Source organism: Electrona antarctica (assembly GCF_951216825.1).
Source record: "Electrona antarctica genome assembly, chromosome: 5".
Classification (NCBI taxonomy): Eukaryota; Metazoa; Chordata; class Actinopteri; order Myctophiformes; family Myctophidae; genus Electrona; species Electrona antarctica.
The window spans coordinates 11,562,731-11,706,909 of NC_136810.1; the positions used below are offsets into that span (position 1 = coordinate 11,562,731).

The window sequence follows — 144,179 nt, forward strand, 5'->3', positions numbered from 1 at the left end:
GAATCCATTATTCAGGAGGAGTAACACAGAATCATTGTCTCTCTTTAGCCTATTGTTGTTGCCAAGCTGTCGCGCCGCAGCATGTCTACACAGGTGGTACGCTTCTTTCCCCTCCTGGCTTTGCCCTGGGTTGGCTCCCAACCTCCCATAGAGTCAATTTACTTGCCTCAAGTTCTGGATGCCTGACACAGTGCCCTGCCAGCCTCATCCTTCTCTCTCTGACTTTGTCCGTGACCCGTGGTAGGTCCCCATAGAGGTCCACATTTCTGATGCGGTCCGTCCATGTGACACCTAGTGGCACTAGTGCCATTCGTATTCAAACTAGTGAGACTATAATAATGCACTCTCTTTGACAGACAGATATGATGTTTGTCCTACCTGACAGGCCTCGTGCTACATGTTTCAGCTTCACCCCTGTTGTTACACTAGATGTTGCTGTGTGCCTGCATGGTAGATTAGAACAGCAGTCTGGTGGTGGCCAGGGTCAGCTACAGCACAGCAGTGCTTCTCAACCTTTTTAGCTCAATACCAAAAAGAGAAATTTGATGTCTCCCTGGGACCCAATTCCCAATTCACCAAAAGTGAAAATTGCAGATCAACACGTCTCTTGCTATTTTATAGATCTGTTATTTTCACTATTTTCACTATAAAGTGTAATTCATGACATTTCTTTGATTGCTGCATTTATGTATGACATTCTTTTGTTTCATTTCATTTTTTTATTTGTTTTTAATTCATGAAATTGTGATTTGTATTTTATCTTTTGAAATAATAATAATTCAAAACAAAATGTAGGAAACAAATGAATGGTTATGCCATCACGACCCATACAAATTGGTCTGCGACCCACATATGGGTCCCGACCCAGTGTTTGGGAATAATCAGTGAGCTACAGCACCGTGAGACAAAGCCTTTTGACCAGCAGGGGGCGCCTGCTCACTGAACGTTCGGGGCATCAATGGGAGTGATCTATCTTTTTTATTCAAGATTTGTTGGTTGAATCTAGCCTGGTTAGGTTGAATCCCCTCAGCGGCTTGAGATCAAATGGTGAACTTTGTGGCGCTCGGGTGGCACATGGGTAAAGTATCTCCCCTTCCAGTGCATCCGGCTTGGCTGAGCATCTATATTTCCCTTGCTCGGTGGAGGGAAGCGGACGATGCACTAGTGACTCCTATATGAGCTGGGGTGGCACCTGCGGGGTGCTATATGTCCTCCCGGTGCGGTGTGCCACACTGGCAGGTGAGCCAGTAGGTTACATTAGCAGCATGCATGTGGCAAATGGCAATGCAGAAATGTGTGTGGAGGGTAAGTGGCTATATGTCCACTAAGGGGTTTTTAGCTTTTGTTTGTTCGAGCACGGGGTATGTTTTGAATTGTTTTCAATGGGAACTGTGTTTATTCTGCACTGTGCATTCAAGTATTATAAGTGCTATCTAGAATTTAAAAAAATCACACCTGTGTGAACTGAGTGGTGCAAGGTCTTATATAGCCTGATCAGCTGTGGTCTGACGTAATGTAATGACCATAGTAACCATGCTCATTTTTTTGGGTCCCACGTACAGGTACACACACGTACAGGTACACACATACATAGACACAAAGATACAGACAAAGCTGGTTGTTGGAGTGGTTTGCACCACTCAAAAAGAGTAAATTGATGAGTTGTCTCTCAACTACTGTTTCTGCACTTAAAGGATAAGTGCTCTGTTTTTCAATCCAGACCTAAGTTATTAAAATGTTGTTTCACATTATTTATTTATAGTCATGCCTGGCACAACCTCGCGATAGCATTAGTGCTGAGATATTTACCACATAGCTGCAAATTCTCACAGTCTGACTGTGTTTAGGCCTTCTATGATACGTATCCTTAAAAAACAAACAAAAAAGCAGGAAACTCCCAATACATGTGTGGGTTTGTCCGTTTATTCAGACCATGTCATATAATCATTTCATTTGGAAATATTTTAGAAATTGAATTAAACTTCTGCACTAGATTTCTAGGGAGAAGGAATGTCAAACCATGCAACACTGATCAAACCAATAATTTTAATAAATAAATAAACCTTGTTGCTATAGCAACATCTAAAAGGACACAGATCCTTTCCCGGTTTTAAAGGTTTAACAACGTATAGGCTTTCCCGGTCTTAATGGGTTAACCGTTACTATTGCACAAAATAATTTCACAATAACATACTGTAGGTACATTAGTATACCTCCCTTTCATTTGTATTACAAAAACTGTTGTGTGTTTGATTGTCATAATGATGTGCGCGTATTTCTGTCTGTTTGTTTGCTCTGTGAGATGTTTTCACGAGCTGATGAATGTGGCCAAATTCTCCCGAGACACATTGAGTACAATAGTGTCACTCTGCCCATTAATTCTGCTTCCAGTTCATTGTTCTATGGAACAGCTGCCAGGCTGCCTCTCCTGGTGACATCACAGGGTGGACTAGTTGCCCTATTGTTCGTGTTGACAAACCAGACAGCCAGAAAGAACTGTACCACTGTCAACGCTCACAGGAGCAGAACTGAGTAAATACTGCTTCAGGCTGAGATCTCCCTTTAAGTCAACATGGACAGACAGACAGACAGACAGACAGACAGACAGACAGACAGACAGACAGACAGACAGACAGACAGACAGACAGACAGACAGACAGACAGACAGACAGACAGACAAAAGAGAGATGAGAGTAAGAGATGAGAGTAAGAGATGAGACAGGAAAAGAGAAGGAGGAGACAGTGAGAGAGGGAGCAAGAGAAATGAGCTTAAAACACAAACAGAGAGAGTGCCACGATGAAACCAGTATGTATGAAAGCTGGTTCATGTCAAAGATTTGAAAGGGGTGCATAACTGGTTAGTATGTCCACTGTGTGTAATCACACAATGTGCATGCATGGTTCGATTGTGTTCGGAGTGGGAGTGGCAGATGGACGGAGGATGTGGCGAGTGCTAACGTGGTGACTGGGAGGCAGCTCTGCGTTTATGTGTCATCACTGCGAAAGAGAGAGAGAGGGAGAGGACAGAGACAGAGGAGGGAGTGGGTGGAGGATGCGTGTGTGTGTGTGTGTGTGTGTGTGTGTGTTTGTAATATGTATGTGTGCGTGTGTGTGTGTGTGTGGGAGGGGGGGGGGGGGGGTGCTAACGTGGCGACTGGGAGGCAACTATGCATTTGTGTCATCATCATCATCATGACTGTAGCAGAGATTAGAACACATACCAGCTCCACAGAGACGGAGAGAGACAGGAGTATCAGAAGGAATAGCACCGCCTCAGAGGAGAATGCATGGCAGAAGAGAGGAGACAAACAGAGATTCCATGCCCCTCCTCTCTCTCCTTCTCAACCCCGTCTCTCTCCCCTCCTCCGCTCACACTGAGCTCACCGTCGCCTCACTGGTTCCATTTCATCTGATACATTTCACACAGCTGGCCGGTGCCGTTGTCCAGGGCGACTCGGAGCGAGAGCGACCATAAAACAAGCTGCAGTTCCTGGAGCAGTTCCTGCAGCCACAGTCCTTACGCGGCTCCACTGCGGTCTGCTGACTGACTGACGAACCCTGCTGTCAACAGGCTCGTAGCCACTCAGGCATCCTGGGAAACGTCACCGTATAGAAGACAACATCAGTGTTGAGAAATTCACACACTGGATGTGATTCAGCTGAAGGCAGAAGAACGCTCATAGCAGGAGACAGGATTGGATGTGCGACAAAGTGTGTCCGTGACGGAGCTGTAGGATTTCACGCATGAGACGTCTACACATTTCTTGGATCACTGGAACAGCTGAGAGATAAGACTCAACAAGCTTCACTGAACTGCTGTCCACTCCTTCCCTGGATTCTACAGGTTGCTATGTTTTAGATGGGGTCCAGATTAATATCTTGTTCCTTCCTCTCTAAAAGAGAGTAGGTAATCCTTTTGCATTATTGTTTAATTCAGAAAGAGGCAGACAGAGAACGGCGGGCCCAGGAGGAAGGCTGTGACGATATCCGATAGGGTCAGCTAAGGTGGCCTTACGTGTCGTGCACGCTTGGAGGATCAGCAGGAACCCTCCAAACCCAGTTTAGAATGATTCTGGAGGTGTGACTGTGTACACTGCTTGCTCAAGGCGACTTCTCCAATGAGCTTCACACATGCCTTCTCTTTTTCCTGTATACCTACACAAGTCTTGACTACATGACCATCGGCGGATAAAACTTGTTTTCTGAATCGAGGACCAGCTTTTTGACACATTTCAAACGATTGCTGAACTTCAGTTCATTTGGCGGTAGAAAGTTTCAAAGATGACTCCCATGCAGAGGCTGATGCAGCTGCCGGCCAGCGCGGCCAACATGGTGAAGACGGTGCAGAGCCATGTCCAGGGAACGGACGAGGACAAGAGCCCTGTTCTGTCCCCAGACAACGCTCAGCAGAACTGGTACAACGCCATGCACGAGCCCGACGAGCTACGGCAGCTCCGGCCTGTAGGAGGAGGTGGAGGAGGTGGAGGTTTCGGCGGAGGGTTTGGAGGAGGAAGCAGCGGGAAAGATCAGGAGACGAAGGCAGAAGATGGAGGAGAAGACATTAACAGTACTCAGCCACTGCGGTAGGATATGGAGACAGAACAGGACTCCAGGCCTGCTTAAATCCCTAAACCCTACAGTACACATTCAATATTAATTCAGCTGATTCCACCTTGACGTTTACAAGAGAGTAAGATTCAGCTCCTAGATGGTTTCAACCCAGCTGGGTTTACCTAAGGGTTTAGGCTTCATACACCTTAAAATGCAACTGGTAAATACAACCTCAAATTAAATACTTAGTCAATAAGTCATACTTGAGTGACCAGTGAGAAATGTGGCCTAATTCAATTATGGGAGGAGGGTAATCATAGTAAGGGCACATTAGTCCTTCTTCTCATATTGAATTTGAAACCCATTCATTCTGAAAAGGATTTTATATAATGTATTGCTCTCACAGAAGCAGACTGAATCATTTTCACTCGGCCTTGACAGCTGTGCAACAGCAACGGTTTACTCTCCTAGGAGTGTCATCAGCATTACATATCTGTTTCCAACAAAGTAGTACTGCATATGTACTACAAAGTAGCAAAAGGGAACGCGTGAAATGATATCACTCCACTGATATCCTTTCACCAACAAATGTAAATCAAATATATTTCTATACGCAATAAGCAAATGGACATCTAGTTTATTTGAACATCTAGTTTATATGAACAGCATGAATCAAATAATTATATTTCATTCATTAAAACCCACAATACAATATAGATTCAAAGTCAAATCTAAAACAGAAGAAGAAATGTACACAGCATTGATTACAATAATACCAAGGAGCTGGAAACGATAACCTACTACTGTATGTACAGTTGAAGTGTTACAATTACAATTACAATTTAGGCATTTAGCAGACGCTCTTAATCCAGAGCGACTTACATTAAGCAAGAACAACAAAAAAAAGCATGGGAATACATCACATAAAAAGCATTTATCATGAAACATGCGTACCGTAAGCTAAGAACGTAACAGTGGAATATCTATATAATGAAACTATACATATAGTGTTCAACTGTAGTGTTCAACTGTAATGGCCTACGTGAACAGAGACTGTGTGGTGCTGACTTCTTGACGTGGACTCCCAGTAACGTGAGCAGCAGTGGTATTATTTGGTAGTATACTTGCTGGTTAAATAATTCAGGGTTAGATTGAGACAGAGACACAGGACACCTGCTGCTGCAGGTGTACAGTTACAGCATGTCTCATTGTGACAGTGACACAGTAGGACTGTCATTTTTCCTTAAGGTAGAGGGAACGTACTTCACAACAATGTTACATACGGACCACAAAGTACCTTGTGATAGAGTCTGCAGGGACTGATTTACAGTTATGTGTACGCTTACAGCGATTTTACATTTGAATTGATTCACATGTGCATGCATCGCTGTGACTGTAAACATGTTTCTACAGAAGTACTGAACCTTTTTGACTGCAGTGTAGAAGTTTCATCTTTCATTTGCCGATTCACATCACTGGCAGTTTCTTTATCCTTTTATTTTCTCCGCCAGTCCTGGGGAGATTATGTTTCCTCCCCCTGTCTGTTTGTCTGGGACTAATCTTGCAAACCACTGGACCGATCAGAGCCAAATGTTATGCGCACGCTTCCAGTAGGCCAAGGAAGTACTATACATTCCTACACATTTTAACCCATTTTGACCTGAGATCAGATTCTAAAAATGTCTTCTGCATCCTGACAGTTTTCTGAAAAATCACACCTGTGTGAACTGAGTGGTGCAAGGTCTTATATAGCCTGATCAGCTGTGGTCTGACGTAATGTCAGTACCTGTGCACGGACACGTACACAGGTACACAAACATACAGACAAAGCTGGTTGTTGGAGTGGTTTGCACCACTCAAAAAGCTATGTTTCTATGTCAGTCGTTCTTCGATTTTTCAAAAATAGCAGACCTACAAGCTCGTAGCGCGCCACTCGGTGGCGCGCTATGAGCTTGTAGATCTGCTATTTTTCAATAGCTAAAGCATAACATAATGCTAACACCAAAAGGGGTTCCCGCCCAAAATGGGTTAATATATTGGAGTGATATATGTCATAAAAATAGTAAGTGTTTCATGTCATCAGTGACTGAGCCAATATAAAGCAATTCTGAATGGTACTTGACCCACCAGCCTATTTGGGGACCACAGAACGGAACGATGCAAGTTGTGAATGCATCCACCACCCAGTTATACTGTACAATACCTGTGGTACCGTACTGTACTGTACTGTACTGTACTGTACTGTACTGTACTGTACTGTACTGTACTGTACTGTACTATACTGTACTGTACTGTACCTATTACCACCGTTACTCTATAAGCGGGCAGCGGCCTACTCGGAGGGACAATATACAGTATGTAATGTAAAATACAGTACACGATGAGATTAATACTATATATGATGAGTTTGCCGGTGGTTACCACTGGCAACCACTTTCATTTAGATGAGAGGTCGTTTTTTTTATTCATCGAATAGAGAGAGGTAGAAGAGCATAGTATACAATGCAAGTTGGGAACAATGTATGCCCCACCTGTTTATAGAAAAATAGCAGACCTACAAGCCTGTAGCGCGCCACTCGATGAGCTTGTAGATCTGCTATTTTTCAATAGCTAAAGCATAACATAATGCTAACACCAAAAGGGGTTCCCACCCAAAATGGGTTAAGACCATATGGAGAATTCTTTCTTTGACGTGTTTTCGTGACACACACCTCTCTAGTTTACAGTATGTGGACATGTTACTGTATGTTACGCTTGACGCGTGTCACGGCCCACCATCCAAGCAACGTGTGACACATTTGTGATGCCCACCTCTCCATTTTGGGCATGGTACATTTGACGCTTGTTTATGACGTCCACAGTAGACCAGGACATAGGATAAGATTTCATATAGGATGGCATTTTGAAACACCATAACCATATTTAACTATATTAATTCAGCCTGTTGCCTTGCTAGTTGCTGCGTCAGGCTGAACTGAAGTACCGTGGTCAACAAATAGCTTTCCCCCTCCTCCTCTCTCTATTAGATGCTCTTCTACCTCTCTCTATTCGATGAATTAAAAAACCTCGACCTCTCATCTAAATGAAAGTGGTTGCCAGTGGTAACCACCGGCAAACTCATCATGTACATTATTAATCTCATGGTGTACTGTATTTTACATTACATACTGTATTCAACCACCTACCTCATCGTGACCAGTGAGTTGTTTCAACACAATTCCTACAACAAGGAGAGATAAAGCACTGGTATGTATGTCAGTCTGGAAGAGGCATGAGCCATTGGTACATTAGTCTAGAGATGAGCCACAGTGGTATACTATGTCAATCTAGAAGAGAGATGAACCACTAGTACTGTCTGTCAATCTAGAAGAGAGATGAACCACTAGTACTGTCTGTCAATCTAGAAGAGAGATGAACCACTGGAATGTCAATCAAAAGAGAGATGAACCACTGGATTGTCAATCTAGGTGTAGGAGATGGGCCACCATTATTATGCCACTCTAAAAGAGAGATAAGCTACGGCAATCTCTGAACTACTGGCACGTCAAATCTATAGCAGAGAGATGAGCTATATCTCTCTATAGCAGAGAGATGAGCCACTGGTTTTTGAATCCACAATATAGAACCATCACGTGAATCTAGAAGAGAGTTGAAACGCCGGTGCAGTATGTCTGGATGCTGAAAAAGTATAGGTAATAAACACTGTCTTTTTCTGATTGAAGCCATTTGAAGGAGAATCATGAGACGGTTGAGACCCTGAACGGGAGGCACAGGAAGGAAAGGAATGGTGGGAGTTAAAGGGATATTTCACTTTCAAATCAAATAAACATAAAAAAGAATTATGAAAAATTCATGAAAAAAGTAATCATCAGTAATGTATTAATGGAGAAATCACAGCCCCCCCGCGCATTGGAAGGACCTTCTAAGTTCTAATGCGTTAGGGCCGGCCTGTGATTTTCCATTACTCTTTTCAGTCATTTTTCATACATTTCTTTAATGTTTAATTCACTCTTCATGTGACCACCGCACTCTTGACTTTAGGTGCGCTACCCGTTCAAAACACATCAAATAAATAACGGCAGTGGGTCGCACACACCAAGACTGCAGTTCAAAACATTGATTTCATTGATGAAGGCTATCCAGCCTTCATCAGTGTGCACTGATTTATTTAACACTTTGTGTGCCCACGCAAAGCTTTCAAAAAATCACTTTCACCTAGAAACTCCATTCATTTTTGTTTTAATTCAGCTGACTGTGGAGACACATGCTGGAACTTTTTACTTTGAAATGTTTTATAGTTTCTGAGTTATTTAACTTAAACGCCCAATGCATTCTCAATGGCAATAACACAAACTTTGGCACCATGTATTTAAAAAAAAAATTTTATGTTTTTTTTGACATATGTTTTTTTTTTTTAAACAAAAAAAAAGACACAGACGTCTTGGGCACTGCACGTGCGGTAATACCAAAGACGTCCACAGACGTCTTGGGCACAAAATGTGCTGTTAAAATACAGCCATGTCTCAGCCTTGCACTGTTGCAGTCTTGCTCTACGTCTACACATTGAGATACACATGAACACATCATCTTTTCAGACATAGATTAGTAACGGAGATAACATCTTTGACTTGCTGCTTGAATCCCAAAATAATCCATTACTATCTGGCTTTTCATACCAGCTGTCATGTGATCACTAACCTTGATTTATGGTGTGAATTGATTCTTTGTCTGATAGAGTGAAGTCAATTATTTCCACACACACACACACACACACACACACACACACACACACACACACACACACACACACACACACACACACACACACACACACACACACACACACACACACACACACACACACGTATCAATATTTATAGAATGAAAAACATGGTTAGAAATGGAAAGACTGCAATCTGCATCTATGCTGTTGACAGAGTGGACAGCTGTCACAACAGATACAATCACAGTGGGACCTTCCTGCCTCAATGAGACAGCTAATCAACCATCAATGTTCAAATTGTCAACGCGTTGAGGAACTGTGTTACAAATTTGATGTTGCGAAGGGCGTGGACAACAAAAAATGCACATACTGTACTCTTTTCGTGCCAGTGAGACTTTTGTCTAGATCAAAAATGTCATCAAACATTCATGTCTTCTTAATCATTTATTTGCTGGTTTATTGGGTTTTTATTTGCTGGTTTATTGAGTTGTCTAGGAAGGACAAGAATAGCCTAAATGAAATTGTGGAAGTCTCCTCCAAGATAATTGGAGCAGACTTGGTGCTCCCTCGTGGGAGAAACAGGTGGCCCAGAAAGCAGAAGGAATTATCGGCCAATCTGACCATGTTGTGTCCGGTGAATTCACTATAATGCCCACAGGCCGGCATTGCAATGAATGGGCCCCTTAGGAGAGCAGACCGCTACACTAAAGGCCATTCCTTCTGCTGCCAGGCTATTAAATGCCAACATTATTGATATGAACCATAACAACATTTCGGAAGTGAGACACATGGCATCAGTACATTCATGCAATCATGCTCTCTTCTCTCCAGACATGATGACCTGAAAGAGATGCTGGACAGCAACAAGGACTCTCTGAAACTGGAGGCTATGAAGAGGATTGTAGCTGTGAGTATATGAGGCAGTGGTGGAAACAGTACTCACATCTTTTACTTAAGTAAAATTCATTAATGCAATTCATTAATGCAACTGCAATGTAGAAATACTCTGTTACATCAAGTTAGGCCTCACTCAGACCTTTACTGCATTGCTGTATGCTTGTTGGATGAATGGGGTTGTGTAGTGTCATGGCCGCCCAATGCATTTCCAATGGAAGTCACATGGTTTGAGGACTACATTTTGGACTACAAGCTGTTGTATGGCTTTCGGCTGTGTTTCGACTTTCCCCCTCATACAACACAAGTGTTGTGTCAGACCATGTGACTCCCATTGGAAATGCATTGGGGCAAGCTGTGTCACACCCTTTGCATACAACAAGCATACAGCAATCTGTTGTAAAGGTCTGAGTGAGGCCACACAACAGTGTTGTATGAGGGGGAGGGGCGCATTCGACTGCGCCCCTTCCCCTCACACAACACAATGTTGTGTCAAACCATGTGACCTCCATTGGCAATGCATTGGGCGGCCATGACACAACACAACATTCATCCAACGAGCACAGAGAATTGCATTAACCGTGTGAGTGCACCCTAAGAATTCAAAATGTACTTGAGTAAACGTACAAAATATTGGTATCAAAATATACTTACCAAAGTAAAAGTACAGTACCCTGTACCCATTATGCAGAATGTCCCATTTCACAAGTTACTGTAAATGCATCGCATTGCGAGTCACAACGCAAGAACGCATTGTGAGCTTGTAGATATGCTATTTTCAAATGGCCGAAATATACACCTGAAGTGGCTAGTGTGTTTTGTAGGCTAATCATCAAAATATCTACAAAGTAACTAGTAGCTAAGGTTTACAAATACTTGTAGTGGAGTAAAAGTACAATATTTGCCTCTGAGATGTAGTGGAGTAGAAGTAAAAGTACTGAAAACTGGAAATACTCCAGTATAGTTTTTTTTTAAAAACTAACAAAAAACAAACAATATCTCAAAATTGTACTTATTCCTGTATAAGTACAGTACTTGGCAGTAAATGTACTGAGTTACTTTACACCACTGGTATGAGGCTAATATCCAGCACTATGAAATATATAATAGTAATTATTCATGATACACTATACTATATATAGTATAACGTCCTAGAAGTAGAGCTTTAGACAGACTTAGATGTAGTAGCTCCAGCTTTCAGATGGAAACTGCAGTTAGCTGTTAAATATTAATCCTGCGTGTCTCTTTACTACTTCTAAAGCTCTTGTCTTGTACCTTCATTATTCCTTCACAAAGGAGGAGAGAAGAGGAGGCTATACGCGGAGTAAAAGAGCAGTGTTTATGTTTAATTACACGTAACTTCATTTAAAATCATCATCGATAACGGCAGCAGCCCCGGCTGCAGTTCCAGCACACAAGTTCAGCTCTGAACTGCACTAGTGTTGTGTCGGTCATGTCAGCGAACGAACGGCTCAAATGAACCAGTTCTTTTTGGTGAATGGAATGAACTAGGTCACTTCAGTAAAAGATCCGTCCAGTTGCAAATGTGACGTGCCTCTTTCCTCATTGCACGAGATGGAGGGCGGGTCCAGTCCGGGCTCTCCCGCAGAAACAGGCAGAGGAGGAGAAGGAGGTGACTGACTGACTGACTGACTGACTGACTGACTGACTGAGAACGAAAAGGGAAAGCGATTATCGTTCACTCTCTGAACAAAGTGTCATACCAAAGACTCTAAAAATGGGACCCAGTGCCTCCCTGCTTGACACTCAGCATCAAGGGTTGGATTGGGGGTAAGTCCCTGCGACATACTAGCGTCATGTCCAGGGGGTGTACTTGTACATCAAGCTGCCTCACGCTACAGAAACAGGAGATAGGCTCCTGCCCTGTGGGCCTCATGGCTCGGCAAGGCTACTTACTACTACTCTGAACAAAGTACTGTGACCGGTCCCCCCCCCCCCCCCCCCCCATCCATATCCCCATTCCATAGCCCAGGGCCTCCCGAACCCTCTCTGGAGCAGGGTTATGTCCCAAAACCACTGAGTTGAAGATCACAAGGTTAGAACAAAAGCAATGGAGTGTCTACACAAAGATGCCGTTGTGAGCGTTCTAAAGACACTAACCCAAGTATGAATTAACCCCAAGGCTTAAGTCATAGATTAATATGAAGTGAGGTTAAACTCACTGCTGGCGATTTGGTTGCCCTACTCGCATATATTTGTGCTGCCCCTCCCCCTCCCGACGAGAGTGATGCGTTACCATAATTAGCTTCAGTGCAATTCTGTCGACTACCAACTTGAAATCCAGAGGGTCATATCTATTTTTATCCACTCTTAAAAAATAAATAAAAAACAAGACTGAGGAAAAACTGTACTGTGTGTGTGTGTGTGTGTGTGTGTGTGTGTGTGTGTGTGTGTGTGTGTGTGTGTGTGTGTGTGTGTGTGTGTTGTGTGTGTTGTGTGTGTGTGTTGCACGCAGATGATAGCCAGAGGGAAGAATGCGTCAGATCTGTTCCCTGCAGTGGTGAAGAACGTTGCCTGCAAGAACATTGAGGTCAGTGAGAACATTGATTACAATCTGGTTCATTTCTTTTCAGATGGTTCTCATTCAGCATGGTGTCTTTCCATGTAGTTTTGTTTTGTTTTGCTGTTTACTGGCAGAACACCTGCACTATATCACCCCCTCATACACAGATATGCAGTTATGCACGAATGTGTAGGATGAGCTAAGCCAACCCATATCTTTGGTTTATTTCATTATAATTCATTCCTCTCGTCTCAAGTTCATATTAGAGTTCCTGGGATTACAAGTTAAATAGTTAAAAAGATAAAAGTTCATGCAGAAGTGTATTTAATTTTGTATGTAATGTCAGTCTTTTCTACTAAAATAGCCACTGTGTTCCTTGCCTGCCAAAGACAACACATACAGAGCTATAGCTCCACTGCACCACAAGGGGGTATTACACTCAAGTGAGCGCTACAGGATTCTGTCAGTCAATGAGGAAGCCAGTATAGTGAACGATGCAGGCTGGGCAGAAACGTGTCTTAATCATAGGTCTTAACTCCTTGAATACTGAGAAAGAGAGAATGAGATAAACTTACCTTTGCACAGGTAGCCTTGCCCGAGAGAACGAGATTTGATTTAGTGTGGTTTATCCAGAAAAAAACAAAACATTTTTAGCTATAACGGCAGATCGCGTCCACGTAACAACGGCCAAAATCCCGCGTGCACGCACGTACACCGTCTTTATTTGCATTATGGCTCAAAACTAGATCAAATAGGCATGATCAGCGCATAATAAATCATTAATCCAGCGTCGTGCTGATGAAAACAGTGATGGAAGCGTCACCAGGCAACACTAGGCCTCGGCCAGTCCCTCCATCGAAGCGTCACCAGGCAACACTAGGCCTCGGCCAGTCCCTCCATCGAAGCGTCACCAGGCAACACTAGGCCTCGGCCAGTCCCTCCATCGAAGCGTCACCAGGCAACACTAGGCCTCGGCCAGTCCCTCCATCTATCCTTTACGGGCCGTCGCAGGAAAGCAAAGTCAGTCCAGAGACGGCTAGTGTTCCAAAATGGTCTGGCACTTTCTAGGACGAAGTTCACCGTCCTTTCTATTAGTAACACCCAGCGCCCAGGACGATGTTTTATCCAAAAGAGAAGTTTATTGATATGAAAACCGATCGCATCAGTGGGACGTCATCGAAAATGTTCCCGCCCTGTTTAGCCGACGACAACGAAAATCTTAAAACGTTAATAACTCGCGATCTAAATCATCCCGTCCAATTCTAACAAAAGATCCTGTGATCCGCTGTCCAGTCGCTAGTCGCGTTAGATTTAATCATGCCTCCCGTTGTTGTCGATCGCCTTTAGAGTGTTTAGGCTACATTTAGCTGCTCCAGCCACATCCGGTATAACTTCCGGTCCATCGGTAAAAGTGCTCCGTTGCTATAAATCGTTTGGGCGCTATGATTTAATGGATTAAATAACCCTGGGCAATCAGAGTAATGTGTACAGATCTGCGTGATGTTTGATCTGCCTTCTGGTGGAGCTACAGTATAATCAATGTGAAGATTTACTCTTTACTGCAATCCGATCATGCTGCGTTCATGATTTGAGGCATTTTGTTCAAAACGAGACTCTCCTGCAAACTGACAGATCCGTCTTGATCACATGACTTTCTAAATAATGTGATTAATGATGTTTGGACAAAATCTGTAGCGAGTAATGTAAAACCATACGGACCTGTAAAAGGCAGGTGTGAAAATTTGGGTGGGAGAGGTCTTTACTTGGCTTCTTTCTAGGGAGTGTATGTGCACAGTTTCACGTCGACCAGGACAACGGTGCTGGAGATTAGCTGTACACAGATGGATGGACACACACACACACACACACACACACACACACACACACACACACACACACACACACACACACACACACACACACACACACACACACACACACACACACACACACACACACACACACACACACACACACACACACACACACACACACACACACACACACACACACACACACACACACACACACACACACACACACACACACGCCATAACAGAAGGAGGAAGACACGGCTGTTTAAAAGTGCACAAAACAATATTTATTTACAATATAAACAACTTAATATGCATCAAACAATACTAAAGTACCAATAGTAGAGTGTGTTAATCAGTAGATCAGTAGTGTAGGTGAGTGGCTGTGTGGTGAGTGTAGTGTGGGGTGTTTAATGGTGCGTGCAAACACATGCTGCTGCTGCTCTCATGGAAGGAGAGAGAGGGTGAGTGTAGCCAAATCCCAGCCCTTTATAGAGCACACTGGGAATACTGGCCAGGTGCTCCCAATGCACTGATAGGCAAGTCAGCAGAACCTGTGGGAAGCACAAGACGAGGCCTACCTAACAAACCACACAGGCCCTAGTAGGCCACGCACGCACGCACACACACACACACACACACACACACACACACACACACACACACACACACACACACACACACACACAGACGGATGGACACGCACAGATGGGGACACACACAGACGGACGGACACACACAGGCGGATGGACACACAAACGGACGGGGACACACACGGACAGACGGACGGACCGACAGACAGGAGAAAAAAATGACATGGCTATATGTCTCTCTCTGTATCTCTCTGTAGGTGAAGAAGTTGGTGTATGTATATTTGGTGCGTTATGCAGAGGAACAACAGGACTTGGCTCTTCTCTCCATTTCTACGTTCCAGAGAGGACTGAAGGTAATGGAGACTCACAGCTGCAGTACTTACATTACATTCAGAACAAGATTGCTCATTAGTTTTAATGAGCAATGCGTTTCACTTCTTAACAGATTCTTCAGTTACATTCTGAACTTGAGGTGATCTCTGTGTAAATTGAAGACTTCGTTAAAAATCAATTTATTTTGTTCAATCATTTTGGAGGAGCTAATGGTTGTCAGTTTTGAAAGAAGCACTTATGTTTCAAAATTGATACTGTAGGTTCTCCTAAATTCTAAACGGAACAATGAATGTGTTTAATTTCTGGTTCACTACCTGTAGGATCCAAACCAGTTGATCAGGGCCAGTGCTCTGAGGGTTCTATCCAGTATCAGAGTGACCATCATCGTCCCCATCATGATGTTGGCCATCAAAGAAGCTGCTTCAGACATGTCTCCTTATGTCCGGAAGACTGCTGCCCACGCCATCCCTAAACTATACACGTAATTATACATATACTATACTTACAGCTATTCTGGAGATCATATCATATTATACATAAACTATACAGGTAATCTGTAGATCAGATCAGATTATACGTGACCCATACAGGTAAACTGGAGATAGATAGGGTAGGGTGAGGGTAGCCTGGCTTGGCCAGCCTCATAGCGGGGATTCACTGAAAATTCCTCCCCGCATATGAGTCTGGGGTCGGGCCCATTGGCAGAGAGTATGCGGAAGCTGGAGACATTGCCAAAGCATTTCCGGGTGTCCCCGGCCAAAAACGTTGAGAACCCCTGGTCTACATCCTCCACAGGTGCAGGTTGTTCAGCACAATAGTGGATAATTACCAGTTGGAGAATTGGAGAGAAAATTTAAATAATAAACAGAGTTTGTTGTTAAATACAAATTATATTTATAAGTTCTTCTGTTGTTCAGTAAACTTTATTTGTGAGCAGGGCTCAGAACATGAGCTTGTACATGCAGTAATCCTGGTCTCTAAACTACCTCCCCCTGGCCAGCCGGGGCCCCTGATGGAGGGGAAAGGAACTGGTCGGACTAACGTGTTCCTTCCACACGCTACGTCCGGCCGGGGAAACTCCCCCTGTCAGGTGAAAAGAAGCAGCTTGGTCTCCTCATGCATAGAAGGAAGCATGAGGTCAGTCCGCTGCCCCCCAGGTTGGCAGAGGAAGTGTAGTGCCCAGGATTACATTAGATACCTGTAATTGACACTGGGTGAAAATATGGGTTGCAAAATCGTGGGATATATATATAAAAAAAAAAAAAAGAAAGCATGAAACATATGATATATGCAGTGCAGAATGCCTCCATGTGTCCCTGTGTTCTCCTCAGTCTGGACCCAGAACAGAAGGACCAGCTCATAGAGGTCATCGAGAAACTCCTGGCTGACAAAACCACGGTGGGTTCATAACTATGTTGATTTTGACAGCAAATTTTTATTTCGTTTTAGTCTGAGGCTGCGTCCGAATGCAGTGACTCATCCCCTACTCCCCATATGAGGAACCAGATTTAGTGGACTTACTACAATAGTGAAGATTTCGGATAATGCTCCTTATATATGCAGTGCACTAGTTTTAGTCATCTAAATATCATATGATTTTAGTCGACTACATAATGCAGTTGATTTTGGCAACAAAAATGTATTTCGGCGGGCCTTGATGGCGTTGTAATGACTATTTTTCTGCTATTTTCAGAGAGCAACCCCCAAGCGCAACCAAACATAAAATTACTTTTATTTCTCCACTAGTCCCTCACTAACATTTTAGTCTCGTTTCTATTTGTTGACATTTTTTGTCTTAGTTTTAGTCATCATAGCTTAGTTTTTATTTAGTTTTTATTTAGTTTTCGACAGTGAAAACAGGTAGTCGACAAACATTTTTCGTCATAGTTTTAGTCTTGACGAAATTATCACTGGTGTGTGTGTGTGTGTGTGTGTGTGTGTGTGTGTGTGTGTGTGTGTGTGTGTGTGTGTGTGTGTGTGTGTGTGCGTGTGCGTGTGCGTGCGTGCTGTAGCTGGTGGCTGGGAGTGTGGTCATGGCGTTTGAGGAGGTGTGTCCTGAGCGTAACGAGCTGATCCATAAGAACTACCGCAAGCTGTGCAACCTGCTGATTGACGTGGAGGAGTGGGGCCAGGTGGTCATCATCAACATGCTAACGCGCTACGCTAGGACCCAGTTCCTCAACCCCAACATGAATGTGAGTGTGTTCTCCTACCTACATATACGTCACGTCCAGTGGTGGAAAGTAACTAAGTACATTTACTTAAGTACTGTACTTAAATACGATGTTGATGTATTTGTACTTTACTAGAGTATTTCCAATTTCCAATGCTTTTACTTCTACTCCCCTACATCTCAGAGGCAAGTATTGTACTTTTACTCCACTACATTTATTTGAAAACTTTAGTTACTAGTTACTTTGATTATTATTACAAAATACACATGAAACACTTCAGCCCTATATACTGTACATTGAGCTTGTAGATCAGCTTTTTTCAAAAATATTTATATATGTGTACATTTGAAAACTTGAAATGGCACATTCTGCACAGTGAGTGCTTTCTATTTTTGATACTTTAAGTATATTTTGATGACAATATTTTTGTACTTTTACTCGAGTACAATGTCACGTGGTTCCTTGTTTGACCCGGCAAAAACTCGGACGTGTGTCTCAAAGAATATGATTATTAAAGTTTTTAATATTTGGCGGCTCCGTTTAAAATGTTCACAAGAATGGAGGTTGCAAATACCTTTCATCAGGAACAGTGGTGAAAAAGGTACTCTTTTTTTTGTGATCAGAGTGTCAATATAGAAATACTGTTACAAGTAAAAGTCCGGAATTCAAAATTAACTTGAGTAAAAGTACAAAGATATTGGTATCAATTAAAACTGTACTTAAAGTAACAAAAGTAGAAATTACTCATTATGCAGAATGTTCAATTTCATAAGTAAAATGTATAAAATGTAAAAAATCTTTTGAAAATAGCAGAACTTACCGCACCTCCTTTTCCTCTTTCAAACTCTTCCTCTTTTTCTCATTTTTTAAGTCACTTGACGCAAATATATTATCTTTTATTTGGGCAGATAAAAGACACAGAATTTCAAAGACCAAAACAAGATGGCGGTTTCGCTCTACCTAATATCTTACTTTATTTTTGGGCTGCAAATCTCCAAATGATAAAGAAATGGTATCATTCCCCTGATATCATCTGGTGTATTATGGAGGCGAACTCCTGCGTTAAATCCTCTACCGACACAGTACTCACAGTACTCACACCAATAACCCTGTAGTCCTCTCCTCTTTAAAAATATGGAATCAAATCCAACAACACTTCGACCTGAAATCTCCCTCGGCTCTTATCCCCATTTGTAACAACCATTTTGTTCTTACCCTCTGCCTTATATACAACCTACAACAAGTGGAAGGAGAAGGGCTTGGTCTCTTTTAGAGATCTATACAGTGAAGGAATTTTTAGCTTGTTGGGAGGTATTGCTACTACCTATCATATAACACATTTTAGTCTGTTTAGGTTTTTTCAACTACGTAACTTTGCCAGCACCCACTTTACATCCTTTCCTACTTTACCCAGTAAAAACATCTTAGAGACTATAATGGCCCCTTCAAACTCTTTGAACAACATTTCTTCAATGATAATGAATTGCATTTTTATAGCGCTTTTCCGAGTGCTCAAAGCGCTTTACAATGGTTCATTCATTCATACATTGGGAGGTGAAGCGGCGAACAGTCGACGCCAGCGTCCTCACTTCCCACATTCACACACCAATGGTGGCGAGCTCACACCGACCCTTCAAGCCGCCCTTCAATCTATAGCTCTCTTGTTTCTTCCCAAACATCCTCACTTTTTGGACTGAAGTATACATGGGAAAGAGAACTTGGGATTGAGCTGGGGGAGGATTTGTGGAGCGAGGCACTAGACAGAATAAACTCCTCGTGTGCATGTGCCCATATGTGTTTAACCCATTTTGGGCGGGAACCCCTTTTGGTGTTAGCATTATGTTATGCTTTAGCTATTGAAAAATAGCAGATCTACAAGCTCGAGCTTGTAGGTCTGCTATTTTTGAAAAATCGAAGAACGACTGACATGGAAACATAGCTTTTTCAGAAAACTGTCAGGATGTAGAAGACATTCTTAGAATCTGATCTCAGGTCAAAATGGGTTCATTCAATTTAAAGTAGTCCACAGGATTCACTACACCAGGGCCACGCTGAGCAGAATGTTCTCTGATACAACAGACTCCTGTACTAGATGTCATCATTCACCTGCAGATCACACACACACTTTTTTTTTTCTCTGCCCAAAGCTTTTTTCTTTTTGGACATCTTTTTTTGATACCCTGTCTACGGTTCTTGGTTCTTCAGTCCCTCCCTGCCCATTGATTGCTATTTTTGGTGTGTCTCCTGCGGTAGGCAGACTCAATAAGTACCAGAAAGATTTAATCACATTCGCTTCTCTTACAGCTAGACGGCGAATATTGCTACAAGGGAAGAGCCCTAGCCCCCCTCCCACGACATCCATTAAAAAAAAAAGAAAAGAAAAAAAAAAAGAAAATAGCAGAACTACAAACTCTGGCTCAATTCGACGCATAGTGACCTTGGAGAAATAGCTGAAATATAGTGCTAAAGTGGTAAATGTATGTTTTGTAATGATAATAAAAATCTACAAAGTAACTAGTAACTAAAGTTTTAAAATAATAAGAGTATGAAATATATAACAGTATTATTCATCATACACTATACTATATACACTTTATTACACGGCTTGGTTGAATGCTTGATTCTGATTGGTCAATCGCTGAATTCAGCGGGGTGTTATTTCTGGGTAATGACCGCTCCGCTCTATAACAGACCGATGGCTAATCAACGCCAGCTTTGATCAAAGCCTGCCTCAGGGCACTCGGTTCATATCAATCCGCACTTCCGCACCGTCGCCGTAAAAGAGGTGCTGTCCTGGTACAACTTTTAAAAGGAACTACTTTCTTGAGCGAAATACACGCAGACATATTTTGTATGCGAAATAGCCTAAATAAAACCTACTGTATGTTACATATAGCCCTTTTGTGTCAACTGTCTCTTTATTATTTTATGTAAGTAGCCCTGTAATAAGTGGGATAATGTCTGGCTAGCTGGTCATTGTTGGGAGATAATTCACCCAATGTTGGTTAATCACCCTGAAGGTGAATTATCTCCCAACAATGATAAGACATTATCCCTTATTATACTATATAAAATACAACATAACTATTACTACAGTTTTCAAATAATTGTAGTTCAATAAAAATATATTTGCCTCTGAAATGTAGTGGAGTAGAAGTAAAAGTACAGGAAATTGGAAATATTTCAGTAAAGTAAAAACAATCCTCAAAATTGCACATAAGTAAACGGTAATTGAGTACTTGGTTACTCTACACCCCAACAGGAGACGCTCTTAGAGGAGGGTGACAAGGCCTTCTACGGCTCCGACGACGAAGACGAGGACGAGGAGAACGATGAAGAGAAGGAGAAGAAGGTGGAGGCAGCGACGCTGGTCAAGAGGAAGCCGTACGTGATGGACCCAGACCACCGTCTGCTGCTCAGAAACACCAAGCCACTGCTGCAGAGCCGCAACGCTGCGGTGAGGACAACGCTCACTTTATACACTATTTAACAGAAATATTAGGCTAATATAGAGCGTCACAGTCCCGCCCCCTACCATGGCCCAGGAAATTAATCCCAATGCATTTTTCCCATAGACATTTCAAAAAGTATTTATTTAAATACCTTTTAAGCGTCGTACGAAGCCAACTCGAGTCGTGACAAAACACACACAATATTTTGGACCAAACAAATAATTACATAGAAGAAAAACAACAAAAAAAGTGTTGTAACCTGCCGTTTTTTTCTACTTTCTAATTCTTTGTTTGGCCCGAAAAATTGTGTTTGTTGTCATGATTTGTCACGACAAGAGTTGGCTTTGTCCGCGGCGTAAACGTCTTTAAATAAATACTTTCTGAAATGTCTATGAGGAAAATGAACGGAGAATCATTTCCTGGGCCATGGTAAGGGGCGGGACTGCGACGCTCTATAGGTTTCAACATGTATGACAGTTGGATTTACCCAAGGAATAAGTATGACACGTGAATTTACCCACGGAATAAATGTTATAGGCTATCCATCTATCGATACAGACAGACAGACTTTCTGTCTTCACAGACACAGCTGTCCTGTGCTCTCATTGGCTGTAATACGGACCTTCTGGTCGCAACCCCGTTTAAACTGTATGATGTCCAGTCGGCGAGAGAGCCAAATATCAAACCTGCTACTTATTCAGAAACGCTCATGAAGGCATCGCCGCATCGGCGGTCGCTTTTATCGCCGCCGGATCTTCTCACAGAGCCTTTCACACACAGCGAGCAAAACCTCTGTGATCAAAGACCAATCTTGCGTCAGATTGTGGGTTTTGTCGGCGAGCGCCAAAAAAGCTCCCTGACAGCATAATCGGAGCAAATATCGTGCAATGTGCAGGGGCCATAACCGTCGTTCAGAACTTTCCAAATTTGTGTATCACTGGACCCCTTTAGTCGTACAGAAACAAAAAAATCACACTCGTGTGAAGTGAGGAGCGTCTTATCATCATACATCATCACATTTCATGCTCAGCCAATCAAATCATCACATTCCGTGGTGTACACACACACACACACACACACACACACACACACACACACACACACACACACACACACACACACACACACACACACACACACACACAAAGCTGTGCATAGGAGGGGCTAGGACCCCTCAAAATCTGCTGTGCACATTTGTGCTCCCAAGAGAAAGATGCCAATCAATATTGATTGATGACTCCCATTGATTGATTGATTGAAAATTGTATTAACAGTTTGCAGAATTACAGTACATTTCAAGCACAAACTCAATACAAAGGCTGTTAACTGTGAGTGGACGACCCAATTAAGCATTACACTTGTTTACAACAGGGTCCACCATGTTCAATTCATCAAAACATTTAGAGACGTACAAATAGACACTTCTATATAGACAATGAACAGAACAGGAATTCATCATAATGGAGGTAAAAAGGGAAAAGAAACATATACAGTGAGGGGAAAAGGGGGGGGGGGGGGGGGGCGGTGGGGGGGGATTCAGATTTTACGGGGGCCAGTTTCGAATTGCAGCCATCCGTAGGTGCCCTTTGAGAGCGGTTTTGAAGGAGTCAAGGGATTCGCATGTCTTAATGACTGTTGGTAGGGCGTTCCACATTTTGGTGGCATAGGAGCGAAAATAATTTAGTCCCTTGTTTGTGCCGAATCTGGGTTGTACATGGTTCGTTGCACTCCCTCTGGTGTTGTGGGTGTGTGACTATAGGGTTGGGATCCTTTAGGATTTTAACGCACTGACATTCAACCTCTTGCACATGCACATACTGTAACAACACCAAATGTTCCAGGTGGTGATGGCGGTGGCTCAGCTGTATTTCCACCTGGCTCCTAAGGCAGAGGTGGGGGTGATTGCCAAGGCTCTGGTCCGTCTGCTGAGGAGTCACAGGTCAGTTCAATGCTCTTGTCTCTGCTCTACTGTCTCTCAAAACCAGTCATATTTTCATTACATTTACTGTAGTTTACAGACTTATCCACGGCAACATAATAGAAGAGCAACTGTAAACACAGGTTTTATGGCAATTGGAGAGACGCTTATTCGTTTACGCCCAAATCTGTGGTGGGCCATCCCAGCAAGCCAAATTACGTCATGATGACGTTATGATGACGTCCTCCAGTGACTCCGGTGACGTTCAGGACTAGGCCAGATCACAGCCCATATGGGGATGATCTTTACGTCATTTCCAGGAAGACTTCACCTGTTGAAATAATATAGCTTATTCTGGGCCAGATCTGACTAGTTATGATGTTACCTAAGTTGGACTTGGTCATGCAAACATTTTCAGTCGTGAGATTTTATTTTGCTTTAATCCATGCACAGTTGCGCGCACACACACACACACACACACACACACACACACACACACACACACACACACACACACACACACACACACACACACACACACACACACACACACACACATATTTGTGTCAAAAGGGTCAGTCTGCTAGCTGAATTCCTATTTATTTATTTAGTAGGTGTTGTCATGGCTCCAGGCACACAATAACGAAGTCATCAGTCAGTGCAGAGGAAATGGCAGTATTACTCTGCCAACATTATGTTGTTTATTCGTCTCTGGGAGTAATTTATTCCCTTTTATATAACCTTTATTCAAAGTAGAGAAAAACACATTTGGATGAGAAATCTGTTCACGGAGAGACAGTCATCATAGTAGCAGCATAACAAATGAACAGCTTCTGAACAGAAACACATAATAGTTGAAATAGTGAGCTGTCAGTTTATCATTTTCTGCGTTGGCTAATATTGAATAGTGTGAGAACTACTGATTTGGAAGGCATTTTGTAGAATTGGCCTCAGATTGTAGTGATTTCAATTACACGCTCCATAAAGCCTTGAATTGTAATTCATGGAGACTGTGTTGTTGTTGTTGTTGTCGTATTCCTAAGCCAATAATTTGATAACCTGCGGAGTGACTCAATTGGCCTGCATTTCGGTCATCAAATTATTGGCTCAGGAATGCGACAACAATCTCTGTGAATTCAAGGCTTCATTGGCTATGTAGAAAATAAGTATTTTTTTGGGGAGGTGAACTACTAATGGGTTTAAACCCAAGTAGTCATTGCTTTCTGATGTAACATTTAAGGTCCCTGCACACAGAGCTTGTTTTTCGGATTTTTAGCGGCGTTTCTCTCATCGGTTTTCCGAAAAACGCGTCCAGTGTGCAACCACCTTTACTGTATGTTTTTTTCTGTTATCCTCAATACATCTCTTTCTCTCTCCCCCTGTCCTCTGTTTCTCTCTCCCCCTGTCCTCTGTTTCTCTCTCCCCCTGTCCTCTGTTTCTCTCTCCCCTGTCCTCTGTTTCTCTCTCCCCCTGTCCTCTGTTTCTCCATATTTCTTTATTTTTTACCCTACTACACTTGATAGTTTTACTCAAAAGGATGGTGCAGTGCAATGTGCAATGAGTGAAATGTTTGTGTCTGCAAGAGTCAATACTTTTCAAGCGGTTCTTCGGGAACTTAATGCATAGATTCATGTGTTGCCTGGATGAGTCTGAACAGCATCATTGTCAGTTAGGGGTGTAACGATACAGCGATACCATATGCATCACGATGCATGGTTGATGATATTGGTTCAATCATGGCAATACGAAAATGACTTGAGATCGATACAGTAACTATTTAGCATTAAATCTGTGTGAAACGGATATTGCCGGTTATAAATAACACAGTGATTCTCTGGCAAATACATGGACATTGTATTTATTTTTAACACATGGACAAACCCACATTGCTTAATACAACGCACAAGTACTTAGTATCGATACAATCTCTGGGTTACTTCAGTAACCTCAGTTTATCAAGCGAATCGAGCGAGAGAATCGCCTAAGGATGGCGCCACCCTTAGGCGATTCTTGAGCGAGATGAGCTTAGATAAACTCTGGGTTACTTCAGTAACCTCAGTTTATCAAGCGAATTGAGCGAGAGAATCGCCTAAGGGTGGCACCATCCTTAGGCGATTCTTGAGCGAGATGAGCTTAGATAAACTATTATTTGCATTGCAAAATGTTGAATGAATTCTCTCTTTCTCTCACTCTCTCTCCACAGTGAGGTTCAGTTTGTGGTTCTGCAGAACGTAGCTACAATGACCATCAAGAGGAGGGTGAGCTTTGCTTTTAATAGCTTTTTTTTTTTTACGATCATTACATTTTACCTGATGATTATGATTAATTGTCACACAAATGTCTGATTAGCGATTTCATTGTTTTTGGCGTTGAACATAGAGCGTCGCAGTCCCGCCCCCTTTCAGAACGACGACGGCACCTGGGAATACTTCCCCATTCATTGATCCCATAGACGTTTCAAAAAGTATTTATTTAACCCATTTTGGGGCGGGAACCCCTTTTGGTGTTTTAAACATTATGTTATAATTTAGCTATTGAAAAATAGCAGATCTACAAGCTGTGTGAGAGTGGCGCGCTACGAGCTTGTAGGTCTGCTATTTTTGAAAAATCGTGAAAATATTTATTTCCGAAAACTGGAGGATTTAGAAGATTTTTTTTTAATTTCGAGGTCAGGCCTAAATGGGTTAAATACCTTTAAAGCCTCGGACAAAGCCAACAGCCGAGTTGACAAATCATGACAATAAACATTTTCTTTGGGGACAAACAGATAATCAGAAAGACGAAAAAAGGGCACACTTTTTTTGTTTGTTAAAAATAAATACTTTTTGAAACGTCTATGGGGAAAATGAATGGGGAATTATTTCCTGGTGCCCTCATCGTTCTGAAAGGGGGCGGAACTGCAACGCCGTTTTGGAACTATGGTATGAATGTTTGTTTTTAGGCTTCGTAAAGAAAATGTGCACTTGGAACACATGACAAATAACTTAAATAAATATAAAGAAATGACTGACATATTTAATACTTTATATAAATTATATTTATAAATTAATGCAAGTAGCCGATCTGCTATTTCCGCTGCTTTTGAAAACTGTTTGAAAATGTTTTGAACATTTTCCAACACGGAAACGATTATAACGATTATGCAATCTGAAATTGTGATCATCTCAATTAGTGACTGGCCTATTGCTACTTTCATTAGCATACTGTATTATGTGGTATACTCAGATCTGCCTCCTCTATATCTTTTCAGGGAATGTTTGAACCCTACCTTAAGAGCTTCTACATCCGCTCCACAGATCCAACCCAGATCAAAGTGCTCAAGGTAGGACCGAAACATTGCCTTTATTAAAGAATTAACTCATGTACCGAGCAGATAATCAGTGTGCGGGCGTATCTTTTTCCTTATCAATTATTGAAAGGCAAAATGTGACTATACTTTTATTAGAATGACTGTCTGAATGTACTCTCTCTCTCTCATTCAGAGAGAGTACTACAAACATGCCATCATGCATAGCGGGGGTTGTATTTCCCTTTTTTGTCATCATAGGTGTCTTTCACGCCTCTGAGTGTGATTGTTTGATGATCTCTGACTGGGACCAGAAGGAAAACAACTAGCATAAACACAACCGTTTTTTTTAAAAAATCTCATTGCTTATACATCTTTCTTTGAGATTTACATTAGACAATTAAAAATCCGATCTTTTCTCCCCGATTCCGATCTTTTGAAAATCATGTGATCGGGTAACATGTTGCTAGTAATGCGTTACTATCCAATACTGCGCTTTATATTACGGTTACGTCATCATTAGGTTACGTCATCACGTGCCATTGGACCTGTGGTATTGTGTAACTTGTAATGTGTTCTGTGTTTGACAGCTGGAGGTGCTAACGAACCTGGCCAATGACACAAACATATCCACTATCCTCCGAGAGTTTCAGGTACGCACACGCACACACGCACGCACGCACGCACACACGCACGCACAGACACACGCACGCACGCACGCACGCACGCACGCACGCACGCACGCACGCACGCACGCACGCACGCACGCACGCACGCACGCACGCACGCACGCACACGCACACGCACACGCACAGTAAATAGTGTACATTTCAATATACACCTCTGCTTATTAACGCACATACAAGTCAGTCATAATTAGCCTTAATAAGCTAGAATAATTAGTAATGACACTGATACAAGTGCATTCTCACACCGTGATGAATGGATGACGAGTTGGGATCGGTTTGACCATCCGTCAGATTTTTGATGTGATGACACAGGATGCCCAGTGGACACCTTGACTAACCCTCCCCCACCCCTATAACCATCTGTCCCCTTCCCTATGCCTAACCTTAACCTCCTCCCACCCCTATAACCATCTGTCCCCTTCCCCATGCCTAACCTTAACCTCCTCCCACCCCTATAACCATCTGTCCCCTTCCCTATACCTAACCTTAACCTCCTCCCACCGCTATTGTAACCTTAGCCACTCGTCTCCTGCATTATGCCTAACGTTAACCTGTTCCGTGATCCATCCCACTTCTTTTAAATGTTTAAATGTTGTAAGGGATGAATTGAATGTCATTCGCAGCCTGTCTTCACCAATCATCATGTGACTTTTTCTGTAAGACTGTGTGTGATGTTGTAGTTGTGAGTGTAGTGAGGGTCTTTTGGAGGGAAAATGTCATTTCTGCATTCCAGTGTGGGCAGGACTAGTGTCTGGGACTGACTGTAAAACAACGTGTCTGGGGATCCTGTATTGTCAAACCTCTGACAGATGGTCAGATATATGTGCCCCAGCACATCACTATAATGTAGTACTACTTGAAAGTGAGAATGTGTAGTAGAATCATAATGATGTGTTTTCTTATATTTGTCTTCAATTCTTCCCATTTTTCTTCTTCTTCTTCCTCATCATCATCTTCTTCTTCTTTCCTCAAATTATTTTGTATTTTTGTCCTTATTCCTATATTCTAATCTTCTTGGACTTTCTCTTCCTCCATTCTTCGTATCCGTCTGCTGTCAGACCTACATTAAGAGCAACGATAAGGACTTTGTGGCCGCCACCATCCAGGCCATCGGCCGCTGTGCCACAAACATCGGCGAGGTGAGGGACACTTGTCTCAATGGACTCGTCCAGCTGCTGTCCAACAGAGATGGTGAGTTCCACCTATACGTTCTCAACAGCACTTTATTTGTGTTGTGGCAACATAGAGCAGTGGTTCCCAAAGTGGGGTCCGGGGACCCCTAGGGGTCATTGAGGGAGTTCCAGGGGGTCCCCAGCTAAATGATAGTTAGGAAGCCAATGGACCCTTATGGGTCTGTAAATTAACATTGATTTTACAATATATATATATAGAGAGAGAGATAGAAATGCCATTAAATGGGGGTCCGGAGTCTAAATGCATGAAACTGGGGGTACTTGAAATTAAACGGGTTGAGAATCACAGCTAGAGCCGTAATAATCTTCTGTTATGGGGGTCACTGGCATATCTTTTCAAATGGGGGTCCGCGGGCTCATTGGTGTCAATTTGGGGGTCCTTTACATGAAAAGGTTTGGGAACCACTGACATGGAGTCCTATGTCACTTGCTCATCCCCTGGGTTGCAGACGTTTTTCTCTATGGAAAATAACATTAAAGGTATATTCAGTGATTTCACTTAATTCAAATATCACTTATTTTTTCTTATTTTTTGGATAATCCTCCCTACTATAAAGTGTGCTGACCATATAAGGAGTTCCTCCCTGTCCCCAGTGAGCCCCTGGGGTCAAAAAACCCTAGTTTCGGTTTGGGCTTTGGGTGGCAAAGCCTTCATCCAATCAGGATGAGAGGGGCCTTCCTCCAATCATGATCGAGTGGGGCGGGCATTGGTGCACGTGCTGTTGGTCTGTTGTACTTCCCCCACTGTAGACCGTGTGCATGTGCACATCTTGTTACCGGGTGGACCGGGTTTTTTTCCAAATCACCCAAATCACTGAATGCTCCTTTAAAGGTATATTCAGTGATTTTACTTAATTCAAATATCACTTATTTTTTCTTTTTTTCTGGATAATCCTCCCTACTATAGAGTGTGCTGACCATATAAGGAGTTCCTCCCTGTCCCCAGTGAGCCCCTGGGGTCAAAAAACCCTAGTTTCAGTTTTGGTGGCGGGTGGCAAAGCCTTCATCCAATCAGGATGAGAGGGGCCTTCCTCCAATCATGATCGACTGGGGGCGGGCCTTGGTGCACATGCTGTTGGCCTGTTGCACTTCCCCCCACTGTAGAGCGTGCATGTGCACATTTTGTTACCGGGGCGGACTGGGTGGTTTTCCAAATCACCCAAATCACTGAATGCTCCTTTAATCTTAAAATCATCTCATTATAAGCATTGTGGTTCAGAAATAAACAAACTGTCTCTGCGTCTGCGATATTGTCGGGGAGGTGTCTAACTGTCTATGTATAATTTACAATTGTCAGTCACTATTTGATACAGACTTCGGTGCTCTATAAAAAATAAATAAAAAAAAGCAATCATGACATACTGTTTAACTGTGTGTGTGTGTGTGTGTGTGTGTGTGTGTGTGTGTGTGTGTGTGTGTGTGTGTGCGTGTGCGTGTGCGTGTGCGTGTGCGTGTGCGTGCGCGTGATGCAGAGCTGGTGGTAGCAGAGTCTGTGGTGGTGATAAAGAAGTTGTTACAGATGCAGCCAGAGAAGCACAGTGACATCATTAAACACATGGCTAAACTTACAGACAACATACAGGTGAGACCTGCCACGCCCACAATCCTTCATTACAGTTCATTGTTGTTGTTGTTGTTGTTGTTGTTGTTGTTGTCTTCTAGGACCACAAGTACACTGTCTTATCATTACCTCTCTGGCTGAAGGTTTTAAAAAAAAACTTCTTCTTTTTCGTAGTAGTAGTATTACTATTAGTACTAGTAGTAGCACTAATAGTTTACTTTCAATTTAATTAATTTAGGCATGTAACGATTTATCGTAAACGGATTACAATCGATTCAAACTGGTGACAATTTAAATCGTGTGTCTTTTCCAGGTTCCCATGGCGAGGGCCAGCATCTTGTGGCTGATTGGTGAATACTGTGAACACGTGCCTAGGATCGCTCCTGACGTTCTGAGGATGATGGCCAAGTCCTTCACCAATGAAGAAGATATCGTCAAGCTGCAGATAATAAACCTGGCTGCTAAGCTCTATCTCACCAACTCCAAACAGGTCACTATGCTGAGTCTGATGTATTTACTTAAATATTAGTAATAGACTGGTTTCTGCTCTATTGGACACTACAGTGTCTGGGTGTATGTGGTTAACACCAGCTGGCTGAACCTGTTTAAACGTTTTGGTTGATACTGGTCTTATTATTATTGTCTCCACCAGGCCGAAGGCATGGGAGAGAGTATGTTTTGCACTCCGTCCGTGTGTCCGTCCGTCCTTCCGTCCGTCCTTCCGTCCGTCCGTTACCAGCTAATCTCCGGCACCGTTAACCCGGTCGATGCCAAACTTTGCACACACACTCCCTGGATGCCAACGATGAACCTCTGCCCCACATTTTCCAGAACGGCCTGTTATAGCGCCACCATGAGGCAGATTTTCAAATGTTTTACCTAAAACTGCACCGATCTGCGTGAAACGTTGCATGCACACTCCCTAGAGGCCAAGGACAAACCTTTGACCTGCATTTTCCGCATCTGCCTTTTATAGCGCCACCAGGAGGCCGACTTTTGTAAAACACATTTTTTGATATTACTCCTCCAGATTCTGTCCAAAAATCTCACAAATCGTTACACAGTATCTCTATGGTCATGTGCTCAAGTTGGATCTGTCCGATATTTCATATTCCATCCTAATTGGCTATAATTGGCTTTCACAGTTTGCAAGATTGCCCCGTTTTGAACAAAAGCCTCAAATCATGAACGCAGCATGCAATTTACGTGAAATCTTTCACACATTTTCTTACTAGGCTGAGGAATATATCCCACCCTTTTCACATTGGCCTGTTATAGCGCCACCAACAGGTTGATTTTTGCAAAGCTCAAATCATCCAATTGCCATCAAAGGCGTATGAAGAAATAGCAATCGGTACGGTACACATGATCTCTGTAGTCATGTGATCAAGACGAGTCTGTTGGATTTCTCAGATTGTACACTGATTGGCTAAGATTGCCTTCCAAAGTTTTCAGGAGTGGCCCGTTTTGTACAAAATGCTGCACATGTCCTGCTCATCCAGAATTCTATCCTCAGAGATGCTATGAGTGATCTGGCTCTGCATTTCCTCAACAAAATGAAGAAAATTGTTGCAAAAACAAATAAAAATAAACATCCTCCTAAACATCCTCCTGGTGGAGACATGTGCCCGGAAGGGCACTTTTTCTAGTTTTGTATTGTTTTGCTCAAATGAACTGGAAAGTTGCATGGAAATAGATGTTAATCTACTCTATGAATTGAATGTCATTCGCAGCCTGTCTCCACCAATCATCAGGTGACTGTTTGTTTCTGTAAGACTGTGTGTGTTGTTGTAGTTGTGAGTGTAGTGAGAGGAGATCCTGCTGAATTGGTTGAATCATATTCAGTACCCTGTAGTGTAGTGTTGTAGTCGAGACCACCTAAAGCGAGACCAAGACAAGACCAAGACCTAGCAGGTCGAGACCGATACCGAGACCAAGACCGCTGCGAGCCTAGGGGGCCGAGACCAAGACCAAGACCTAGCAGGTCGAGACCGATACCGAGACCAAGACCGCTGCGAGCCTAGGGGGCCGAGACCAAGACCAAGACCAAGACCTAGCAGGTCGAGACCGAGACCGAGACCAAGACCGCTGCGAGCCTAGGGGGCCGAGACCAAGACCAAGACCAAGACCTAGCAGGTCGAGACCGAGACCGAGACCGAGACCAAGACCATTTTTCCCTCTTATTTGATAGGCACAGAAAACAATCTTGATCTGAAACACTGCAGTGCAAATAGATTTTACAAAATTAGGTATAGGCCTACTACAGCATGATTCATTCAAATATTTATTTTAAATATCAATTAATGAATAACAATGAGGCATGCACATCAGAGCCGCCTGGGAGAAACATTTTTGTGTTAATTAATGAATCAATATCCAAAACTATACAAAATCTATAAGGCCAAACCTTATTAGAAAAAAATATTAATATATGAATGTCCTATTGGAATTGCAGGTGCTGCCAAATAAGTAATTACCCTCATGCCAGTCAGTTGCGCAAATATATAGGTCAGATCAATTAGCAGAGCGGACCAGCTTCTCACTGACTGCAGCACAATGACCAGCGCTTCTTAAAGTTTACTTACTTTAATAATATGACATAGCGTTGGATCTCCAGACAAACAAACCTTGGATTATATAATTATTGGATTATAAAATTCTTCAAATGACTAGCATGAGCCACAAGGTAAGAAACTAGAATGATTCACTGTTCACAGTCAAACCCTGCAGCGGTTGTTCTTCAACCCGTCGCATTCCCATCAAAGTAGCCTGCTGATACCCACACTAACTTTGTGATCAACCTTAATTTGCTTATTTTATTTGTAAAAAGCAACACTGTATTAAGACATGGTAGTATAATATTGGTGCAAAATGGAAATATGTAATTAAATAGTTAAGAGAGAGAGAGAGAGAGAGAGAGAGAGAGAGAGGCAGACGGAGAGAGAGGCAGACGGAGAGAGAGAGAGAGAGAGAGACACAGACAGACAGACACACAGACGGAGAGAGAGAGAGAGAGAGACACAGACAGAGAGAGAGAGAGAGAGAGAGACACAGACAGGCAGACAGAGAGAGAGAGAGAGAGACACACAGACAGACAGACACACAGACGGGGGGAGAGAGAGAGAGAGAGAGAGAGAGAGAGAGAGAGCTAGCCCCGTTCCCATTTCAAAGAATAAAAAAAAGCTGTCTAGCGCGAGGCCTCGCAAGCCGCACCGACGCCGTTCGCACTATACCAAAAAAGTCAGGCTGTGGCGCTGTGTAACTCTCCGCCACCCGGCCGACACTTTATTTATGCCAGCCTGATATCATTTCATACAATCAGAACATGTTCTAACCCAATTTCAATAGATTTAAGATTACGTGTGCTCTAATTCAGCGCTGCGCTGCGCTCCTACAGCTGTCTTTAATGTTAATATGAATGGGATCAGTCCTTGCGATCGGGTTGATAGAACGTTTTGCATTGTCTCGTCTCGAGTGGTCTCGGTGGGGGAAGAGACCCGAGACAATTGGTCCGAGACCGAGACGAGACCAAGACAAATGAAGGGCGAGACCAAGACGAGACCGCAAGACAAAAAAGGTGTGAAGCGCGAGACCGAGACAAGACCAAGACAAATGAGGGGCGAGACCAAGACGAGACCGCAAGACAAAAAAGGCGAGAGGCGCGAGACCGAGACAAGACCGAGACAACGAAAATGTGGTCTCGAGACCGGTCTCGAGACGAGACCATGTCTCGAGAACTACAACACTACTGTAGTGAGAGAACCCTGTACTAGGGCTTTCACTTCTAGTGATTTTTACTAGTTGACTAGTTGCCTAGTTTACTAGTCGACTAGTTGTTTAACTAGGCCTACCTACTATGTAAAAAAATAATAATAATAAGTTGTACATTTCAAAACTGTGTACATTGGTGACTGACTATAATCTAGCTGATCTTGTGGCCTACATAAACGGGGAACTAGTACCAACAAGGTCGACTAGTGGATTTACTAGTCGACTAGTTGAATAATCGACTAGTTGCTTAAAGCCCTACCCTGTACTGTACATACAGAGCTAGTCGTGAAGTTTGAGAGTTTGATTGAAACCTGTCACTCACATGTCATCTCGCTACTTGCTCCTCTTCATGACCTATTAAATCCTTCTCTTCTCTTCTCTTCTCTTCTCTTCTCTTCTCTTCTCTTCTCTTCTCTTCTCTTCTCTTCTCTTCTCTTCTCTTCTCTTCTCTTCTCTTCTCTTCTCTTCTCTTCTCTTCTCTTCTCTTCTCTTCTCTTCTCTTCTCTTCTCTTCTCTTCTCTCCTCAGACCAAGCTTTTGACCCAGTACGTTCTGAACCTGGCCAAGTACGATCAGAACTACGACATTCGAGATCGGGCTCGCTTCATTCGTCAGCTCATTGTGCCCACAGACAAGAGTGGCGCACTCAGCAAGTACGCTAAGAAGCTGTTCCTCGCCCTCAAACCTGCCCCCGTCCTCGAGTCTCCTTTTAAAGGTACTACATGCAGATCTTACCTTGATTATGGTAATACTGCCGTCTATGTATAATTGTATATGTGTATCTACAAAACCTTTGTATGCGTGTCTGTGTTAAAGGGATAGTTCAGATTTTTTTAACTTAAGTTGTATGAAATACTTGCCATTAATATAGTGGTTGCAACTGTATTAATTGATTGCCCGAGTCCCGTGGTGGGAGTTCTGCTCTGGTTTTGGTCAATATTAAGTAGTTCCGGTCATTTTGTGGGGGGCACTGGGGCCACGCAGTAAAAGTAGATGAATCCACAAAACGAACGTAATTTGTATTGTTGACCTATTTCTAAAATATTAGCGCGACTTTCGTTCAACTTTGACCCCTCTATCACATGGAACTATTTTTTGGGCGTAGTGATATGGACACAAAAAACATAGTTCTGTGTGATAGAGGGGTAAAAAAAGAACCCCCCCAGTGCCCCCCACAAAATGACCGGAACTACTTGATATTTCACCAAAACCAGAGCAGAACTCCCACCACGGGACTCGGGCAATCAATTAATACAGTTGCAACCACTATATTAATGGGAAGTATTTCATACAACTTAAGTTCAAAAGATCTGAACTATCCCTTTAAGCTGGACGCATACTCCACTTTTAGGCGATCACCCTCTCACCGCGGCGGTTGGAAAACGACAACATGACGCCACTGAGCCGCGGTGATATAGTCACCGGCACTCACCTCAACACATCTCTCCCTCCTATATACAGCTTTTCGTCCCGTCTCGTCTCACATTTGCCATTGACAATGAAAGGAGAATTTACGTCATATGTCCCTGAAATATGATGTAAATTTGTGGCAACACAAACATTAAATGCCATCGACAATGAAAGGAAAATGTACGTCATATGTAGACGAACAAATCGGCTAACCATCACATACATTTTTTTAAGGTTTTTTTTAAACATTGTATCATGGTTAAAAGATAATAACATAAGTTGACAAATGAATTCATGAGGAAGTATATACATTTTTTATTGGATGATGTACTACGACAAGAGCGCCCCTCACTACACACGGGAGTGCTTTTCTTTTTTAATTACTAATCAAAATCACCCTGCTGCTGTGTTTGGTCCAGAAGTCTAGGCGACCACCCCGCCTGGGTGGTCGCCTTGGTTTCACAGGCACATTATGCAACAGAGAGGGGAGAGCGGAACAGAAAGCAGCAGAAAGCAAACAGACAGTGCCTGGTATCACTAAAGTAAAGAGTGATAACAGTCAATTTCTTGATTTGGCCCTATTTTCATCAGTGCTAAACCTCTGTCCTTTTTTTTAATTTTTTTTTACTATTTTGAAAAACATATTAAAATTGTTCAACTAGCCGATCTGTAGTGTGTACTGTATTTTGTAGAGAGATGTTTAACATGATGGAGTAGCACCAGTGAAATAGATTTGACAAACCCAGTATCGAAATATTCAGCTCAGTGAGTCAGTGCTAATTAGTGTGCCCTCTCTGCTGGACTCGCCTGCTGCGTTTGGGCAGCAACAACCCCCCCACCCCCCACCGCACCCCAGCCAGGTGACCTAGCTGTCACCTTTGTTTTGAGCCAGTAGCACATGTTTTATAGACAAGGGAACAGAAAAGGTGAATAGGCTAAATACGGTATAATCAATTTCTTGATTTGGCCCTATTTTCATCAGTGCTAAACCCCTTATCCCTAAACCTCTGTCCTTTTTTTTTTTTTTTTTTTACTATTTTGAAAAACATATTAAAATTGTTCAACTAGCCGATCTACATCAACACGTTGTGAGCTTATAGATCACCTATTGGAACTATTACAAAAAAAGTAAAAAAGGCAAGGAAGTTTAGCGATAAGGGGTTTAGCACTGATGAAAATAGGGCCCTTGTTGTCCTGTGTACTATTGACAGAATATGAATCAGTGCTCTTGTTAAGATCTCTGCCTCTCTGAACCCACACCTTTTATATTTGACTATCTGTTTTTATTTTGTATTTCCATGTCTTGTTGAATGTTAACAGATTGAGTGAGACCACTCACAGTCACAGTCACAGTCACTCACGCCTGTATATCTAACCTCTCTATTCCGTCTCTCTGTCTTTCTGTGTCTCTTCTTTCTCTCTTCCTTCCACTGTTTTGTTCCCTGTGTGTTTTGTATCTGTTGCTTTGTCAGATCGAGACCACTTCCAGCTGGGGTCTCTGTCCCACCTGCTGAATGCCAAGGCGGGGGGCTATCAGGAGCTACCCGAGTGGCCCGAAGCCGCGCCCGACCCCTCCGTGCGCAACGTGGAGGTGAAGGAGTCTGTGCGTGCAGTGGGAACAGTAACCTTCAGAGACACACAGAGGGGGAGGTGGTGGCGGGGGGGGGGGGGTTGCCTTTAGGGGCCAATAGGGCAGTGGATCCCAAACTTTTCAGGTCGAGACCCAAAAGAGGGATTAGACGTTTGCCCCGGACAGAAACTAGGTGAAAATGAAAGATCTACATGCGTACGGTGCAACGTGTCTCTTCACGCCACCTTGCAAGCTTCTAGATTGACTATTTTCACTTTTTTTATTGAATTTCTTAGATTTGTTTGTTTTAACATTCATACAATTATTATTATTATTTTCAAAAACTTTTCAAAATGTAGGGGGGGAATATATTTCTACTCGAGTCGTGACCTGTGAAATTGGTCCGTGGCCCACAAATGGGTCCCGAACCAGTGTTTGGGAGCCAGTGCTCTAGAGGCCTCCGTACGAGGCCCCCCACTACACAGGAGGAATGGGAGTGAGGGTTGCTTCCCAGACCAGGGGGCTGGGTCTCAGAGAGAGTGGAGCCCTTCCCAGACCAGGGGCTGTGTCTCAGAGAGAGAGTGGAGCCCAGGCAAAGTTTATCAAAGCTGGTTTTGGGGGTCACTCACTCACAGAACATCATTCACATCCCATTATATTAACAGGCCTGACCTCAATCATCCAGTCAACATTCATTCGTTTATATACTGTTCATCAGCATAATGTGTTCATCAATGTTAACACACATCCTCTCTGCTTTCCTCTACCGAGGAAGAGTAATGCACGTTCCTCTGAGACATACGCATACATATGTATGTGTATGTGGTGAGTCAAGTACAGTGTGTTACTGTATTTTGTAGAGAGATGTTTAACATGATGGAGTAGCACCAGTGAAATAGATTTGACAAACCCAGTATCGAAATATTCAGCTCAGTGAGTGAGTCAGTGCTAATTAGTGTGCCCTCTCTGCTGGACTCGCCTGCTGCGTTTGGGCAGCAACAACCCCCCCCACCCCCCACCCCCCACCGCACCCCCCCAGCCAGGTGACCTAGCTGTCACCTGTTGTTTTGAGCCAGTAGCACATGTTTTATAGACAAGGGAACAGAAAAGGTGAATAGGCTAAATACGGTATAGTTCAAGATAAAACACTGATATACGTACTATTCACAACAGTCCTACAGGAAACAAAATGTCCCACCAGTGACATTTTGGCGCTTTCCAAATTACATTCTCCACTTATTGTAATCTCTGAACGTGTCTAAACTATTAATACTCCTTTATGTAGGAGCCATGAATCACCCTCTGCTCTGCTGCACATTCCCTTCATTCCATGTGCCATCGGTTCATACATCAGTGAAATTCAGACAGGAAATCAAACCTTGAGTTCCCCACTTCCTTTAGTCAAATCAAGCGACGGACACATCCGTTTGATTTGTGTTACAGGAGTGACCTCAAGATTTGATTGAGTTGTCACAATGTTGGTTAACCCATTTTGACCTGAGATCAGATTCTAAAAATGTCTTCTACATCCTGACAGTTTTCTGAAAAAGCTATGTGTCTATGTCAGTCGTTCTTCGATTTTTCAAAAATAGCAGACCTACAAGCTCGTAGCGTGCCACTCGGTGGCGCGCTACGAGCTTGTATTCGCTGCTTGACGGTGTCTGTCCACGTCTCTCTGTCTCTGAATGCTCCTCCATCTCCACAGCAAGAGGAGTACGACACGGGAGAGGTTAGGATTGGGCTACTGGGAGAATTGAAAGAAAGAAAAGAGGTGCCTCCTCCTCACTCACACACACACAGGAGTGTGGTGGTTTGCTGTGATGAGTGCTCTCTGTCTTTCTGACTGCCTCTGAAGCTTTTTGAACAGCTGTGTGTGACCTCTATCTTTAACCACTTAAACCATATTATATAGTGTTGATTTTATGTAGTTTTAGTCTTTAGAATAAAATTCCATTTAGTTTCAGTCACATTTTATTTCAACTAAAGTGTATTTTGGTCGGGCCGTGATGACGTCGTAATGTCTGATTTATACTTAGTTGCGTGTCCGTATATTTAGTCATCATTTTAGTCATCATAGCTTCATTTTTATTTTGTTTTTATCGAGTTTTCATCAGTGAAAAAAGGTAGTCGACGAACAATTTTCGTCACACTTTTAGTCGACTTGATTAACACTGTTATACAGTAGGCTATACTTTGTCATACGCTGGTATTTATTGTGCAACGAAAATAGCATAGAAATATATAATGACATTCCCAAATTAGGGACGCCAGGTTGAATGTGGTTAATGTAGTATTCAGACAGTGGCACGGAGGACACTGGACAGATGAGTCTGGTCTCGGGTAACCAGAGCTTCTGTCTTTTGGGGACCATCCATCCAATGACACTAATTGCTTCGTTAGACATGTGGAAACTGTTTGTTAGCAGGTGAGGACAGTGAGCCACTGCTTCCTCGTGTGGACCAAGGACTGTCTAAAGAGGACGAGACGCGAAGACCGTACGGGCGACACCATGTTGCTTATGGTGCTCCATGGAAGGAAAGAAACATGTGCAATGGACTATATGCAGCCAACACTTCCGCGTTCAGCTTCCTTGGTCTCAACTGCGCATGTTTCTTTCCTTCCATGGAGCACCATAAGCAACAAGGCGTCGCCCGTACGGTCTTCGCGTCTCGTCCTCTTTAGACAGTCCTTGGTGTGGACCAAATGAGACATTACAAAGTCTGTGTTTGTGTGTGTGCACAAAACTGCACATACGCATGCCTGCATGCGTGTGCGTGTGGTGTGTGCATGTTCTCATCTGATTACTACTGTCAGACACTTTTCCTGCAACACCTAAATACAAACTGTCCTCTTCCATCAGTCAACTCAAAACCCATTCATCTCATTCACTTTAATCCCATGGTTCTCAAATGTTTTAATTTCAAGGACCCCCAGTTTGGTATTGTATGCATTAATTAGGCCACAGACCCTCTAACTCAGTGTAGAAATGGACCTTTTGCGAGGATGTAGTTCCAAAGCAGTGGAATAAACTCGCAACCTTTTTCATATCAAGGTCTATTATTTATTTGGCATTTGAGCCACGGACCACCAAGGACCCAAGACTTTATGAATATTTTGTTGTCATTGGATAAGAATTTGTCCACAATACCATCCATGCTGTTTTGATGTGATACCATAGGAGAGAGATAACAGTCAAACGTTGATCAAAATAACAATTATTCTACATTCTCTATTGTGTAGACTTCTTGTAGCCTAAATTAAGTAATGCAGATGTTTAACAATAATTGAACTCTTGAGAGCATAAATTGAAACCAAATTGGCCCATACCTCAAGAGTTAAAGGTCTTATTAGGCTCCATTAATTTGGTTTGCACCTCTCCATCATTTAGCTGGGGCCCAGATCACCCATTGAAAACCACTGGACTAAACCACTGCTTGCTTTAATCCACATCTTTCCAAAACCAGCACAATGTCACACCTTATTAGGTAGGCAGAGAAGTGACTACCATGGTAGAATGTTAACCCTTTTGTTTCATTCACATAGTAGCCAAGTTAGATTCAAATATTGTTAGTAAATAAATAAAATAGTGAACATTTTATTTTAGTAGAATATTGTGTTCCTTTCATCTTTGCTCAAACTTAATTGTTGCTAAACTTGAGGAGAATAGGCTCTATGCACACAGAATAACTCTTCCTCCTTCCGGGCATAGATGCCAACAATGAACCTCTGGCCCAAATTTTCCGGAACGGCCTGTTATAGCGCCACCAGGAGGCCGACTTTTGAAAAACGCTTTTTTTTATATTACTCCTCCTCCGCAAATCGTTACACACTATCTCCATAGTCATGTGCTCAAGACGGATCTGTCCAATATTTCAGATCATTCCATCCTAACATTGGCTTTCAAAGTTTGCAGGATTGTCCCGTTTTGAACAAAAAGCCTCAAATCATGAACGGAGCGTGCAATTCACGTGAAATCTTTCACAGACTTTTGTACTAGGCTGAGGAATATATCCCACCCTTTTCACATTGGCCTGTTATAGCGCCACCAATAGGTGGATGTTTGCACAACACATTTTTGGAACAAAATACCTCAAATCATCCAAATGCCATCCAAGGCGTAAGAAGAAATGTCACCCTTTTCACATTGGCCTATTATAGTGCCACCAGGAGGCCACAACCTGACCTGCCCTGGTGGAGACCTGTGCCCCGAGGGGAACTTTTTCTAGTTGAGGCTCTGTTCAATTCTGGTCAAACAGAGTCAAGGTGCTGCTATTGTGCATGCTGGCTCCCTGGAAACACTGCCCCGGAAGTAGGAAGAGTTATTCTGAGTCCATAGAGCCTATTTGGTAAATTTGCGGCGTTCATACCTTTGGGTTTAATAGGCCTATATCTTTTTCCATCAACTGGAACGAATGACCGAAAAGCCTTCCTGTCTTCGATGTCTTTGCTTTCCTGACGTCTTTTCCTAATTTACTTCCTTTTCTTAATTCTCTCATCTCACCTCCATTCCAATCTTTTTTCTGTTTCTTTTCCTGCATTCCTGCTAGGTATTAACGCTGCTTGAAAGAGTCACAACATTGACCAATGTGAGTTAGTTAGCGGTAAAAAACAGAAGCTGTTCCAGCCTCGAACCCCATAGAGTGCCACACAACCTAAGTGCTATTTGAACACTTCCTGCCTACTGTACCGTACTGTACCGTAGTCACTGTTCTGTGCTTAGCCGAGCTGAAGCTGTCCCGACTCCCGACACACAGCACCCCCTCTACCTCTGTCTCTGCCATTAAACAAGAGATCTCTCTGGACTACGAGACACTCCTCCCAACAATACCAGACTGATCCAAAAGGGGTCCTGTAAAATGTCAGTGCAGTAGAATGATATGGTACAGTTACTTACTGTACGTTTAATCTCATATAGGATCGTATATTATGTTATAGTGTAGCATAGTATAATACAGTGCAGAATATTATCACCTGCCCATCCTTTATTTGCCCTGCCTGAGGGTGTTGCAAAAGGACAGAGAAGGTCATAAGCTTGCGTTGTTTGGTTAGCTGCCGTATCCTTATGGATATGGCAACTGACCAATTTAGCCTCACTCTAGACTAGATGGTTTGGTAAAATTGTATTTAATTGACTTACCAACCCAAAACAGCAATGGCCTTGTCCACTGGTAAATGCCACTCAGTCAATCAGACAGACAGTAATCAGACAGAGATACAGTTTGTCCTGGGAGGAGAGTCTGTGCTCCTCAGACATCACTTCTCCTAATGGAACTGCTCCCTTTATCAACAACTTTTAAAACTCTCCTGTAGCTGGCCATGAATGCCTCAGCTGGCGCTAACATCTACTGTAGCTGTGTAATAAGACATTTACAATATCAGTGTTTCATAACATGGCTGTTTTTGGCTGTTTCCTGGCTGTGTGACAGCCAGACTGAGGTGTTCATGGTCATACTTGCATTCCTTTGCCCTTGTCTGCTTCAGTACCAGCAGGTGTGTGTGTGTACTGTGTACTAAGGCAGTGAAACCGAACACGTGACTGGTTGGTTTTAAATGATGCATCCTGTGTCCAGGTTCCTGAGTGGACGAAATGCAGCAGCAGAGAGAAGAAAAAGGAGAGGAAGTCGGACAAACCGTTCTACTCAGACTCAGAGGGCGAGTCTGGACCCACCGAGTCGGCTGACAGTGGTAACAAGAGAGACGGGGAGCGGAGGGGGGTGTGAGGGTAACCAGCAGGGTGGCAAGGAGGCTAACAGTAACTAGAGCAGGGGTGGGCAACTTTGACGATGGAGAGGGCCACTATATTTCCACACTCACTCCCTAGGGCCATATATTACTGTCGTAGCAAAAATAGCCGATCTACAAGCTCTACGAGCTTGTAGATCGGCTATTTTTGCTATATTCGAAATAAAATCTTACGTTTTTGCTATTTTTGAATTGGAATCCTGAAAATTAACATTTTTATGTAATTTCAAATGCCTTTATTATACTTGTGTTGAGCATGGAGCTACTAATTTAGACTGAAGTGATTAAAGCGGGTCATGTTTGCATGTTGTGGAATAGTAACAGCTGAAACCAATATTATATCAGTATTCTGATATTAACCTGAGGGCCACATTAAGTGAAGGTGGGGGCCGCATGTGGCCCCCGGGCCGCCAGTTGCCCACCCCTGAACTAGAGAAACCAGCTAGGGCCTACCGAGCCCTAGCTGGTTACTGTTAATTCAGGGAGTAATTGTGGTGAGGTAACTAGAGGTTAACTAGAGGGTAACTAGATGTCAAGTACAGGTATGGGGTAGTAGAAGTAAAGTAGGCATGAGGTTAATTAAGGGTGACATGAAGTAAAATAGGGATAAACTTGTGGGTAATAGGGTGACTTGGGTCTGCTGTCAGTCTAGTATTATTCTTGACCATGACAAAGTACACTGGAGAACACTGCTTCACATCTGGTGCGTGCGTGTGTGTCCGGGTGCAGTTGGAGTGTTTTGTATGCAGTTCTTAAAGTCCCAATTCAACCGTCCACTTTCCATATGAAATAGTGACCTCCTGATGTTTTATGAACTGTGACCTCTCCTCCTCCCAGAGTCGGACTCGGCCAGCAGGTCCGAGAGCAGGAGTGGTGTCAGCGAGGAGAGCGAGGAGGGCTCCGAGAGCTCCGGGAGCGACGAGGACTCAGAGTCTGAGGACGAAGACGAGGACGAGGAGGTTGAGATGAAGAAGAAAAAGAAAGAAACCAAGATAACAGTGAAAGACAAAGAAAGGTAGGAGGTTTTATTGACAGGTGGAGTTCTGGGCATGAGTGCTTTACTGTCTTGTTTTATTGCTCTCTCTGTTTTGTCTTTATTGAACCAATAGAAACAGACAGAGAGACATACAGGGTACACCGTTTTATTTGCCCAGAGAGACAACTGTGATTTCCATCATTTTAACTTCTTCATCCTGTGCTTTGCCAGGCATTAGGGACAAACCAGACACACTGTAAAACCCTGTGTTGATTTAACTCAACCCCCTTTCCACCGGGTTGAACCAGTTCTGTTCTTTTTAAGTGGTGCAACCACTTGTGTGTGTGTGGGTGGGTGCCTGCCTGACTGACTGACTGGGTGGCTGGGTGCGTCTGAGCACGAAAACAGCATGGTTGTTTTTCACCACCTGTGCGCAACCTAACACACACACAAACACACACGCACATATTAACTGTATATATGGTGATTTTGGGTGTGCCAGTACAGTGACAGTACAGTACAGTACAGTAGAGGGTACAGTAGAGGGACCCCCACACGGTAACTCTGTCATTTCTCAACCGTTTCGGACGTGGGGCGGCTCGCCGGAATCGGGCCGGCACCCTGGGTGCGTTCCTGTGGGTCTGGAACTCCCCCCCCCCCCGGGACCCCCACACGGAGTTGCACCACTTACTTCACACGGGTGTGATTTGTTTCCTGTCTAAGAGTGTTTCCATTGAAAATGAATTGGTTCAGGACCCTGTACGTTGGTACGGAACTACAACCAAAAAATACTTGGTTTTTCTTGCTCTGTACTGGTAACCTGCTCTGTACTGGTAACCTGCTCTGTACTGGTAACCAAAATGTGTCACTTTTTACTGGTTGGAAGATGCAAATGCGATATAAACAATGGCAAAAGCGAGCGGAAAAATGATGATTAAAAACAATGAAAGAAAAGTGTAACTGCTACTCACAATGAATGGACACTTTGACCTGTCATTCAACACATTGCTGTCCAGGAATGGAATCAAACTGGGGGGCAACTGTGGACTCCTGTCCCTAATAACAATGAATGGTGCTTTAAACTGGTGGAAACACAAGCTGGTCCGTCGATGGTTCCGTGAAAGAATCCAAGGATCTAGAACGGAACCAGTTCTAGAACCAACCAAGTTCTTTTTAGGGATGTCCCGATACACTTTTTTCGCTTCCAATCCGATCCCGATACCTCAATTTCTGTGTTAGCCGATACCGATACCGAATACAGATACCAGTGTCGTGATCTCATGTTGTGTTTATAGCTATATCTCGTGTTGTGTTTATAGCAGACTCATCACTCAAATGTGCAGTGCAGTTTGGGCAACTCCAAAGCAAACTCCACATAAACATTTTATTTACCTGCCATAGTGTCAACCCCTTACCCCTGTGTCGGATCTGTGGTTAGACTGGCATATTCACCGATACCGATATGACCCGATATGACAAATAAGGGCCGATCCGATACTTTTCCCGATACCGATACAGTATCGGGACATCTCTAGTTCTTTTGGTGGAAAAGGGGCCTTTAGAGTATACAAATAGATAACGTAACGAGTTGATTATTCTTATATTTGCTTCGGCCTTGATATTTCTACCCAAATACATTTGGGTAGAAATACACCCAATACAATTAATTTGCCTAAAAGTAATTTGAAAATATCCTCATTTGCACCATTATTTAGAATCGGTGTGATTTTCGGGGGCAAACAATCTCTTACATAAGTACCTCGTGACTAGCCTGGAACTCACCTATGCTTTTTATGGCATAGGCAGCTCCCGGCAGGATCCACCGGGAGAAACTATGCGCAGCTGCGTGACATGAGACTAATTACTTAGAGCGACAGAGAGAGAGAGAGGAGTGTGTGTGTGTACATGTGTGCGTGTGTGTGTCAATTTAACAAAGGTGCAGACGATCAGAAATCAGCAGAGAGTGAGCGATGTTTGCGCTACTCTATGCCGAATTGAAGTGGACTCGGACCCAGACTTTTTTTTATCTCCCTGGAAATAAAAACGTCTGGGTTTCCGAGGCTACCTCGTGACCTTTGACCTTTTCTTCTGTCCCCGTACAGCGAGCAGAGCAGTGATGAAGAGGAGAGGAGGAAGATGGAGAGGAAGAGCAAACCACCGCCGCCACCACAGAAGAAGAAGAAGGTTGCCTCTGCGTCGGAGTCAGAGGAGGAGGAGTCCGAGTCAGAGAGCAGCCAATCAGAAACAGATGATTCAGAGTCCGACACTGAAGTCAAAAAGAAGAAGAAGGTACAGATCGGGGTGCCCTGGGGGGGTTCACGACATTTTACTTGACATTTAATTGTCACTCAAATTAATTAAGATTAATTAACGATTTCATTGTGTTTCTGTTGTTGGACCATTATGAATAAAATTGTCATTTCTGTTTGGCTTTGAGCCTTTCGTAAAACTAAAGTGTCAGGGCAGATATGACAAATAACACATAAAAGCACTTAAAGGGGCATTCCACTCATTTTGTACCTGGAGATCTGAAAAAAATCATTAACATGGTGAAACACATCTTGATGATGTCATCAAGATGCGTTTCACCATGTTAATGATCTTTTTCATACTTACAGTTCTAGGAAACACAGAATGGGGGGACTTTTTTATTATTTCCACACAACAGCTCTAAGGTATATTAATGACATAGTAAAATGTTGAAAATGAGTGGAATGCCCCTTTAAATACTTAAAAATAAACATGAATGGCCCGTGTGTCCCATTCCTTTCTCAGACTGCCGTATCCAAACCTCCCTCTAAACCAACCAAGAAAGAGACCAAGAAAGAGCCAGAGAAAAAGGAGATGTCTCTACTGGACTTTGATGACTGTAAGTTATGTCACTCATAATGTGCTCATAGCTATACTGAGTCCGACCCAGTGCGTATGTAATAAAACACGTTGCTAGACTGGGTCCAGGGTGTTTTACAAAATATGAAAGGATTCACTTTTTCTAAAGAATTCAGGTACAGTATAATGACATTCTGTTTTTTCTCTTTAGTATGGGGTTGATTTTTACGCAATTGCATACCAATAGTAATTAATTCATATATGACCAAGTAATAAAATAATAAAAAATAAAACAAAGAAAGGAAATATTAATGGAAGATGATGATGATGAATACATTTACTCAAATCAGCTCATTATCTTCACCATATAGGCTGACAGGCCTGGAGGTGGAGATTATGTTTTGGCTCCTGTCCGTGTGTCCATCCGTCTGTCCATCCGTCTGTGCACAGCTAATCTCAGTCCGTGTGTCCATCCGTCTGTGCACAGCTAGTCTTGTAGTTCAATATTGATTCAGATTTTCTGAATACATACATCTCAGCAGAGTTTGTTTCCTCTCCTCTCAGAATCATAATAATCTGTATTATTGACATCATGTGACAGGTTTACAGGTGTAAATAAGTGAGTAAAATGATTCCCCCCCCCCTCTCCTCTGCAGTTGAACCCACTCCGTCTCCCCAGTCCACTCCAGTGAATGCGTACCTCTCCAACAGTCTGGTAACAGATCTGGAAGGATTGTCTTTGACAGACACCGTCATGTCTCCAGCGGTGAGTCTGACAGTGACACATGTCACAACTCACAACAAGAATCATTGTGTCAGCCTGTCTGTTCCATCCACCCACATAATGGTATAATCACTTAACCCATTTAGGCCTGATGTCGAAATAAAAAAAACGTTCGCTCTGAAAGAATATATATTCAAAGATTTGTGCCGCATTTTTAAGATTTAAAAAAAAAATAGCAGACCTACAAGCTCGTAGCGCGCCACTCGGTGGCGCGCTATGAGCTTGTAGATCTGCTATTTTTCAATAGCTAAAGTATAACATAATGCTTAGTTAAAACACCAAAAGGGGTTCCCGCCCAGAATGGGTTAATATATCTTTTGTTACCACTAAATCAAATCAAATCACCTTTATTTATAAAGCACATTTAAAAACAATTTCCATTGTACCAAAGTGCTGTACAGACATTTCATCAACATGAACGACAGATAGTGAGAACCCAGCAAAAAGACAATTACAGACAATAAAAGCACAATTGTAAGCGAACTAAGGTTATCATAAAATCAAACGATATACTGGTTTAAAAACAAGGTCACGGGCAATCAAATGCTTGGGAGTAAAACAGGGTTTTAAGTCTGGATTTAAAAATGTCAATGGAGGGGGAGGTTCTGATGGAGTAGGGAATGGTGTTCCACAGCCTAGGGGGGCTGTAACCGAGAAGGCACGCCTCTAAGCCTCAACTTGGTTGTCGGGACATCTACTGTGGCTCAAGAGGTAGAGCAGGTCGTCCATTGATCCATGGGTTGGCGGTTCGAATCCCGGCTCCTCCTGGCTACATGTCGAAGTGTCCTTGGGCAAGACACTGAACCCCAAATTGCTCCCGATGTGCTGGTTGGTACCTTGCATGGCTTCCGCCGCAATCGGTGTATGAATGTGTGTGTGAATGGGTGAATGTAATGCACAATCTATGTAAAAGCGCCTTGGATAAATGCACCATTTACCATTTTAGGAGCTCAAGGTCTGTGCTGTGGATCTGAGGTGCCTGGTGGTGGGGGGGTATTTTGGGGTGGGGGGGTATTTTACCAGGTCTGTGATGTAGGCAGGGGCTAGGTCATTCAGAGCTTTATAAACAAATAAAAGAGACTTAAACTGAATTCTGAACTGTAGATTTAGTCGACTAAAATTAGACTAAAACTAAAACATTTCAGATGACTAAAATATGACAAAAGCTAAATAAAATCATAACATTTTATATCAAAGACTTATCAAAAGACTATCACAATGAACAACACTGCCTTCCCTCCATCCTTCCACACTGCCTCCCTCCTGTAGACCATCGCTACATCCAGGTCCATGAAGAGCTATGAGCTGCTGCATCGTATCACAGGCGAGGGTCTGTCGGTGGAATACTGTTTCAGCAGACAGCCCTTCAACCCAGACCCTCACATGGTGGCCGTTCAGATCACCTTCACCAACAGCTCGTCCTCGGAGGTCAAGAGCCTCCACATGGAGGACGCACGCCTGCAGTCAGGGATGAGGGTGAAGGAGTTCCCTGAGCATGGTAGGTAGATCTTTAGCATGGAACTCACCTATGCTTTTTATGGCAGGAGAAACTATGCGCAGCTGCTAGACATGAGACTAATTGATTAGAGCGACAGAGAGAGAGGAGTGTTCGTGTGTGTCAATTTAACAAAGGTGCAGACGATCAGAAATCAGCAGAGAGTGAGTGATGTTTGCGCTACTCTATGCCGAATTGAAGTGGACTCGGACCCAGACTTTTTTTTTTCTCCCTGGAAATAAAACTGTCTGGGTTTCCGAGGCTAGGTGGTTTTCAACCCTTTTCATATCGAGGTCCATTATTTCATTCAGAATTTGAGCCACGGACCACCATTTGATGAGATAATTATATTAGCGCTCTCAGACACGAAACTTTGAATATTTTGTTGTCGTTGAATAGGATTTTGTCCACAATTCCATGATGGATGTGGTACCAATAGGCATAGGAGAGATAACAGGCACATACGTTGATCAAAATAACAATTCTTCAACATTCTCTAATTTTGTGGATGAATTTTGTCTTGCAAATTAAGTAATGCAGATGTTTAACAATAATTTAACTCTCGAGAGAGTAAAGTGAAACCGGTTTCATTTTACGCTCTCAAGAGTTAAAGATCTATAAGGGTCCATTTGGTTACCAACTCCATCATTTATCTGGGGACCACCTGGAACCCCCTCAAGGGCCACCACTGCTGGTCCCCAGACCACTGGTTGAGAACCACTATTTTAACCCATTTTGACCTGAGATCAGATTTTAAAAATGTCTTCAACATCCTGACAGTTTTCTGAAAAAGCTATGTTTCTTCGATTTTTCAAAAATAGCAGACCTACAAGCTCGTAGCGCGCCACTCGGTGGCGCGCTATGAGCTTGTAGATCTGCTATTTTTCAATAGCTAAAGCATAACATAATGCTAACACCAAAAGGGGTTCCCGCCCAAAATGGGTTAAAACAGAGCATGTTACAGAATAACTGCAAACATTTTTTTATTATCATGTGATTATTGGTCTAATCCTAATGTTTCTGGTATGATCAGAGGCCTTACCAGCGGGGGAGACGGCTACGGTTGTGATGGGCATTGACTTCTGTGACTCGGTCCAGGCTGCTAACTTCCAACTCTGGTGAGACAACACACACACAACATGGACACTACGTCCTCATTTCTTAGTAGGGCAGAACCATTATGGATTTTAGGACACTTCCACAGATTGATCATCAATCAGACAGCACAGACAATGTGCACAGTGGGGTGTAGAGTAGAGAGGATGGAAGCCTGGAGAGAATTAAAAAACTATTATGATCAAAAACTATTCGGGAGAACATGCTTCCATATTTACAGTATTACAAATCGCTTTGCGACACGTAATCAGCTTGCCCGCCGTTGCCGGGGTTATTGCATTGACAACAAAATCTATATTGGCCGGGTTATTGCGTGGGTTAAATTGTCTCTCTTCCTCCCTCTCTCGTCTGGCATCTCCATATATGGGCACGTGACATCATTCACAGCAGAAATCGATGTCACACGTTCGAAATCAACGATTTCCTGTCGGCCATGGCTGACATTGAGAAATATATAATTAAGATTTTTAGGATGTATAATTGTATATCGTCCTAATTATGATGACTGATCAGTGTATTCCACGCAGCATAATAGGATTACATACATTCATTATACAATATAAAATAACAATCCTCCATTCTGTTTGTTTCCAGCACCAACACCAAGAAGTTCTTTGTGTCGATTCAGCCGCCAGTTGGAGAGCTGATGACTCCCATCTTCATGACCGAGAATGAGTTTAAGAAGGAGCAAGGTCAGTTGAATATTGAATCCATTCTGTACGGGAACCCCTTTTGGTGTTTTAACTAAGCATTATGTTATACTTTAGCTATTGAAAAATAGCAGATCTACAAGCTCATAGCGCGCCACCGAGTGGCACGCTACGAGCTTGTAGGTCTGCTATTTTTGAAAAATCGTAAAAATGCGGCACAAATCTTTGAATATATATTCTTTCAGAGCGAACGTTTTTCTTGGGTTAACCCAATAAGCCCTGAGGCTAAAACATGTTGCTATATCAGTGGTGCTCAAATGTTTTCATGTCAAGGACCCCCACAATGATGTGTTTGGTCGCCAACCCCCCATCTCAAAATATGTTGTTCTATGGACCCTCAAAAGCAAAGATTGGAGTTAGAAATGTTCGCTTTAAGAAAATTATATTGAAGATTTGCACAAATTGTCACGATTAAAACATAATAATAGCAGATCTACAAGCTTGTAGTGTGGTACAAAGTGACGTGCTATGAGCTTGTATATTGGCTATTTTTGAATACCCAATAATGATTTTTAGCTCAGTCTAAAATAACACGTTTTAATGGGTTAATACTCGGCGTAATAGTTACATGATGTCAAAATAAAGTCTAGACCGACTGAACAATATGAAAGGAAACATACTCTTTAATCAATAAATAAATGAAAGCACTGACAGCGTAATTATCATTACAAACAAAGCTATAAAGGAGTGCAGGGGTTTTAAAGAGGATATTGATTTTACACCGGTCTAAAATCCTTAGGCAGTTTGTTCCACATCAGTGAAAGGATTATCCGTAGTTTATCTTGAGTAGTTTCTTATGTTCTTTTTACAAGAGGGTTGCACAGTAGCAGCAGCAGCAGCAGCAGCAGTCAGTAGCAGCAGCAGCAGTCTACCTCCAGAAGAAAGAATTTGATTACAAAAACACTATTCAATAATAATTCTTCATTCAATCCCTTTGGAAACTCTGTATTTAGGAAATGGATCTAGTAAGCCTCCCTTTGTAATAGTAAGCTACCCGGTCTCTGTCTTCTTAGTGGGTTGACTACAGTACTTTTTATTTTATTTTATGATCAGTACTTTATTTGGATTTTTTACAAATACAGAAAATAGAAAAAACAAACACAAGCAACAACAACAGAATACGTATGCATGGACATTATGTATGAACACAGAAACATAATATAAAACAAGGATAGACAAGATAAACAAATACAAATAAATCAAATTAAAAGTTTAAATTAGTTTACACGACCAAACACGCAGCATCATCAACCGTATCATATGTATACTAATACAGTAAACAATCAAAAGGGCATTGACTACAGTACTTCTAATGAAAGTATGAAAGCAGTCACACAGACTTAGGAGAGTTTCTTCCAATAATAACAACAATGGACGTCAGGGGATGTGTGGTCCATTAGTTTGGCTCTGACAGACACGACACAAAAGCAAGGTCTGGTCTCATCTTGAAATAGATGTTGGCATTGCTAGTAGAATTGCTGTAGTTCATACCCATAATACTGCTTCTTGCTTTTAGAAAAACGTAGTGTTTATCATATGATGAGCGTTCGGAAATAGCGCAATGAGCGCACAGTGCAATGCAAACTATTAGGCGAGTGCACTCCAGTGCGGTATTTCCGAACGCGCCCATTGTTTCACTTGTACTGTTTTTGAGGGGCGCTAGCCCCTCCTATATTCAGCTATAGTGTAGATTTTTGTCCTAACACAAACATTAAATGCCAATGAATGGAGAATTTACGTCATATGTGTCTGAGCAAATCGGTATTTAAGATAAATTCCCATTGACAATGAATGGGGAATTTATGTCATATGTGTCTGATTCACCACCGTGGACACCGTGGAGTGCGCAAAACGGCCCTGAATTAGTCATGGGTGTGTTTAGGGCGTCACCTCCATCAACCCAATCAGCGTGGCGGGTGCCATTCCCATAGCCACTTTAGACTAGGGGGTCGAGGCCAGGGGTGCACAGCCAAATCCCTAGGTCTCTCTTTTTTCATTTTTTTCCCCACACACAATGGTGTACAAATAATGACAATATACTCATGTTGCGCCATTTCATTTCTGCATGCAGGCACCATAGACATGACATGACTTTGTCACATTTGGGTTAACCATAACATAATTCCTATTGTGCCAATTGTCCCATGTGCCAACATGCACAATATCAGCACCCTGACTCTGTTTGACCAGAATGGAGCAGGGCCTTCATTAGTATCATTGGCAGGTACAATATGGCAGCTGTGCATATAGCCTTTTCAACTGTGACCTTCATTCAAACTGTTAGGATAAATGCCATAGCCATAAAGACGAGCTTACCTTTACTCTGTCCAGCATGCCAGAGCTGTAAAGGCAAGTTTTGTTTAATCCACGTTAATCGGCGCTTGATTCGCATCAAATTTAGCATGTTGTAGCATTTTCAGCTAGCGCTAGGCCGCGATCACGTAAAAACGGCCAAAAAGTCTTTATATGCATTATGGCTCATAATCTGCAAAAAATACAATATTCGGCGCTTGATTCGAGCTTATCTTAGCCTGGGGTCCACCTATGGTTTCTATGGCATAGGCAGCTCCCGGCAGGATTCGCCGGGAGAATCTAGACGCAGCTGCGCGACATGAGAATAATTAATTAGAGCAACAGAGAGAGAGAGGAGTGTGTGTGTGTGTGTGTGTGTGTGTGTGTGTGCGTCAATTTAACAAAGGTGCAGATGATCAGAAATCAGCAGAGAGTGATCGACGTTTGCGCTACTCTATGCTGAATTGAAGTGGACTCGTTCCCAGACTTTTTTTTTCTCCCTGGAAATAAAAACGTATGGGTTTCCGGGGCTAAGCTTAGATTGACGTAGTTATGATTTTATTTAAATCGATCGCAGGGCCAAGCTGGTCCTAGGTCAGTATTATGATATGTCCGACTTTCACTTCCGGTTCAAACTGATGTAAACATCCGGTAGATTTTGGGAGACTTTTTTAAAGAATGTCTGGCACTGGCCCCGACCCCATCTGGTGGCCACTCGGCGTAATAGCACTTAAGGAGTTCGTAAATTCTGGTAAACATTGACAGACCGACTTTCTGTCGGTCAAACCTTCGACTGCTTCACCAGTCAACTAGGAATGTTCAAACAGACTAGCAGCTATATCTTGCGCCACCAAGTTATAGTAGGATTTTAAATGTTTGAATAAGCAAATAAGCTTAGGGATAAGGCTTAGCTTATTTGCTTATTAAAACATTTAAAATCCTACTATAAATGCGCCACGTCTGCGTGTGTGTGTGTGTGTACGGTTGTAATGCACATAACTCGAGAACCGTTTGCCCCACCGACTTCACATTCGACACACACGTTCCACACCCCCGCAGGGAATGCAGTGCCCGGTATCGAGTCGGTCGGACCCAGGCACGGTGTGCCACGTCTCTGTCTGTGTGTGTGTCTGGCTGTGTGTGTGTGTGTGTGGGTGTGTGTACGGTTGTAATGCACGTAACTCAAGAACAGTTCGCCCCACAGACTTCAAATTTGACACACGCGTTCCACACCCCCACAGGGAGTGCAGTGCCCGGCCTCGAGTCTGTGGCATACAAAGTTGTCCAGAAACACCACAAAAGGCTCTGGTCAGGCTCTGCCAGTGGGCCTAATGAGGCCAAGTCCTCTCACCTGTGAAATTTCCAGCTTCTGCCTCCACACACAGGCAGACAGACAAATACAGAGATCTCCATGCATGTGGGACACAGGCAGACAGTTAAAATGGGTGCAATGACAACGGGTATTATTAGGTTCCCAAGTTGCATCGTTCCCAAGTACTGTAGGCCGACGGACCGTACAGGTCTAGTAGTTCAAATAGCTGATCTACAAGCTCACAACGTGTCGATGTAGATTGACTAGTTGGACTATTTTATTTATTTATTTATTTGACAGGGACAATGCTCATTAATCAACAGGTCAGTTTTCACATCCATGTAAATGGGCCAGAGTTTAATAGCCAGAAGCTAATTTACAATTCTGTAGTCCATGAGCAGGCTCTTAAAAATTAAGATAGAACTATCCATACAAAAACACATTTTTAAAGCGCAGCTCAAGATCTTGCTTTTAATTGATCTTTTAAATTCATTGTTATTCATGTCCTCACTGTATTGCATTACTGCTATTACTTTAATGTTTTATGCCCTGCTTTTCTTTTCTTTTGTTTTTCTTCTCCATTGCTCTGTAAAGCACTTTGAGCTGCATTTCATGTCATGAAAGGTGCTATACAAATATACAATACAGTACAATACAGGATAAATATAAACATTGTACAGGGGACAGAACAACCGCAGAGTGAGAAATGACACCAGTGATAAAATAAAGCTGTTAATTACTCGTGATTACAGATTTAATTTGTTTTAGCCACCTCTTCAGGTTGAAGGTAAAAAAGTTGGAGGTCCAGTGATGGGAGGCTCTAACAGAGAAGACTGTTATACCAAACACACTACGTCTGGTTGGTACTTCACAGTCCCCTCTGGTAGTTGCCCTTGTTGCTCTATCACCACTGTCCCTTCGACCTATGAACTGTTTCAGTGGTGGAGGTGCAAGTCCATTTAAGATCTTAAAAATGAGACAAGCATCTGCAAAATGAGCTGTCAAAATAAGTTGTACTTTTATGTGGCAAATTGGCAATGGTGGTAACGGTTGGGCTTTTAGTCAAGTGTGATTCTATGGGTTTTAAAGTTGTCTGATTTGTCTGTGACCAGGTTGTGAAACTGTTATGTGTGAAAAAACCATAGCATGCATGAAGAGTTTAGCTGCATCTGTTCTTATATAGATATGGTCTTATGTGTCTGAAATTAGATCAATTGAATTTGATTTTATTGGCTACATTTTTAACTTTTAACTTTAAGTTTTTTAAATGTCAAGTTTGAGTTTAGTGTAATTCCAAGATATTTAAATTCTGATACTACCTGAATACTACTATCCTCGACAAGAATGTCAATGTCAGGGTCTGTGGAGTTATGTGAAAAACACATACCGACAGTTTTTTTTGTGTTCAGATGCAAACATGAGTTCCTCAACCAATCAGATACAGTACATGGGCCATGGTTGCAGTTAATCTATCTGCTGCTAGTTGTTTGTTTTTAGCGTGTATATAAAGAACTGTGTCATCGGCATACATTTGTATGGAGACAGTTGGACAGATGGAAGGCAGATCATTTATAGTTGAACTATTTTAAAATGTTTTAAAATTGTAAAAAATGGCAAATATGTTTAGGGATAAGGGGTAAGGGGTGGTACAAGATAGGCCCTAGGGGCTCCATTTTCGTCACCGCTAAACCCCTTACCCCTAAACTTCTTTGCCTTTTTTTACTATTTTGCAAAACATTTTTGAATAGTTAAAATGGCCAGTCTACAAGCTCACAACGTGTCAATGTAGATTGGCAAGTTGAACTATTCAAAATGTTTTTCAAAATAGTAAAAAAAGGCAAAGACGTTTAGGGATAAGGGGTTTAGCGGTAACGAAAATGGAGCCCCCTAGATCTTTAGATCAGTGGATATCAACTCCACTAGTAGCTTCCTATTTTAGCAAGTTCTAAATTACACGTGTCCAAACGTCTAAACGAGACCTGATTAGACCGATAAAATTAAAACCAGTCAGTAGTATTCTCTTGACAGCCACTGCTCTACCTTCAAATGTGATGGTCCTATCATAGTATCCAAGGTGGTGGCCAATAGCGTTAGACAATGGCACGTAAAGCAGTCACGCACAGGAAATATCATTCATCGTCTCCAATCAAACCATAGTCTGTGTTACCATCATCATTACCAACCATTTTCATGGTTCTTCCCTCTTGGTTCCAATAGAGGCACTGTTAAAGAATATTGGTAAGTTGACTTTGATAGATCTGTTGTTCCCAGCTGTTTGTGCGGCACTTGCCTTCAGCTAAAGCCTCACACACCAGCATCCACCTACACCCATCCCCTTCCTTCTGCCTCCCTCCCTATTGAGCGTCGCAGTCCCGCCCCCTCCCCGTTCATTTCCCTCATAGACTTTTCAAAAAGTATTTATGTAAAGACATTTACGCCACGGACAAAGCCAACTCTTGTCGTGACAAATCATGACAATAAACACAATGTTTTAGGCCGAACAAATAATTACAACACTTTTTTTGTTGTTTTTCTTCTTTTTGGTCCAAAATATTGTGTTTGTTGCATGTCATGATTTGTCACGACTCGAGTTGGCTTCGTACGACGCTTAAAAGGTCTTTAAATAAATACTTTTTGAAATGTCTATGGGGAAAATGCATTGGGAATTATTTCCTGGGCCTGGCGTCGTCATGAAAGGGGGCGGGACTGCGACGCTCTATCGCTTCAGGCTGAGTCCAACACGCCCCACCCCCCCTTGCCCCCTGAGGCTTTTATTTCAACCAGGGGATATAATATCAGCTCTGGTTGAAGCAGGTGTGATAAAGGGTCAATCCATGCTGAATAAGAAGGCAGCTGCTGCTCTAGCTGCTCTCTATGGGTTGACACTTTCATGCAGTGGTGGAAGAAGAACTTGGATAAGTAAAAGCAACAATTCAAAAGTTATTGATTAATACATTAAGCGATAGTTGATTGACCTTATCGATTCATTGATAAGCAGTGATTTTCCTGAGAACCTGAATTTACTATTACTATACCAACTGATTAGTAGCACCTGAGAAAGACAATGCTTGTCCTGAAAATACTATACAAAATAAAATATTTAAAATGAATTATTATTATTATTATTGTTTTATGCATGTCAGAAAGACTGACTGTATTGAGAAGTGTATGATTCAACATTTCATGTTTTTTATCGTTTATAATAGTTTTAAAATGTTCTACTATAAAAAAGCAAAGTATATTGTTTAGAATTGTTGACTGGTATAATATCTATAAAACATAATTAACTTGCTCCCACTGAGTCAGTTTATTTACATTTCATTACACTTAGGGTCTCAATTAAATTAAATTCAACTCAATTCAACTCAATTCAATTCAATTTAAAAAGTCAAAGCAGATCTTTCTGATGAAGATGTCAGCTGCTCTTTGTTATATTAAAGTAGGTATAAAGTAATAATAATTCAAAAATATTTTTTTTTTCAAAAAAAAATAATTATTCAGACAGCCGGCAATGGATTAAAGGCTCTCTCTGACACCTCCAGGGGCCACAGTCGGCTTTCAAAGATGAGGAATAATGCATTTAATTTGACTGTCCACTTCCTGATTGGTTAGTCATTTGCCAGCAGAAAACGTTGGACCAATGATGACAAAGCTTCTAGGACAATGTTTGAATGCCCCTAGAGGTGTCACACAGACTAGTTTTGAGAGCGTTTAAGCCAGTTTATAGCTACATTAAGTGACTCAGAGTGACAAGCCCTACCTCAAACCCTAACCTGACCATAACTGGAAGCACGGGAGCAGGCAGATGACATGGGCAGCATTGCTCTAGCTAGCAGGTTACTAGTGGCTGGATGATGGTATAATAGTGACTTCATCTCCGCAAAACCAACGTGGCTGTATAATTGTCTAAATTACAGTGAGAAGAAGCCCAGATGATTGTATACACTCTGACAGAGCTTCTGTCGAACATCGAACATTCATGGTTCTTATACTGGGAAAACGCACGTTGTGTCACTTGTCAACATTATATGAAGAGTTTGACTCCAAAATGAAATAAAAAACATTAGAATGACTTGACACCTGAGAGCATTATGAGTTAATATTAAACATAGTCATCTCTTTAAATGTTTCTTTATGGGTGCAATCATCTGTTTTCTAAATTGACAGAATTAGCCCTCCCCAACCTGTCCTTGTCCAATAGGCACATTAGCAGCGAGGAGACAGCTAGGGCACGCTGTCCTTCTCACCCATTGAGATGCATGTTAAATAACGGGATTTCTCCATATAAATAATCGATAATTTCAGTAGCAAGAGCATCAAAATGTCTTCTAAATCTAGTCAACCAGGCCTGCAGTAGGCTATGCACTGGACAAATGTGCATGACATAATTTAAATAAACTAGAAATGCGAGGAAATGACAGATGGAACACTATCAACTTTAACGACCGCCCAACAGGAGTTTTCATGTTGCACGGTAAGACTACGGTCATTAGTATTATTGCCATCACCTGGGCGGGTCAGTTGTGTAACTTTCCTGACATTATATTAAGCTGCCTACGTGTTCAACAACACAACCATGCAAAATAACACTGACAGCTATGAGGTGACGAAAGCGTGTTCTGCATAGCAACAGTTGCTTAACTACATGGATTGGCATTGGACAATCGTTTTTTGGGGTGGGTTTTAGCGAACGGCTAATTGTTTTTTTTATTGGTTTTTTTGTATCTGAAATGGACAAATATTTTTTTGTAATTTATAATTTTTATTGATTTTTTACATTTTGACAGCATACAGTATGTGGTACATGAATGTAGTCTTCTATCCCAAAATTGGGTCGTAGTATGCCAAAACATTTAAATCAACGTCCAAAGGATAACTAAAAACATTAAAAATGAAATAATAAACAAACAGAAAAGAAAAGAAAATTAAAGAAGAAAAGTAAAAAGAAAAGAAAAGGGGTCCTTGGGTTGTGTTAACAGAAATACATTTTTGTTTTGTTTATGTTTTTGTACCGTTCAAAATAAAGATAACAGTAGCGTAGTAGGACATTCTCATTCGTTCACTTCTATGGCATCCAAATTTCCTATCCATAGGGGTGACCACATGCTCCAAAATTTGTCTGTCTTTTGGTGAATAAAATATAATTTTTGAATGAAACCTTTAGTAACAATTGTATGTATGTAGTACGTACAGTATGCACTGTATGTTGTGTTGAAACATTCCTAACCATCCTCAATGGTGGACAGTACTGAAAATAACCTCTATAAAGCTGCGTTCAGACTTGGATGGTTAGAGCGGCATGATTTCATACAAAGTCAATGCAAAGACGAGAAGTTGCGCGAACGGGCGTGGTGCGACCTGGCGTGGTACAAACGGGACGAACTGAGGCGAATATATATATATTCAGGTCTGAACGTGTTGAGATAAATAGAGCTGAGCTAACCTAGCCTGGCTCCAGACCATGGAAGACCCTGGCAACTCCACTGACTGCTTCTCTGCTTCAAGCTTCACAGAGCTTCAGTCTGATAATCAGGCTAGAGCTAACCTGCATCTAAAGGCCAAACCACACCAATGCAACAACTAGTTGCAACTCCTTGCAACAAAACAGTTCTAAGGTCAACCACACCAATGCAACTCCTTGCAACTGCCATTGGGGATAATGGTTGCAAGTAGTTGAATGTTGCAAGGAGTTGTATGGCGAATCACTGGTTTGGAGTGGGCTTTAGAACCTTCTTAAGACACTGCACTTCTTCACTGAGAGCACACACACCCTCCCTCACTCACTGTAATGTTCACAAAACCATTGATCATACTCACAGCCATTTTACCTTTACTGTCTGTATGTCACACTTGGGGACCCCAATCCACCCCAAGTGTAATGCTTGTTGACATGATGTGTGCTGTACCGTATGTGATGTGTGCTTCAACCACATGTATGTTATTATTACACAGCCAGGAACCACTAAAGCACCGACTGTGTTGTAATGTCCACTAACTAAATTAAAAGTAATGTGTTTATCCATCATTCATTCATGTTAATCAATGTATTTCATGTTGTGGGACCCTCTCTAGGTCAGCTGATGGGTATGAATGAGGTGACGGAGAAGCTGACCCTGTCCGAGAAATGTCACAATGAACACGCCGTCGTCCAAAGAGTCACCGCCGCAGCCAACCTCAGTAGGGTGCCTTGTGGCTCTGATAAGGAGTGTAGGTAAGTCAGGGATGGGGGAGGTTTGTTTTGATTAACTTAATTTATGGTGCTGTAGCTTTATTTATCAGTGGTCCAGTCTACAGGCACTGCAGGCAACAGCTATGCAAAAGTCAGTCACAGTAGCATCCTTTAGGTTTAGCCTTGCTACTCTAAAAGCTAACGGTCTCAGGCCAGACTGGTGGTGGCCCTGCTTATTAATGAGCATTTACAGCTAAGGTTTTACAGCTAAGCGAAGGCTTGTTAATTAAATCATATCTGTATGAGTGCATAAAACACCAACTTCCCAGCATACTATAACAACTCATTGTTTTGGTTCATCCCACATCTCCCTGATGCCTGACGCAGCCGTGTGTTCCTCTGTTCCCTCGACTTTACTTCACCTTTGTTTCCAATCTTTGCCGCTGCTGCTACTGCTGCTTTGACCTCTGAACTTTCTGAACTATAGCCCCGGTATTCCTCCTCCTCCTCCTCCTAAATTTCCTGTCCACAGGTTTGCTGGGAAGACAGTGACCAGTGGCAGCATGGTGCTCGTCACCGTGGCGACCAGAGAGGAGCGTGGCGCCCAGCTGATGATAAACTGTGAGAAGATGTTGGTGGGGGCCATGTTGGTGAAGGACATCATGTTGGCACTAACACAGTGACACCTCATCTCCAGCCGTACCCTGTTCCCCTGACCTACACAAGCTGCATTCATTTGACTCTGAGAATGTATAAATGTAACCAAATGGACCAGTTAAGGGTCCAATTGGTTAAATGTATACACTCTCAGAGTTACAAATGGCAAAATGAACATTGAGGATTTTAAAGTGTACACGCCCAAACGCAACTACACACAACAGAGTGCAATGGTCTTTTTCCACTATGTGGGCTGTGCCGTGCTGTGCCGTGAGATTCATGGTTAAGAGTTCTTTTCCATAATATCAGCCTGCTTGGGCATACATTCTAATGGTGAGAGCTGTCGGTCCTTCTCCGACCCGCTTGTCACCTGGTGCTGACCCGTTTAGAATAGGGCTGTGGAGGCGAGGTTTACATTTTACGTGCCCGTGATTGGACTGTCAGCTGTCACTCAATGAAGATAAAGCCATAAGACATAAACGTTAAGACTAAAGGTAGTTAGTAGTACACACACACCAGGAGCGACATGAATAAACAAAACGAAAATGCATCGCAATTATTTAAAACTTAAAACCTTTATTTTGGTGATGCCTTATTCATACAGGTTGATGATTTTTCCGTGCTGAAAAATCGATCTTTTAACTGTTTTTTTTTTTTTCTTCTTTTTTATCCATATTTTGAAAATTGCTCTAATCTGCATGTCAGGTGATGACATGCAGATTACATGCACAATAGAATTTCATCTCTTTCTTTTATTTATAATGGGCTTCGGTGGCAACGAGGGCCAAAACTGGTGTTCACCCGGTGGCACTGGATTAATAATTATGTTGCTTCATTGCCTCGTTTAGGTGCGCTCTAAGCGCAAAACACAAACAGTTTTTAAATTAATGCAAATTAATCGCACAAAATAAACGCTCCCGGTGTGTACTGACCTTAATTCATACAACAAGGTTTCAACATTGGTAAGTCAATGTTACTAATGGATTTTTACAGTTGAAAATGACATCATTCCACACCACACAGTATAAATTAACCTTCAGCCGGCTAACATAAAAGTTAACAACTGAATGACTGAGTTACTATAGCAACACCATAGCAACGGACATAGTCCTGGTCGCTCTGATTGACAGAACGAAAGACAAACAGGCTGTAAAAGGCTCAGCCGCATGCTTCACCCATTACAGCCCCCCCGAACGGCACGGCACAGCCTGGCACTTATGGAAAAGAGGCATTACAGACTTGAATTAGCATTTTCACTTTGTGAGTCATGGGTTTCCTCAACAGATAATAGAATTATGCAGAAAATAAGATCCGTGGACCGTGATTGGCATAAGCATAAGGCAGTGGTTCTCAACATGTGGGTCAGGACCCGCAGGGGGGGTCCCCAGGTGACAACTATACTATAAAACTGGTCTACAAATTGTCAATTAATATAAGAAAGAGGCCAACATTGTTAAAATAGAAGATCTACAAGCTCATAATGACTCGCAACAGTGTGAGCTTTGTGATCTTGTAATTCCTCAACTCCTACAATTCCAAGTGCTCGTCAGTGTGGGGGGTCCCCAGTTCAAATGATTATTTGAAAAGGATGAGAACCACTGCTGTAAAGAACCCAACCGTGGAAGTAACTTCTGCGTTAGCCTACAAAGAGACGTCGTCACTAGAAGTGCACTGTATCTCCATCCTTTGACGTTCCATTTATACAGTAAGCATACTCTGTCCTCTCCCTTCCTATCGCTATCACATTTACCCACACGACAACACAGTTACATCCATTTTCAAAACACTCCATTCTGCTATCCTAGTGTCTGTGTTCGAGGAGATATGAAAGTTGAAATTCCCATTGCTGGTTTTACAAACCAGCTTTTAGAAGCTGTTCATCAAAACGTAACAAAATGCAGTATGTTGTAGGAGTATTTGTTTATGACAATCAGACATGGTTTGAGTTCGACCTTGTAGGACCAGGGGGTAGATAGAGCATCCACAATAAGTTACTGATTTCAACTGTAGGCTTTATTACACAGAAACGTCTGGAGAGAGAACATATAGATTACGTAACGGATGATAATCAAACAATTTCAGTTAAATACTAATGTAGCATGAAGTTAATTCACATTTGGTTTGATTGAGAACTTGATAACTGAATGAATCAGTTCATATCTCTGGCACAAAAACAGATACTGTCATAGGGTTGACTCCACGGAAATGTGCTCCGTTCATAATCCAGCACAACAATAATGTTTTAATGCCAGTTTAATTCCCACATCTGAAACTTTGCTGCACCTGTTTTCTGCTGATTTCACCAAACTGACATGGCAATGTCATTGGAAGGGACTTTCACATTATAAAAACTGGAAAAGTACATTGTCATTGGAAGTACTGTACTATGTAATACAGTAAAACTATAAGGCGTGTGTGTGCTTGTGTGTGTGTGTGTGTGTGTGTGTGTACGCACGTGCAGACAGATTTTGGTTAACACTTTACTTGAAGTGTGCACTGGGGCATCCTGAACATGTCCTCAGCTATCATCAGTTTGATTCATGACAATAACGTGTTCAGGATGCAGGTGGCTGGTCATGTTGATTTCTAACGAGGTCTCAGCTGAAGTCATTTTATGGCCTTTTAACAGCTTAATTTATTTCATGTTTTCAGGGTTAAAGGGTTAGTTCACCCAATACATGACTTATTTTCAATTACACACTCCATGAAGCCTTGAATTCATGGAGATCTTTTAGTTTTTGTCGGCGGAGTCTCCAGACCGGATCATCGAATCATTGGCTTCATCATGGGGTTTGTTATTGATAGAAGAGAAGTCATTTTTGGGGTGAACTTACTCCTTAAAAGGTCAGGCTGTACAGTAGGCATACAGAATAGCAGCTTCTATGTTCTTATGCGTCCACATGTGACCTTACTTAATCTAAACCTCACTATTTATTTACTTTACTGTTGGGAAATGTTTGCATTTTGTTTGTTTGACCAAAGGATTGCATACAGGTTTGGTACTGTACGTCCACAATGGACAGCTGGGGAATGGTAGAACCAGTGGATCTGAACTTCAGTCTTCTCACTGCAAACTGCTTGTCTTGCAGTAAACATAGTTCACTGGTAGAATACAAAACGAGCAGCACCAGTTAAGAACCTGAAGAATCTGATAAATACTGTTTAGTTTTTTACTCTGTGCATTTGTTGGTTTTACTGTCTTCCCATTGAATCCTGCACATTTCCAGCTCCTTTTAAAAAAAGAATGTAATTTATTTATCTTTCACCAAATGTATTGTTACAAAATGAAACATGTCTCTACGCTCTCTCTACTCTCACGTGTTTGACTGAAGCTCCTTTCTATCTGGCCATTTTCCCCAGACAAGCTTCTGGTTTCAGAACTGGTTCATTATATCCTCTGTGTGGTTGTGAAATGTGGTCTTGAAGTATTACAGCTTTATTTATTATACAAATAAAAATATGGATAAGATGAAAAATAATCATCTGTGTCATGGTTTTTGAGTGGTGCTATCCACTCCTACACGCAGCAATGTGTGTATGTCTCTGTCGGCCAAGCTACAACAGGTTTTTCAAGGACAAAACGCACGCGTTTACCCCCGCGTGTGCGTTTCATTTAGGTCCAGTCCTATTTTAAAAAACGCGCGGGCCGCGCGTTTAGGGTGAACGCGCGAGAAAAGCCTGGTGTAACTTGGCCGTGTGTCTGAATGTCTAAGCACGGAAGTACCTTTCTTTTATCAACAAGTGTCACTGTTGCACAGCCTAACACACACACACACACACACACCAGTACAAGTATTCTCAGGTCTACAAGCTCCCCGTACAGTACTATGAAGTACAGTACAGTACAGTAGAGCACCACTCACTTCAGACAGGTCTGATTTTTACATCAGTCTCGACCAGTGGTGAATCAGTGTTTGTTTTTCTTTAGACTTGTACAGAGGCAAATCTTTGACTCATGGTCATTTCCTGCTTCAGGCAAATTGTTGTTGGCTTAATAATATATAAAACCATTTACTCTCTGTAAACCTGAGTTACCGTGGAGTAATAAGATAAGAACTTAATTTTTGGCTTGCTTGGCATTTCACCTTCAGAGACAGGGAGAGTTGCAATAACTTGCAGCCTTTCTTTTTCGACTAAAAAAGTTTTGTGTTTATTTAGTTGAAGGAAATATGGCCACAGAACATGTTTGCATATTGACCCAGTGAATCTACGCTCTACGGCACCATAAAGGCTACTTGATGACAGAGCTATGATGTCGTCTGAATAATTATGGTAAGATACTTTGTTTTTTTATTTTGTATCCTTGGCTAAATGGGAGAATGTTAAGGTTTAACAGAAGAGATCCCTAGGGTTAGGTACAGTAACTCCACACGATACGTTGCAGCTTTGTTAAGTATGTCGAGTCTGAAATGTGACCAACATATCGTGTTTACCCTGGTGGTCTTGTTAACTGACGTTTACTGTTAAAATAGGTGGAATGTCGATCTACCCATTTAGGAATTGTCCAGGTGTTTCACTTGGCGAGCATCAAGTGTCACTATACACTGGCTTAAAAAATACACTAACTGGAAGATGGAATATTCACTTTTCCTTAGGAAATATATATACTCTGCGGCGCCTCTGGTCAGCCAGGTAACCCCACAGGTAACCTCCCACCATCATCCCGATAGGCACCTACAATATTATATACGTATATATAAGTATAAACAGCTCATTCAAAATATATTTATCTAGACTAGATAAATTTGGTCTTTTCATGAGACAGAACTAGTGAACATTAGGAAATATATAAAACAAGGCACAGAATTGAAATCTCAAAGCTAAAAGGTAGCTGATGAGTTTCCAACATCAATTCTGAACACTTTGTTCAGGATCCAAACATCATCCATCACTATGGATACACAGTGTTTCCATGACAACAAGGCTCCCCCAGGCTTACTGAACAACATGTGCCACCAAACTGATATGAAAATCGATGAATCAGCTGAGTTCTGTGTGTTTGCTCTGTGGCAGCAGTCGAGCGGCCAGACCTCCAACCAGAAGCAGAGCAGACACCAACAGGATTGGGACAGCACAGCTCGTGTCCACCAGCTTCCCAAAGACCATGTTTGCCATGATAGCGGCTATGCGGCCAACTCCTGTGAAGAAGCCAAGAGCAGAGGACCTGAAAAAGACATGATGACATGTGTGAGTAGTTTATTAGACGTAATTAAAAAGAGCATATTAATGCACATGCAGAGACTAAAATGTTGAGGTTCTCTCTGGGAGTAACAAGGATGGATAGGATCAGGAATGAGTACATCAGAGGGACAGCGCAACGTTAGATGTTTTGGAGATAAAGTCAGAGAGGCTATAGACTGAGATACAGAGGCGGGACAATGATTATGTGGGTAGACGAATGCTGAGGTTGGAAACTTGGAACTGCCAGGCAGGAGGAAAACAGGAAAAGAGGAGATTTGGCTTGGAGGTACGTATTGAAAGAGGACATGGAGAGAACATGCAAGCGCATGCAATGCATGTTCTCCCCGTGTCCCCTAGGGTAGGTACCCTCACAAAAAACATGCAGTAATCCTGGTCTCTAAACAAACTGCCTCCCCCTGGCCAGCCGGGGCGCCTGATAGAGGGGAAAGGAACTGGTTGGAATAACGTATTCCTTCCACGCGCTACATCCAACCAGGGAAACTCCCTCCTGTCACGTGTAAAGGAGCAACTTGGACACTCAGGCAGGAAGGAAGCATGAGTTCAAGTCCGTTGCTCTCCCCATGTCCCCCATATATGGGGACTAGGTTGGCGGATCGTAGAGAGCCCAGGATCACATTAGATAATTGGCACAGGGGTGAAAAAATGGGTTACAAAACCGAGGGATAAAAATGTAAGTAAAAAAAAAAAAGAAAGAGGACATGGAAGTTAGTTGAAGAGGAGACAGGGGACAGGGTGAGATGGAGGCAGATGATTGGCTTTGGCGACCCCCTGAAGGGAACAGGCGAAAGGAAAAGAAGAAGAAGACACCTTGCGTGTCCACGCCTCTCTATTTATGCCTTGTTTCTCTCTACAGCAGAATAAAAAATAAAATCAATACAGCTATTGTTTACCTTAGCTGTGTGGGGTACAGCTCTGTTCCTATGACATCCAGTGCGTTCCAGGCGATGACAGAGACTCCACTGAACACACAGGACAGGATCAGACTCTGGCCTTTAGTCTGGACCATGTAAATGAGAAACACACTCACACTGGACATCAGCAGACTGCAGACTGTCGCACGCACGCACACGCACGCGCACACACGCACACAGTCAGATTATTAACTCCATGTACAGTAAATGTAGCCACTATCCAGTGATTGACTGGGGGGGTGGGGGGGGGGTATAGGTGAAGATGATGCGCAGACTTACAGAGCAGTGTCTTGCCTCCTATGCTGTCCATCATTATAATGGTGAAGATGTTTCCTGGGAGGTTGGAGGCTGCCGTTACAAATCCCTCCATATAGACTGACAACAGAACACACATCAAACATTTAGAGGATTTAGATTATAAATCCATAGTTCCTAAGCTGCTGTACACATCCATGCTATTATGATCATCATTATTGTACTAAGTACCATCATGTCAATATCAATACAGGATATTAGAATAATTATCAAGCCTTTGTTTGCCTTTAGGTGGGGGGGGGGGGTGTTAGCTACGCATCTAGTAACCTCACAGTTGAAGGAACGCATCATGTATGTCAAACATGAATGAAACTCAGCCATCCAAACATGGTTGCTGTGGATGGCTTGAATTAGAATTCATGTCTTAGAAGAAAGTGCCAAAAACAGTGACCTTTTTACAGTTCACAGAATGGCTGTGTAATGGTGAGAGTGGCCGTCAGCAACACCTGCTGTATTACTATTTTCTGCTGCCAACTCCCTCCCTGCGGGCCTACACTGTCGAGGGAAATACTGTGTACCAGTGTGAATACTGATTTGTTTGCAGAGGCACTTCCTTCTTGACAGTTCTAATTTCTTTATTTAATTAAAGGGAGGTTATCCAACTGAGATCCGGCGTAATTGATGCAGTCATGCCCGAGGTGATAATCCTGGGTGACAACCTGTATTTCATGGCTGTTCCTTGTACTGTTGAGGGAATGATATTGCGCCCTCTGGTGTACCCAGAGCCAGAGGTGTACCCAGAGCCCTCTGGTGTACCCAGAGCCCTCTGGTGTACCCAGAGCCAGAGGTGTACCCAGAGCCCTCTGGTGTACCAAGAGCCAGAGGTGTACCCAGAGCCAGAGGTGTACCCAGAGCCCTCTGGTGTACCCAGAGCCAGAGGTGTACCCAGAGCCCTCTGGTGTACCAAGAGCCAGAGGTGTACCCAGAGCCCTCTGGTGTACCCAGAGCCCTCTGGTGTACCCAGAGCCCTCTGGTGTACCCAGAGCCAGAGGTGTACCCAGAGCCCTCTGGTGTACCAAGAGCCAGAGGTGTACCCAGAGCCCTCTGGTGTACCCAGAGCCAGAGGTGTACCCAGAGCCCTCTGGTGTACCAAGAGCCAGAGGTGTACCCAGAGCCCTCTGGTGTACCCAGAGCCAGAGGTGTACCCAGAGCCCTCTGGTGTACCAAGAGCCAGAGGTGTACCCAGAGCCCTCTGGTGTACCCAGAGCCAGAGGTGTACCCAGAGCCCTCTGGTGTACCAAGAGCCAGAGGTGTACCCAGAGCCCTCTGGTGTACCCAGAGCGTCCCAACATATTCTCAAACTCCAGCAAATTGAACCCTAGCAACTTTATTCTGGAGGGAACATATGACCCGTTGTAGATGAGCTTGTAAATCGGTTATTGTTGGCAAAGAGATTTGGTGTAGAGGGGGAAACAGTACAAAGCCAAACCCCAGTCAAGTAGAGAGTTATCCTCAATAATAGGTGCAATAGATTCAGTTTATCGAGTCCTACAGTATAAGGTGAGTGGGGCAGAAGGCTACCTGCTGTTTTAACAGGGTAGCAGCCGGTGTGGTTGTTGAGGGAGGAGGACCGAGACATGTTGGAGCAAGGAGAACCTCCATCCTCTGCTCTCTTAAACAGCTCTGGAAACCACATCCACAGACCATAGTACCTACGCGCGCGCACGCGCACACACACACACACACACACACACACACACACACACACACACACACACACACACACACACACACACACACACACACACACACACACACACACACACACACACACACACACACACACACACACACACACACACACACACACACACACACACACACACACACACACACACACACACACGCAAAAGAAATTCAGAAAAGCGTGCACACCCCATACAGACATACATGGGAGATCATTGATTTATGTTAAAGATAAAGTTAAAGATACAAAGAACCACCTGATCCAAACTTCCCCTTATCACCATCACAGTGCAGCAGGAGGAAGTCAGTCTCAGAAAGAAAACAAGCCAGGACTAAATGCCCCAATCGCAGGAGACATAACCAGAAGTAGAAATCATACATTTCTAAGGAGAGAGAATCCAGTAGCCATATGGTAAACAAGACATGCATTTCTCCTCCTGCTAAACCCTTTCCTTCCCAGTGGTGTGCTTGCTGTCTTCTTGACTTACCCAAAGGATATGCAGTAGAAGATGATCAGCAGGGAGATGCTTCTGGTCCTCAGCTGCCCTCTAAACAGCTCTCTGATTGGTCCCAGTATCTAAAGCAGTAAACACAAACACCCACATTATAAAACATATCATCTTCAAGGACCACGTCACAAAATGCAACGCAACGTAACGTAACTTAGCGTAACATGAACTCAACTTTACAGCAACTGCTACTGACTAAAGACCATACTGTAACTATTTGTGCAAAGTAGCACACCACTTACAATTTACAATTTAGGCATTTAGCAGACGCTCTTAATCCAGAGCGATTTACATTAAGCAATAACAAAACAAATAACAAAAGCATGGCATACATCACATATATAAAAAGTAGTTATCATGACTCAAGCGTAAACTAAGAACGTAACAGTGGAGTATCTATGTAAACTATACATACTATACTATATTATATATTATACATGTGTACTATAAAGTGCTATAACTACATAAAAAAAACAATTCTAGTGCTGTCTACGTAACAAGCTATAAGTCTGTTTAAAATACTACCTAAGTCTACATAATGTGCTATCTAAGGGGCTAGGCTAGGGCAAGTGCTACGGGCCATGGTGGAGTCTGAAGAGGTGGGTTTTCACTTAATTTACACATCAGTTCCTTGTTTCTGTTTTCGTCTCTTTGCATTAACATGCCTCTTGAAATCGTATGGATGCACAGTAAAGGTACTTTATGCACTATATATGTGCTATTACCTTTTTACAAAGGCTTATGGGTCCGTGCCTCTGTCCTGTATCTCTAGCAGCAGGGGAACTGGTACGCAGACCAAAGATCTGTGAAACACCAAGAGATGAGAACTGAAGAACCAGCATGGACCTCCTGAAATGATAGTTTATGCCCAGCAGCCTTTATTTTAACCATGGTCGCCACTGTTGATCAAATGCTATTTTCAGAGGCGTGAGCCATGCCCAATCGACTTGTTTATGTGAATGAACTGGTAAAACATATATATCAGGGTTCCCCAATAGGCGGCCCGCGGGCCATTTGCGGCCCGCGGAGCGCCCCCTTGTGGCCCCTGGAAGAATAATAAAAGATTTTAAAAATAGTTTTTTTGTTTTGTTTTGGAGGGTGTCCCAGATATAAATGGCATTATGGGGGTCAGTAGCCTATGCATGTCAAACTGGGCACCCCCTCAAGGACCACTGGTGGTCCCCGGACCACTGGTTGAGAACAATTTTTAATTAATTAATTTTATTTAATTAATGAATTAATTATTTTTTTGCGCGTGCGGACTCGGCCCCCAGCCTGGTTCCCTATAGTCAAAATATGGCCCTTGAGGAAAATTAATTGGGGAACCCTGATATATATGATATGCACTGTTAATACTTCAAATGTTCGCAGGACATAATGGATTAGGTCTTTACAGCTCCAACATGTTTTTCATTTTAACATTTGTGAACATTTATTTGTACAGTGGATTAAGGTTAAATCGTATGGTTAAACAGAATGAGATTCTTACTGGGAATGTCTTGTGTTGGCCCCAGTGGTTCACTTCAAACATTAAGCTGAACACATGGACCGCTTCTTTCTCCCGACCAGCCTGACAGACACAGAAACATTATGCTGAACACATGGACCGCTTCTTTCTCCCGACCAGCCTGACAGACACAGAAATATTATGCTGAACACATGGACCGCTTCTTTCTCCCGACCAGCCTGACAGACACAGAAACATTATGCTGAACACATGGACCGCTTCTTTCTCCCGACCAGCCTGACAGACACAGAAACATTATGCTGAACACATGGACCGCTTCTTTCTCCCGACCAGCCTGACAGACACAAACATTATGCTGAACACATGGACCGCTTCTTTCTCCCGACCAGCCTGACAGACACAGAAACATTATGCTGAACACATGGACCGCTTCTTTCTCCAGACCAGCCTGACAGACACAGAAACATTATGCTGAACACATGGACCGCTTCTTTCTCCCGACCAGCCTGACAGACAAACATTATGCTGAACACATGGACCGCTTCTTTCTCCCGACCAGCCTGACAGACACAGAAACATTATGCTGAACACATGGACCGCTTCTTTCTCCTGACCAGCCTGACAGACACAAACATTATGCTGAACACATGGACCGCTTCTTTCTCCCGACCAGCCTGACAGACACAGCAACGTAAACATTATGCTGAACACATGGACCGCTTCTTTCTCCCGACCAGCCTGACAGACACAGAAACATTATGCTGAACACATGGACCGCTTCTTTCTCCCGACCAGCCTGACGGACACAGAAACATTATGCTGAACACATGGACCGCTTCTTTCTCCCGACCAGCCTGACAGACACAAACATTATGCTGAACACATGGACCGCTTCTTTCTCCCGACCAGCCTGACAGACACAACATTATGCTGAACACATGGACCGCTTCCTTCTCCCGACCAGCCTGACAGACACAGAAACATTATGCTGAACACATGGACCGCTTCCTTCTCCCGACCAGCCTGACAGCAACGTAAACATTATGCTGAACACATGGACCGCTTCTTTCTCCCGACCAGCCTGACAGACACACAAACATGATGCTGAACACATGGACCGCTTCTTTCTCCTGACCAGCCTGACAGACACAGCAACTTATCATGAAGATGCTTCTATGTCTGTCACAAAAACAACTGTATTTCTACTACTACTAATTTCCTACTAATCTTTCTTGATTGATTACCAATTATTCTTATGTTATAACCCATTCCCCATTAAGACCTGAGGCCGATCCTACAAATGCCTTCTAAATCTGTGCCTTCTAAAAACGTTATCGAGCCAATTACCCCCAAATTAATATATATTGTTTTATATATATATAGCTAATGTAAATAATATAACACAATATAACACAATGTAATGTAATGTAATATAAAGCACTTTCATGTTTCCTACCTCCATGAGGAACTTTGGGCTCTCGGGTAGCAGGAGTCTGAAGACGAGAGCTGAGGAGAGGCTGGGAATGGAGCAGAGAACCACAAACAACCTCCAGCTCTGGAAGTCCAGGCCCCACAGGGGAAACTGGACCCACGTCCTGGGAATGACCAACCACGCCAGGCCTGGAGAGACCGGGCGAAGACCCACAGAAAGCTTACTTTGTCGTATCCACTTGAAAATACCAAAAACCTCTCATGTGTTTGGACGACGGAGGTCTTTCTGCTACAAAGCCCCATCTGATTGGAATAATCTTCCTCTATCTCTTAGATCTATTTCATCTGTCATCAGTCGCTGCTTCTAAACTGACAAGTACCAGCAATGACATATACACTGATGTATTTACACTGTGCCCTTCTTTCCTCTGTTGTTTAACAGATGATGATGTGGTGGTTGGTAGGGTGGATAGAAGAGGGTGAGCAAGCTATCTGTGTATAATATATATGTATCTGTGTACTGTATGTTTCGATGTATCTTGTTCATGTTTTATGGGTCCCCATTGATAATGAGATGCTGTATCTCAAGGGGCCTTGATCTGAAAGAGTGAAAGAGTGCTGTTAGCGGCGTGCATGGGCATGAATGAAGGTTATCTTTCAACATTTCTTTTGCGGTCTTAACGACACCCATACATGTGCCCAGAGGTGTGTCCTGGTGCAGAGAGACAGATCTTAACGACACCCATACATGTGCCCAGAGGTGTTTCCTGGTGCAGAGAGACAGATCTTAACGACACCCATACATGTGCCCAGAGGTGTTTCCTGGTGCAGAGAGACAGATCTTAACGACACCCATACATGTGCCCAGAGGTGTTTCCTGGTGCAGAGAGACAGACAAACCTGCAGCCAGGATGTTTCCTGCCATCCAGAAGGTGGCCAGTGCACTGATCATGGATCCTCTCCTCAGCCGTGGCAGGAACTCCGAGAAGTAAGAGAATATGACGGGAATTGAACCGCCAACTCTACAGGTAAGGTATACAAAAAATAAAAGTACTTGTTAAAGCTTGGATTTCTTTTGTTACACCATCCATGTTGAGCTGTTTAATTGTGTATATATCAGGGACGTCTCAACCCAACACTTGTTGGAGGCAGGACTTAACCCATTTTGACCTGGGAACGATTCTATAAATGTCTTCTAAATCAGTTTTCTGAAAAAGCTATGTTTCTATGTCAGTCGTTCTTCGATTTTTCAAAAATAGCAGACCTACAAGCTCGTAGCGTGCCACTCGGTGGCGCGCTATGAGCTTGTAGATCTGCTATTTATCAATAGCTAAAGCACAACATAATGCTAACACCAAAAGGGGTTCCCGCCCAAAATGGGTTAACTTGACCATTCAGTGTTACAGGTCAGTCTTTCAATCCAAAGTACAGTTGTAGAGTGTGGTGTTTCTCACCCCAAACCGCTGATGAATCTCAGAAGCAGGAAGAGCCAGAAGTGCGGAGCCAGACTGGCCAGTCCTCCAAACACCCCGTTGATAGTCAGAGACACCAGCAGGACTCTGCGGCGCCCCCTCTGGTCAGCCAGGTAACCCCACAGGTAACCTCCCACCATCATCCCTATAGAAGGTATGCGTCAGACATCATCATACCCGAGAGGTTATGCGGGAAGCCTACTGAGTGGGAAAGAATACTTTCTGGCCTTGACAGCACATACATCCAAACAGAAAAGTCCTATCTGATTGTATCTTTGGTAATAATATCAAAGAACACTGTCACACTGTCTGGAACTTGCAAAAAATGTAGCTCTTTATTTGGTCGACGTTTTGGTCATAAGACCTTCATCAGGACAGACTGAGACAATGTCCTGTCTGTCTGGTCTAACGCAGTTGTTCCCAAACTTTTTCCACGTCAAGGACCACCAAATTGACACTATTTAGCCTGCGGACCCCCATTTGAAGAAATATGCCAGAGACCCCCATAAGAGAAGATTTTCATCTTCTGCTCTAGCAGTGATTCTCAACCCGTTTAATTTCAAGGACCCCCAGTTTGACATGTATTAGTCTAGGGACCCCCATTTAATGGACTTTCTATCTCTGAGACCCCCAATTTATATTGTAAAATCAATGTTAATTTAACTCCGAGTGTACAAATGGAACCAAATGTACCCTAGGGAGGGTCCATTTGGTTCCAAACTATCATTTAGCTGGGGACCCCCTGGACCTCCCTCAAGGACCCCTGGAGTCCCCGGACCCCACTTTGGGAACCACTGGTCTAACGACCGAAACGTCGACCTAATAAAGAGCTATTTGTATGAGTTCATACTAACCGAGGAAGATGCTGGCGGTCAGCAGGCCCATGTCAGAGGAGCTGAGGAGGAGGTCACATCATACTAACCGAGGAAGATGCTGGCGGTCAGCAGGCCCATGTCAGAAGAGCTGAGGAGGAGGTCACATCATACTAACCGAGGAAGATGCTGGCGGTCAGCAGGCCCATGTCAGAGGAGCTGAGGAGGAGGTCACATCATACTAACCGAGGAAGATGCTGGCGGTCAGCAGGCCCATGTCAGAGGAGCTGAGGAGGAGGTCACATCATACTAACCGAGGAAGATGCTGGCGGTCAGCAGGCCCATGTCAGAGGAGCTGAGGAGGAGGTCACATCATACTAACCGAGGAAGATGCTGGCGGTCAGCAGGCCCATGTCAGAGGAGCTGAGGAGGAGGTCACATCATACTAACCGAGGAAGATGCTGGCGGTCAGCAGGCCCATGTCAGAGGAGCTGAGGAGGAGGTCACATCATACTAACCGAGGAAGATGCTGGCGGTCAGCAGGCCCATGTCAGAGGAGCTGAGGAGGAGGTCACATCATACTAACCGAGGAAGATGCTGGCGGTCAGCAGGCCCATGTCAGAGGAGCTGAGGAGGAGGTCACATCATACTAACCGAGGAAGATGCTGGCGGTCAGCAGGCCCATGTCAGAGGAGCTGAGGAGGAGGTCACATCATACTAACCGAGGAAGATGCTGGCGGTCAGCAGGCCCATGTCAGAGGAGCTGAGGAGGAGGTCACATCATACTAACCGAGGAAGATGCTGGCGGTCAGCAGGCCCATGTCAGAGGAGCTGAGGAGGAGGTCACATCATACTAACCGAGGAAGATGCTGGCGGTCAGCAGGCCCATGTCAGAGGAGCTGAGGAGGAGGTCACATCATACTAACCGAGGAAGATGCTGGCGGTCAGCAGGCCCATGTCAGAGGAGCTGAGGAGGAGGTCACATCATACTAACCGAGGAAGATGCTGGCGGTCAGCAGGCCCATGTCAGAGGAGCTGAGGAGGAGGTCACTACATACTAACCGAGGAAGATGCTGGCGGTCAGCAGGCCCATGTCAGAGGAGCTGAGGAGGAGGTCACATCTGGCAGTAGGAAGTAGGAAGGAGACACACAGTATCTCCACTGCATCGCTGGCGTTGGCCCAACCACAGGCCAGCAGCAGCAACACATGGAACAACCCAAAACCTGAGGACACATGGGTAGACATTTAGCTGATGACCTTGTTTTAGTTCTGGATAAGCTGAGATTGATGATAAGGTTTTTGAGTGGTGTAAACCACTCCAACAACTGGCTTTGTTAGTTTACGTGTCCACGTGTTTGTTCGTACCAAAAAAATGAGCATGGTTGCTATGGTCACTCAGTTCACACGGGTGTGATTTCATTACGTCAGACATTACGTTAGACCACAGCTGATCAGGCTATATAATACCTTACACCACTCAGTTCACACAGGTGTGATTTTTTTTATACAGACTTATACGCAATTTCACTTCAGTTAAATGACAGATATGTGAAACTGAAATAAAAACAGTAAAAACTACTGACATCATCTAAAAAAATTCAAACACATCTAACACATCTAAACCGAGAAAGCACCCGTGTCATTTTAGATTTTTGCGTTGGCTATTCAAAAATGGCTGATATGCGAGCTTGCACATCTGTTATTTTTTAACATTTAAAAAGAAACGTTTAAAGTGTGAGAACTACTGTTTTAGAAGGCATTTGTAGAATCGTCTTAATCAAGTCTTAATGGGTTAACTCACCTGCTTCTTCAACGGCTTCCTCATATGTTAACTTCCTCTGTGCACCCCGTTCAGCATCACAGGTGTGGCTTACTGTGCTTCTATCAAAAATGGTTTCACCTAGTATGAAGTGCACACGCACGCGCACACACACACACACACACACACACACACACACACACACACACACACACACACACACACACACACACACACACACACACACACACACACACACACACACACACACACACACACTGTTAGGCCTATTACATATTTAAAGGAAAGGTAGGAGCTATACTGCATCAATACTCCAGCTATACTGCATCAATAATGCAAGGTCAAGCCTATAGGGCTGGGTAATCTCCCCCAGATTCTGAGTGCTAGGTGATAATATTGCAAAAATAACAATAATACCCTCATATTGATATTGTGACAATATTGTGGGGATGACTATTGTTTCTTTCACAAAATGTTTACAGTTTTACACAATTATTTTTTGATAAATAAAGGCAATAAAGGAAGGGTAAAGGCAAATAGTTCAGAAAATGATATCACTCAGCCTTTAAAACCAAGAAAAGTTAACACTTTAATATATGCCATATCACAATATGATATCTAAAATGTCTGATATCTAGTCTCATCACAATATAGACACAGTACTCCTATTCTGCTTTTCTTGTAACACAGCCAGGCTCGTGGTTACCAGTCTCGTGCATGCTGAAGAAGTGGCAGTTAAATTATCAGTAAATGACATTTGGGGCTTTTGGCGCTTCTCTGCTCTGAGGGTGGAGGGAAGATTAGATAACCGACCTCTCTCCTTGAAATAACCATAAAATACCTCAGGTCAAATAACTTAATTATCACAATTTGGAATTATACCTCCCCTCTCCTAAGTATACAGATATATTAATATTAGCCATAATATTGTGTATTTTCGTTATAACCAAAATACTGAACCTAAGCCCCACTGTCATGTCTGTGGGACTTCTCTGACAGCAATTTGAGAAACATCAATGATCACAACAACATTAGAGATCACTACCTTCATCTGAGTCTAGGTCTGATGGATTCGGTTCATCATCGCCGACGAGAAGCGGCTCGCGTGCCTCAGCATCACCGGACTGCGACCGACGAGACATCGAATGTGCACGATCTGGAGTCACAGGATTTGATTGGTCACAAGTATCTGTGCAACAGCCGATACCGCCATCCCATCACACGTACCGGTCGGTATGAAACCAAAATGAATGAAACAGCTGGGCTGACTTGGCTAAAAACAAAACGGTCCGGTCCCCAAAACCACTGTTACGAAAACTAGAAACAGTCAGGAAGTACGTTTAGCCCGCATACAATCAATCAAAGATTTGTCGATACAATTCTACTTGGCGATGGACTCACTCGAGTCCAAAATCTGAGTTAAATTCTACATAGTATCACTGATGGTAGTTGTATTCTGTTACACCTGAGCTCAGTCTTCGCGGCGCGGCCCATGGAGCGAAACAAGTACTACACGGAAACTGGTAACCTGTCGAATTCGGTGACTCTCTAAAATCAAGGCAAGCGCATCATCTGCACAAATCGCCATCGAGCCAGCCTAGTAGTAGCCTCGGAAACCCCTAAAAACAAAACAAAAAAACAATCATATTTTGAAACACTAATCTGGAGATTGCACAGTCCTAATGTTTTTCATACCAGATTTCATTGTCATTTGATTATTGTATTTTTAGTATAGCTATTTATTTGATGCGTCCTGTTTTAATTATTTGTAATAATACTTAAAATATAAATGTATTGGACTTGTCTTCAAAGCAGTTGTCTTCAAAGCACTGTTTATTGGATTTTCCACAGAATAGAATAGAAGCATTCAATACAAACTTTTTTGTGCATTTTTCCCCCCACTTGACTCTGTCTGAAGTCACATAATTCGATAGGTTACCCACTGTGCTGTCACACTGGTAAGCACAGGGAAGCGGACCCGTGTGTGTGAACAAACTGAACTGAACTGGTGGGTGTTTTTGTTTTAAAAGATTTTGAAGATGGCGACCAGTTCGGAGCGCAGTCCACCTCCTTTCCCCGACTCCGAGGACCAAGAAGTGGAGTCCGAAGGAGTCGGCCTCAGCGACGACGATGCAGACGAAGACGACCTTTTCACAAGTGCAGTGCGTGTCACTTTGAACCTTATCGATTATAGCATGTTTATTGATTTACTGCCAACTTCCTGGGCAACCTGGCTGGGCTAGACCAAGAATAAAGATGCCAAGGATGGAGCCGTGACGTCACAGCCAACCGTCATCTAGCGGAAGTGCTGTAGAGCGACTGTTGTAGAAAAATGGTCACGCGACACTATCGGCTACAGCGGTTGTTTGTGATTTCACTAACCCATCCGTGGCATTTATTGTAGGCTAAACGTACTACCAAGCGAGCTAACTTTAGTAGCTACTATAGCAGTAAGCTAACTAGACACTTTTATAGTGGGGAAATGTTCGCTAAGTTGTAAACGTTATTTGCACGAGACACTGCTAACATGGCCCAGGTAATACGATCCTTTTGAATTCTAACACGTAGCGAACAATTGCCAATTCATTGTACAACTTCTAACGTTCATTGAACAAATCTGTGCAAGTGATTGTGGTTTATATGTAGCTAACTTTTTCGCTCTCTGACTTTGTTTTATTTTCTCGTTTTTGCATTATGATTACGCTAATGAAAGTGAGTCTTCACTGACTGATCAAAATCCAGTCTTCATGTTGTGCTGTTGGAGAAGTCAGGCGTGTTGTTGTTGTCATTCGGTTTGGTCTTTTACCTAGCCAGGTAACCGAGAGTCGACTAACGTTACTTCCTACTCGGTGTAACGGTGTGGTGTGGTGATTGATTTGATTTTGTCTTTTACTGTTCCATGCCAGCCTTGGCATTTTCCTAAAATCTGACCACCACCTTCACCAAATGCATTTTCACCAAATCTAGCATTAGTATCAACGTTTGAGCTTTACGGATCAAGTCTAGGAAGGATGAAAGCAGTAAATCAGTTTGTGTGTAGTTTGTTGCTGTCAGTGACATATTTTGGCTGAGTGTGTTAAGTGCCTTTATAATTTACCTTAACCTTGGGGTCTGATTTTGTTAGAATGGGCTGACACAAGCTAAGCTCCGACAAGCTCAGACAATGATCACCAAGTTGTTGATGATTGTGAGGCTGGATTTTACTCTCAGAATGTTCCCCATAATATTAAAGTAAGAGTGACAGTGTTATAGCTCATATATATTTACAGTCATAGTTATAAAAGTATCTGAGTTGTAGCTGAATATGTTTATTAAAGCATATAAGCATTAAGCACACATTATTTTGAAGCACCTTAACTTGTGCATCATACATTGCAGGGACATTCGAGTTCAAGTTTTGTTATTTTTATCACAACATATGTATTGCCAAAGTTTAAAAGGTGCACACAACAATCACACATTATACCAAATATTCATCTTAAATACAGCCAAAGGCAAAAATACTTTTGCAGAGCTGAACCTCTCGTCATGTGAGTCTCAGATGTGGTCACATGGTCAGAACCCGGATGTTTGACTTCTGGCTGACAATGAAAAGTTCAGAGGCTAGATTGGAAAGTTGCTGTCTTTGGTTTCTGTACTCTGTGGAACTGATTAGTCAGCAGTAACGGATTCATGGTATCTTATGGGGATGTTTTGAAACGGAGCGACTATCTATTGGTGGATTCTCTCTGCGTCTGCCTCCTTCACATTACACAACATGCCATTAAAAATATATATAAATATATTATTAATAAATATATATAATATATATATATAATCATGCAGGGGACTGCATACTGGGAGCAAGCTCTCTTGTCCAGATGCAGAAAATTTTAAATATGAACAGTCAGAATAACCAACACACAAGGAATGAACAGTGAATGTTGTTTACTTTTCGGAGCACCATGCATGCTCTTTTATTATTTTTTTATTTTTTTGGGGGAGCTTTTTATAGGTTTAAACTAATATGGTACAATAGGTAGACAGGAAATGGCGAGATAGAGAGTGACATGCAGCAAAGGCCGTCAGGATTGGGACTTGAACCTGTCAGGCAACATTGAACCTAGGTGCTGGACAGCTAGGCCAGCAGTCTGGGCCTTGAGAGTTACCTATATTTAATTTTGTATACATATTTGAAAGATACATTTTAAATGTAAAGCATCCCAGCATTGCATGTGATTCCAGAGACATGGTCTTAATCTCTGGGCTACATTTAGAGAGTTTATATTAATTAATTAGAGAGTTTATAAATGTCAGAGGGAAACAATAAAGGGGGTTAGAGGAAGGCACTAGTAATTTGGGTCTTATATTCTGGAAGCAGAAGGCTTAAACACTCCACTATCAGGACTCAGGAGGCGAATGAATATTCCTTCATTTTATGTGGCTTTTGAAGATTACGTCATATGGCAGGCAGCCAATTCTGGGATTTTTAATGTTTGTTTAGAGGACTCAAGTCCATGCACTTTAATGTTTGCTTAGGGCAATTGTGTCATTTGTTTGCAGGCCAAGTCTATGGACTTTAATGTTTGTTTAGGACACTACGTTTTAACGTAAGCCGTCATGTGGCCGTCTGGCCGATATAAATACAGTGGGTGCCCCTCACTTCACACAATTATGATTTTTCCTTACTCCGTAGATTGAATCTCCACTGATCACAATGGACACTGCGCTGCCAACGGACCACTTCATAACCAGTCCACCTGACCTCACCATTTCCCCTGAGTCGCCTAACGATCCACTGAGCGACCTTGGCAGCAGCCTGTCGGCTAACGAACCAGCAGCCAGCGAGGCCACCAGCGACCCCTCGGATGATTTCTTCGACCTGATGAGCAGTGAGGCGGATTCTCCAAGTGATGCGAATCCCATAATGGAAAGTTCCACAGCAGAAGAGAAAGTTGCAGCTGTGACCGAAGTGGCTTTAGATGAGCCGTCAGATGACTTTGTTGATCTGTTGGGAAATGAAATTGACGCTTCAGGAGAGGAGACACTAGTAGACACTGAGGATGTTACTGTTGACCCAACAGCACATGCAGCTGATGTTCCATTTGCAGGCACCGTCACTGATCCCCCGGGTGATGACACACCAGGAAGTGTCGTTGACCAGGAAGTAGAAGAACCTTCCGATGCTCCGATATTGGATGAGGAAGTAAAAGCACCTTCCAGTGCTCCGCTATTGGACCAGGAGGTGAAAGAACCTTCCAGCGCTCCTCTATTGGACAGTGCTCCGCTATTGGACGAGGAGGTGAAAGAACCTTCCAGCGCTCCTCTATTGGACAGTGCTCCGATATTGGACGAAGAGGTGAAAGAACCTATCAGTGCGCAGCTATTGGACGAGGAGGTGAAAGAACCTTCCAGCGCTCCTCTATTGGACAGTGTTCCGCTATTGGACGAGGAGGTGAAAGAACCTCCCAGCGTTCCTCTATTGGACAGTTTCCCGCTATTGGACGAGGAGGTGAAAGAACCTATCAGTGCTCTTCTATTGGACCAGGAAGTGAAAGAACCTTCCAGCGCTCCTCTATTGGACCTGGAGGTGAAAGAACCTATCAGTGCTCCGCTATTGGAGGAGGAGGTGACAGCACCTTCCAATGCTCCGCTATTGGACGAAGAGGTGAAAGAACCTATCAGTGCTCCGCTATTGGACGAAGAGGTGACAGCACCTTCCAATGCTCCGCTACTGGACGAAGAGGTGACAGCACCTTCCAATGCTCTGCTATTTGACGAAGAGGTGAAAGAACCAGTCAGTGCTTCGCTATTGGACGAGGAGGTGAAAGAACCTTCCAGCGCTCCGCTATTGGACATCATCAGCGATTCACCCACCAATGACACAACACTGCCTCCGCTGGTTCCTGTTAGTGAGATCATCCAGCCCACAGTCACAGAAGTGAAAAAAACTACCATTCAGACACCAATGGATCTGTTCGAAGACGAGCCCAGCGACCTGTTCACGGCACCACTGCTGGCCAAGTCCGCCAAATACCCACAGAAGAGCCTCTTTGGTGAACCAGATGAGGACCTTTTCAGTGAACCGCTCAGGGCCACTACTACGGCTCCCATGAAGAAGACTGTTGGTTTTGCCAACAGTGTCGAGCACGAGCACAGGGACAAACTAGTCTCAACCAAACTCGGCGGCAGTGGTCATTTAGGGGCTGGACCCCTGAGTGACGAGCCAACTGACATCTTCACCGAAGAAGCCGTTGCCACAGTGACCAGCGTCGTCAACACCAGCACCTCCAAAACGAATGGGGTTCATTCTGAAGAAGACGCAGACATATTTTCTGGTAGGTCCCTAGCAGCATGCATGCAGAGATGGTGTAGGAGAGACTGACAGTATGGACAGCTGAGAGGGACACGTGCAGGAGAGATGGACAGTAGGAAACCATTGAGGGAGGCAATGTAGGACAGCTGAGAGGAAGTATAGGACTGTATAGGAGACAAAGACAGGAAGCTTGAAAGGGAGATGGTCTAGGTGAGACTGACAGTGGGAAATCTATGAAGAAGACAGACGGTGTAGGCGAGACAGACAGTAGGACAGCTGAGAGGGAAGGAGAGGCAGAAGCCAAATTCCAATACCCAGAATCTTGGCCACTTGCTCACTTACACTCGGTCACTCCAGCATGTTGGTGTTATGGTGAAATTGTTGACCTGATGAAGGTCACCAATTTCACTGTAACACCGCCATGCTGTAGTGACCGAGGGTGAGTGAGCGAGTGGCTGAGATTTGGGGTATTGGAATTTGGCTTGAGACTGGAGACAGGTGGTAGGAAAGCCAAGAGGCAGTCAATGTTGGAGAGACAGACAGTAGAACAGCAGATAAGGATGCGAGTAGGAGAGACAAACAGGAAAGCTGAGAAATACCGTTTAGGAGGGAAACAGGAATGCTGAGAGAAAGACAGTTGTAGTGGGATCAGACCAGCAGGGGTACAATACATGAGTCACAAGATGTTTTATCATCTGATTAAGGGCTAACGGCCAAGCTACACCAGGCTTTTCTCGCGCGTTTACCCTAAATGCACGGCTCGTGTTTTTTTTAATTAGGACTGGACCTAAATTAAACGCACGCACGCGCGGGAGAAAACGTGCGAGAAACGCCTGGTGTAGCGTGGCCGTAAATGTGTTGTTGCATCATGAGGGGTTTGCACAATCTGAGCCGCTCACAACTCACAAGGTCACGAGTTTAAAACCTCCCCTGTCATTGTGGGGGGAATGCCATTGTTGCATGCCAATGCTGGGAAATATAACGTTCTATAGGTGTTTTTAATGAACAATATACACAAAGATATTGAAACGTATTTTGGTGTTGTCGTGGTGTTTGTTCAACAGAAGCTACAGTGGAGTTGTCTCTGGACAGTCCCAGGAATGACAGAAAGAAGGAGACAACCAAACCCTCTGTGTCTGTCCCCTCCCTGTCTGCTGCTACAAGCCTGTCTACACCTCTGCCTGCCACTCTGGAGGAGGTATTCCATTCAGTTTTAATGTACTATATTGTACTCTATTCTACTGTATTAGTTTACTCTGTTGTATTACATTATATAGAGAACAAAGTCTGACATCACTGCAGTGCCGCCCGAGGCTGCCCTCCCCTGGGTCACGCTTCTTTTTTATGTTACCATAGGGTCAGCATAGATTGTGTTATATAAGAACCTTGTTCCAAAAATAAACAAATGATTTTACTCCTGTGGATATGAAGCAGCAAAATCAACTGAAAGAAAATAAATAAATGTTCTCCAATCTCCAAAAACATTATCAAATGTAACTCAATATCATAAACAACACAGAGTCACATACCTATTACTAACAGAATCAGACTATTAATTATTTGCTGACCACCCCCATAGTCAAATACTTGACTAGTCATCAGGCTCTTATTGGCTGTAGGTCTTTTAGTCAGGTATAAGTTGAGAAACATTATCAAGTCAGTTTAATCAACAGCATTACTGTTAAATCCAACAGTAATCCACAAATAATCACAAATAATAAAATATAGTGATTGTGCCGATGTAGATTATTATAATAGAGACAACAGTATAGTGAAGAGGACGTGAAAATCGGACATGACTCTTCCCAATTAATTCAGTCTGTCGAGAGCTTGCTGCCAACCTGCATAAAATTGGGAATTAAAATAAATGTCTTTGCTAATTTTTCAGCTGGAAGAGGATGAACCGGAAGATAAATTTGAGACTAACATCTCTATCACCAACCCTGAAAAAATAGGTAAGAACCGTCTGTATTATTAGATATTCTACAAATGCAGTTTTATGTATGACCCAATCTTCACCCATCAATGTTGCAATACAGAATAGCGTATTATTGTTTCAGTGACTAACAATATATTTGACAAATTCAAATTTCCATTCATTAAAGAAAAAGTTATACATGCATTTTCATCAAATGTGATACAAACTAGAGTGTTACTGTGGTCTCAGCAACTGTGTGGTGTTTATTTCAGGGGATGGTATGAACGCCTACATGGCTTACAAAGTCTCTACACAGGTAGGACTCTGTCTTGTCAACAGCATTTAACTTTATATGCAAACTACCATTTATTTATCCTGTGGGTTAACCCATTCTGACCTGAGATCAGATTCTAAAAATGTCTTCTACATCCTGACAGTTTTCTGAAAAAGCTATGTTTCTATGTCAGTCGTTCTTCGATTTTTCAAAAATAGCAGACCTACAAGCTCGTAGCGCGCCACTCGGTGGCGCGCTATGAGCTTGTAGATCTGCTATTTTTCAATAGCTAAAGCATAACATAATGCTAACACCAAAAGGGGTATCCCGGTTAACCCAGATACGGTTAGGATTCACCGTAACAAAAAAAACACAGAAAAACACAGCCCTAGTTCTGTCAGACCAGGAATCTCAAGCATAGTGCTTATAAAACACTTTACACAGCGCATGTCAGTGGTCTGTTATTTTGAACTGACATACATGCATACACTGAAAACGTTTTTTCCACAAAATATTTAGAGTGGCCAATTATTTTTGTACCCCCTTTTTTCTCTGCCAATTAATTCCTCCCCCCACACATTTCTGTGTTGTCACTACTGTCGTATCCTACTGAATCACCTGCCAGTGACAAGCTCCCACCTGGAGGACATAGGGCAGGGTTCCCCAATAGGCGGCCCGCGGAGCGCCCCCTTGTGGCCCCTGGAAGAATTTAAAAAAATAAAATAAAATTGTTTTGTTTTGGGGGGGTGTCCCAGATATAAATGGCATTAAATGGGGGTCAGTAGCCTATGCATGTCAAACTGGGCACCCCCTCAAGGACCACTGGTGGTCCCCGGACCATTGGTTGAGAACAATATTTAATTAATTAATGAAAAAATAAAAAACCCAATTTTTCGCGCGTGCGGACTCGGCCCCCAGCCTGGTTCCCTAGTCAAAATATGGCCCTTAAGGAAAATGAATTCCTTCGTCCGTACTCCTACTCGTCCTACTCCTACTCCTCCTGCCCAACACTCCCTGCTGACAGATGCCACCCCAGCCTGTAGGATTACATGCAGTGGCAATTATCAGCCTCCCCGCCCGGCTTCCCTCCCTCCAATTATGTTCGCATAGACGCCCGACAAAGCCAGATGCACCATGGCGGATTCGAACCCACAACCGGCCACCCGAGCGCTCATACATAATTGAGATTTTGACTTGAAATCATTTTTTTCACCTGCAAATAAGCTTCAGGATCATCGCTTTGGTTTAAGGACAGCAAGATTTATGGTCGGGTTTTTGTCATGATGAATGAATGTCTAATGGGGAACAGTTCATATTTGGGAGTGAATCTGTAACCATGTTTGGGTTGTCTGTATCTCCAGACCACGCTGCCCATGTTCAGGAACAAGTCTTTCACAGTGAGGAGGCGTTTCAGTGACTTCCTGGGTCTCTATGAGAAACTATCTGAAAAACACTCAGCAAACGGCTTCATTGTCCCTCCCCCACCAGAGAAGAGTGTTCTGGGTAAGTGGAGTCGATTTTAACCTGGTCGGGAGACTAGCATTCAGACACCATGGAATGTCTTCATAATGTACATCAGCAGTCACAACACACCCACACGTGTGTGTGTGTGTGTGTGTGTGTGTGTGTGTGTGTGTGTGTGTGTGTGTGTGTGTGTGTGTGTGTGTGTGTGTGTGTGTGTGTGTGTGTGTGTGTGTGTGTGTGTGTGTGTGTGTGTGTGTGTGTGTGTGTGTGTGTGTGTGTGTGTGTGTGTGTGTGTGTGTGTGTGTGTGTAGTATAGATCTATACAAAGCTTCACTATATCTAATCTATATATACTGTAGATCCGTTTGGAACTTTGGATCTATATATTGTCTAGATCTATGAGGTTGTTTTCAAGCTTTTAGCTTGAAAAAGAGAGTTCATCAATTGTATTTACATAGCCCATGTCATTCATTGAAGCTCAATGTGGTTGACATTAAAAGACAGTATTGAAAACATTTTCTACGATGTGTTGGTCTGAGATCAAATGTCATTTTGGACAGGAATGACCAAGCTGAAGGTTGGAAAGGAGGATCCTTCATCTGCAGAGTTTGTTGAGAGAAGAAGAGCTGCGTTGGAGAGGTAATGTGAAGGAGATGAAGTAATGACATTGGGAACAGTTTAAATATTAGACCAGTGAGTCCCAACTCCTGCCCTGGGCAACAGGAACACCAAACTAGCTGGTATAGTCCCTTTCTCGTCCTACCACGTGCATAGCACTGCTGAACTGTGCAAATATATGTTGCACTAAAATATTCCACTGCGCCACATATTGTATATTTCCTGTCCTTCTCTTGCACACTGCAATTTGCACATTGACACTGCCACTTGCACATTGTCGTTTGCCTTGTAAATAGTTTATTATCCTTGTTCTTGCACCTTTGACCAAAACCAACCTCCAAAACAACCAAATAAAGATGCTTCAATGAACAGTGTTTCCCTCAATGCGAGGGATCTCTTTGTTTTGTCGATTTAATTTGTTTTGACGTCTCCTCTGTCAGGTACCTCCAGAGGGTGGTGTGTCACCCCTCCCTCATCCAGGATCCTGATGTCAGGGAGTTCCTGGAGAAAGATGATGTACGTTTAAGTTTTTGTTACATTGCTAGATCCGTAATGTACAGACCTGGGCGCCAGACCAGTATCATACACAGTATGTGGAACATACATTGAAATACTGTTGATTGTTAATATGATCCTTATAGTTTAGGGGGGGGGGGGGGGGGGGGGTGTGTGTGGGGGGGGGGGGGGGGGGGGGTGTGTGTGTGTGTGTGTGTGTGTGTGTGTGTGTGTGTGTGTGTGTGTGTGTGTGTGTGTGTGTGTGTGTGTGTGTGTGTGTGTGTGTGTGTGTGTGTGTGTGTGTGTGTGTGAGAGAGATAATATATATACCGGTATATGTCTGTGTATGGTAGGGCATTAAGCAACTAGTCGACTAGTTTACTAGTCGACTAGTAAATCCACTAGTCGACATTGTTGGTACTAGTTGACTAGTTTATTTTTTTTATTTTTTATTTTTTTCCCGATTTTGTAGGCCTCAAGATCAGGTAGATTATAGTTATAGTCACCATGTACACAGTTTTTCAATGTACAAATATTTATTTCCCAAAAAAAAAAATTTTTATTTTATTTTTTACATAATAGGTAGTTAAACAACTAGTCGACTAGTAAACTAGGCAACTAGTCAACTAGTACAAATGACTAGAAGTGAATGCCCTAGTGTATGGTATATATTATTTGTGTGTGCAGTTACCCAGGGCGGTGAGCACTCAGGCTCTGAGTGGTGCAGGTTTTATGAAGATGATCACCAGGGCATCAGATGCTGTCAGCAAGATGACCATTAAGATGAACGAGTCAGATGTGGTGAGTAAAGTAGATCTACCATATTGTAGTTTGACGCCTCAGTCTGTCATTTTGAGCTGCTCTGTAGGGTTTGTCACTGTCACCACCATGTTCCGTTCTGGAGGTCTAGCGTTGTGGAATTCACTTTTGTCTGCCCCAAACCACAAGTTCTCCTTTTAATTTCAAACTATCATTCATGTTTAAGGAACTGTGGCTGACTACACCATGCTGCATGCCAACACTGGTGAACATCATGTATACCTAGTTATTAGTGGAGTGTGCAGGCTAGCTTAGCATAAGCTATTACATAAATTCACAACTTCTTTCAAAAAGTTTTCAGAGATACCAAATACTGCTGGTTTTCCATCCTACCAGATCAAACCAGGCCCTTATTAGACAAATATATTTATCATGTCATGGTAGGATAGAAATTCGCAGTGGCGTGCACAGATAGACACTAGGGGGTGCTAGAGCACCCCCTGCCCTTTTGGCAATGTGCCCTTTTGAAGAAAAAAAAGAAAAAAAAACTTTTTTTTCTCTTTTTTTTTTTTTTTTTTTCAAAAATAGCAGACCTAGTATTAGACAATAGGTACAAACAATGGCACCACAATGGCATCACCTCTATATGTACTATGATAAGAAATGGAGATATTGATAGTTTTGAAAACTTAAAGCAGAAATATGGGTTGGCTAACCAGGACTTTTTTAGATACTTGCAGGTAAGGGATTATTTTGGTAAAAAGGTAAAAGGGTCTACTCCAGGTATTACAACAAGTCTAATCACTATATTTACAAATGCTTATGGCTCAGGAAGTAATAGGGGTCTTGTGAGTAAACTATATAATGGACTTATGTCGTTGAAAAAGGATTCTACAATGTATGTGAAAGAGAGATGGGAAAAAGAGATGGGCATTGATATAAGTGATGAAGTATGGATGAATACATGGAAAACGCAATCAACGACCACTAATTCCTTGATTTGGAGAGACTTTTGTTGGAAAAACCAGATTCGCTTCTTTATTACTCCAAAACAGAAGTCCAAACAGACTGGCAACCATATGGACTGTTGGAGAGAATGTGGAGATACAGTGGTTGATCATGCACATGTCTTTTGGTCTTGTCCTGTAATTCAACCATTTTGGAAGGAAGTGACAACACTTATCTCAAACATTATGGGTTTTGGAATAGATGATACATTCACATCTTTGTACCTAGGACAACTCCCAGATGGGCTAAATCAGGATGACTCCTACTTACTTAAGATTTTACTTGTAGCAAGCAAAAAAGCTATTACAAGAAATTGGTTACAAAAGAATTGTCCTACTGCTGACCTATTTATCAACATTGTGAAACAACTACATCTCCTAGAACAGATGACCTATTCTCTGAGACTGCAAAAAGAGCTGGGTGAAAGAAGATGGGAGAAATGGATAGAGTATTTAGCTGGGGGGGCGGATATGGAGTGAATATGGGCTGTGTCTTTTCGGTTGTCAATGAATCCAAGTCTGTAATATGTATTGTTGTTGCTTGTTGCTGTACATCCCGTGACCTCATTTGTTTGTTTGTTTGTTTGTTTGTTTTGTTTTTTATTATTATTCTGTTTCTTCTGTTGATGTTTTTGTTTTAATGTATGCCTTGTTTGTCTTTTGTGTCTCTTGCATATTCAAAAATTCAAAAATAAAGAGTTTAAAAAAAATAAAAATAAATAGCAGACCTACAAGCTCATAGCGCGCCACTCGGTGGCGCGCTATGAGCTTGTAGATCTGCTATTTTTCAATAGCTGAAGCATAACACCAAATGCATAACACCAATGCTAACACCAAAAGGGGTTCCCGCCCAAAATGGATTAAGGCAACCGGCCGGTTCCACACGCTGCACAAGGTGCCCTTTTTTAACTTGAGCACCTGCCCCTCTAAATGTCTGTGCACGCCACTGGAAATTCGGTATTACCAGTCGTCCCTGAGGAATAGCGTTGAGATCCACTGTTCTACAGTAAATGTTATCAGTGACGAGTAACAATACACCAATGGTGCTATTTTGTTCTGCAGTGGTTTGAGGAGAAACTACAGGAGGTGGAGTCTGCTGACCAGCAGTTCAGGAAGCTCCATGGAGTGGTCGACTCTCTGGTTGGCCACAGAAAAGGTTGGTCACACCCCTTTAACGTCGCCTTCATCATTCATTGGACCTGAGCGTTAGTGGCAGCATAGTTTGTATTCACACCTTTTTGTTTGTTTGTTTCCGTGCCTCCTGTCCAGAGCTGTGTCTGAACACGGCAGGGTTTGCTAAGAGTGTAGCGATGTTGGGTAGTTCAGAGGACAACACGGCTCTGTCTCGTGCGCTGTCCCAGCTGGCCGAGGTGGAAGACAAGATGGAACAGATCCACCAGGACCAAGCTGCTAACGACTCCTTCTGCCTCGCTGAGATGCTCGCAGACTACATCCGCTTGCTGGGAGTTGTCAGGGTACGCACGGCAACACAATGATGTGGTACACCGTGTTTGTTAATTTCATTCTGAGAGTGTGGTGAATTAAGGGTGAATTACATTTATTTACATTTATACACTTTCAGAGTTTCAAATGGATAAATGAACACTTTACTGTGTACTGTAGGATAGGATAGTATGATTTGTTGTTTTGTTTTGTCTTTTGTGTGTCCTAGATTTAACGTCTCTTTTGCCCTATAAAAATCTACTAATACTATGAAAAATATATTGATGTCCGTCTTGGAATATAGGATATCATATTATGTAGATATATACTGTACATATTGACTACCAGATCGGTCTTAAAATATTGTTAGGTTACAGTACATATATTTGGTGAGGTGCTATATAATCAAAGGTTGGTAGAGTATCCAAAACCTGTATGTAATGTAGTTGTGTAGCACATTACTGCCCAACTCTGTATATGATGCAAGATACTGTGTTGGATAGGATTCATGAAATCTGAGCGTTATGGGGAGGGTTAACCGTTACCGTACAGTAACGTATAGAATATTGTGTACGTATCCCCCAGGGTTCGTTTGACAACAGGATGAAGGCATGGCAGCGCTGGCAGGACGCCCAGACAATGCTTCAGAAGAAAAGGGAGACTGAGGCCAAGCTGCTTTGGGCCAACAAACCTGATAAACTACAGCAAGCCAAGGAGGAAATCTCAGATGTATGACGCAACTCATGCTGCTCACACACGTAGTTAATTGGTTATTCTTAACACATACCGCACGTGCAGTGCCCAAGACGTCTGTGGACGTCTTTGAAAAAAAAATAATAATACGTGGTGCCAAAGTTTGTGTTTTCGCCATTGAGAATGCATTGGGCGTTTAAATTAAATAACTCAGAAACTATAAAACATTTCAAAGTAAAAAGTTCCAGCATGTGTCTCCACTGTCAGCTGAATTAAAAAAAGATTAAAGGATTTTCTAGGTGAAAGTGATTTTCACCCACTTTTGCGTGAGCACGGTTGGGTAGGGCAGGGAGATTTATCTAAAACGCCAGGGTATTTTGACTGAAAAATGTAAACTGCAACCGATTGCAATGTTTATGTAGGATGATTGTCATGGGTTGGGTAGGGTAGACCATCATGTAGGATGATTGTCATGGGTTGGGTAGGGTAGACCATCATGTAGGATGATTGTCATGGGTTGGGTAGGGTAGACCATCATGTAGGATGATTGTCATGGGTTGGGTAGGGTAGACCATCAAATAAATGCCTTTTAAATAGATCTCCCTGTTTTTTGTAAGTGTTCCTGAAGACAGACACATTTGGCTATTTCTTTCTTCATGTCTTTAAGTAGAGTTGAGACATTCTTAATATTTTTCAACACTGAACAAATACAATCAATTAATGAAAGTGTGTTTTCTGTTCCAGTGGGAGGGTAAGGTGACTCAGTATGAGAGAGACTTTGACAGAATATCTGCAACTGTACGCAAAGAGGTGCTTCGCTTTGAGGTAAGATTCATTTGAACGCTTAACAAACGTTTATGGGTGAATGCATGGATTTTACAATGCAGCATACAATTAAAACATTATTAAGGAATTGTCATAATTAGTTCTTGATCATTTAGTTAACGGGTCCACAATGTTTCTCATGCATTCAGTGTGTGATGACTTGTCTTTTGTGTTGCAGAAAGAGAAGGCGAGAGACTTCAAAAGACAGATCATTAAATACTTAGAAGCTTTGCTTCAGTCTCAGCAACAGGTGAGTTTCTGTTTATTGGAATTAATAATCCAATGTACAAATGCAGCACCAGCTCAGTGGCCTTGTGTTTAGAGTGTCCTGGGAGGTTGGTTTCGATCCCCGGCCGGGTCATAACCAAAGTCTCTTAAAAATGGGACCCAGTGCCTCGCTGCTTAGTACTCGGCATCAAGTGTTGGATTGGGGGTAAGTCCCTGCACATACTAGCGTCATGTCCAGGGGGTGTACTTGTACATCAAGCTGCCCCACTCTACAGAAATAGGAGATAGGCTCCTGCCCTATGGTAAGGCTTACTTAGTTTACAAGAATGTAGGAGTCCCACACACTGGCCTCACTGTCACGTTTTCAAATCACTTGGAAGCTTTTGGAATTTGGATATGTTCATTTTATGCAATGAATACAGTACACCTACAAGGGTCGACTGTTACGTGTATTGGGGATAATTCATGAAATGACACATTTCAGACACATTGTGTACTTGCAAATTCACACATTTTTGTTCACTGAAATTCGTAAAAGGCAAAACACAGTAATACCAAAACTCATATTTACTACCAAAGGTTACAGTAGATATGTAGACCATTAGGCTTTTGATTATTATAACGATATGCTATATGCACATTTGCTGCATTATATAGTGCAAGGTGTGTGCCATATTTCAAAAATTCTCAAACAATATGGTTGCTATTTTGTCACATGCTAAGCACCGTTCACAGTACACAGAGTATGATAGCGATGACAATGAATGTTGTTAAAAACTACAGCAACAACAATGGTCATAAACTATATTGTTGGTCACTTTCCGTGTGATTTTATGAACGATAAAACATTGACAGCCATTCAAAGTCCATCAGAAGGACAACTGGGATGCAGTCGCTCTCACTGACCCTCTGACAGTTTTGTTTTGACCAGAGATGAGGAGTCTAGTATGTATAGCTAACGCTATACATGTCCTTGGTGTGAATACCCATATACACGGCACTTATATGCACATATTTTCGAGAGGTCTAAGCCTGATCTATACTCGTTTGTCGACGACGTTGTGCACTGAAAATGTCTCATCTTCAAGTTCAAGCTCAACACGTTGATGCGTTTTGAGCTTGAAGATCGGCTATTTGACCAAACTTGGTATCTGGTGACATCTAGGAACGGCATTGTGGCACGCACCAAGGCAGGTCAACTCAGAGTGTAGAGTAAGAGAGTAGCGACACGCTTTGATCTCGCCGCAAAGCGGGCGCCTATGGCCTATAGTTCCAAACATTGGAACTATCCCATTGAGATAGAATGAGCACTTCCGCATTCCATTGTTCCAATGGGAGTCAACGCTAGTGTCGCCACTCTCTTACTATATTACTCTGGGTCAACTAACCTTAAAAAGCCCAATTGGCGGGGGTCTATGGATTTCTCTGTAGTACTTTACGTTCTTTTATTAGGCCCATTTGATCTTTTTTTTTGTTTTTAAATCTGGATAAATTAAATGTTTTTTATTTTTGTTTATCTCCCTTTTTCTGTCTCCTTTAGCTGATAAAGTACTGGGAGGCTTTCTTACCAGAAGCCAAAGCCATTGCCTGATCTCTCCTGTAGCGTCACGTCTCTAATTCTCCTGAACCACAGGAGGAGCTGTCTCGTCTTCTCCTGAGAAGCTGTCACTTCTTCTACACTTTACCTCTCTGCCTTCAAACCAAGGATTATTTGTGTGTGCGCGTTGTAAAAGGGAGACGTAATACAATCAACCTGTTTTCTTTTATATATACTATATAATCACCTTTAACATACAGCTCTGTATTCTATTGTATTAATTGTATATTTTTCATTTAATCACAAATATTTTCTTATTAGATTTAAAAGAAAAAGACAGAAAAATATTCATATAGAGAAAACACATACACACACACACAAAGGCAAGGTGTAGTGAATGATTCCACAAATTTCCACACAAGGGATAAGAGAAAGAGTTGTTCTCAGGATGTTTTCATGATTTGTTGTAAATCAGATTTCTGACATCAGCATTGTTTAACTGTTTACACCAGGCTGCTGTCTTAGTAGATATGGACCATATGAATCTATTCTGTATGCCCCTGTCCCACCTGACGTTAATCATCTGGCTGATCACTCTGGAAACTCACTGAATCTCCAAACCACCATAAACGGCACATTTAAATGTGTTCACGGATCCGCACACGAAGCACATATTGAAAGAAATAGTTAGGTTTTCAATGTTAACCGGAATGCCCAAAACACGCTCGTCCACATTTTTTTCCCGCCCCCAAAATACCCCCTCCCCCCCAGTTCTTGTATTCTTGTATTTGTTTTCCTGAGAATAAGGTTAGAAATAAGATTAGGGTTAGGCATAGTTTTACTGAGGTTAAGTTTAGGAATAAGATTAAGTTTAGACATAGTTTACTGAGTTAGGAATACCTGGTGACGACGACGGACGACGGATTTGACCCAGCGCGAGCGTGTTTTGGGGGCGATCGTGTTTTGTATTCATTTCTTAATTTATCAGCCACTACTCGTGCTCACAATTAAGACGGTGCCATTTCATTATACTTATTGTGACTCAGAGGCGGGCTGTGGATAGCTCAGTCATGTACCTGCAAAGGATGTCATCGGTCCATCTGCAGACATTTCAAGTTAATGAAAGCTACAGCCTTTCTGATCCTGGAATTTTAGCATGCTAAAACGGTAGCCAATGTATGGATGAAATAAATCAGAATCCACAGGTCACCTCTGAGACACAGACGTTTCCATGTCACACAGAATTGTGAAATGTATACTCTGCATGTATACTGGGGAGCCATTTTAAAGCCATGCGTAAATGTAATGCAGTTTAATAATCTCTGCATGCCATCAGGATAGGAGGGGTGCATTCATGCCAGGTGTACCAGGCGTCCTCTCAATGTTTATGGGGACCCAGATGAAGGAAGTGGCCAATTTTATATTCAACAGAATATATTCAACTTGTTCTATTGCCTCTTGGTGATTTAAAGGGATTTGATAAGAGGAAAAAGAGAGGAAACAAAATGCACTTCCACTAGACAATTTTATAAGCACTAGTTGTACCTCTTTTACAGTAAAAAAAAAAACTGCCAATGCTGAGGGGAAGGGAGCGGGGATGAAAAGTGTCATACATGTATATTGGTAGAGAGTACACTTCCCTACAAAGGCAGATGGTAGTAACTATGTTTTGTCTTTCAAAGGTCACGAGTGTGTTTACATTTCACATCCATTATGCATATATATTCTCAGTACTAAACAAATGCTGCTCCAACAGTAAGTTTGGTAAGACAGGAGATAATTTTTTTCCCGCTGAATTTTAGTTCTCATGCAGTTACTGCTCTGTGGCTTTGTAGGGGCAGTAATGGATTGTACCATTTATCTTGGTAAAGGTCCACTACTGGGGATTTTAGGCTGAACTGTTCTAATTGTAAGCCCCCCAGCTACAGCTTTGTGTGGCATTCTAGGTCAACCTATTTTTGGGTATTATGTTTTTAAGTATGATTGATCTCTGTTGTGCAAATGATGACACATAGAACCACATGAGTCTGTGCCTTTTAATTCTGAATGCTATTTTCTTCACCCTGTGATGTAAATTTAAATGTGTTGGGAGAACCCTGTAGTTGAACTGCTTCTGTGTCCATGTGTTCCTGGCAGTGTGTCAGTTACAACTGTCTAGAAATTGACTCTTTGGCACAGGATTAATGGGGCATTTCACTCATAGTACATCTGAGCGCTTTTCTTTTTTTATTATCCTAGCGTTAGTGAACATCCAACAAAGATTTTCCAATATGGTTTGCATTTTGATATCATTTGAATTATTTAACCCATTTAGACAAAAAACATTTTTTTGAAAGAATATATATTCAAAGATTTGTTGACGCATTTTTAAGATTTTTCAAAAATAGCAGACCTACAAGCTCGTAGCGCACCACTCGGTGGCGCGCTATGAGCTTGTAGATCTGCTATTTTCCAATAGCTAAATTATAACAATGTTTAAAACACCAAAAGGGGTTCCTGTTCAGAATGGGTTAAAAGCAAACGTTTCTGTAGTGCAGCTTAGTCATTTGATGCTCATCAGCTCCCAGAAGTATCTATTATGATTTCCCTGAGCTGTATTTAACACTACATGGAATAAGGAAGGGTTCTTGTCATTTTGAAAAAAAGCTTTATGATTTGTGCATTTACTGTACCAGAAATGTGTTTTGGTGAAATGCCTCTGGAAATTCTGATAACCATATTTCCTAAATGTCTGTTTTTAAATCAACGACAAAACTATGGCCCAGCTACTAGTTCACAGATCTGTGGTGGGATGTTATTCGGGTTGTTTGGAATCACAGATTCAAGCTTTAATTCCTGCTTCACGTTCATTTTCTGCTGTGTTGCAATGATGCTACACTGTTACTGTTTGTCATGACTAAAACATTACTAATTTTTGACATTTCTTTGCACAAATGTTTTTTTTTTCTACAATCTAAAAAATTAAACACATTTTCAATAGTTGTGGCTGGATATGTGAATTATCATGGTTTTAATTTGTGGGGCTGAGGATAGCGTTGCCCTTGTCACTGTTCAAAGAACATCAGCATGTTCAATTTTAGTTTTAGTTCAATGTTTAGCTGTTCTTTAGCCAAAAGAAATTGAGCTGGGGTGGAATGCCTGACTTATTTAGTTTTGTGTGGTGGATTTTATATAAACCAATCCATTTCCCTACAACATACAATAAATATCATGGGAGCAACAAAACCTGCACGAAATGAACAGAGACACACAATGCAGCAGGCATTAGACACACAGCACAACAACCTGGCAACCCTGAATGAGGGACAAGTGGCAAATTGCCAATCAGCTGCCAGTCCTGGTGTGTGTGTGTGAGAGAGAGTGCAGAGTCCTCACAAGTACTGTTAAACAAACTCTACCACAACGTCACTAAAAAGTACATTAAAACACTTTTCCCTTTGCAAAACAAACACATAGTAACATACAGACGTACATTATGACAATATTTCACCGTGTGCATTGGTAAAATCCACTTGTTACTACTTACGAAGAAAAATGTACTAGCCTGCAAAAAAAGCAGACGATAAATATACCCTCAATCTAAGGCTCAGAGTATTCCACGGTGGCTCAGTGGTTCTGGCAGTCGCCTATGGTGTGAGAGGACGCTGGTTCGTGACAAGTCAAGATTCGTGACCTCGGAACAGAGGACCGAGGATAAATCAAAAATAAATCACTCTTTACTTTTTAGTCAAGGACTGAGGATAAATAAAAAATAAATCACACTTTACCTTTTTGTCAACTAAATGTACAATTGAAATGTATTTAAGACGCGCCGTCCGAGTTACGTCCCGATAGGCAGAGAATAGTATATATATTATCAAACCTTGACCAGGCTATGGTGAGTATGCCAGTATGGCCACTATGTGTACTATGTTGGCAGCAGTGCTCCGTTCACGTTTGTTTATTATATTAGTGCTGTCTGCCGTGATACCTGGCTTAATATGGTCAATACTGAATCAGTCTAAAATATGCTTTGGCGGCCCCCCCCCCCCCACCTCTTGCTATAGACAGACATGACATGACATGACATGAAATGACATGACATGATGTGTGTCAAACAATTGTCACACATGGATGGATGATTATCCTTGTTTATTTATTTATTTCCGGGGGGGAATGAATGAATAAATAAATAAATAAATGGATGGATGGATGGATGGATGGATGGATGGATGGATGGATGGATGGATGGATGGATAGATAGATCATATATTCCCGGGGGCATTTCTCTCCAGGTGAGGACAACGCCATCCAGTCAACTACTATGGATGTCAGAAGATCAGGCATCATCTCGTATGTTGTATTACTTCTGTAAGTGCTGCTATTAAATTGCTTACTTTAAAAAGACTAAAATAGCTAAAATACAACAATTCATGGCCATAAGTTCATAAAGCATAATTCATAATAATGTCATGATACAATAATAAATATGTGGTTCATAATTGATTTCATATGAGGTTAAAAATGTAAACATGATGTGATGATAACTTTCTGAGGCAGAACCAAGTTCCCTGTCTGTCAGTAGCAACACTGGACCATGATTGATTGACTGATTGATGCATGATTGCCTGGCATTGCACACAGGTGGTACAAACATTTCTCTCACTCATTCAGACTCTGGTCTGCACAAGGAAGCACACTCGCAGCAGAGTAGTGTGTTTGAACTGTTTGAAGTTATTAGAAACACGTCTAAAGTCAAAGACAGACGGTCAAAAGGACTGTATGAAACTCAAGAAGCATCAAGAACCTCTTTACACAACAAGCGGCCAACGAGGTATTATTATTATTTGAGAGTTATCTTTGTTGTGTTGTATTGTGGTGTTTTGACGGACACATTCACCTGCGCATCGCGCATTTCTACATGTTTTGTATTTCTTTGTTTGATCAATATTATGTATTGCGACAATTTGTTTTATGTGTTTATTATTTTTGTGTGAACATAGTTCTCACGGCATGGAACAGCAGAGGGATGAGAAGAATGCCCAATAAATGCCCGTTTATAAAGAACCGACCTGTGTCGTCAATGTTGTGAGAAGAGCTACAACTTCTACTACTACTACCACACACACACACACCTCACATTTTGACTTATGCAAATTAGTGGGCTGCGTCCCACCTGCTTTGTGGGTGTGGTTTCGACTACTTTGTGGGAGTGGCTTATGCAAATGAAGGGGAGTGGTTTCGGCTACTTTGTGGGAGTGGCGTGGTATGCAAATGAAGGGGTGTGGTTCCGGCTACTTTGTGGCATAGGCTTATGCAAATGAAGGGGAGTGGTATACAAATGAAGGGCGTGTTTCGGCTACTTTGTGGGATTGGTTTATGCAAATGAAGGGCGTGTTTCGGCTACTTTGTGGGAGTGGCGTGGTATGCAAATGAAGGGGTGTGGTTCCGGCTACTTTGTGGCATAGGCTTATGCAAATGAAGGGGAGTGGTATACAAATGAAGGGCGTGTTTCGGCTACTTTGTGGGATTGGTTTATGCAAATGAAGGGCGTGTTTCGGCTACTTTGTGGGATTGGCTTATGCAAATTAAGGGGCGTGGTATGCAAATGAAGGGCGTGTTTCGGCTACTTTGTGGTAGGGTTTTATGCAAATGAAGGGGTGTGGTTCCGGCTACTTTGTGGGTGTGGTCTATGCAAATTAGTGGGCGTGGTTTCGACTACTTTGTGGGGGTGGTTTATGCAAATGAAGGGCGTGGTTCCGACTACTTTGTGGGAGTGGGTTATGCAAATTTGATGGGCGTGGTTTCGACTACTTTGTCGTACAAAACGTCCTTCACTTTGGCTGTGTGCATGGAAGACCTCATAGACACATAGACTCTAACAGCATCCAGGCTGAAAAAGCGAAACGAGACCGCGCCTCCTAGAAAGGTCGCCCGAGGACGTACTACAGTTCCACGCGTGCGTCTCTGGGAGCTCTATAACATATCCGAGAATCAGACCGGAAGGCCTTTCCGTTGTGACGTTCTACAGAAGCAAAGGTTTTAAATAGCAGATCTACAAGCTCGTAGCGCGCCACTCGGTGTAGTGGAACGTTCGCATGCGCCATGTCGACTAGAAAGGTCGCCCGAGGACGTACTACAGTTCCACGCGTGCGTCTCGGGGAGCTCTATAACATATCCGAGAATCAGACCGGAAGGCCTTTCCGTTGTGACGTTCTACAGAAGCAAAGGTTTTAAATAGCAGATCTACAAGCTCGTAGCGCGCCACTCGGTGTAGTGGAACGTTCGCGTGCGCCATGTCGACTAGAAAGGTCGCCCGAGGACGTACTACAGTTCCACGCGTGCGTCTCGGGGAGCTCTATAACATATCCGAGAATCAGACCGGAAGGCCTTTCCGTTGTGACGTTCTACAGAAGCAAAGGTTTTAAATAGCAGATCTACAAGCTCGTAGCGCGCCACTCGGTGTAGTGGAACGTTCGCGTGCGCCATGTCGACTAGAAAGGTCGCCCGAGGACGTACTACAGTTCCACGCGTGCGTCTCGGGGAGCTCTATAACATATCCGAGAATCAGACCGGAAGGCCTTTCCGTTGTGACGTTCTACAGAAGCAAAGGTTTTAAATAGCAAATCTACAAGCTCGTAGCGCGCCACTCGGTGTAGTGGAACGTTCGCGTGCGCCATGTCGACTAGAAAGGTCGCCCGAGGACGTACTACAGTTCCACGCGTGCGTCTCGGGAAGCTCTATAACATATCCGAGAATCAGACCGGAAGGCCTTTCCGTTGTGACATTCTACAGAAGCAAAGGTTTTAAATAGCAGATCTACAAGCTCGTAGCGCGCCACTCGGTGTAGTGGAACTTGTAGGTCTGCTATTTTCTACAGAAGCAAAGGTTTTGACGTTCGCGCGCGCCTACGTCGACTAGAAAGGTCGCCCGGGGACGTACTACAGTTCCACGCGTGCGTCTAGAGAAGCTCTATAACATATCCGGAAATCAGACCGGAAGGCCTGGTTTTCAGCTCACAGCGCAGCGCGGCACCGAGTGCCGCGTGGTGAACTTGTAGGTCTGCTATTTTCTACAGAAGCAAAGGTTTGACGTTCGCACGCGCCTACGTCGACTAGAAAGGTCGCCCTACTATGCTGCTCACACACACGTAGTTAATTGGTTATTCTTAACTGGTAGTTAAAATGTCCTAAGGCACGGTTGGGTAGGGCAGGGAGATTTATCTAAAACGCCAGGGTATTTTGACTGAAAAATGTAAACTGCAACCGATTGCAATTTGTATGTAGGATGATTGTCATGGGTTGGGTAGGGTAGACCATCAAATAAAGGCCTTTTAAATAGATCTCCCTGTTTTTTGTAAGTGTTCCTGAAGACAGACAATATTTCTTTCTTCATGTCTTTAGTAGAGTTGAGAAATTCTTAATGTTTTTCAACACTGAACAAATACAATCAATTAATGAAAGTGTGTTTTCTGTTCCAGTGGGAGGGTAAGGTGACTCCGTATGAGAGAGACTTTGACAGAATATCTGCAACTGTACGCAAAGAGGTGCTTCGCTTTGAGGTAAGATCAATTTGAATGCTTAACAAACGTTTATGGGTGAATGCATGGATTTTACAATGCAGCATACAATTAAAACATTATTAAGGAATTGTCATCATTAGTTCTTGATCATTTAGTTAATGGGTCCACAATGTTTCTCATGCATTCAGTGTGTGATGACTTGTCTTTTGTGTTGTGTTGCAGAAAGAGAAGGCGAGAGACTTCAAAAGACAGATCATTAAATACTTAGAAGCTTTGCTTCAGTCTCAGCAACAGGTGAGTTTCTGTTTATTGGAATTAATAATCCAATGTACAAATGCAGCACCAGCTCAGTGGCCTTGTGTTTAGAGTGTCCTGGGAGGTTGGTTTCGATCCCCGGCCGGGTCATAACCAAAGTCTCTTAAAAATGTGACCCAGTGCCTCGCTGCTTAGTACTCGGCATCAAGTGTTGGATTGGGGGTAAGTCCCTGCGACATACTAGCGTCATGTCCAGGGGGTGTACTTGTACATCAAGCTGCCCCACTCTACAGAAATAGGAGATAGGCTCCTGCCCTATGGTAAGGCTTACTTAGTTTACAAGAATGTAGGAGTCCCACACACTGGCCTCACTGTCACGTTTTCAAATCACTTGGAAGCTTTTGGAATTTGGATATAGAAACTTTGTTAGGCATACATTTCAGTTGTTCATTTTATGCAATGAATACAGTACACCTACAAGGGTCGACTGTTACGTGTATTGGGGATAATTCATGAAATGACACATTTCAGACACATTGTGTACTTGCAAATTCACACATTTTTGTTCACTGAAATTCGTAAAAGGTAAAACCATTTACAGTAATACCAAATCTCATATTTACTACCAAAGGTTACAGTAGATATGTAGACCATTAGGCTTTTGATTATTATAACGATATGCTATATGCACATTTGCTGCATTATATAGTGCAAGGTGTGTGCCATATTTAAAAAAATCTCAAACAATATGGTTGCTATTTTGTCACATGCTAAGCGCCGTTCACAGTACACCGAGTACGATAGCGATGACAATGAATGTTGTTAAAAACTACAGCAACAACAATGGTCATAAACTATATTGTTGGTCACTTTCCGTGCGATTTTATGAACGATAAAACATTGACAGCCATTCAAAGTCCATCAGAAGGACAACTGGGATTCAGTCGCTCTCACTGACCCTCTGACAGTTTTGTTTTGACCAGAGATGAGGAGTCTAGTATGTATAGCTAACGCTATACATGTCCTTGGTGTGAATACCCATATACACGGCACTTATATGCACATATTTTCGAGAGGTCTAAGCCTGATCTATACTCGTTTGTCGACGATGTCGTGCACTGAAAATGTCTCATCTTCAAGTTCAAGCTCAACACGTTGATGCGTTTTGAGCTTGAAGATCGGCTATTTGACCAAACTTGGTATCTGGTGACATCTAGGAACGGCATTGTGGCACACACCAAAGGCAGGTCAACTCAGAGGGTAGAGTAAGAGAGTAGCGACACGCTTTGATCTCGCCGCAAAGCGGGCGCCTATGGCCTATAGTTCCAAACATTGGAACTATCCCATTGAGATAGAATGAGCACTTCCGCATTCCATTGTTCCAATGGGAGTCAACGCTTAGTGTCGCCACTCTCTTACTATATTACTCTGGGTCAACTAACCTTAAAAAGCCCAATTGGCGGGGGTCTATGGATTTCTCTGTAGTACTTTACGTTCTTTTATTAGGCCCATTTGATCTTTTTTTTTAAAAATCTGGATAAATTAAATGTTTTTTATTTTTGTTTATCTCCCTTTTTCCTGTCTCCTTTAGCTGATAAAGTACTGGGAGGCTTTCTTACCAGAAGCCAAAGCCATTGCCTGATCTCTCCTGTAGCGTCACGTCTCTAATTCTCCTGAACCACAGGAGGAGCTGTCTCGTCTTCTTCTGAGAAGCTGTCACTTCTTCTACACTTTACCTCTCTGCCTTCAAACCAAGGATTATTTGTGTGTGCGCGTTGTAAAAGGGAGACGTAATACAATCAACCTGTTTTCTTTTATATATACTATATAATCACCTTTAACATACAGCTCTGTATTCTATTGTATTAATTGTATATTTTTCATTTAATCACAAATATTTTCTTATTAGATTTACAAAAAAAAATATTCATATAGAGAAAACACATACACACACACACAAAGGCAAGGTGTAGTGAATGATTCCACAAATTTCCACACAAGGGATAAGAGAAAGAGTTGTTCTCAGGATGTTTTCATGATTTGTTGTAAATCAGATTTCTGACATCAGCATTGTTTAACTGTTTACACCAGGCTGCTGTCTTAGTAGATATGGACCATATGAATCTATTCTGTATGCCCCTGTCCCACCTGACGTTAATCATCTGGCTGATCACTCTGTAAACTCACTAAATCTCCAAACCACCATAAACAGCACATTTCAATGTGTTCACGGATCCGCACACCAAGCACATATTGAAAGAAATAGTTAGGTTTTCAATGTTAACCGGAATGCCCAAAACACGCTCGCCCACATTGTTTTCCCGCCCCCAAAATACCCCCTCTCCCCCAGTTCTTGTATTCTTCTATTTGTTTTCCTGAGAATAAGGTTAGAAATAAGATTAGGGTTAGGCATAGTTTTACTGAGGTTAAGTTTAGGAATAAGATTAAGTTTAGACATAGTTTACTGAGTTAGGAATACCTGGTGACGACGACGGACGACGGATTTGACCCAGCGCGAGCGTGTTTTGGGGCGATCGTGTTTTGTATTCATTTCTTAATTTATCAGCCACTACTCGTGCTCACAATTAAGACGGTGCCATTTCATTATACTTACTCTGACTCAGAGGTGGGCTGTGGATAGCTCAGTCATGTACCTGCAAAGGATGTCATCGGTCCATCTGCAGACATTTCAAGTTAATGAAAGCTACAGCCTTTCTGATCCTGGAATTTTAGCATGCTAAAACGGTAGCCAATGTATGGATGAAATAAATCAGAATCCACAGGTCACCTCTGAGACACAGACGTTTCCACGTCACACAGAATTGTGAAATGTATACTCTGCATGTATACTGGGGAGCCATTTTAAAGCCATGTGTAAATGTAATGCAGTTTAATAATCTCTGCATGCCATCAGGATAGGAGGGGTGCATTCATGCCAGGTGTACCAGGCGTCCTCTCAATGTTTATGGGGACCCAGATGAAGGAAGTGGCCAATTTTATATTCAACAGAATATATTCAACTTGTTCTATTGCCTCTTGGTGATTTAAAGGGATTTGATAAGAGGAAAAAGAGAGGAAACAAAATGCACTTCCACTAGACAATTTTATAAGCACTAGTTGTACCTCTTTTACAGTAAAAAAAAAACTGCCAATGCTGAGGGGAAGGGAGCGGTGATGAAAAGTGTCATACATGTATATTGGTAGAGAGTACACTTCCCTACAAAGGCAGATGGTAGTAACTATGTTTTGTCTTTCAAAGGTCACGAGTGTGTTTACATTTCACATCCATTATGCATATATATTCTCAGTACTAAACAAATGCTGCTCCAACAGTAAGTTTGGTAAGACAGGAGATAATCTTTTTCCCGCTGAATTTTAGTTCTCATGCAGTTACTGCTCTGTGGCTTTGTAGGGGCAGTAATGGATTGTACCATTTATCTTGGTAAGGTCCACTACTGGGGATTTTAGGCTGAACTGTTCTAATTGTAAGCCCCCCAGCTACAGCTTTGTGTGGCATTCTAGGTCAACCTATTTTGGGTATTATGTTTTTAAGTATGATTGATTTCTGTTGTGCAAATGATGACACATAGAACCACATGAGTCTGTGCCTTTTAATTCTGAATGCTATTTTCTTCACCCTGTGATGTAAATTTAAATGTGTTGGGAGAACCCTATAGTTGAACTGCTTATGTGTCCATGTGTTCCTGGCAGTGTGTCAGTTACAACTGTCTAGAAATGGACTCTTTGGGTCAGGATTAATGGGGCATTTCACTCATAGTACATCTGAGCGCTTTTCTTTTTTTTTTATCGTAGCGTTAGTGAACATCCAACAAAGATTTTCCAATATGGTTTGCATTTTGATATCATTTCAATTTCTTATCCCAGACATCTTCTGAAAGATTTGTTGCCGCATTTTTAAGATTTTTCAAAAATAGCAGACCTACAAGCTCGTAGCGCGCCACGAGCTTGTAGATCTGCTATTTTCCAATAGCTAAATTATAACAATGTTTAAAACACCAAAAGGGGTTCCTGTTCAGAATGGGTTAAAAGCAAACATTTCTGTAGTGCAGCTTAGTCATTCGATGCTCATCAGCTCCCAGAAGTATCTATTATGATTTCCCTGAGCTGTATTTAACACTACATGGAATAAGGAAGGGTTCTTGTCATTTTGAAAAAAAGCTTTATGATTTGTGCATTTACTGTACCAGAAATGTGTTTTGGTGAAATGCCTCTGGAAATTCTGATAACCATATTTCCTAAATGTCTGTTTTTAAATCAACGACAAAACTATGGCCCAGCTACTAGTTCACAGATCTGTGGTGGGATGTTATTCGGGTTGTTTGGAATCACAGATTCAAGCTTTAATTCCTGCTTCACGTTCATTTTCTGCTGTGTTGCAATGATGCTACACTGTTACTGTTTGTCATGACTAAAACATTACTAATTTTTGACATTTCTTTGCACAAATGTTTTTTTTTTCTACAATCTAAAAAATTAAACACATTTTCAATAGTTGTGGCTGGATATGTGAATTATCGTGGTTTTAATGTGTGGGGCTGAGGATAGCGTTGCCCTTGTCACTGTTCAAAGAACAACAGCATGTTCAATGTTCAGTTTTAGTTCAATGTTTAGCTGTTCTTTAGCCAAAAGAAATTGAGCTGGGGTGGAATGCCTGACTTATTTAGTTTTGTGTGGTGGATTTTATATAAACCAATCCATTTCCCTCATATCTTGTGTAGGCCTACTTGTAAACTCTGTGTAGACAAAGCTAACAATCGTCAGATATCTTCTGTTTACATGACAATGTAAAGTGTTTGTTTTGCTACTTTATAATGACCTCCCAGTTAAAGGAGCAATCAGTGATCCAAATGTATGTAGCCTAATAACTATAATTATGCAGTGTATGTGGAAGAAGCTGTTTGGAGCTGGTGACATCAGGTGTGTGTACAGTAGGTCTGTCTGTTTGGAATACGGAATGTCTGTAGCACGACCTATTGACCCCTGTAGATGATTGGGGTCGGATTCGGGTCACACTGTTGAACAGCAGGGCCATTCACACTGAGCAGTCAGCTAATTGAGGTCGCACACAGCCTGCACCGCTCCGTTCACACGGGTGTGATTTTGTCTTCGCCATTGGTCCATCCTGAGGAGGTCAAAGTTAGGAAATTAGATAAATCCACAGGGACGGCATCAAGTATGGGCTGTGTAAGCCGTGAGTCGCATCCATCATTCAGGACCCAAGGAAGCTATGGGGAGAAACGGCCTAAATTGGTGCAACATTCTGCATTTGTAGTATCCACTACAAAAGCAGAAGTGAAAGTGCATTTGTGCTATAGATAGAGGCATTATGTTGGCAGGTATGTTGGCATTTTTTTGTAAAATGGGCCCCTCCTGCAAACTGGATCGGACCCCCATTTTAGATTACCTGATCAGCACTAACATGCTGTGTAGGCCAAGGAAGTCTATAGACTACCTCTGTGATGCATTATTTTTTACAGTAGGTCTACCAGTACCTCCATGCAGTTCTTTTCACCTTTAGTGTAGATATTTTTGAAACATTTAACTAAGATTGTAAGACACTGTGATATCCGAACAGGGAGAAACCATCATACGTCATAGCTACGTCATAGATGAGTGATGCCGTAGACTAGTTGGAGTTCCAGTTCTGGTTGTGAAATGTGAGCATTCCACTGAGGACACTTTTCTAGTTACTGTACATACTCTTTTGATATTCATATCGAATACAGGAAAGATGTTCACTAGGGAAATTGGGGCACCATATTTTTGTGAAGACTGGGAAGCGTGCAGATTTCCCTATAGTGCCCACTCTTCTCCAGCCCAAAGTGCCCACACTATGTGATCATGTTAATATCACAGTAGCATTCTTGTGCCTTGTATAGTTTACACATATTTTATGCATATGCATTTTCACCCACTCCTTTTAGTCCTTTATACCTGGTGTAAATATGAAGTGACAGTTGAAGTTGATTTACAAAGCATGTAGGCTTTCTTATTTCACCCATTAGAGGGCGCCATAGTATTAATACTTAAAAAAAGGGAGCAGGGTATTCTTGTATAATAACAGCAAATAAATCACAGTAAATGAGAAAAAGAGGTTGCATCAGCTATGGTTTTCAGTGGAGTGCCAAACCCAAATCCAATATACATAAAAAAAATCACACCCGTGTGAACTGAGTGGTGTAAGGTATTATATAGCCTGATCAGCTCTGATCTGACATAATGAAATCACACCCGGATGTGATTTCACAACTGGCTTTTTTTGTGCAGAAAAAATGTAGCCTCGCGTTGCGATACTAATATACCACTGAGTGTGGCTGCGCCAGGCTAGAAAAAATGAGCATGGTTGCTACGGTCATCCAGTTCACCCGGGTGTGATTTAATTACGTCAGAAATTATTTTGAACATAGCAACCATGCTCATTTTTTCTGCACAAAAAAGCCAGTTGTAGGAGTGGTTTACACCACTCAAAAAATAGGAATTTAAAAAAAAATCCAAAAAGGTAGCACATCCAAAAATTAAACAAACGGCGGACAATTAGAAGTACTCACATTTCCATTTCTTTATTGTCATCAGAGCATGCTCTGATGAAGGCTGAAGGTTGAAGGTGAGTACTTTGTCCGCCGTTTGTTTAATTTTTGGATGTGCTTAAATTCCTATTTTTTTAAATAAATCACAGTGTTGATATGAAACCTTCTTTTGTGTGGCAATGTCAGATAGCGTTTGCATTTATTTTGGAAATGTATCCTTAGCTAATAGGCCTATAGGCCTATTGAATACTTTACAAGCCAAATTGATCTAGTTTACTAGGAAAGAAAGAAAATAGAGAGACATGTTTGTCTCGTATAACGGCAAGAAATATAATAATTAAAAACTAAAATAAATCTAATACAATTTAAATCGCTTAGTTCATGGGTTTTCAACAGGTGGTCTGTGGACCACTGGTGGTCCGTGAAGGTGTTGCATATGGTCCCTGACCATGCATTTAGTAATGTAGGAAAGTGAAGATTCGTATATTTGAATTTATTGTATTGACCACAAGTTGAGAAACAATGCAGTAAATGATCTGGTGACAAAATAATGATGACGCGTCGATGTTGTCAGTTACTGGGAAGTCGGATGTCAAGAACTTCCACAGAAAAGTGAGGTAGAATCTCACGGGAAACCGTACCGGATTGCCTGGTTGAGTCACCATTAAGGAAATGTGCCCATAATCAATCGCAAGTGTCTGTTTACTCATAGAATAAGTTACAATGAACAGCAACATGAGTTCAATATGGAAGGTTAATTTCTTTCCCCCACACCACGACCATATCCCCCCTCCCAACACAACAATGGCTCCCAGGTTAATTCTCAGTCAGGGTGGTGGTCCCCAGGTTGATCAGTTGAAAACCCCTGCTCTAAACAAACATTAAAGTCCATAGACTTCATGGCCTGCATAAATTATATTAAATGTAACCCTAAACAAACATTAAAATCTATGGACTTTGGCTGGGACGGGACATTTATAATTAGGCTCTCGACAAACATTAAAAGACATAGACTTGGCTGGACTATGACGTAATTTCAGAAAGCCGTACAGTGCCCCTCAAAAAAGTACTTGTGAGCAAATACCAAGACTGTTACTGTTATCATGGATTAAAAGGGATGAGATGCAGGACATATGTATCTTCAGTAAAGTTTTGGAAATGAAGAAATACTATGATGTTATTTGCTAAGACATCAAATATACTTGGGGGAGTGTATCACATCAGCTACAAATACCGTTGTGTTCTACACACAGTCCCCCCCCCCCCCCCCCCCCCCCCCACACACACACACACACACACACACACACACACACACACACACACACACGTCTCCCAAAACCACAACTTCTACAACTTCTGGTCTTGTGATTAATTTGTGTTGATCTGTAATGAGGCTAAATAGTTAAGACTCTGCTGTCCCAGTGATCAACAGGAGGTCAGTGTATAATAATACACTAAGCTACTGCTGGGAACATTCATAAATCAACTGACTATGCAGGCTGTGATTTGGCCTTTTTGTAGCAATTCAAATCACAACAAAACATTACAGCCAAACAGGCCCGTGTGTCTTAACATTACAGCCAAACAGGCCCGTGTGTCTTTACAGATCACAGAGAATCAACACCGAGGACGGGTCCAAAACGCAGCTAGCCCAGATGCATTGTGGGTGAAATGTGATCTAAGCCAACATTTTAACAGACAACTGACCCAGCAATTCAAATCTAAATCCCATCCACCGCTGGCTGTCAGAGGAGTGGACGTTGTGGGATCAGCAGCAGTTTGTTTATTGAGCTAGTAGGAGGGCTGCTGCCCTCCTGCTGCTCTGAGCCAATCCCACAGAACAATGTGAGGATGTGATTATTGCTGATAATCCTGAGGTTAGCCTCCCAGTGTATGGCAACTTGCTTTATGTAACTGAAATAAAATAGAAAAAAATCTAAAGAGGTTTCTGCTGTGGACATGCAAAATCCCAAACCACGTTAATTTCCCGAACACTTGCCGCCTTAACACCGTTACCTTAAAATGATCATAGTTTACTACCTCATCATAAACATATGCCTTGCCTTAAATGCACCCTGGGAAAGGCATAAGTCTACTGTCCTGTACAAAGTGTCAAGTGACTCCTGGTCCTCACAACTTGGATATACATGCATGGAGCCTGCACACAGATTCATTTCTTGTCATTCCAACCGAGAATTATTTGCCGAAATAGCATTAATTCAGTTAAAACAGAGTGTAATTATTAATGATAAAGTATTACCCACTGAAGGTATTGTGGTGCCTGGACTCACATGAACCATGGCCTAGAATCTAGGCCATGGTTCATGTGAGTGCAGGCACCACAATACCTTCAGAATCAAATCCCATCAGGACCTCCTCTCAACAGACACAATGATGCACTCATGCACATGTTAAACTGGTCCCACATTAACGATTTGGTTTTCGGTTCAATGCTTCCCCGGGTCTGAAAAAACCCAAAAACCAAACGGAATTAACAATAACAGGAATGGAAAGTCACTTGTCTCTCTGTATCCATTCTGTGGGTTCTAAGGGATTCTAAGAGCTTCTTAGCTCTGTAGGTGTGTTTGTGATTGAACTCTGGGCGGGTTCTGCTGGTATATGTTCACTTGTAGCAGAGTTTTGTTAGGGGTCTTAATAATGAAATAATGTATAGCCTCTCGTAGCACTCTCGTAGCTGCCAATGCCAAAAGTTTGAATGTGAACACATAGACATAGACCAACGTTTCGGACAGTTACAGGTGCAACAGTTCAACTAAGGAGAGAGTAACGACAACGCAAGACGTCATCTCATTGATATAAATACATCTTGTAATACATTCATTTCATTTTTCACAGACATGAGAACATCAACATGCCCCCAAAACGATGGGCGCACTTAATTAACATGAGTGTGGATTTTATATAGTTTGTTTTTGTTTAACTTTTATTGAGGGGCTATATTCAGCTATAGTGTAGATTCTTGTCCTAACACAAGCATTAAATGCCATTTACAATGAATGGAAAATTGAAGTCATATGTGTCTGAGCAAATCGGCTATTTTTGTGTTAACACAAACATTAAATGCCATTGACAATGAATGGAGAATTTACGTCATATTTAGACGAGCAAATCTTCAATTTTGTCCTAACAGATTTAATTCCCACAATATCATCATACATCATGACGATGTATGATGATACGAGCGCCCCTCACTTGATTTTTTTATTTTAACTCAATAACACCTTAAACTAGAAATGCACTCTCTCTCAAGATGCCAACTGCTACTGTCTGGGTACAAATGCCGCTCTGAGTCCTAAAGCTCTCTGCTACTGTCTGGGTACGACTGCTGCTCTGAGTCCTAAAGCTCTCTGCTGCTGTCTGGGTACGACTGCCGCTCTGAGTCCTAGAGCTCTCTGCTGCTGTCTGGGTACGACTGCTCCGACTGCTGCTCTGAGTCCTAAAGCTCTCTGCTGCTGTCTGGGTACGAATGCCGCTCTGAGTCCTAGAGCTCTCTGCTGCTGTCTGGGTACGAATGCCGCTCTGAGTCCTAAAGCTCTCTGCTACTGTCTGGGTACGAATGCCGCTCTGAGTCCTAAAGCTCTCTGCTGCTGTCTGGGTACGAATGCCGCTCTGAGTCCTAGAGCTCTCTGCTGCTGTCTGGGTACGAATGCCGCTCTGAGTCCTAGAGCTCTCTGCTGCTGTCTGGGTACGAATGCCGCTCTGAGTCCTAGAGCTCTCTGCTGCTGTCTGGGTACGAATGCCGCTCTGAGTCCTAGAGCTCTCTGCTGCTGTCTGGGTACGAATGCCGCTCTGAGTCCTAGAGCTCTCTGCTGCTGTCTGGGTACGAATGCCGCTCTGAGTCCTAGAGCTCTCTGCTGCTGTCTGGGTACGAATGCCGCTCTGAGTCCTAGTCATCATGACCTAGTCCTGAGTCCTAGTCATCATGACCTAGCTCTGAGTCCTAGTCCTTGCACGCTATGCTTGCTCAAGTAATGAGGGTCATTCCTCAATGGTTTCTCATGCTTATGAATGTTGTATAAACCGTTGTGTTCATCGTTCCATAATTTGCACTAGGTTTGTTGTTCTTGGACTTGGACCACAGGCATCAGTATGTATATATAAGCTCCTAACATACCCCTACACACCAAGACAAATTTGTGGTCGTGCATCTGTGCATCTGTTCCCTGAAAACAATCTGTCAGCGATTGGTTGAAACCATCCCGTCCATTCCAGTCAATTTTCTCTCCCCAAAAAAGGAGAACAAGCCGCACACTCTATTCTGTATCATTGGTTGACTATATGATGAGATGAGATGAGATATACTTTATTGTCCCACGAGGGGAAATTTGTCTTGGGCAAAAGTGCAGTAGTACATGACGCTTTTTAAAACAGACAATACACAGTAGACAATACACAATAGCAGCAATGTACAAGTACAGTATCACAAGAGTATCACAAGAACGTTGCATAGCGAATCATTGGTGCGGTTTGGACCTTACGTCGTCCTTTAGTGCCCTAAAGAAACTTTGCAACTTTGCAACTTTTTAGAGGCAGTGTAGAATAGATGTAGAAACGCTGGGGAGATGAAATTAGGAAAGTAGAGAAGGAGGGGGTGGGGGTAGCGGCGGCCGGCAGTGGTATGTTTGGCTCCACAGGCCAATACGTCTTAACCGCTACGCCATGGCAAGGCACTGTCCCATTATATTTGAGAACTAATTCTTTCTCAATAAACAGAGCCATTGTTTAAAGCCGCAGGCCTCACAGTGTGAGTGATGGATGCTGGTCACCCGGGCCCCCTCATTGTTTGGTATCAGTGAAGGGGTTTATGTTGTAACAGTAGTTTATCTCTCCACAGTCGTTTTATTGGCTCTATAAAGGCTTTAATGTGTCCCAGCATGCATGGTGAAATACTCGAGCCTGGTGAGGCTGACCACCCATCACCCTGAGGAGGGTGGCATGGCTCCAGGGGAATGGCTGCCAGGAGCCTGCGTGGGAGACAAGGCCACAGTTAGATATGAAATATTGGAGTGAGATATAATGGTACAGGTGTAAGAATAGATTTAAGACACAAAATAATAGCGAGAAATATGAGACAGTATATCATTGCTGTCGGGCAGAAACGTGTCTTCATTCTCCATATAATTTCCCCCCATTTTTGACATACCCCTGCTGGCCACCTCGCTCTACCCCCCACCCCCTCCTTCTCTACTTTTTTCCGCCCCTCCAATGCATGGCTATTGAAGATTACGTCATGTGGCAGGCTGGCAGCCAAGTCTATGGACTTGGGGCTCTTTAGGGCACTAAAGGACGACGTAAGGTCCAAACCGCACCAATGATTCGCTATGCAACTCCTTGCAACCAAACGGTTGCGAGTAGTTGCATAGTGGGTTAGTTGCATGAAACATTATCCCCAATGGCAGGTGCAAGGAGTTGTGTGTGTGTGACATGTCCCTAAAACTGTTTTGTTGCAAGGAGTTGGAAGGAGTTGCATTGGTGCAGTTTGGGCCTTAGACCTCATGTGGCTGATATAAATACAGTAGCCGCCCCTCGCTTCACACAAGTGTGATTTTTGTAAATGAATGCCCTTGCCTGTCATATACTACACTAACTACAGTGTCACATAAGAATTGTAAAAATGGCCGATCTACATGAATACTTGTAATTGACAGGTTCAGAACTGAACGCTGGCTGATACTTCACTCATCCAGACCCATAGCCTTATATATTCATAAACACACATATAAAATGTGTGGGGAGGGAGTTGGCTGAGAATGTTGCAGGTGCTGCTGCTGTCAAGCTGCTGTCAGTACACAGCCATACATTCAACAGTTGAACAGTTCATGTTTGACATGTTGAGTTCCTTCCTCATCAAGGTCATTCACCGTGACAGTTCAGCAAATGGTGGTACTTTAGCCTGACGCTGATTATTCATTTGACATGTCAATGTTATGGCTCCGTCACCCTATCCATCCTTACCCCTTAAGGATTAAATTAATTAAATGAATGCTGGTTGTTAGTATGTGTCAAGAATAGACAGTCGCTAGGTTTCACTGATTTGTTTGGTAAAAAGATACAATCTTTAAGCCTTGAGGTTACATGGCTCTGAGGACCTGTCAGCTAGTTGAATGTGGCATAGTAGACTACGAATCAAAACAAGACCAGAATTTGGTTTCATTTCCCAACATGTACATTTTGTATTGTTTGTGGGCATGTCACATTTCTGCAGAACCTGAAACAAAGAGAAACATTGATTTCCAAATGTAGAGAGAGCCTCTCGGAAGTTAGTTATAGTGATAAGTCATTTTTCTAAGGGACTGTTCTGACTTGACCAGACAGTGTGTCATCTCACTGAAATAACAGCAGTTACACAATAAGATACAGTCATTTAATGCCAGTTATTATTTGGGTGGAGCAAGGCTTCCATAGCAGTGGCCAACAGTATTGGACTGGTTGTACTGGTTATGCTTCCAGTAACAAACAGTAGGAGGCTGGTTGCATTGGCCCGGCTGCCAGTAACCAATAGAAGAGCCGTTGTACTGGCCAGTGTGAGAGTTATAGAGCCTTCTCAAAGCATCCGTCTGGTAAATATGTCACCAAAACTGATACCCCACAGGTGGGAGTTCCCAGGCCTTAGAGGAGAGACCTTCTGCACAGCATGCTTTCACTGCATTCATTGGTAAATGGTAAAATGGTAAATGGTGCATTTATATAGCGCCTTTAGCCAAGGCGCTTTACATAGATTGTGCATTACATTCACCCATTCACACACACATTCATACACCGATTGCGGCGGAAGCCATGCCAACCAACCAGCACATCGGGAGCAATTTGGGGTTCAGTGTCTTGCCCAAGGACACTTCGACATGTAGACAGGAGGAGCTGGGAATCGAACCGCCGACCCATGGATCATTGGACGACCTGCTCTACCTCCTGAGCCAGAGCCGCCCATTGGACTGCAATCATCCTTAATTTGACTTACATTTACATTTAGTACGCTATAGTTTTGGAGCCTGGATCAGTTCTTAGCTCCGTTCTAATTCCACACACTGACGAAGGCTGGACAGCCAAAACGTTCGTCTCATTGATGGAAAGGAATAAAAAAAGATAAGCTCACTCTTGCCACTGTGCACGACACATTTCCCTCTATACATGATAGCAGTGGCGTGCACAGATAGACACTAGGGGGTGCTAGAGCACCACCTGCCCTTGCCCTCTGGACAGCAATGTGCCCTTTTGAAGAAAAAAAGATAAAAGATTTTTTTTGTACAGTATGTGGACCATGGTGACATTGATCAATCCTTGATTAAAAAAAAAAAAAAGCTTCTAATATATTATTTATGCCCCAAAATCTATAAATCTCACACTAAGGCAACCGGCCGGTTCCATGCGCTGCACAAGGTGCCCTTTTTCACTTGAGCACCTGCCCCTCTAAATGTCTGTGCACGCCACTGCATGATAGTTGAGCAACGGCAACATTACAATACATACTGCAGATCAGGGACGTGTAGAGAGTGTTAGAGAGGCAGGGGTTGAAACCCCGTAAAGAGGGCACTTTGGGACAAAAATACAGAAAATAGCTGATCTACAAGCTCTCAACGCGTCACAGCGCGACACATTGAGAGCTTGTAGATCAGCTATTTTCGGGGCGCAACCCAGCACTCTTTAGCTAGTGGAGATGTAGTGCACGACATGGATTTCGAACCAAATGTGTTCAACGCAAAATGCTGCGTTCAAGTTCAGGAGACTTCGGCGGGAAAAAAAGCAATTCTCCTGAATGATTCCTTCGGGTTTGGCATGGAAAGGAGAGGAGGACATGTGCATTTGCTTCACCATAGTAAATGCTTGCATTCATGGTCTGGTTGAGGGCAGTTGTTCAGACAAGTAAAAGGGCAGGGGCTGAAGCCCCCTTTGATGTCTATGTGTGCACGTCACTGCTGCAGATGTGTGCAAATCATTCAAGAGGATAATTTGTTTTTGTCATCAAAGTTTTTTATTGATTTTCCAATAAAGCAGAAGAAATACACATGACTTACACAAAAGAAAGAGACAAGAAAAACAAACAAAAAACAAAATACAACTAGCAGTCAAAAAAGAAAAACCCCAATGGACAACACCCCTCCACATCTGTTGCTGACAATAGTGATTATATCTGTAATGTATTACCAATTACAAATTGTTAATGCAACCATCCTTTAATATACAAATAAAAGTAGTCCCATATTTCATGGAACTTCCCTTTGACATTGTTCCTCCTGGCAATTGAGTATTCGAAGGATGCAGTTTCCGTCATAAGTTGGGTCCAGTCTGTGATCTCTGGCGTGACAGAGCTCTTCCAGTTTCTCAATATCAACCTGGCCGCAGTAATAAGACCTGCAGTCACTAATGCATGTTGTGCCTTGGTATTCAACAGGATCATTGGACATGGCCTGTATAGGTATCTGGGCTGGCCCACATGGTATCAGTGGCTGAGTTCTCAAGGCATGTGCAGAGTCAAAGGTCAAAGATTAAGGTCAATATCAAGATCGAGGTTACATAATGGGAAAATATCAGGAGATATGTTGTTGCAGGCTACGGTTTAAACTTTTACAGAGATGACAGACAGCAGAATGTAGGAAACATAACAGGTAACTCATAGAAACAAACCCAGGACTGTGCAGTTCTTTTGTCAGCTCATCAACTGTCTGAGTCACCAGGCCACTCCTGGACCCCTGACGTCATTGTACACAAGCTCCAACAGAAAAGGATGGAATCCAACATTTAATTTAAAACTAAAAAAGGGCGCTTCTCGGAGCGTGGGTCTCTGCCAGGCCGGGTTGCCTCCCCAGGGCCCGCAAACTTTAGAAGTCAGTCATTGCTTTGCTAATCAAAGGAATATGAAAATCACACCCGTGGACTGTCAACTGAGTGGGGGGTCCCCGCGTGTGCGTGTGCGTGTGCGTGTGCGCATGCGCGTGTGTGTGTGTGTTAGGCTGCACAACAGTGACAGTTGGTGGTGAAAACCAACCAAACGCAATTTTCATGCTCGGACACAGCCAGTCAGCCAGGGGACCCAGCCAGAGACACACATAGCTCCGCAATGGAGTGGTTGCACCACTCAAAGATCTGACTGATACATCTTGATCATGACTCCAGACAGGCCCGGCAGAGGCTTTAAGGGCTGGCACCAAGCTATCCTCAAAACGCTGTGGAGAATTTTGAATCCTGTCTGTCTAGGGGCACCGAACCTGGTCGTAGCACCGCGGGCAAGTGTGGATCGAAGTTTTCGACAAACTTTGTAGTAGTAGTACTAGCAAAAACAGTGTTTTGAATAAAATGCTAAATGGCTAAAATCTAGTCTGGCACAAATGGCCAGGGCCAATGGCCTATGTCCAGCTTTTGGTGTATGTGCTAACACAAAACTTTGTCCTACACAAACATTAAATCCCATTGACAATGAATGGACAATTTTGAGTGTTCGTGTAAACACAAACATTGCGTAAAACAAACATTGAAGATGAAGGTGAGGACGCAAATTCTGATTGGCCGGAATGAGTATGATGATGTACAGTACAATGATAAGATCGACGCTCACTTCACACAGGTGTGATTTTTATTGTACAACCTACGCTTCAAGAATTGCTGACCAATATGTGACACTGAACCCAAACAGAATTTGGAGTTCTTCCTTGGCCTACTGGCAGTGTGTCAAGCCCATCTGTCAAGCGGTGCTGGAGATTAGCTGCTCACAGACAAACAAATAAACGAATGGACAAAAGGACGGACTGGGGGCGAAAACATAGACTTCTCCCTTCGGCCATCCGGCCTGGCGGAGACACATGAAACCGGAAAAACAGAAGCCTTACTTATAAGAACAGACATGTGTCTGACTCGTTAGTGTGTTTTGAGTTGGGAATCTTTACACAATTCCTTCCTGTCAACACATGTCTTGCCACAGAACCTGTTTTTCATTCATTCATAATGGCAAATGTGTCTCAACTCTGCAAACTGCAGAGAAAATTAATCAGTGATGGAAAAAGTACTCACATTTTTTTACTTAAGTAAATGTATACTCTGTTACAAGTAAAAGTCTGGGATTCTATATGCACTTGAGTAAAAGTACAAAATTATTGTCATCAATCAAAAATATACTTAAAGTACTGAAGGTAAAAGTAGTAAGTACTCATTTTGCAGAATGTCCCATTTCAAAATTTCAAATGTATAAAAAGCGTTTGAAAATAGCAAAGCGATCCAGCGCATTGTGAGCTTGTAGATTGGCTATTTTTAAATGGACAAAATACATGTAGGCCTACAGTGGTCTCACAACAGGCCAACTGATTTCGTGCTACTCGTGATGTCATATATAGGTATCTCCCTACTTTGTATAATCCCTGCCTCTCTTCAGTTCCAAATTTGCATTTTGACTTTGGAGACTGTGGGAGGGGACTCCGGGGAGGGGGGTCTTATATAATGAGTCAAAGATGTGGGAGCCGCGTATATCTTTTCTACGTCCAAGCATAGACATGGTAACGTCCCGCCTGCCTCTGATTGGCCTACCGACACTGCCGGCCTTACCAGAGTTTCCTCCGAGGTGGAAGATACATGCTGGATATGCCGTGAGGTTACTCCGTGGTGGGAAATAAATAAATAATACAAGTACGATATAATACAAGAGAATGACAGCTTGGCACCGTGAGAGTAACTTTTATTTTTGTAGAAGAGGCAAACTAATATTGTTTATGCCGTTGGCCTGTTTATTTGTATACATGTAAAGCAAAGCAAAGCAAAGTTCTTTGTTTACCCAGGGTAAGTGGACTAAGCTCGAGATGCTTGTTTACAGCCACGCCCTGCTCATAGAACATTTCATGGTTGGGGTTCAATGCCTTGCTCAAGGGCACTTCAGCGGTGGTAATTTTAACGTGCCGGTCCCGGGATTCGAACTGGCGACCTTCCGGTATCAAGACCGCTCCGCAAACCGTTCGGCCACCGCTGCCACTGTGTAAACTTGAAACATTATTGTACTGTAAAAAGGTCTCTTTTCCCTTGATCTTTATCTTTTTTAGTGTAATAGTATTAGTTTACTATAATTAGATTAATACACGATAATCAACACTAACACTTTATTCACTCAAAGCAAACGGTACAAACAATATTGGTTTGCATCTTCTACAAAAATTAAAGTTACAAGTTACTGTCGCGTGTTGCCATTCTCTTGTACTTGTATTATTTCCCACCACGGAGTTACAGTACCCAGCTTGTATCTCGGAGGACAGGCAAGACGGGCGGTAGGTCGGTAGGCCAATCAGAGGCCGACGGGGCGTTACCATGTCTATGATCGGACGTAGAATAGATATACACGTGGGAGCCTGGGAGGGGAGTAGCTAGGATGAGGGTGTGGCAGAGAAAATAATTTTCATGCACAGCGCCCCCCACCACATCAGGACATCGTGGTACTGCAGCTAAAACTGCTTTAGAAGCCAGACAGAAATGACATGGACTGGTTATATCAAAGTGGTGATTTAGGCTCAAACCATTAGAAATACGTTTGATGGACATAAACAATATGATATTAAATATTAAAAACAGTAAAATGCATGTTGTAGTTCCTTTAATTAAATGTAGCTTACTTAGGCCTACTTACTTTCCACCACTGTAATTAATCATTATTATTATTATTATTATGACAGGCACCCCCATTCCAGATAAATTAAATGTCAAAGTGATGTGTGTACCAGTAAAACACTCTACAGACCATCTGGTCTAACCTGAAGTGGGGGTAAGGCAATACTTTTACACATGCCTCTTTTATTTATTTAATTCTGCTAGTTTGCAGCAGATTACATCAGACAGACATGTACAGTATGTGTGCTGAACAGAGACACTGCATTTGTTTTTGTTGTACTCATCAATTTAGTATCCAGCAGATATTCTTGCATAATGTGTTAAATAGGCCTACTGTGTATTGGGGTTTATGGAATATACATGCATAACATATAGCAGACACTCTTTTCCAGAGAAGTGCGAAATCAGAGTAAATTGTAGCTATAGTTAGGCCTACATTGATGATAAATCAAATTTGACATTTCATATGCTTCAAAATTGAAAAATAGAATCTGATTTGTATGCAGTCATATTTATGCAAAATGAGCCAATTGATCTTCCTGTTCAATTGTTTTTCTAATTTCTAATATAACCTATTTTATTGTGCTCAAAACAATTAAGACACTCAAATCATTTAACCTTAAAACAAAGGATCCTTCCACATTTTTCCCCAAGGACTATGTTGATTATTTTTGTGATATTTGTGTAGAAAGTGAAATCCTGATTCTGAACATTCTGCCAATAAACTGTTCCTGATTGTGCTCTATTTTTAAAATATGTAAATGATTAATTCAACTGACACTACTAATTAATTATAATAAGCAACGTATCCCCCGGCGGCGGCCCCCACACACACACAGTCACATACACACACACACTCGCGCGCTCGTAATCGCCATCGCTCACCCTACGAGAGCGCGCCGCGCGCGTTCACCGAAGATCACCGATTACAGCGAATGAAGAGAGAGGAAAAAACGCTCGAGAAACTGTGCTGCTGTCGGAGAGAGAGAGGAGGTGACGGAGGGAGCTGCGAGCACTGAAAAACACACAGAACCCTGGAGAAAGAACTGGATTATATTCACCGTGCCACGGATGAGAGAATATTATACTATCATCAGGGTTGAGGACAACGTACGGAACTGTGGATATCATGGCTACGGGACGCGAAGACGCGTAGTTTTTTTTAAATAATAAGACATAAATAAGGAGTATAGTTGTTTGGTTGAAGGAGAAACGGTACACACAGTGGAGAGAGAAGGAGAGAGAGAGAGGGAGCTGGCGTGGAGAGGAGAGGAGTGGATATACAAGCAAGCAACTGTTGGGGAGGTAAATAACACACCGTTTGTTTTGTTCCAACAATCACTCAGTGACAGCTCATGTAGGCTAATATTAACGTGATTCCTTTCTGCAGCAGTAGCAGCACAGACTGCTGTGTAGCAGCAGCAGCCTTTATTCTCTGTGTTCCTTCCATTATAGAGGAGGGAATGTCAAACCCCTTCAGAATGCAGACCGCTGTCTTCGTTGCACTCTACGGACGGTAGCTGTTTTTTTTCGCACAATATAGTCTTATTTTCAACACTGACAGGACGGAGTGATTCATTGTACGGTTTGAGCAGCTGCAGATCGGCACAATTGCTGTACAGTCTGTGATTGTCGACACATCAAACGGCAGTGTGTTGTGTTGTGTTCAGTCGTGCTGTCTGTGCCGACCTGTATGTATGTATGTGATCAAAAATAAAGACAGAATGCAACCTACAGCACCCTATGCGGCCAAGGGCTCTCCACCCCCCACCCAGCCAACCCCCGTGCCGTGCGTGTCATCATCATCATCATCGTGCCGTTTCATGAGGCTATACATAATGCGAGCGAGAGAGAAATCATGGCGTAAGAGTTACAGATGTGTGTATGACTGACTGACGCTGCCTCCTGCAGATGTGCACAGTTTCAACATATGGACCGTATCACACGTTCTGTGCAGAGGGGGGGGGGGGGGGGGGGGGGATAGAAGGCGAGCAGCAGCAGTAAACGTGACGCATTAGGTTCTTTGGATACCGGAGACCATTGACATTCCATGTCGCAGGAGGGAGGGGGTGTGTGTGTGTGTGTGTGTGTGTGTGTGTGTGTGTGTGTGTGTGTGTGTGTTTGTTTGTGAGTGGAGAGAGTATATGTATCTGTACTGTTAATGACAATTCATTGTGGGCCCTTTCACGTATAGTGACTAGTGTGTGTGTGTGTGTGTGTGTGTGTGTGTGTGTGTGTGTGTGTGTGTGTGTGTGTGTGTGGGTCCTTTCACGTGTATTGCAATGCAATGGCTGTGTGTGTTTTGGAGCACTTAGCACTATTGGTATTATTTAATGGTCTGCTGTATGTATTACCGATGCCTGTGTGACATTGGTGATGGTTAGGTCAGAGTGGTATGTTTGAGGAGGATGCTCAGTGTTCTTTTCAAGTGGAAACTTTTCATGGATGTTGTCAGGGTCTGATCCTTGGCTTGTACTGTGCTGTTATGAATGATGATGTACGAATTGAAGTCATTCTGTGTGTGCGGCTGGTTGACTCTCTGTGAATGAGGCGCAGGGGCGTCAACTAAAAGCCCTAAAATCTGGTCCAATTGGACCAGACTGTCTCATCCACTTACATTTTGGATTAATAAGTTCAATGAATGTGATGTCATCATGACTCGGTTCAGGATATTTGTCACATCTGTTTTTCTGGGCGCTGGTGGCTGTGAACCCCCTTCACAACTGGTTTCTGTTAATGCAGGAACTGAAGTTCATTCTGTCACTACTTTTACTCTGTACAGTAAAAGCAAGCAGTATTGCATAGAATATTGATAATTGTATCGATGATAATTGTACTAATGTTTGTCATGCGGTTTCTATTCTATTGCCCCAAAACCAATTCCTAGTAGTCACTGATTGTTATGCCAGTACATTCTTGAAGTTGAAGTGAACATTATTGAAAATACCAGATTTTTTTGCTTGTAAACCCTTATCTGTCAACTGACACCGTTGTTACGGCAAATTATTACTTAAGCTTAAAAAAAAGTCGCTCACATTGTCTTCACTTACAGCAGTAGTTTATTACAACGTTTCGGTCTAAACGACCTTCATCAGGTATCCTGTACATTTCCTTGTAGGAGTTGTAGGCCCTCTTTACTTAACCTACACCTGTCAAAATTTGAGTTCCAACTTCCACTTTTGTTTTTCAGACCACTTTCAACCACTTGAGCCCGTCTCTTATGATGTATAGCCAATCCACAAGCTCACAACATGCTATAGCGCTCTTTTTGAAACATTTCGTTACTTACTGTGCTTCACAATGCTGTCACATGTGGGAGTTGTTAGCTAGGTTAAAGTTACAGTATGATAGATTTTGTATGACAAGTTGGACTAATATCAAATTGAGAACAGACAGTGGATGAAAGCCAGTTATGATTTTTCTGCGACATGTTAAAAATGTAAGGCCCCCCTGTGGTGATCGCCCTCCCCCAACGAAGGGCCTATAGGACAGGGTTCCGTGCATCACGCTGTGTGCTTGTAGATCTGCTTTTGGTGAATGTTCCTCCCAGAATAGGGATGTCTAACGCCAAGTTATTTTCAATCTATCCTAATGGAAACAGATATTCTCTCAAGTCTTCCTTTTTACATACTAATGGGCCCTATTTTTGCCAGTGCCTTACTTACCCTTTATCCCTAAACTTTGTTGACTTTGACAATTTTAAAATGTTTTTCAAAATAGTAAAAAAAAAGAAAGAAAAAGGCAAAGAAGTTTCCGGAAAAGGGGTAAGTCACTGACGAAAATACGGCCATATATATATATATCTCTTAGAGGGAAAGATTTACATATTTACGTGTCGTTAATATGACATAAGGTGCTATAAAGTAACAATGCAATGAAAAAGTTATTTACAGGACCAGGAGTGACCTGAGAGATAAAAGTTTGAGAAGCACTGGCCTTACCTAGAAGAACCCAGGCTGGGAAGCACTGGTGGTCTACAGGCAGCAACTGTTGTAGAGACGTAGAGAGTGTCAGGCATGTTGATACAGGCCTGGGTGAGCTCAGTCAGACCACTGGTCTAAGCCCCCAGACAGTCCACTATTATATCTCCGCTACTGGAGAAGTTGTTTACAAGGCAGACCCATGCTTTTATGTTCTTTACAGCATCGCCACCATGGCTGCCAACTTTGGAGTGTGTGTGTGTGTGTGTGTGTGTGTGTGTGTGTGTGTGTGTGTGTGTGTGTGTGTGTGTGTGTGTGTGTGTGTGTGTGTGTGTGTGTGTGTGTGTGTGTGTGTGTGTGTGTGTGTGTGTGTGTGTGTGTGTGTGTGTGTGTGTGTGTGTGTGTGTGGTCCCCAAGGGGTCCTCCCCCTGCAACTTTCTTTTAACAAAGTAGATGTAATGTGTTCTGGTGAATTCTGGGAGTTTGGTACTTTTAATATCAGGCTTGCTTGGAAAATAATGGGTACAATTTCACACCATTCAAACGCAAAATGTAGGCCTACAGAAATTGATTTGATGACTGAAGAAATGTAATACCCATCTTTAATAATAACCATTCATGTACCTTGGCTGGCAATCCAGTCTGGCAGTGTGCCGCGGGTTCGACTCCCGATCCCGACGGCCTTTACTGCATGTCTTCCCCCCATCTCTCTCCCCATTTCCTGTCAGCCTACTGTCTGTCCCTCCCATAAAAATATAAAATAAAGGCGAAAGCCTAAAATTTAATAATAACCATTCATTATTTAAGTTAACATCTCTGTATGATCGCATGCACTGCCCAGACCCGCCAAGGGAGGGAAACATTATGCATAGTAGATGTAAGTTCTGGTGAATTTGGGGACTTTTTACCAAATCCAGAAGAAATCCAAATGCAGGAGACCCATGTGGGTTCCAGGGGTGTTTGCAGCCCTGATCAGCACAGGAAACTGCAGCAACTTAAAGTTTAGTTGTGATGTGTATTTGCAGGTCAAACATCACATCGAGGGTTTAGGTTTCATAACACTATGAAAAAGTTGACTTGCAAGTGGTACGACGGACGGTATGTCGTCGGACTCTTATCTTGAGAAATGCCTTTTAATAAGACACAACGTGCATTAGTTCTTGTTTACTATGCACAGTTTGCACACGATTGAGCTTTGTAGTGCTGAACAGTCCAGTGCCACTGTTGGCTTCTCTGACTCTACTGAGTACCTTGATGTTGACAAGTTAATTAAGAGTCTTACTGTACTCAATCTCCCTGTTGTTTGTCTTTGAGAGGTGGCATATACTGAACAAACGGCACAGAGGAGCATTAAGGTCACATGTCATCATGAGCCGTTGTCTGCCTCGGGCGCTTCTCACAAAATACCAACGCTGATGTCACATCTGCCAGGGGAGAGTGTGTGTGTGTGTGTGGCGCGCATGTGTTTTACTGTCTTTGTGTGTGTGTGTGTGTGCGGCTGGGAGTTACCTAACCGCGTGTGTGTACATTACCTGTTAATCTTGTTGCACCATTTGCATGTTGGTATTCTATAATGTGCTGTCGGTTGAGTTTCGTCTCCATTGCTTTGCACTAAGAGCAGTTTCACTTGACTTTGAGTATGAAATGCATGTAAAGAGTAAACCTTATAGTTTTTAGGTTTGATGATCAGTGGTCAGGTGTTTGCTGATCAGCACGTGGTCAGATCATGTTTGATGATCTGATGTTTGCTGATCAGTGGTCAGATCATTTGAACAAAAAAGGGTTTTCAAAGAAGTACTGCTTATCTCCAAAATGGTTTGCCTGTCTAAAGCCCTAACCACACCAAAGGGTCAAGACGGTTTTAGCGTTGTCCATGCGGTGTGATATGTCTTGTTGCACGTTGACCCATTCAACACATGGAATTCAATGGCCCAAACCACACCAAAGGGTCGAGACGGTTTTAGCGTTAACTTTAGCGTTTGGGTCCAAACAACCGTTTGGACCCAAGGAGTTGCATGGCGACCCTTTGGTGTGGTTAGGGCTTAACACAGACCCTGATGAAGACCTTCTAGTTCGATACGTCTTCGGTCATATTGTTGCATTGCTCAAAATAAATCCTTAATATTTTTTAATCAAAGACTGAGTGCCTTGGAATTATTTTCTTTGCAAGTCTGCAGTCCACAGTCCACACCATTTGGGAGTTAAGCAGTACTTCTTTGAAAACCCTTTTTTGTTCATCTATGTTCCTACCTGTATCACCAAAGAGCACCTATCTATTAGAGCCACTGACTGATCCCTGCAGCACTTCTTTTTTCTCTTTTTAAACAGTGGTCCGAACATGTTTGATGACCTGATGTTTGTGGTCACTGGTCATGTTTGATAATCAGATATGATGTGTTGTGTTCCGTTCCGTTCCATTTGGAAGCATAATTCCCCTTGCTGCTCTGTCAGGCTTCCTGGTTATTATGGTTGATTATGTAAGTGTGAACATGAAGCCCCCTGAGAGAACCCCAGTGAGACATCACCCTGACAGCCTAGCAGAGCTGAGGAGAAAACAGAGCTTAAAGGCTGCAGGGTAGAGGAGAACCGCACGCTGTTGTTTTGAAACTATGGCATGGGAGTGAGACATCAACTCTCCTGCTCTCCATCGTGTGTAGAGCCAATTCACCAAATAAGAGCGTTCAGTGTTTATTCTGCTTTGTAATCTCGCAGATAATGCTCTCTAAACTATAAACTAATTTATCTTCCCTCTAGAGTTGATTGTTTGGGTACGTCCTCCTGGTGATGTGGCGTTACTGCACAGAGGAACAGATGCAATCATGCAAATGACTTAGAATTTATCATTTAGAACAGACAGACATGTCATACACACACTGTAATGGCGCTTTAGGCAGGAGCTAGAATTTGAAACCCACTTTCATCATTCATCTCTCACTGTTTGTGTGTTGGCCATAGTGGAGTAGTCATTATCACCCAGCACTGACTAACAGTTCTACCACAGCAAGCACTGAGCTGTGGGCTGCCAATATAGGCTACAGTTTAGAGATACCGACGGTGGCTGCAAAGTGGCCAGTTTGAATCCACAGACTGGCTGCGAAAAAGAGTGGCAGGGGTGACAGTCGACTTAATTTCACTCCCACGTGACACAATCCAATCCATTCAGTATGCACACTCGGTGCAGCTTCTCCCAACTGCCAACCGTTTTATAGTTTTATACTGGGCTATAGTATGTATCGTTTCTTTATACTATAACAGTATAAGACTGTGGTTGTACTGGGCAGCTTCCTCCCAATGGCCAACCGTAGCAGACTGGTCAACTCCCAGTGACAAATACTAGACTTTGTACTGGGGAGCTACCAGAGTGGCTAACGGTAACATGAATGAGGTAGTACTGGCCAGCTTCCAGTGGCCAACAGTAGAAGACTATGGTTGTACTGGACAACTCCCAGTGGTCAACAACAGTAGAAGCAGCTCCCAGGACCCAGCCAGCCGTGAATGAATCATGTGATGCAGTATTTGGGTTAAACATGTTGATGGTACCAAGGCTTAAGCTAACTAAAGCCATGACCTTGCAACTGCTCCTTCATCGTACATCATTGGGACAGTTAAACTGCCATGAAGTTCAAAACAAAATGACCAAAAGCATATAGGCAAAGGGTTGCACAAGAAACTCAGGATGAACTCCAAGCTGTTGAAAAGTGTTTGAGTCGCTTCCACAAAGCCCTTGGCTCACGTTTCTGTTTTGTCTGCTGTTCCAGCTGACGGTATGCAGCAAATGGTTTTGTTAAATATAGTCCATCACACCCCTCTACACCCAAATGATATCATATCCTCTCAACCCTCTGACTTAATTATATATTTAATATTATGTAGGGTATCTCCCAAAAGTAGATCTGTACCATGTGAAAACACTAACTGTTGTGTATTTTTAGGAACTAATTAAGAAATTATAAAGGATAATGCGTAAGTATAGGAGAGACTTGGCAGAGAGAGTTGGTGACCTGCAGTGTTACATTTTTATTTAGTTTTAGTCACAGTCTTTTGAATACAATGTCTTTAGTTTTAGTCATATTTTACTAAACATAACATTTTGTTGATTGTGTCTACAAAATTGGCGTCATAATGGCTGATTTTACACTTTGTTGCATGCTGCATGCTGAAAATAGCCAGATCGGATATTTTCAGAGTGCAACACCCGAGTGCAACCAAATGCTGACTTGTCTTTTATTTATTTATACGATATTTTGGGGCTTTTTCTGCCTTTATTTGATAGTGTACAGTAGACTGACAGGAAATGGGGAGAGAGATGGGGAGTAACCCGCAGCAAAGGTCGTTGGGATCGGGACTCGAACCCGTGACATGCTGTCAGGCTGGATTAGCAGCCTAGGTGCCCGGGCGTCTACGGCAGCCGTCCAGGCCGTCTTTTAGTTCTACTGGATCTCTTCTCCACTAGTAACTCCCTGACATTTTAGTCTAGTTTTTATTTGTTGACAAAATTGTCAATGTATAACGTAGTCTTAGTTTTAGTCATCATAGCTTAGTTTTTACTTAGTTTTTCGTTGACAAACACTTTTTCTAAACTACGACAAAATTAACACTGGTGACTTGATGTCATGAGATGTATTACACCCTGTTGTATATTTGTATCTCTATAATATGTTTTTTATCTTTGACGATTTTTTTTGTTATGTTATGTAAAGCACTCTGTTGTTTTTAAATGTGCTCTATAAATAAAGTTGGATTGGATTCTAAACCCAAGCGTGCGTAAGTGTATGCGGCACACGTGCACTAATTATCTGCGCTGCCAATCCCAGTGTGTCCTTTGATGATAGCCCCTGTGAGTCCCTGTGAAGTCTCTGTCTTTGCGGGGGACACATCTTGATGATAGTCCCTGTGAAGTCTCTGTCTTTGCGGGGGACACATCTTGCCTACAGAGTACAGAGCTGCTGCGTGTCACTCAGTGTCATGTAAGACAATACCAGGATGAGATCAGCCTTTCACATTCCATGTCAGCTCTGGCTGAATGTATTTCAGAGAACCGAGGTGTATTTTTAGATGCGTCCACAATGGAGCGGGCCGGGGGACATCTTAAATAGGGTGTCTTTGTCCGGATATAGCTGAGGGGAGAGAGAGAGAGAGAGAGGGAGGCATGCAGCGCAAGTTATACAGAGCGTTTGATATTTGTTCTCCGGCTTTAGACGGAGCGGAGGCGTCTCCTCCATGTTGTATTTTTCCATTCTTTATTGACACTTTGGCTGAGAAGCAGCGAGGTGTATGGTGGTTCTTCTGACACGACATACAGTATAGACTACTGTTGGTAGAAGGACGGCTTGTACTCATCAGTGCTTCTTTTAACACATTAAGACCTGAGGCCGATTCTACAAATGCTTTCTAGATCAGTAGTTCTCACACTTTCAAGATTTTTCAAAATGGTTAGAAAAATAGCAGATTTACAAGCTCGTAGCATGGTACGAAGTGACCTGCTGTGTATCAGTCAGAGCTTGAGCTGGTAGCTTGTACAGTATGTCTGCTAGTTTTGAATAGCCAACGCAAAAATCTAAAATGACACGGATGCTTTCCCAGTTTTAATGGGCCCAAGACACACCTGCTACCTTCTTATAAGCTGCTGTTTGCTCTGACTACTAGTGTAAATGTTAATTAGGTTGTTGTTGTCAGAAGTACAATATGATTTGTGGTTTTTGCTGAGTGGGCCTCAACTAGTCATTGATCTTAATGAGGCCCGAGGGCTGTGGGTGGGGGCCTGGGGGGGGGGGGGGGGGGGGGGAAGAACATGTCGGCGAAATACGTAGAATATGAATGCAGTGACATACCTAATGAAATCCCTAGAATATGAATGCAGTGACATACCTAATGAAATCCCTAGAATATGAATGCAGTGACATACCTAATGACATCCCTAGAATATGAATGCAGTGACATACCTAATGAAATCCCTAGAATATGAATGCAGTGACATACCTAATGAAATCCCTAGAATATGAATGCAGTGACATACCTAATGAAATCCCTAGAATATGAATGCAATGGCAGTTAATGTTCTGTTCTGACGGGGGTTTGATGAGACTAGCTGATGTCTCTAGCTGTCCCAGTGACCTCTCTGACCTCACCCTGTATGCCAGCGCAGCTGGTTGCTCTGTGATGCTCATGTGACAGGAAGTCCCCGTCCCCACCCCCAGGCCCAGCGTTCTGGGGTGATCTGTCACGATGTGACAGTCTGACCTTGTTGGCGTTCTGACGGATTGGCGTCTTGTGAGTGGGTTCAACGTCGGAGTGGAATGACCTCGTCTTCAGTGGCACAGAGTGTGACCCAGGGACGGACACAGGTGAAGACACCGGGTTGTCCTAACGTACGAGGACAGCAAGGAAGCTCCAAACGTTCACAGGTGAAGACACGGGGTTGTCCTAACGTACGAGGACAGCAAGGAAGCTCCAAACGTTCACATGACAAGGTGACCATCAGTGACCCCAGGCTGTTTTACCAGTGGTAATCTCAACCCTTTCCGGCTGCAACCCCCCAAAATAATCACATTTGAACTGGCGACCCCCCCACACCCTGACAAGCACTTGGAACTGTAGGAGTTGAGGCATTATGTTTAGTTTGACTCGGTTTCACATAAATATTGAGAAAATGGCTGATCTACAAGCCCACAATGCCTCGCAATACGAACAAACCACTGTAAGCTTGTAGATCAGCTATTTTCAAAATTGTTGCCCCTTTCAATATGTTATTTGACAATTTGTTGGTCAATGTTTGACCGGTTTTGAATAGTTTGTTGATTACTTTTGATACAGTAAAGGTCTCCACACACCGGGCGCGAATCGGATGCGAATTCAGACTTTTAGCGGCGTTTCTCCATCGGGTTTTCCGAAAAACGCGGCCGGTGTGCAACCACCTTAATGGTCTTTTTTTAAGGTATTAAAAAAAGTCATCCTTGATTATTCTCATCTGGGGGGAAAAATCATGTGGGGACCCCCCCTGGTGGTCCTAACCCACCACAGGTTGAAACAACTGTGTTATACAACTTACAAAACAGTAATATCTTAATATTTTAACCTGACAGACAGTAGAAATGCCCCTCCCTGTGTGTTCTAACCTCTGACAGACAAGGTACAATGAATGTGCAGGATCTAAGGATCCACTGGCAAAATCAATATCCATTTACTCCATTCTCTCTCTCTCTCTCTCCTTTCTCTCTCTTTCTCTCTCTTTCTCTCTCTCTCTCTCTCTCTCTCTCTCTCTCATTTACTGACCTTATGGAACCCAGTTAAAGTCTCTTAGTGGTCCCCAGGTGCTTTCATAAAGGCTGTAGTGACTGTTGATGCTAATGGATGATGAGCTAACCACATTAACCGTGGCATCCCTATTTTTGGACCAAAAAAAGATATTTTTTACTATTTTTTCTTTCAAATTTGTAAATTTTATTTCATAAAAAAACAACTTTGCAAATTTGAAAATGTATTTAATTTCCCAAAAAGGGTGTCGCACCGTGATGTGTTCCTCCATTTCCATCCACCATTTGTCATACAAAGTATACTGTAGGGCTTAAGTGCTTTAATCAGCTCCTCGATCGGCTCCTTCTCTTCCAGGCATAGTAATTTTAAAACCTCACTGTCACTAAACAGAATGGATAAGACGGTGAATCCCACAGTTCCTCACTAAACGGAATGGATACAGACAGCGAATCCCACAGTTCCTCTGATCTCGGCTGTCCAACCGTGTTACAGTATCTCCTCCCCCGCTCCTCCTTCCATTCTGGAGCTCTCTTCAAAGGCCATACAGATTGGTAGCGTATTTGGCAGTATAGGGCTGTGGCGAATCTCATGACATTTTACTTGACGATGAATTGTCCTACAAATACAAATAATTGCAATTAACGACACATTTGTGCTTTTGGACTGACAGATACAGGGACCTCCATATTTGGACATAAAAGGGACAAGGACTGACAGATATATTGTCAGATCGCCAGTGCGACGTAGGTGTGAGTAGTAGCGGAAGTAGCCGATCTACAAGTGAATGTGTCTGACGGTGAGATAATGAGCTGTGAGCCTTTGGATTGGTGGAGTCTGCTAACATCTGATCACAGTTCAGTACCCTGGCATCAACCAACCGGTCATCAGCATCTGGGTTTTGTTTGTCCTGAATGGCTGATTACTTGTTACATCTGGTTTTGGCATCCATTGTTAGATATGCCCATATGACGACTCCGGATATGGTCTAAAAGTGTGAAAAACATATTTTTCATTTCACTAGGTCTTTAACCCATTTTGGGCGGGAACCCCTTTTGGTGTTAGCATTATGTTATGCTTTAGCTATTGAAAAATAGCAGATCTACAAGCTCATAGCTTGTAGGTCTGCTATTTTTGAAAAATCGAAGAACGACTGACATAGAAACAGCTTTTTCAGAAAACTGTCAGGATGTAGAAGACATTTTTAGAATCTGATCTCAGGTCAAAATGGGTTAATCGTACACCTCAGTAATGGCTGTGCCCAGGGCACCCCTCTGTGGAGTAGTCTATAGGCATTCTCTGCATTAGGTCGTGGTGGCCAGGCTTTTCTCCTTGGAGATGAACTGGGAACGAGGCTATGGCAAGGAGGGTAAAGGTATTATTTATGAAGCAGCTTTAATGTTGGTATAGTTTGAATTTCGGAAGGCAACCGCAAGTGAATGAGAGAGAGAGAGTGTACCTGCATTCCATCACTAACAACTGCCAAACGGCCTCTTGAGCAACACATGTACTGTAACTGTGTAAGTGCTGAATGGTGAACCATGGAGGTCACTGGGAGGCTCCCAGGTATGAATGTTTGGAACTACAGTTATAACTACAGTTATACTTAGATGCGCCGCACGCAGATGTCACATACTGGGAAATAGCAGATGTACAAGGTCATGATGACATGTCGTACTGTAATCTTAACCCATTAAGACCGTGAAAGAATCTGTGTCATTTTAGATTTTTGCGTTGGTTATAAAAAAACAAAATTGAAATCAGATCTACAAGCCCGCAGAGCCAGTACCGTGCTGCAAGCTTGTACATCTGCTATTTTTGAAAAAAAACAAAGTTAAATAATTGAATACAATTTAACATAAATGTTCTCTTCTGGGGGTCCCTGGTACAAACCCTTTTCAGAGTGGGTGGTCCATATCAATTTCAGGGTCCTCCTTGACACGAACAAGTTTGAGAACTAGTGATTTAGAAGGTATTTGTAGAATCTGCCTCGCTCAGGAGACTTCGGTCTTAATGGGTAAAGTGAGTGTGGAGCAAATAGCATGAACTCTGCTTTAGGTGAGATGGAGTCTGTGTGAAGGGGATGCACAGATGGCTCTGATCCCAGACCAGCAGGGGGTCTGCTACTGTATGGGGGTCTGGAGGCCAGAGGTCATGACTCATGACCTTTCAAAACACACATTATTATTATTGTTATTATTACCCTTGGTTCAGGGTGAATAAACCGAAACTACTTGACGTCCGATTTAATTAGCTTCAGTGTGTGTTGGTGGGGCGCATACGTTGGCCCCACGTCCTAACAGTCATGCGTTGCCGTACCCGTGGCTCCGGCATGCATGGCCGGTTAACACTTTACAATTTACAATTTTACAATTTAGGCATTTAGCAGACGCTCTTAATCCAGAGCGATTTACATTAAGCTTTGACTACTTTGACTTTGACTACTGTTCACGATTTGCCCGAGTTCATTAATTGTAGAACACTTTCGCTGCGATTCGCGAGTTGCCCGAGTTATGTCTTCATTGTTTAATCCACGTTTTTAATCAGTTTTAAGTCATACGGGCAATCCACCGGACAGAAAGGGATATGAGATGTTTGAGGGTTTTGATGACGTCATCGCAAAAAGGTCCGTCGCGCCGACGTGCAAAGGGTTATGGGAAATTGAGTCCCTGACTGTTGTTTCCAATGGGAAAGTTGCATAGCAGCGCAGCTGCCCCGTCCTTCCTATTGTTGTGGTTGGCACTTTGGAATATTATTCAACGCTACAACAAGCGATTACACGGTTTTAAATAATTTTTATCCCATGATTTTGTAACCCATTTTTCACCCCTGTGTCAATTATCTAATGTGATCCTGGGCTCTACACACCTTCCGCCAACCTAGTCCCCATATATGGAGGACATGGGGAGAGCAACGGACTTGAACTCATGCTTCCTTCATGCCTGAGTGTCAAAGTTGCTCCTTGACAGGGGGGAGTTTCCCTGGTTGGACGTAGCGCGTGGAAAAGAAACACGTTATTCCAACCAGTTCCTTTCCCCTCCATCAGGCGCCCCGGCTGACCAGGGGGAGGCAGTTTGATTACACGGTTTTAAAGTGGACTTTCATGACAAGCAACTCAGCGATCGGTGCACTGGCTGTTCAAAGGTAACTTTAAACATAGGCAGTCTAGCCTGAAAGACGAACGTTTAATCCCGGCATTAAAACTGTTAAGACTAATGCGTGGCTCCCGTGTTGCGGTTAGGGTTATGTTAGGGTGGGGTAGGATGTCGGACTGCTGCGTGTTGGACTGTTAGTACGTCGGATCAAAGATATGCACCCGTCTCCATTCGCCCTCCACCCCCCTCACCAATATCCTCCATGCTCTCAACTGAAATGGTCAGGGGTTTTAGCTCGCTGGCTGGCTGGCTGACGCTAGCATTGCTCTTAGTCTTTTCACTGTGTCAGACTGGTGAGATTGATGGAGCTGTTGTTTGGATTGACGGATCAGGTGCAGCTTGCAGCTCTGTGCTTCTAAAATGCCTGAGAGAGGAATAAACCAGGAGTACACTGAACACATGCTCTGTTCACCCCCCACAGTGGTGGAAACACATTTATGACGACTGCAGCTATGGCTAATGTTTTCTTCTTGTTAAGTATAAAGTTATTAACACATTAAGACCTCGAGGCTGATTCTACAAATACCTTCTGAACCTGTAGTTCTTTCAAGATAATTTTATTTAATTGAAAAATAGCAGATGTATAAGTTGGTGATGCGCTGTGCGCTTGTATCTTGTATCTGCTATTTTTGAATAGCCAACCCTTATATCTACAATGACACAGACAATTTCCCGGGTTTTAATGGGTTAATTAAATATGCCACACACAGGCACACAGCAATTTCATTAATTTATACAAGGATACCTAAAACATACATATTTCAATATACAAGAATTGTCCAAAATATATTTTGGGCCCACGAAACACACAGCATTAGTACTATATAGGGTGATGTATTGATCATAGTATTGCTGATCTGGGATCAGTCTACTACTAGTCTACTGTTAACATTACCCGCTGTGATCAAAGTGTCATGTAACTGTCTTAAACATGGTCTCAGTAGCATGGTGTTATTACGGGTTGGTTGGGACGTGGCCATAATGTCACGTCTGGTGTGCGTTGGCGGTTCTGAACGTGACACATTGTGACAGGGAGAGGGCTGCTGTCACTGAGTTGGTGAGATTTAATAAGTAGTCTGTGTGTGAGTGACACACACACACACACACACACACACACACACACACACACACACACACACACACACACACACACACACACACACTGTGCTGTAAGTTCATGTCTTAGCATGTGTGGGTCTTCGTTTTGTAAACATGTATATAATATATAACTATAAATAATATTATATTCTATATTTATAATAACGGCATAATACATATTACTTAAATAATGAAATAGGTGTGCGTGCGTGCGTGCGTGCGTGCGTGCGTGCGTGCGTGCGTGCGTGCGTGCGTGCGTGCGTGTGTGCGTGCGTGTCCAGAGCAGAACAAAGCAGGCTGGGTGTGGCATACTATAGGAACTCAATAATAGCTGGACTCTCTCTCTCTCTCTGTCTGTCTGTGTCTCTCTCTCTGTCTGTCTGTCTCTCTGTCTCTCTCTCTGTCTCTCTCTCTCTCTCTCTGTCTCTCTGTCTCTCTCTCTCTGTCTCTCTCTCTCTCTCTCTCTCTCTCTCTCTCTCTGTCTCTGTCTCTCTCTCTCTCTCTCTCTCTCTCTCTCTCTCTCTCTCTCTCTCTGTCTCTGTCTCTGTCTCTCTCTCTCTCTCTCTCTCTCTCTCTGTGTCTCTCTCACTCTCTGTCTGTCTGTCTGTCTGTCTGTCTGTCTGTCTGTCTGTCTGTCTGTCTGTCTGTCTGTCTGTCTCTCTCTCTCTCTCTCTCTCTCTCTCTCTCTCACTCTCTCTGTGAGTCTGTCTGTCCCTTTCTCTCTGTCTGTATGTGTGTCTCTCTCTCTCTGTCTCTCTCTATCTCTCTCTCTCTCTCTCTCTCACTCTCTCTGTGAGTCTGTCTGACTGCTGTTTTTGCAAATCACTCTATATTTAAGGAAGCTGAACAAGTTCTACTTAACAATGAGGTCTGTCTGTGTCTCTCTCTCTCCCCATATGTGACCCCCCCCCATAAAAGCTTAGTCATTCACACAAGGTTGTATGCTTGCAGGTAGCTAGCTGTGTGTGCAGGCTGTCCTAGTTGGAAGTGGAACACTGCAATACAAATATAGCTACAGCGTTCTGGCAACGTGCTGCTGTCAAATCCAACACGCATGATGAGAGTGGTCAGAATTTAATCTAGAGACAGACAGTAGGAAAGCCTTGGAGACGGTTTTTGATTAAATTCTTTATTAGACAGAAATGCAAACAGCAACAGAGTACAGTCAAGCACTTGAAATGTCCTTGCGGTCAGACCAGGTTTTTGTATTAATATTATCTAAACCTATCAGGTCCCTAACCCTAATCAACTCTCTGTATGTGTAATAATAATAAACGTATAAAGCACAATCAAAACCAAGTTTCAAAGTGCTTTACATAAAATGGAAGAAAGAAATCGGCAGCAGAATGATGTGCAATTGCGCGCGGTAATATAATCTGCGGTTTCAGCCTGATCAGAGTCCCATTGACCTCCATGATTAAGTCAAATATTTCATAAAGTATAAAACATATGTTTTCCAGGCAGATTCCTGCAGAGCCATGCTGTGCAGCAGTACGTCACTGATTTATCAAGCCTGGTCTCCCCAGGCTAGTTGTTCCAGAGTCGATGAGCTCTGACAGCAAACGCACGGTCGGCCTTTGTCTTCAGCCTCGACTCGGGAACAACTCATAGGCTCATATGGGGTTCACGACAGACTCGGGGACAAACTCATGCTCAAAGGCTCATATGGGGTTCACGACAGCAACAGAAATGTAATCAGGAGCCAGGTCATGAAGTGCCTTAAACGTAATAAAGTGAAATCTTAAAAAATGTAAATCAATCCTAAAGCAGACAGGTAACGAAGTTAAAATAGGAGTAATCGTGTATAGGATAAATCGCTATAGCCCACGCATTATAAACCATGAAACGAGTTGAAATGTTATATATAATGTGTGTGATATCTTCTGACAGCGTGGAGTGTTGATGTGGAACGCTGTTGAACGCTGCTTTGTCTGCCTTGCTCACACACCGCCCTCTGATTGGCCTGTGTGGAGAAAAGGGACGGCTGCGATTGGCCGGTGGTTTCTGAGGAGCTGGTGGTTTCTGAGGATGCGGTTGGCTGTCGTCACGGCGCTGAAAAGGCTCACGGCCGAGCCAGAGAAAGAGAGAGAGAACAGGGGGCGCGTGTGTGTGACTGTGTGTGTGTGTGTGACTGTGTGTGTGGGCGCGCGTGTCCGATATTGAGTGTAGTGTAGTTCAAGGTGAATGTAGCATGATTTAAATCTGAGCCAATTAAAACACCCTGCTATGCATGCAACACACACACACACACACACACACACACACACACACACACACACACACATACACACGCACCACATCAGTAGCCTGCAATATATGCATGACACGTTAACTAGTTGTCTCTCCACGAGACATTTTTGTCTTGTGGTGAAGTTGCTTTGTTTGTACGTCAGCTTCCCTACAATAGCTGACCTGCAGTGTGTTTGAATAATTTCACTGAACCCAGAGAACAGCGCTATAGCCACTCCAATGAGGAATCCTAACAAAGCTTAATTAGCCATTTTTTCACAAAGAAGAAAAAAAGGGGGGAATTTCACCTCACCACACAGTAACACTGTCTGGAGAGGAAAAATAAAAATAAATAAAATGCTACAGTACGCCTTTAATCTACTGATGTGGTGTGTGTGCGTGTGCGTGTGCACGCTCGCGTGTGTGTGAATGCACGCCTGTTTTATGTTCACATCTGTCTGTCTGTGTGTGTGTGTGTGTGTGTGCCGTACTGTACAGTATACTGTTGTCATAATGACGAATAGTGAGAATAGCCGATCTACAATACAAGCTCACGATGCGTCTCGTTTTTCCAACATTTTTTGAAATACAAATGATTTGAACCTACAACATGCCCAGAATAGGCACACCAGGGTTAATACCCATTTTGGGCGGGAACCCCTGTTGGTTTTAAGCATTATGTTATAATTTAGCTATTGAAAAATAGCAGATCTACAAGCTCATCACGAGCTTGTAGGTCTGCTATTTTTTTTTAAATCGTTAAAATGTGGCGCAAATCATTGAATATATATTTCAGAGCGAACATTTTTAACTAAAATATTTGCTTCTGGGGTGTCCCTGGAACTACATATTTTGAGATGGGGGTCCGTGGCCCAATAGAGATAATTCTGGGGGTCCTTGACATGAAAAAGGTTGAGCACCACTGACATAGAAACATGGGTTTTTCAGAAAAAAATTAGGATTTAGAAGCCTTTTTTTTTTATCGACCTCAGTCCAAAATGGGTTAATGCATGATATAGCCTGGTGCCAATGAGTGGCAGCTTTCATCATAGGCCGCTAAAGCTCATTTACCAGGAATGTATTAATGAATTTATATTACCTTTCCTGTACTGCAAGTCTGCACGCAAACAAGCGCAGTGATGTATATAGGTTTTCAACGTAATGAGTCCCAGGATGCAGGGATGGTCTTTTAGAAATGAGTCCCACTTCAACCACGTTAGGAGTCATATTTTGCATATTTTTACAAATTGCAGCATTTAACTCCCATTTCATTGTATATGGTTATAATGTGGTTATATTCATGTAGAAAACAGAAGAAGAAATGATTATTATAACTAAAGCTAGCAAAATATCGCGATTGTTTTTTTTTGTGTGTTATTTTTTACTGTACATGCTGAGGACAGTGCATCCCGTGGATGCAGATGTCGTTGTTTTATTGCGTCCCTTAACTATGAACTGCGTTTTGGGATGCAAAATGCACCCTATTTTAATCTCTGCAAGCGTACAATATTATACATACTGTTATGTGCAATTGTCTTAACCCATTTAGACCTGAGGACGCATGTGTGTCATATTATAGCTTTAAACCCATTCTGGACGGGAACCCCTTTTGGTGTTTTAACTAAGCATTATGTTATACTTTAGCTATTGAAAAATAGCAGATCTACAAGCTCATAGCGAGTGGCGCGCTATGAACTTGTAGGTCTGCTATTTTTGGAAAATCGTACAAATGCGGCACAAATCTTTGAATATATATTCTTTCAGAGCGAACATTTTTTATTTCGACGTCAGGCCTGAATGGGTTAACAGATAAATCCTGTTTTGTTTTGTTCCCGTCTTTTGGTCCACCACTGCTGTTTGGTATGCATGGAATATTATATAGGCGCTTCATTTGCTCGCCAGAGAGAGATTTGACCCCCCCCCCCCCCCCGCCATACACTTTCTAGTCCTATGAGCCCTTCCCCAAATCTTCATTAGAAAGCAGATATAAATCCTTTGTGTTTCTGTCCCAGACTCCCAGTGGCCTAGTCTTGACTTGGCCCCGCCCACCAGAGGATAAGTGACGGCTTGATTAGAGGAGTGCAGAAGAGCAGCTGTGGTCAGAAACCAGCAGTCTCTGCAGGCCGAGACACACACACACACACACACACACACACACACACACACACACACACACACACACACACACACACACACCTATATAACTCCATGTCTGCTACTGGATAAAATTGAAGCCTGAATTGTGAGGGCTGTTTACGCTCACAGTTGTGACTTCATAACAGCATTCAGAGTTGATTTCTTGTTACATTTGTGTGAGGAAAAAAACAACTCACAATGCTGAGATATATATAGTAAGAACTGTGAGCAAAATACTCAAACCAATTCAGGTATTTTACATTTTTATTCACTGGTGTAAAGCTCCCTATTGTAATCAATACAATGTAATTTAACCATTTACACCCTATAACTAATCCACTGAAGTGTAACATTAAGCGCAACTTTACACCGACCTCAGCGCTGATTAGCTATACCTGCTCTACAGAGCACTGCTCCATGGTTTCGTCTATACGAGTCAGCTAGGGTTCTGTACTTGGCCTCCCCTGTCGTTCCCTCTGCACCAAATCTCTTCGCCGATCTACAATAGGTGAGCTGATCTACAATAGGCGAGCTTGTATTAGATCTGCCATTTTTGTCGAATGTTCGCCTATTATGACATGCCCAGAATTGGGGACGCTACGTAGCTTTCATGTGATTAACCAATCTGCTTGGTAGAGTATGTTAACACTTTAATCGCTCAGGGTTATTTAATCCATTACATTATAGCGCCCATTCGATTTATAAACACGGACCCCTTTTCCGGACGGACCGGAAGTTGTTGTTGATGTGTGTGTAGCAGCTAACAATAGCCACACCACTCTAGAGTCGATCGACAACAACGGGAGACAAGAATAAATCTATCGCGACTAGCGACTGGACCGCAGAGCGCCGTCTAACACAGGATCTTTTTTCATAATTAGACGGGATGATTTAGATCGTGAGTTATGAACGTTTTAAGATTTTCGTTTTCATCAGCTAAACAGGGGAGGGAGTTTTTCGATGACGTCTCACTCTTGCACAACACAGAGGATTGCCCAACAGGCGCTCCCAGGCTGTGGAACCATGCGATCCGTTCTCATATCAATAAACTTCGTCTTTTGGACAAGACTTCGTCCTGGGTGTCGGGCGTTACTAATAGAAAGGACAAAGAACTTCCTCCTGGGCGATGGGAGTGTTAATACAGTGTAATTAGTACACCTGCAGTGTGAAATCCCAACGCTAACATGCCTACAGTACGCCCACTGCTTTGAAAACCAATAGTGATACTGTACTGTCATCATAATATGAAAGTCATTGCCGTTATTCTTTTCTAATTTCCAAATCATTTCCATGCAGTTTTAGCCCTTGCTCTAAATGTAGACGTCACCAGACATCTCTGGTCGCCTGCAGACTGTACCAGCTGGTTGACGAGCTCAAAGATGGAATTTGTTCAGAAACATAGACATAATCTTTGGCCCAGTCTTACTCTTCAGCCTGGCGAAGAGAAAACAAAGATATACTGTAAAATGGCCAGACTAACATCAGATGTCTGAAATGTCTGTGTGCAACCTACATTCCCATGTTGATAAACCAGCCCCATATTTGCATACTGGGCCCTGATTGGTGCCCGCAGCAAAATCTAATCACAACCGAGCGGGACCAGACTGATCTGCAGAGGGCTTTAAAAAAAGGAAATTAAATATGTTCCTTGTAGTGTGACCAATAGCTGAGTGGCCCATGTGGCTGCTTCATAGTTCAAATATAACTACATTACTTCATCCATCCATCCATATTCAACCGCTTATCTGTAGTTGGGTCCTCGGGGGTAACAGCTCCACCAGAGAGCTCCAGGCTTCCCTCTCCAGAGCAACATTAGTAACTTCCTCCTGGGGGATCCCGAGGCGTTCCATGAAGGCCAGTTTGGAGATACAATCTCTCCATCTGATCCTTGGTCTGCCCCAGTGTGGCATCCTAACCAGATGCCTGAACCACCTAAGCTGTCTCCTTTCCAAGCGTAGAAACGGCGACCAAGTCTCTCTCGCGTGACTGAACTTCAGCCACCCGTCGGAGATCATTCAACAGCTCTGGAAATAAATTATTCCATTTAGAATGGTAGAAGGGCCTCTGTTTCCCCAGACTGGCTGCATTAGCTAGCTAGATGCTATCTGTTTGTGCCGGGGATGTCCGTCCGTCCGTCCATGCCCTCAGAGCGTCTGTTCTGTTTGTGCCGGGGACGTCCGTCCGTCCGTGCCCTCAGAGCGTCTGTTCTCTGCAGAGAACCTTATGCTCACCCGCCTGAACACTGACATGTTCACCTTCTTTAATCAAAATATCTACAGTGTGTAATAGTCTAGTAGACAACCTTACAAGCAGCCAGCAGCCCAGGGCGGGTCAATCTGTGTAGGTTGGTTACTACATCTGTTTTGACAACCTGTGTGTGTGCGTGCTTGCGTGCACGTGTGAGATAAGATGGTGTGCTTCCTCAACATCAATTGTTAATGATGTAATCTCCTTTTTTGTGCACATCAAGGATTTATGCACACCATTGTATTATTCATAGTGTGTATTGACTGTTCATGTGTTTGCATCGTGTGTGTGTGTGTGTGTGTGTGTGTGTGTGTGTGTGTGTGTGTGTGGCTGTTGCCCTCAGGCTGCAGGTCTCTGCTGGGAGAAGTGTTTGGACTAATGGCTGCATTCTTACAACTAAATGGACTGAAGATAATCCTTGACACTGATATGACACACACACACACACACACACACACACACACACACACACGAACACACACACGCGGCAGACACATCTCATATCTGCGCTCAGGACTGTGTGCTGTATGTTTTATAGCAGGCCGTCCTGTCTGTGCTCTTTTAAATGTCACCCTGCCTCTGTAATGGATTTAAATGCTACTGTCTGATAGAGAAATGGCTACAGTACCAGTTTCATGGCCCGAGGGGAATGGCTGCTGGGTAATGTAGTCTCATTATGACATTACAAGCCACAGCACGTTATCTGACATCATCCTCATGGGGTCTGGCTACATGGAGCAGCTCTTCCATGTTCCCTCGTTTGTCTCAGCTGACAAATGATTCTCCTTTTTCAAAGGACGGCTACAATTGAATTACTGAAATGTTTTCTTAATTGAGGGTGACGGTATGAAAGCTGTGGGCTTAGATAGTGTTGGAGACATAGGCAGTATAAAGCAGAGAGAGAGAGAGAGAGAGAGAGAGAGAGGCGTAAAACACTGTAGGAGAGACAATCGGTAGCTGTAAGATTGTAAGTTGTAAGATAGACGGACCATAGAAAAGCAAAGAGGGACACAGTTTAGGAGAGACAGACAGTAGAAAAGCTGAGAGGGAAACATTCAAGCAGAGATGGACAGTTAGAGAGAGAGAGCTTCCGTTTAGATTTAATCCTAGAACAGAATGTAGCTCTATAAACCACAAATCCTCTGTGCTTTTTCATTTTCTTCCATTCCATTTTATCCTCCATATTTTAATGCTAGCTGATTCATGACAAACTAAACTATGTATGTTGAGACTTTATGTACAACGAAGGATGCAGGCATGGCAGGAATTACACGTCATGACATTAAGAAGGTCATGGGATGATGATGATGATGTTGATTATTATTACCAGTAAGACTCCTGAGGGCGAGGTCGCGTGCACACATCCGCCTGGGTGACAGCAGATTGCTGGGCGAGCGCTGGCGCTTTGGCATGGGGGGTAAGATCGTAATTTTCGGGCCTGTTGAGAACTCTAGTTTTTGCCGGCTGCCGGGCACGGCTGCACTAATAACTTTGGGGCAGGCTCATCTAGAGTTTAAATGGACAGGTATTAGTCAAAAGGGAGACATTGAAGAGGAAGGATGGATGGGGAAGGAGCATGGAATGTCAGAACAGGTCGGCTCCATATATGGAGATCTAAGGGTTTGAGGTTTGAGGTCAGATGTAGAGTTGCTGGCCAATATTGATGACTTCAGGGATCTCCATATATGGGCTCAATATTGATGACATCAGGATCTCCATCCCTGATGATGTCATGTGCCCGACCAACACACTGACGGGAAATGCACGATTGTGGCCAAAATCATTTCCGGGGGTCCCCAGCCAAAAACGTTGAGAACCTCTGCTCTAGTAGATCAGCGGGTTTTGCAGCGGGTTGAAGTGGTTAACAAAAGTGGCATTTTATGTTTTAAGCATATTTTGATGATCATGATAATATGAACGGCAATTATTTCTGCCACAATAATCGTGACGTGTAATTAATTGTCCTACATCATGATGGTCAGAGAGAAGGGTGCCTGGCCAAGGGCCGTCGCCATGGTTACATCCATCCACGGAGGCTATTGATTGGTTAATGGACCTCAGGTTTTAGGAATCGAATGATGGGATAATTGTGGACTGACCTGTGGTTGACCTGATGAAATGGCATGCTTTGTGGAGAACACCTTGGGCTCTTCTTAATAGTTGAAGGGTGAACTCCCTCAAAACCCAAACACCCTGAATCACAAAATGTCATTGATGTTAGTGTGAGGTGGTAGATAGATAGATAGATAGATAGATACATACATTGTGGTGTCAAGTTATAGGAATTTTAAAACAAAAGGAGTTGGTGACTTTGAATAAAAGAAAAGATTGATTTGAATGTCAGGGACTCTGTATAAGAACAGGAAGCCTGCAAGACACACACACACACACACACACACACACACACACACACACACACACACACACACACACACACACACACACACACACACACACACACACACACAGGCGACTGTGGCACAAGAGGTAGTGCAGGTCGTCCAATGATCCATGGGTCGGCGGTTCGAATCCCGGCTCCTCCTGTCTACATGTCGAAGTGT

At 42.8% G+C, this 144,179-nt stretch overlaps 4 protein-coding genes across 10 annotated transcripts in view; 3 read left to right on the forward strand and 1 right to left on the reverse strand.

Annotated features, from left to right (window-relative positions):
- Positions 1-10,123: 10,123 nt before the first annotated feature.
- Positions 10,124-61,083, forward strand: ap3b2 (adaptor related protein complex 3 subunit beta 2). Of its 3 annotated transcripts, none has more exons than XM_079500921.1 (26): positions 10,124-10,181; positions 12,645-12,719; positions 15,357-15,452; positions 15,753-15,913; positions 16,764-16,830; positions 17,445-17,627; positions 20,869-21,063; positions 22,900-22,997; positions 25,180-25,234; positions 26,227-26,298; positions 26,853-26,915; positions 28,010-28,142; positions 29,617-29,726; positions 30,019-30,195; positions 34,004-34,190; positions 36,358-36,488; positions 42,026-42,140; positions 43,035-43,212; positions 45,276-45,462; positions 45,949-46,042; positions 46,659-46,768; positions 48,056-48,284; positions 49,315-49,399; positions 49,992-50,089; positions 59,784-59,922; positions 60,368-61,083. In XM_079500921.1, exons 1-26 carry the CDS (start codon positions 10,125-10,127, stop codon positions 60,561-60,563), a joined length of 3,291 nt encoding a protein of 1,096 aa, XP_079357047.1. In that variant the 5' UTR covers position 10,124; the 3' UTR covers positions 60,564-61,083. The 3 variants fall into 3 exon arrangements, with proteins under 3 accessions (XP_079357047.1, XP_079357048.1, XP_079357049.1); XM_079500922.1 differs by having other exon boundaries at positions 60,413-61,083; XM_079500923.1 differs by lacking the exons at positions 10,124-10,181; positions 12,645-12,719 and having other exon boundaries at positions 15,266-15,452.
- A 3,907-nt stretch (positions 61,084-64,990) lies between these two features.
- On the reverse strand, positions 64,991-78,298 carry sv2 (synaptic vesicle glycoprotein 2). Of its 2 annotated transcripts, none has more exons than XM_079502490.1 (14): positions 78,172-78,298; positions 77,170-77,280; positions 76,146-76,244; positions 75,406-75,567; positions 73,514-73,676; positions 72,960-73,081; positions 72,085-72,248; positions 70,650-70,730; positions 69,886-69,963; positions 69,140-69,228; positions 68,487-68,617; positions 66,930-67,025; positions 66,630-66,789; positions 64,991-65,701 (listed from the first exon to the last, which is right to left on the reverse strand). In XM_079502490.1, the coding sequence occupies exons 2-14, from the start codon at positions 77,264-77,266 to the stop codon at positions 65,518-65,520; spliced, it is 1,626 nt and encodes a 541-aa protein (XP_079358616.1). In that variant the 5' UTR covers positions 77,267-77,280; positions 78,172-78,298; the 3' UTR covers positions 64,991-65,517. The 2 variants fall into 2 exon arrangements, with proteins under 2 accessions (XP_079358616.1, XP_079358617.1); XM_079502491.1 differs by having other exon boundaries at positions 78,131-78,271.
- snx1a (sorting nexin 1a) lies at positions 78,075-96,659 on the forward strand. 4 transcript variants are annotated; one of them, XM_079502487.1, is made up of 16 exons: positions 78,075-78,286; positions 80,800-81,348; positions 81,406-82,441; positions 83,484-83,617; positions 84,308-84,374; positions 84,610-84,653; positions 85,973-86,114; positions 86,636-86,714; positions 87,134-87,209; positions 87,876-87,989; positions 90,017-90,110; positions 90,224-90,429; positions 90,983-91,126; positions 91,835-91,915; positions 92,094-92,165; positions 93,684-96,659. In XM_079502487.1, the coding sequence occupies exons 1-16, from the start codon at positions 78,164-78,166 to the stop codon at positions 93,732-93,734; spliced, it is 3,012 nt and encodes a 1,003-aa protein (XP_079358613.1). In that variant the 5' UTR covers positions 78,075-78,163; the 3' UTR covers positions 93,735-96,659. The 4 variants fall into 4 exon arrangements, with proteins under 4 accessions (XP_079358613.1, XP_079358614.1, XP_079358612.1 ...); XM_079502488.1 differs by having other exon boundaries at positions 80,800-81,309; XM_079502486.1 differs by having other exon boundaries at positions 80,800-82,441.
- A 23,928-nt stretch (positions 96,660-120,587) lies between these two features.
- The window catches only part of LOC306923263 (unconventional myosin-IXAb-like), a 151,622-nt gene continuing 128,030 nt past the window's right edge, over positions 120,588-144,179 (forward strand). Inside the window, exon 1 of the mRNA XM_079501296.1 lies at positions 120,588-120,887. The gene's annotated coding sequence lies outside the window, so the exon portion shown is untranslated. The remainder of the gene's footprint in view (positions 120,888-144,179) is intronic.

Coding starts and splice junctions, on each gene's coding strand:
- snx1a (XM_079502486.1), top strand. CDS start 78,164: ATGGCGACCAGTTCGGAGCGCAGTCCACCTCCTTTCCCCGACTCCGAG. Junction 91,916..92,093: donor AAGAGGTGCTTCGCTTTGAG/GTAAGATTCATT, acceptor TTTGTGTTGCAG/AAAGAGAAGGCGAGAGACTT. Junction 92,166..93,683: donor TGCTTCAGTCTCAGCAACAG/GTGAGTTTCTGT, acceptor TGTCTCCTTTAG/CTGATAAAGTACTGGGAGGC.
- ap3b2 (XM_079500921.1), top strand. CDS start 10,125: ATGCTGGACAGCAACAAGGACTCTCTGAAACTGGAGGCTATGAAGAGG. Junction 15,914..16,763: donor GCCATCCCTAAACTATACAC/GTAATTATACAT, acceptor TGTTCTCCTCAG/TCTGGACCCAGAACAGAAGG. Junction 42,141..43,034: donor CACCGAGTCGGCTGACAGTG/GTAACAAGAGAG, acceptor TCCTCCTCCCAG/AGTCGGACTCGGCCAGCAGG.
- sv2 (XM_079502490.1), bottom strand. CDS start 77,266: ATGTCTCGTCGGTCGCAGTCCGGTGATGCTGAGGCACGCGAGCCGCTT. Junction 76,245..77,169: donor AGACCTAGACTCAGATGAAG/GTAGTGATCTCT, acceptor ACTTCATACTAG/GTGAAACCATTTTTGATAGA. Junction 73,677..75,405: donor GACCGCCAGCATCTTCCTCG/GTTAGTATGTAG, acceptor TACCTTCTATAG/GGATGATGGTGGGAGGTTAC.